Genomic DNA, 130,087 nt, shown 5'->3' with positions numbered 1-130,087 from the left:
TTCTGAAGAAAGGTTAGATTTTCAGAAACCAAAGTTTGACATTTCAGTCATATAGATTATAATGAGCACAAGTCAGGCAGAAGAAACTTCAAAGGGGGAATGGGGGGCTCTAGCACAAGCCTGTGGGGACACCAATTATTTTCTGGCTCAGCCTTCCCCTAGAGCTGAGGGGAAGCACCTGGATGCAAATCTCTAAGCCAGTCCCTTGTCATTCTGAATTGCCCTCCTGGTGTAGAATGGCTGCTCTGCTCCTCCAGGAAGATCCAGAAGACTTCAGCAGGGCCAGTTCCGAGCTTCTCTGGAACTTCTCTGGCTAGAACACAACAGCCCTGCTGCTTGTTAACCCCCACTACCTCTTTGCTCCCAGATTTTCAGACGGTCCCCAGCCTCTGATGGCAAAGGGCCTGCTTACAGTTTTTTCACAATCTCAAAGAAGAACAAATCTGCCTCCCTCTCTTATTCCCAAACCCAGATAGGATAGCCAGCTTTACCCATCAGCAGTATGGGCTAGCTGCAAATAAGGGAAAAATGTTGTTTACCCAATAAGTTTGCCAACAAGTATTTCTTTAGGATTAACCAGCTGGCAAATATAATCATCAGATAGTAAAGAAGAAACTGGGAAATATCACTAATCATGTGGGAGCTGAAAGAATGACAACTTGAAACTTTTGGAAACAGAAAAAAAACATTTTTTATTTTTAAAAACACATCAAACTCAGAAACATCATCTCTCCCCTTCCCCCCACCAGTACAATAAACTCCAAAGTATAGATATCAAAACTCCCCAACAATCAAACGCAGAAACATCCTCTCTCCCCTTCCCCCCACCAGTGCAATAAACTCCAAAGTATAGATCAAAACTCCCCAACAACAATCTAAATCCCGTTTCAAGTAGATTTCCAAAGACATGTTTTCAATATCGCCAGAATCTGGTCACTCTGGCTTCAGTATCTCCTTTGCTTCAGTATTGGCTTATAGGTTGCCTGAAAAGATAAAATGTTAAAGCATAAGTGAAAGATATGTGTCCATTTGATATACTGGAAAAACCATCCACGAACTGCAATATTTGGGGGGGGGGTTCTATGTATATTTTAATCCAGCTATTCATTCTCTTCTGCCTATAAATCTCTTTTCTACTTCTAAATCCCTTTTTTTAATCTAAATATCTCTTTTCTACCTATAAATGGCTTTTCTTCCTATAGAGCTATTTGCTACCTATAAATCACTTTTCTTCCTATAAATCACTTTTCTACCTATAAACTTTTCTACTATAAATCTATCTTTTCACTTATCTATCCATCATTATCGTTTTAACTATGCATTAAGTGTATCTATTCAATCTATTTGTTTATCTTCTCTATCCCATTCATCCATCACCAGGAATCTATGTATCTAGTCTATCAGTCTATTAGTCCACTCATGCATTCTTCTATTCACATACTACTCCCTTTTCCTGTCAGGATCCAACTGGGTTGTTGGGAAGAGAACATCACCTTTAAGTCAGAAAACTTTGGGTGTTCTCCGGCATGTCACAATGAGCATCACACAATGAGGTCTCCATGGACAAGGTAAGCAAGTCAATTGCTCATCTGATGAGGATTGTGCTCAGGCTTTATGCGCAAGTCTTCTTTTAACAATATTTTTTAGGAAACCTCTTTATTTAGAAAACATATGGACTTCCGGACAAAGGAGTAGTGGCAGTAGTAGGACGTGGAGGCGTAGAAGAAGTAGGAGTAGTATGAGTAGTAACAGTAATAGGAAGAGGAATAAAAGTAGTGATAGAAGTAGTAAAAAGAGTAGTAATGATAAAAGTAATAGTAATGGTAGTAGTACTAATAATAATAGGAGTAGGAATAATAGTAGTAGAAGAAGTAGTAATAGCAACAGTAATAATGATAGGAATAGGAGTGACACTAGTAGGAGTAGGAGTAGCAGTAGCAGTAGGAGTAATAGTAATAGTAAAAGTGGTAGTAGAAATAATAGTAGTGGTAGTAAAAGGAGTATTAATAGTAATAGGAGCAATGATAGTACTAGTAGCAGGAGGAAGAGATCTAGAAGGAATAATAACAATAATAAGAGTGGCAGTAATTGTAGTAGTTGGTGGAAGAGTAATAGTAGTAATCGTAGGAGTAATACTAATAGGAGTAGGAAGAGGAGTAATAGTAGAAATAGTAGTAATAATAATAGGCGTAAGAGTACAAGTAATAATAGTAGTAGTAAGAGAATTATCTGACCTTTACACAGTGCTTCACCATCTCCCGAATTCTATAGATCATCTCCTCAAATGCTACCCCTAAGGCTCAGACCAAGTCTTGTGGGAACAGCCAGACTCTCCCATCCTTGGGCCAGGGAGATGCATGTCCTGTTATATCGGGTTCGGTACCTGTGTTCCAGGCTTCAGGGAAGAAATGAGATCTTTCAACATTTTGGCTTCTGATATCGTCACCCCACCAACCACAAAGAGGATCTGGAGTGGATGGTCACCGGGATGAGGGCGGCTCACCTCTAACAGTCACCACAACAAGGATGGGGTCAGCCCTCAGAAAAGAATGCCAGGTTAATGTTGCTACAAATGAACTATATAAAATCCAAGAGAAAATATATGACTCATTAATGATCAAATACAGATCTTACATTAGGACACAATGTTGCTAGATTTTCACTGTGGAATCACAATTTTAGAACTGGAAATGTAGTTTCCTAGTGGTCATGGAGCTCAACTATCTCATTTAACATGTGAGAAAACTGAGGCTCAGGGAGTTTAAAGTGATAATATAAAGTCATGAAAGTAAGAAATAAACAGCAGAGCAAAATACCACTTGTTTAATGTTACTTTATTACAGTGTCTTTCCCCTACCCCATCCCACCACTTTTTTTTTTTTAAGAGTAAATATGTTTAGTTATAGGTTAGAAGATTGGAGTATGGAAATATACACACACATATATGGACACCCATACACCCATATATAATGAACACTTAGAGGTAACACGATAGTATTAACAGGATCTGTTTGAATCTTGTCTCTGCCACTTACAACTTGTATGCGCTTGAACAATATATTAACTATACTAAACCTCCTTGTGTCTCAGTGACTTTCTTTGTAAAATATGGAAGTAGAAACCCTGAAATATTGCTGCCAGCTCAAAATCCACGATGCTGTGACTCTACTTGAAAACAAATAGTTCTCAGAGGCTTATCCTCTGTGGAGCAAACATGATTGTATCATTCCCAATTTACAGAGGAGGAAATTGAGGCAAACACAGATTAAGTGACTTGCCCAGAGTCCTACAGCTGGTGTTTGAAATCAGTTGCTGATTCAAGGGAGGTCCAACAGTGTTATCCACTGAACCAGCCAGCTGCCTATAATTTTAGAAAAAGTCTTCATCTATATGTAATTGAATTTAACAAGCATTTATGAAACCTCTAATATGAGCAAGTCATCTTTTTTCTGGGAACCAGCCATAGGATGAGGAAAAAGAAAAGAGTTTCCGAACTAAAAGAATTTGCTTTTGTTTGTTTGTTTGCTTTTAAGTGTAGGCTCTCTATTTCCCAGATTATTTGTACTTCTAGTTTATATATAGGGCTAGTCAGCAACCAGGCCCTACCTTGATCTCCTATTAACACTGACTGCAGGAGGGAAGCTGCAGGTACATTATCTCTATGTAGATGCTTTACCTTCATGAACAGGTTAAATCCCGTTTTAAGTCGATCCCGAGGCTTAAGATGCGTTCAATATCGCCAGCATCTGGTCACAACTGGTTCAGTATCTCCTCTGCTTCAGCAGTGGCTTATAGGATGCCTGAAAAGGTAAAATGTTACAGCATAAGTGAAAGATAAGTGTCCAATTGATCTACTAGAATAACCATCCACAAAATGCAATTTTGGGGGGGCGTGGGGGAAGAGGGGAAGAAAGAGAAGTCAACAATTTCCCAAGCCAGATAGAAAGCAACCATTTTAGCTTCTATAATATTGAAGAATAAAATATAATAGTTTAATACTGACGTGAAGGCAGTCTCAATCTATGACAGCAGCCCTTGGTATCATGCTGATGAGGGCCCAAATGGATCTCTCTCTCCAGTAATTTATTTACTGATTTACCTAACCCTCCATTGACTCCTTCATTATCTATGTATAATTTAAGGCAGCTATTCATTCTCTTCTGCCTATAAATCTCTTTTCTACCTATAAATCTCGTTTCTTCTCCTAAATCACTTTTTTAACTATATATATCTCTTTTCTACCTATGTATCGCTTTTTTCATATAAATCTCTTTTCTAACTATAAATCACTTTTTTTTTCCTATAAATATCTTTTCTACCTATAAACTTTTCTACTATAAATCTATCTTTTCACTTATCTACCCATCATTATCTATTTAACTATGCATCAAGTGTATCTATTGAATCTATTTGTTTACCCTATCTATCCCATCTATCTATCAGCACTTATCTATGTATCTAGTCTATTAGTCTATTTGTCCACTCATCTATTCTTCTATTCACATACTACTCCCTTGGCTGTCAGGATCCAACTGGGTTGTTGGGGAGAGAACATCCCCTTTAAGTCAGAAAACCTTGGGTGTTCTCAGGCGTGTCACAATGGGCATGACACAATGAGGTCTCCATGGAGAAGGTAAGCAAAGCAAATGCTCATCAGATGAGGGTAGTGCTCACCTGGTATGTGGGTTTTTTTTCTTTTTAAAAATTGTTTGAGGAAAGCTTTTTATTTACAAAACATATGAAGGGGTAAGTTTTTAACACTGACCCTTGCAAAACCTTCTCTTCCAACTTTTCCCCTCCTTCCTTCCACCTCTTCCCCTAGATGACAGGGAAGATGACAGGGGATTCACATGTTAAATATATGAAAATATATGCTTAATCCAATGTATGTAAAAATATTTATACAATTATCTTGCTTATGCATAGATTGTCTTCCTAGTTCTTTTTGTTGACATCATTTTCCCCAATAGAATATAAACTTTGCGGGCAAGACCATTTTGTTTTTACCTTTATGTCTCCAGGGTCTAGTGAAATATACGACCCCTAGTAAGTATGTAATATATGTTTGCTCCTTGTTTAATTGAGCTTTGCTGATTGAGTAGTCTAAGGAAGATGGATGAGGTGGGCTACCAGATGAATGATATGGTCACAAAGGACACAGGGACCAGAAACTGGGGACATGAGTAGAAGCACCAGCGGGAAAGGGAGCCAAGCCCACATATTGCTCTTGGGATGGAGCCTAGGGTTTGGCTGCAAAGCAGAAGGAGCTAGGGCCACGGTTAAGACCCCAGACCGCTTCATCCGGTACCTTTCATCATGTAGAATTTGGAAAACACCCCATTGAACGCTGCAGATCTAGAATCCCCTTGTTAATTAGGCCAGGGTTGTCTGTACAAGACAAGATCTGTTTCAATCTCGCCTCTATTTTGCTGACCTGTTGCCTCAGTTTCTTTAACTGAGAGAGTGGATATTAGCACCTACCTCCCAGTGATGTTCAGGAGAGAATATGTGTAAAGTGCTTAGCACAGTGCTTGGTACATAGGAGTTTAATAAATGCTTGTTTCCTTAATAAATATTGGTAAATCGGAAGTGATTCGAAGTGGAAAAATGGCAGAGCTACCAAGGAAAAACTCCAACAGTTCTTGCCCTCAAGAAGGTGGTTTTCTGTAGATGAGACCCTCCAAGCCCAAGCCCAGAAGTGGAAAGCCCAAGATGGAGGATGAGAAGGTGCTGTCAGAGAGCAATCCAGACCTCCTCCTCTTCCACCCCCTGGGAGGATTCCCAAGGCCAAGCTAAGGACTAGCTCTGGAAGCCGGCTTGACTGGCTTGTCCAGGGTCTTCTGGGGCCCTTCAGCCAATTAAGGCTGCATCCTGCTTGGGAGTTAGTTTGGTTTCATTTTCTTGCCAGAGCCTGTACATCAATTCCCAAGAGGTATTGTTCCAGCTTTATCAATCAGTGCAAACATCTTTTGTGGCTAACCTGACGTTTGCCACTATCTATGGAATCAAATCAGATGGGGTTTTCCCATCTCCAATCTTGCCGTCTCCAGAGCACCCATTTGCTTTTCTAGCACTCTTACTATCCCCCTTCTTCATCCAGGGGATTTAGGTTCCCAGCTTCTGAAGAAAGGTTAGATTTTCAGAAACCAAAGTTTGACATTTCAGTCATATAGATTATAATGAGCACAAGTCAGGCAGAAGAAACTTCAAAGGGGGAATGGGGGGCTCTAGCACAAGCCTGTGGGGACACCAATTATTTTCTGGCTCAGCCTTCCCCTAGAGCTGAGGGGAAGCACCTGGATGCAAATCTCTAAGCCAGTCCCTTGTCATTCTGAATTGCCCTCCTGGTGTAGAATGGCTGCTCTGCTCCTCCAGGAAGATCCAGAAGACTTCAGCAGGGCCAGTTCCAAGCTTCTCTGGAACTTCTCTGGCTAGAACACAACAGCCCTGCTGCTTGTTAACCCCCACTACCTCTTTGCTCCCAGATTTTCAGACGGTCCCCAGCCTCTGATGGCAAAGGGCCTGCTTACAGTTTTTTCACAATCTCAAAGAAGAACAAATCTGCCTCCCTCTCTTATTCCCAAACCCAGATAGGATAGCCAGCTTTACCCATCAGCAGTATGGGCTAGCTGCAAATAAGGGAAAAATGTTGTTTACCCAATAAGTTTGCCAACAAGTATTTCTTTAGGATTAACCAGCTGGCAAATATAATCATCAGATAGTAAAGAAGAAACTGGGAAATATCACTAATCATGTGGGAGCTGAAAGAATGACAACTTGAAACTTTTGGAAACAGAAAAAAAACATTTTTTATTTTTAAAAACACATCAAACTCAGAAACATCATCTCTCCCCTTCCCCCCACCAGTACAATAAACTCCAAAGTATAGATATCAAAACTCCCCAACAATCAAACTCAGAAACATCCTCTCTCCCCTTCCCCCCACCAGTGCAATAAACTCCAAAGTATAGATCAAAACTCCCCAACAACAATCTAAATCCCGTTTCAAGTAGATTTCCAAAGACATGTTTTCAATATCGCCAGAATCTGGTCACTCTGGCTTCAGTATCTCCTTTGCTTCAGTATTGGCTTATAGGTTGCCTGAAAAGATAAAATGTTAAAGCATAAGTGAAAGATATGTGTCCATTTGATATACTGGAAAAACCATCCACGAACTGCAATATTTGGGGGGGGGGTTGTATGTATATTTTAATCCAGCTATTCATTCTCTTCTGCCTATAAATCTCTTTTCTACTTCTAAATCCCTTTTTTTAATCTAAATATCTCTTTTCTACCTATAAATGGCTTTTCTTCCTATAGAGCTATTTGCTACCTATAAATCACTTTTCTTCCTATAAATCACTTTTCTACCTATAAACTTTTCTACTATAAATCTATCTTTTCACTTATCTATCCATCATTATCTTTTTAACTATGCATTAAGTGTATCTATTCAATCTATTTGTTTATCTTCTCTATCCCATTCATCCATCACCAGGAATCTATGTATCTAGTCTATCAGTCTATTAATCCACTCATGCATTCTTCTATTCACATACTACTCCCTTTTCCTGTCAGGATCCAACTGGGTTGTTGGGAAGAGAACATCACCTTTAAGTCAGAAAACTTTGGGTGTTCTCCGGCATGTCACAATGAGCATCACACAATGAGGTCTCCATGGCCAAGGTAAGCAAGTCAACTGCTCATCTGATGAGGATTGTGCTCAGGCTTTATGCGCAAGTCTTCTTTTAACAATATTTTTTAGGAAACCTCTTTATTTAGAAAACATATGGACTTCCGGACAAAGGAGTAGTGGCAGTAGTAGGACGTGGAGGCGTAGAAGAAGTAGGAGTAGTATGAGTAGTAACAGTAATAGGAAGAGGAATAAAAGTAGTGATAGAAGTAGTAAAAAGAGTAGTAATGATAAAAGTAATAGTAATGGTAGTAGTACTAATAATAATAGGAGTAGGAATAATAGTAGTAGAAGAAGTAGTAATAGCAACAGTAATAATGATAGGAATAGGAGTGACACTAGTAGGAGTAGGAGTAGCAGTAGCAGTAGGAGTAATAGTAATAGTAAAAGTGGTAGTAGAAATAATAGTAGTAGTGGTAGTAAAAGGAGTATTAATAGGAATAGGAGCAATGATAGTACTAGTAGCAGGAGGAAGAGATCTAGAAGGAATAATAACAATAATAAGAGTGGCAGTAATTGTAGTAGTTGGTGGAAGAGTAATAGTAGTAATCGTAGGAGTAATACTAATAGGAGTAGGAAGAGGAGTAATAGTAGAAATAGTAGTAATAATAATAGGCGTAAGAGTACAAGTAATAATAGTAGTAGTAAGAGAATTATCTGACCTTTACACAGTGCTTCACCATCTCCCGAATTCTATAGATCATCTCCTCAAATGCTACCCCTAAGGCTCAGACCAAGTCTTGTGGGAACAGCCAGACTCTCCCATCCTTGGGCCAGGGAGATGCATGTCCTGTTATTTCGGGTTCGGTACCTGTGTTCCAGGCTTCAGGGAAGAAACGAGATCTTTCAACATTTTGGCTTCTGATATCGTCACCCCACCAACCACAAAGAGGATCTGGAGTGGATGGTCACCGGGATGAGGGCGGCTCACCTCTAACAGTCACCACAACAAGGATGGGGTCAGCCCTCAGAAGGGAATGCCAGGTTAATGTTGCTACAAATGAACTATATAAAATCCAAGAGAAAATATATGACTCATTAATGATCAAATACAGATCTTACATTAGGACACAATGTTGCTAGATTTTCACTGTGGAATCACAATTTTAGAACTGGAAATGTAGTTTCCTAGTGGTCATGGAGCTCAACTATCTCATTTAACATGTGAGAAAACTGAGGCTCAGGGAGTTTAAAGTGATAATATAAAGTCATGAAAGTAAGAAAAAAACAGCAGAGCAAAATACCACTTGTTTAATGTTACTTTATTACAGTGTCTTTCCCCTACCCCATCCCACCACTTTTTTTTTTTAAGAGTAAATATGTTTAGTTATAGGTTAGAAGATTGGAGTATGGAAATATACACACACATATATGGACACCCATACACCCATATATAATGAACACTTAGAGGTAACACGATAGTATTAACAGGATCTGTTTGAATCTTGTCTCTGCCACTTACAACTTGTATGCGCTTGAACAATATATTAACTATACTAAACCTCCTTGTGTCTCAGTGACTTTCTTTGTAAAATATGGAAGTAGAAACCCTGAAATATTGCTGCCAGCTCAAAATCCACGATGCTGTGACTCTACTTGAAAACAAATAGTTCTCAGAGGCTTATCCTCTGTGGAGCAAACATGATTGTATCATTCCCAATTTACAGAGGAGGAAATTGAGGCAAACACAGATTAAGTGACTTGCCCAGAGTCCTACAGCTGGTGTTTGAAATCAGTTGCTGATTCAAGGGAGGTCCAACAGTGTTATCCACTGAACCAGCCAGCTGCCTATAATTTTAGAAAAAGTCTTCATCTATATGTAATTGAATTTAACAAGCATTTATGAAACCTCTAATATGAGCAAGTCATCTTTTTTCTGGGAACCAGCCATAGGATGAGGAAAAAGAAAAGAGTTTCCGAACTAAAAGAATTTGCTTTTGTTTGTTTGTTTGCTTTTAAGTGTAGGCTCTCTATTTCCCAGATTATTTGTACTTCTAGTTTATATATAGGGCTAGTCAGCAACCAGGCCCTACCTTGATCTCCTATTAACACTGACTGCAGGAGGGAAGCTGCAGGTACATTATCTCTATGTAGATGCTTTACCTTCATGAACAGGTTAAATCCCGTTTTAAGTCGATCCCGAGGCTTAAGATGCGTTCAATATCGCCAGCATCTGGTCACAACTGGTTCAGTATCTCCTCTGCTTCAGCAGTGGCTTATAGGATGCCTGAAAAGGTAAAATGTTACAGCATAAGTGAAAGATATGTGTCCAATTGATCTACTAGAATAACCATCCACAAAATGCAATTTTGGGGGGGCGTGGGGGAAGAGGGGAAGAAAGAGAAGTCAACAATTTCCCAAGCCAGATAGAAAGCAACCATTTTAGCTTCTATAATATTGAAGAATAAAATATAATAGTTTAATACTGACGTGAAGGCAGTCTCAATCTATGATAGCAGCCCTTGGTATCATGCTGATGAGGGCCCAAATGGATCTCTCTCTCCAGTAATTTATTTACTGATTTACCTAACCCTCCATTGACTCCTTCATTATCTATGTATAATTTAAGGCAGCTATTCATTCTCTTCTGCCTATAAATCTCTTTTCTACCTATAAATCTCGTTTCTTCTCCTAAATCACTTTTTTAACTATATATATATCTCTTTTCTACCTATGTATCGCTTTTTTCATATAAATCTCTTTTCTAACTATAAATCACTTTTTTTTTCCTATAAATATCTTTTCTACCTATAAACTTTTCTACTATAAATCTATCTTTTCACTTATCTACCCATCATTATCTATTTAACTATGCATCAAGTGTATCTATTGAATCTATTTGTTTACCCTATCTATCCCATCTATCTATCAGCACTTATCTATGTATCTAGTCTATTAGTCTATTTGTCCACTCATCTATTCTTCTATTCACATACTACTCCCTTGGCTGTCAGGATCCAACTGGGTTGTTGGGGAGAGAACATCCCCTTTAAGTCAGAAAACCTTGGGTGTTCTCAGGCGTGTCACAATGGGCATGACACAATGAGGTCTCCATGGAGAAGGTAAGCAAAGCAAATGCTCATCAGATGAGGGTAGTGCTCACCTGGTATGTGGGTTTTTTTTCTTTTTAAAAATTGTTTGAGGAAAGCTTTTTATTTACAAAACATATGAAGGGGTAAGTTTTTAACACTGACCCTTGCAAAACCTTCTCTTCCAACTTTTCCCCTCCTTCCTTCCACCTCTTCCCCTAGATGACAGGGAAGATGACAGGGGATTCACATGTTAAATATATGAAAATATATGCTTAATCCAATGTATGTAAAAATATTTATACAATTATCTTGCTTATGCATAGATTGTCTTCCTAGTTCTTTTTGTTGACATCATTTTCCCCAATAGAATATAAACTTTGCGGGCAAGACCATTTTGTTTTTACCTTTATGTCTCCAGGGTCTAGTGAAATATACGACCCCTAGTAAGTATGTAATATATGTTTGCTCCTTGTTTAATTGAGCTTTGCTGATTGAGTAGTCTAAGGAAGATGGATGAGGTGGGCTACCAGATGAATGATATGGTCACAAAGGACACAGGGACCAGAAACTGGGGACATGAGTAGAAGCACCAGCGGGAAAGGGAGCCAAGCCCACATATTGCTCTTGGGATGGAGCCTAGGGTTTGGCTGCAAAGCAGAAGGAGCTAGGGCCACGGTTAAGACCCCAGACCGCTTCATCCGGTACCTTTCATCATGTAGAATTTGGAAAACACCCCATTGAACGCTGCAGATCTAGAATCCCCTTGTTAATTAGGCCAGGGTTGTCTGTACAAGACAAGATCTGTTTCAATCTCGCCTCTATTTTGCTGACCTGTTGCCTCAGTTTCTTTAACTGAGAGAGTGGATATTAGCACCTACCTCCCAGTGATGTTCAGGAGAGAATATGTGTAAAGTGCTTAGCACAGTGCTTGGTACATAGGAGTTTAATAAATGCTTGTTTCCTTAATAAATATTGGTAAATCGGAAGTGATTCGAAGTGGAAAAATGGCAGAGCTACCAAGGAAAAACTCCAACAGTTCTTGCCCTCAAGAAGGTGGTTTTCTGTAGATGAGACCCTCCAAGCCCAAGCCCAGAAGTGGAAAGCCCAAGATGGAGGATGAGAAGGTGCTGTCAGAGAGCAATCCAGACCTCCTCCTCTTCCACCCCCTGGGAGGATTCCCAAGGCCAAGCTAAGGACTAGCTCTGGAAGCCGGCTTGACTGGCTTGTCCAGGGTCTTCTGGGGCCCTTCAGCCAATTAAGGCTGCATCCTGCTTGGGAGTTAGTTTGGTTTCATTTTCTTGCCAGAGCCTGTACATCAATTCCCAAGAGGTATTGTTCCAGCTTTATCAATCAGTGCAAACATCTTTTGTGGCTAACCTGACGTTTGCCACTATCTATGGAATCAAATCAGATGGGGTTTTCCCATCTCCAATCTTGCCGTCTCCAGAGCACCCATTTGCTTTTCTAGCACTCTTACTATCCCCCTTCTTCATCCAGGGGATTTAGGTTCCCAGCTTCTGAAGAAAGGTTAGATTTTCAGAAACCAAAGTTTGACATTTCAGTCATATAGATTATAATGAGCACAAGTCAGGCAGAAGAAACTTCAAAGGGGGAATGGGGGGCTCTAGCACAAGCCTGTGGGGACACCAATTATTTTCTGGCTCAGCCTTCCCCTAGAGCTGAGGGGAAGCACCTGGATGCAAATCTCTAAGCCAGTCCCTTGTCATTCTGAATTGCCCTCCTGGTGTAGAATGGCTGCTCTGCTCCTCCAGGAAGATCCAGAAGACTTCAGCAGGGCCAGTTCCAAGCTTCTCTGGAACTTCTCTGGCTAGAACACAACAGCCCTGCTGCTTGTTAACCCCCACTACCTCTTTGCTCCCAGATTTTCAGACGGTCCCCAGCCTCTGATGGCAAAGGGCCTGCTTACAGTTTTTTCACAATCTCAAAGAAGAACAAATCTGCCTCCCTCTCTTATTCCCAAACCCAGATAGGATAGCCAGCTTTACCCATCAGCAGTATGGGCTAGCTGCAAATAAGGGAAAAATGTTGTTTACCCAATAAGTTTGCCAACAAGTATTTCTTTAGGATTAACCAGCTGGCAAATATAATCATCAGATAGTAAAGAAGAAACTGGGAAATATCACTAATCATGTGGGAGCTGAAAGAATGACAACTTGAAACTTTTGGAAACAGAAAAAAAACATTTTTTATTTTTAAAAACACATCAAACTCAGAAACATCATCTCTCCCCTTCCCCCCACCAGTACAATAAACTCCAAAGTATAGATATCAAAACTCCCCAACAATCAAACTCAGAAACATCCTCTCTCCCCTTCCCCCCACCAGTGCAATAAACTCCAAAGTATAGATCAAAACTCCCCAACAACAATCTAAATCCCGTTTCAAGTAGATTTCCAAAGACATGTTTTCAATATCGCCAGAATCTGGTCACTCTGGCTTCAGTATCTCCTTTGCTTCAGTATTGGCTTATAGGTTGCCTGAAAAGATAAAATGTTAAAGCATAAGTGAAAGATATGTGTCCATTTGATATACTGGAAAAACCATCCACGAACTGCAATATTTGGGGGGGGGTTGTATGTATATTTTAATCCAGCTATTCATTCTCTTCTGCCTATAAATCTCTTTTCTACTTCTAAATCCCTTTTTTTAATCTAAATATCTCTTTTCTACCTATAAATGGCTTTTCTTCCTATAGAGCTATTTGCTACCTATAAATCACTTTTCTTCCTATAAATCACTTTTCTACCTATAAACTTTTCTACTATAAATCTATCTTTTCACTTATCTATCCATCATTATCTTTTTAACTATGCATTAAGTGTATCTATTCAATCTATTTGTTTATCTTCTCTATCCCATTCATCCATCACCAGGAATCTATGTATCTAGTCTATCAGTCTATTAGTCCACTCATGCATTCTTCTATTCACATACTACTCCCTTTTCCTGTCAGGATCCAACTGGGTTGTTGGGAAGAGAACATCACCTTTAAGTCAGAAAACTTTGGGTGTTCTCCGGCATGTCACAATGAGCATCACACAATGAGGTCTCCATGGCCAAGGTAAGCAAGTCAACTGCTCATCTGATGAGGATTGTGCTCAGGCTTTATGCGCAAGTCTTCTTTTAACAATATTTTTTAGGAAACCTCTTTATTTAGAAAACATATGGACTTCCGGACAAAGGAGTAGTGGCAGTAGTAGGACGTGGAGGCGTAGAAGAAGTAGGAGTAGTATGAGTAGTAACAGTAATAGGAAGAGGAATAAAAGTAGTGATAGAAGTAGTAAAAAGAGTAGTAATGATAAAAGTAATAGTAATGGTAGTAGTACTAATAATAATAGGAGTAGGAATAATAGTAGTAGAAGAAGTAGTAATAGCAACAGTAATAATGATAGGAATAGGAGTGACACTAGTAGGAGTAGGAGTAGCAGTAGCAGTAGGAGTAATAGTAATAGTAAAAGTGGTAGTAGAAATAATAGTAGTAGTGGTAGTAAAAGGAGTATTAATAGGAATAGGAGCAATGATAGTACTAGTAGCAGGAGGAAGAGATCTAGAAGGAATAATAACAATAATAAGAGTGGCAGTAATTGTAGTAGTTGGTGGAAGAGTAATAGTAGTAATCGTAGGAGTAATACTAATAGGAGTAGGAAGAGGAGTAATAGTAGAAATAGTAGTAATAATAATAGGCGTAAGAGTACAAGTAATAATAGTAGTAGTAAGAGAATTATCTGACCTTTACACAGTGCTTCACCATCTCCCGAATTCTATAGATCATCTCCTCAAATGCTACCCCTAAGGCTCAGACCAAGTCTTGTGGGAACAGCCAGACTCTCCCATCCTTGGGCCAGGGAGATGCATGTCCTGTTATTTCGGGTTCGGTACCTGTGTTCCAGGCTTCAGGGAAGAAACGAGATCTTTCAACATTTTGGCTTCTGATATCGTCACCCCACCAACCACAAAGAGGATCTGGAGTGGATGGTCACCGGGATGAGGGCGGCTCACCTCTAACAGTCACCACAACAAGGATGGGGTCAGCCCTCAGAAGGGAATGCCAGGTTAATGTTGCTACAAATGAACTATATAAAATCCAAGAGAAAATATATGACTCATTAATGATCAAATACAGATCTTACATTAGGACACAATGTTGCTAGATTTTCACTGTGGAATCACAATTTTAGAACTGGAAATGTAGTTTCCTAGTGGTCATGGAGCTCAACTATCTCATTTAACATGTGAGAAAACTGAGGCTCAGGGAGTTTAAAGTGATAATATAAAGTCATGAAAGTAAGAAAAAAACAGCAGAGCAAAATACCACTTGTTTAATGTTACTTTATTACAGTGTCTTTCCCCTACCCCATCCCACCACTTTTTTTTTTTAAGAGTAAATATGTTTAGTTATAGGTTAGAAGATTGGAGTATGGAAATATACACACACATATATGGACACCCATACACCCATATATAATGAACACTTAGAGGTAACACGATAGTATTAACAGGATCTGTTTGAATCTTGTCTCTGCCACTTACAACTTGTATGCGCTTGAACAATATATTAACTATACTAAACCTCCTTGTGTCTCAGTGACTTTCTTTGTAAAATATGGAAGTAGAAACCCTGAAATATTGCTGCCAGCTCAAAATCCACGATGCTGTGACTCTACTTGAAAACAAATAGTTCTCAGAGGCTTATCCTCTGTGGAGCAAACATGATTGTATCATTCCCAATTTACAGAGGAGGAAATTGAGGCAAACACAGATTAAGTGACTTGCCCAGAGTCCTACAGCTGGTGTTTGAAATCAGTTGCTGATTCAAGGGAGGTCCAACAGTGTTATCCACTGAACCAGCCAGCTGCCTATAATTTTAGAAAAAGTCTTCATCTATATGTAATTGAATTTAACAAGCATTTATGAAACCTCTAATATGAGCAAGTCATCTTTTTTCTGGGAACCAGCCATAGGATGAGGAAAAAGAAAAGAGTTTCCGAACTAAAAGAATTTGCTTTTGTTTGTTTGTTTGCTTTTAAGTGTAGGCTCTCTATTTCCCAGATTATTTGTACTTCTAGTTTATATATAGGGCTAGTCAGCAACCAGGCCCTACCTTGATCTCCTATTAACACTGACTGCAGGAGGGAAGCTGCAGGTACATTATCTCTATGTAGATGCTTTACCTTCATGAACAGGTTAAATCCCGTTTTAAGTCGATCCCGAGGCTTAAGATGCGTTCAATATCGCCAGCATCTGGTCACAACTGGTTCAGTATCTCCTCTGCTTCAGCAGTGGCTTATAGGATGCCTGAAAAGGTAAAATGTTACAGCATAAGTGAAAGATATGTGTCCAATTGATCTACTAGAATAACCATCCACAAAATGCAATTTTGGGGGGGCGTGGGGGAAGAGGGGAAGAAAGAGAAGTCAACAATTTCCCAAGCCAGATAGAAAGCAACCATTTTAGCTTCTATAATATTGAAGAATAAAATATAATAGTTTAATACTGACGTGAAGGCAGTCTCAATCTATGATAGCAGCCCTTGGTATCATGCTGATGAGGGCCCAAATGGATCTCTCTCTCCAGTAATTTATTTACTGATTTACCTAACCCTCCATTGACTCCTTCATTATCTATGTATAATTTAAGGCAGCTATTCATTCTCTTCTGCCTATAAATCTCTTTTCTACCTATAAATCTCGTTTCTTCTCCTAAATCACTTTTTTAACTATATATATATCTCTTTTCTACCTATGTATCGCTTTTTTCATATAAATCTCTTTTCTAACTATAAATCACTTTTTTTTCCTATAAATATCTTTTCTACCTATAAACTTTTCTATTATAAATCTATCTTTTCACTTATCTACCGATCATTATCTATTTAACTATGCATCAAATGTATCTATTGAATCTATTTGTTTACCCTATCTATCCCATCTATCTATCAGCACTTATCTATGTATCTAGTCTATTAGTCTATTTGTCCACTCATCTATTCTTCTATTCACATACTACTCCCTTGGCTGTCAGGATCCAACTGGGTTGTTGGGGAGAGAACATCCCCTTTAAGTCAGAAAACCTTGGGTGTTCTCAGGCGTGTCACAATGGGCATGACACAATGAGGTCTCCATGGAGAAGGTAAGCAAAACAAATGCTCATCAGATGAGGGTAGTGCTCACCTGGTATGTGGGTTTTTTTTCTTTTTAAAAATTGTTTGAGGAAAGCTTTTTATTTACAAAACATATGAAGGGGTAAGTTTTTAACACTGACCCTTGCAAAACCTTCTCTTCCAACTTTTCCCCTCCTTCCTTCCACCTCTTCCCCTAGATGACAGGGAAGATGACAGGGGATTCACATGTTAAATATATGAAAATATATGCTTAATCCAATGTATGTAAAAATATTTATACAATTATCTTGCTTATGCATAGATTGTCTTCCTAGTTCTTTTTGTTGACATCATTTTCCCCAATAGAATATAAACTTTGCGGGCAAGACCATTTTGTTTTTACCTTTATGTCTCCAGGGTCTAGTGAAATATACGACCCCTAGTAAGTATGTAATATATGTTTGCTCCTTGTTTAATTGAGCTTTGCTGATTGAGTAGTCTAAGGAAGATGGATGAGGTGGGCTACCAGATGAATGATATGGTCACAAAGGACACAGGGACCAGAAACTGGGGACATGAGTAGAATCACCAGCGGGAAAGGGAGCCAAGCCCACATATTGCTCTTGGGATGGAGCCTAGGGTTTGGCTGCAAAGCAGAAGGAGCTAGGGCCACGGTTAAGACCCCAGACCGCTTCATCCGGTACCTTTCATCATGTAGAATTTGGAAAACACCCCATTGAACGCTGCAGATCTAGAATCCCCTTGTTAATTAGGCCAGGGTTGTCTGTACAAGACAAGATCTGTTTCAATCTCGCCTCTATTTTGCTGACCTGTTGCCTCAGTTTCTTTAACTGAGAGAGTGGATATTAGCACCTACCTCCCAGTGATGTTCAGGAGAGAATATGTGTAAAGTGCTTAGCACAGTGCTTGGTACATAGGAGTTTAATAAATGCTTGTTTCCTTAATAAATATTGGTAAATCGGAAGTGATTCGAAGTGGAAAAATGGCAGAGCTACCAAGGAAAAACTCCAACAGTTCTTGCCCTCAAGAAGGTGGTTTTCTGTAGATGAGACCCTCCAAGCCCAAGCCCAGAAGTGGAAAGCCCAAGATGGAGGATGAGAAGGTGCTGTCAGAGAGCAATCCAGACCTCCTCCTCTTCCACCCCCTGGGAGGATTCCCAAGGCCAAGCTAAGGACTAGCTCTGGAAGCCGGCTTGACTGGCTTGTCCAGGGTCTTCTGGGGCCCTTCAGCCAATTAAGGCTGCATCCTGCTTGGGAGTTAGTTTGGTTTCATTTTCTTGCCAGAGCCTGTACATCAATTCCCAAGAGGTATTGTTCCAGCTTTATCAATCAGTGCAAACATCTTTTGTGGCTAACCTGACCTTCGCCACTATCTATGGAATCAAATCAGACGGGGTTTTCCCATCTCCAATCTTGCCGTCTCCAGAGCACCCATTTGCTTTTCTAGCACTCTTACTATCCCCCTTCTTCATCCAGGGGATTTAGGTTCCCAGCTTCTGAAGAAAGGTTAGATTTTCAGAAAGAGAAGTTTGACATTTCAGTCATATAGATTATAATGAGCACAAGTCAGGCAGAAGAAACTTCAAAGGGGGAATGGGGGGCTCTAGCACAAGCCTGTGGGGACACCAATTATTTTCTGGCTCAGCCTTCCCCTAGAGCTGAGGGGAAGCACCTGGATGCAAATCTCTAAGCCAGTCCCTTGTCATTCTGAATTGCCCTCCTGGTGTAGAATGGCTGCTCTGCTCCTCCAGGAAGATCCAGAAGACTTCAGCAGGGCCAGTTCCGAGCTTCTCTGGAACTTCTCTGGCTAGAACACAACAGCCCTGCTGCTTGTTAACCCCCACTACCTCTTTGCTCCCAGATTTTCAGACGGTCCCCAGCCTCTGATGGCAAAGGGCCTGCTTACAGTTTTTTCACAATCTCAAAGAAGAACAAATCTGCCTCCCTCTCTTATTCCCAAACCCAGATAGGATAGCCAGCTTTACCCATCAGCAGTATGGGCTAGCTGCAAATAAGGGAAAAATGTTGTTTACTCAATAAGTTTGCCAACAAGTATTTCTTTAGGATTAACCAGCTGGCAAATATAATCATCAGATAGTAAAGAAGAAACTGGGAAATATCACTAATCATGTGGGAGCTGAAAGAATGACAACTTGAAACTTTTGGAAACAGAAAAAAACATTTTTTTTATTTTTAAAAACACATCAAACTCAGAAACATCATCTCTCCCCTTCCCCCCACCAGTACAATAAACTCCAAAGTATAGATATCAAAACTCCCCAACAATCAAACTCAGAAACATCCTCTCTCCCCTTCCCCCCACCAGTGCAATAAACTCCAAAGTATAGATCAAAACTCCCCAACAACAATCTAAATCCCGTTTCAAGTAGATTTCCAAAGACATGTTTTCAATATCGCCAGAATCTGGTCACTCTGGCTTCAGTATCTCCTTTGCTTCAGTACTGGCTTATAGGTTGCCTGAAAAGATAAAATGTTAAAGCATAAGTGAAAGATATGTGTCCATTTGATATACTGGAAAAACCATCCACAAACTGCAATATTTTGGGTGGGGGTTGTATGTATATTTTAATCCAGCTATTCATTCTCTTCTGCCTATAAATCTCTTTTCTACTTCTAAATCCCTTTTTTTAATCTAAAAATCTCTTTTCTACCTATAAATGGCTTTTCTTCCTATAGAGCTGTTTGCTACCTATAAATCACTTTTCTTCCTATAAATCACTTTTCTACCTATAAACTTTTCTACTATAAATCTATCTTTTCACTTATCTATCCATCATTATCTTTTTAACTATGCATTAAGTGTATCTATTCAATCTATTTGTTTATCTTCTCTATCCCATTCATCCATCACCAGGAATCTATGTATCTAGTCTATCAGTCTATTAGTCCACTCATGCATTCTTCTATTCACATACTACTCCCTTTTCCTGTCAGGATCCAACTGGGTTGTTGGGAAGAGAACATCACCTTTAAGTCAGAAAACTTTGGGTGTTCTCCGGCATGTCACAATGAGCATCACACAATGAGGTCTCCATGGCCAAGGTAAGCAAGTCAACTGCTCATCTGATGAGGATTGTGCTCAGGCTTTATGCGCAAGTCTTCTTTTAACAATATTTTTTAGGAAACCTCTTTATTTAGAAAACATATGGACTTCCGGACAAAGGAGTAGTGGCAGTAGTAGGACGTGGAGGCGTAGAAGAAGTAGGAGTAGTATGAGTAGTAACAGTAATAGGAAGAGGAATAAAAGTAGTGATAGAAGTAGTAAAAAGAGTAGTAATGATAAAAGTAATAGTAATGGTAGTAGTACTAATAATAATAGGAGTAGGAATAATAGTAGTAGAAGAAGTAGTAATAGCAACAGTAATAATGATAGGAATAGGAGTGACACTAGTAGGAGTAGGAGTAGCAGTAGCAGTAGGAGTAATAGTAATAGTAAAAGTGGTAGTAGAAATAATAGTAGTAGTGGTAGTAAAAGGAGTATTAATAGGAATAGGAGCAATGATAGTACTAGTAGCAGGAGGAAGAGATCTAGAAGGAATAATAACAATAATAAGAGTGGCAGTAATTGTAGTAGTTGGTGGAAGAGTAATAGTAGTAATCGTAGGAGTAATACTAATAGGAGTAGGAAGAGGAGTAATAGTAGAAATAGTAGTAATAATAATAGGCGTAAGATTACAAGTAATAATAGTAGTAGTAAGAGAATTATCTGACCTTTACACAGTGCTTCACCATCTCCCGAATTCTATAGATCATCTCCTCAAATGCTACCCCTAAGGCTCAGACCAAGTCTTGTGGGAACAGCCAGACTCTCCCATCCTTGGGCCAGGGAGATGCATGTCCTGTTATTTCGGGTTCGGTACCTGTGTTCCAGGCTTCAGGGAAGAAACGAGATCTTTCAACATTTTGGCTTCTGATATCGTCACCCCACCAACCACAAAGAGGATCTGGAGTGGATGGTCACCGGGATGAGGGCGGCTCACCTCTAACAGTCACCACAACAAGGATGGGGTCAGCCCTCAGAAGGGAATGCCAGGTTAATGTTGCTACAAATGAACTATATAAAATCCAAGAGAAAATATATGACTCATTAATGATCAAATACAGATCTTACATTAGGACACAATGTTGCTAGATTTTCACTGTGGAATCACAATTTTAGAACTGGAAATGTAGTTTCCTAGTGGTCATGGAGCTCAACTATCTCATTTAACATGTGAGAAAACTGAGGCTCAGGGAGTTTAAAGTGATAATATAAAGTCATGAAAGTAAGAAAAAAACAGCAGAGCAAAATACCACTTGTTTAATGTTACTTTATTACAGTGTCTTTCCCCTACCCCATCCCACCACTTTTTTTTTTTAAGAGTAAATATGTTTAGTTATAGGTTAGAAGATTGGAGTATGGAAATATACACACACATATATGGACACCCATACACCCATATATAATGAACACTTAGAGGTAACACGATAGTATTAACAGGATCTGTTTGAATCTTGTCTCTGCCACTTACAACTTGTATGCGCTTGAACAATATATTAACTATACTAAACCTCCTTGTGTCTCAGTGACTTTCTTTGTAAAATATGGAAGTAGAAACCCTGAAATATTGCTGCCAGCTCAAAATCCACGATGCTGTGACTCTACTTGAAAACAAATAGTTCTCAGAGGCTTATCCTCTGTGGAGCAAACATGATTGTATCATTCCCAATTTACAGAGGAGGAAATTGAGGCAAACACAGATTAAGTGACTTGCCCAGAGTCCTACAGCTGGTGTTTGAAATCAGTTGCTGATTCAAGGGAGGTCCAACAGTGTTATCCACTGAACCAGCCAGCTGCCTATAATTTTAGAAAAAGTCTTCATCTATATGTAATTGAATTTAACAAGCATTTATGAAACCTCTAATATGAGCAAGTCATCTTTTTTCTGGGAACCAGCCATAGGATGAGGAAAAAGAAAATAGTTTCTGAACTAAAAGAATTTGCTTTTGTTTGTTTGTTTGCTTTTAAGTGTAGGCTCTCTATTTCCCAGATTATTTGTACTTCTAGTTTATATATAGGGCTAGTCAGCAACCAGGCCCTACCTTGATCTCCTATTAACACTGACTGCAGGAGGGAAGCTGCAGGTACATTATCTCTATGTAGATGCTTTACCTTCATGAACAGGTTAAATCCCGTTTTAAGTCGATCCCGAGGCTTAAGATGCGTTCAATATCGCCAGCATCTGGTTACAACTGGTTCAGTATCTCCTCTGCTTCAGCAGTGGCTTATAGGATGCCTGAAAAGGTAAAATGTTACAGCATAAGTGAAAGATATGTGTCCAATTGATCTACTAGAATAACCATCCACAAAATGCAATTTTGGGGGGGCGTGGGGGAAGAGGGGAAGAAAGAGAAGTCAACAATTTCCCAAGCCAGATAGAAAGCAACCATTTTAGCTTCTATAATATTGAAGAATAAAATATAATAGTTTAATACTGACGTGAAGGCAGTCTCAATCTATGATAGCAGCCCTTGGTATCATGCTGATGAGGGCCCAAATGGATCTCTCTCTCCAGTAATTTATTTACTGATTTACCTAACCCTCCATTGACTCCTTCATTATCTATGTATAATTTAAGGCAGCTATTCATTCTCTTCTGCCTATAAATCTCTTTTCTACCTATAAATCTCGTTTCTTCTCCTAAATCACTTTTTTAACTATATATATCTCTTTTCTACCTATGTATCGCTTTTTTCATATAAATCTCTTTTCTAACTATAAATCACTTTTTTTCCCTATAAATATCTTTTCTACCTATAAACTTTTCTACTATAAATCTATCTTTTCACTTATCTACCGATCATTATCTATTTAACTATGCATCAAGTGTATCTATTGAATCTATTTGTTTACCCTATCTATCCCATCTATCTATCAGCACTTATCTATGTATCTAGTCTATTAGTCTATTTGTCCACTCATCCATTCTTCTATTCACATACTACTCCCTTGGCTGTCAGGATCCAACTGGGTTGTTGGGGAGAGAACATCCCCTTTAAGTCAGAAAACCTTGGGTGTTCTCAGGCGTGTCACAATGGGCATGACACAATGAGGTCTCCATGGAGAAGGTAAGCAAAGCAAATGCTCATCAGATGAGGGTAGTGCTCACCTGGTATGTGGGTTTTTTTTCTTTTTAAAAATTGTTTGAGGAAAGCTTTTTATTTACAAAACATATGAAGGGGTAAGTTTTTAACACTGACCCTTGCAAAACCTTCTCTTCCAACTTTTCCCCTCCTTCCTTCCACCTCTTCCCCTAGATGACAGGGAAGATGACAGGGGATTCACATGTTAAATATATGAAAATATATGCTTAATCCAATGTATGTAAAAATATTTATACAATTATCTTGCTTATGCATAGATTGTCTTCCTAGTTCTTTTTGTTGACATCATTTTCCCCAATAGAATATAAACTTTGCGGGCAAGACCATTTTGTTTTTACCTTTATGTCTCCAGGGTCTAGTGAAATATACGACCCCTAGTAAGTATGTAATATATGTTTGCTCCTTGTTTAATTGAGCTTTGCTGATTGAGTAGTCTAAGGAAGATGGATGAGGTGGGCTACCAGATGAATGATATGGTCACAAAGGACACAGGGACCAGAAACTGGGGACATGAGTAGAAGCACCAGCGGGAAAGGGAGCCAAGCCCACATATTGCTCTTGGGATGGAGCCTAGGGTTTGGCTGCAAAGCAGAAGGAGCTAGGGCCACGGTTAAGACCCCAGACCGCTTCATCCGGTACCTTTCATCATGTAGAATTTGGAAAACACCCCATTGAACGCTGCAGATCTAGAATCCCCTTGTTAATTAGGCCAGGGTTGTCTGTACAAGACAAGATCTGTTTCAATCTCGCCTCTATTTTGCTGACCTGTTGCCTCAGTTTCTTTAACTGAGAGAGTGGATATTAGCACCTACCTCCCAGTGATGTTCAGGAGAGAATATGTGTAAAGTGCTTAGCACAGTGCTTGGTACATAGGAGTTTAATAAATGCTTGTTTCCTTAATAAATATTGGTAAATCGGAAGTGATTCGAAGTGGAAAAATGGCAGAGCTACCAAGGAAAAACTCCAACAGTTCTTGCCCTCAAGAAGGTGGTTTTCTGTAGATGAGACCCTCCATGCCCAAGCCCAGAAGTGGAAAGCCCAAGATGGAGGATGAGAAGGTGCTGTCAGAGAGCAATCCAGACCTCCTCCTCTTCCACCCCCTGGGAGGATTCCCAAGGCCAAGCTAAGGACTAGCTCTGGAAGCCGGCTTGACTGGCTTGTCCAGGGTCTTCTGGGGCCCTTCAGGCAATTAAGGCTGCATCCTGCTTGGGAGTTAGTTTGGTTTCATTTTCTTGCCAGAGCCTGTACATCAATTCCCAAGAGGTATTGTTCCAGCTTTATCAATCAGTGCAAACATCTTTTGTGGCTAACCTGACCTTTGCCACTATCTATGGAATCAAATCAGACGGGGTTTTCCCATCTCCAATCTTGCCGTCTCCAGAGCACCCATTTGCTTTTCTAGCACTCTTACTATCCCCCTTCTTCATCCAGGGGATTTAGGTTCCCAGCTTCTGAAGAAAGGTTAGATTTTCAGAAACAGAAGTTTGACATTTCAGTCATATAGATTATAATGAGCACAAGTCAGGCAGAAGAAACTTCAAAGGGGGAATGGGGGGCTCTAGCACAAGCCTGTGGGGACACCAATTATTTTCTGGCTCAGCCTTCCCCTAGAGCTGAGGGGAAGCACCTGGATGCAAATCTCTAAGCCAGTCCCTTGTCATTCTGAATTGCCCTTCTGGTGTAGAATGGCTGCTCTGCTCCTCCAGGAAGATCCAAAAGACTTCAGCAGGGCCAGTTCCGAGCTTCTCTGGAACTTCTCTGGCTAGAACACAACAGCCCTGCTGCTTGTTAACCCCCACTACCTCTTTGCTCCCAGATTTTCAGACGGTCCCCAGCCTCTGATGGCAAAGGGCCTGCTTACAGTTTTTTCACAATCTCAAAGAAGAACAAATCTGCCTCCCTCTCTTATTCCCAAACCCAGATAGGATAGCCAGCTTTACCCATCAGCAGTATGGGCTAGCTGCAAATAAGGGAAAAATGTTGTTTACCCAATAAGTTTGCCAACAAGTATTTCTTTAGGATTAACCAGCTGGCAAATATAATCATCAGATAGTAAAGAAGAAACTGGGAAATATCACTAATCATGTGGGAGCTGAAAGAATGACAACTTGAAACTTTTGGAAACAGAAAAAAAAACATTTTTTATTTTTAAAAACACATCAAACTCAGAAACATCATCTCTCCCCTTCCCCCCACCAGTACAATAAACTCCAAAGTATAGATATCAAAACTCCCCAACAATCAAACTCAGAAACATCCTCTCTCCCCTTCCCCCCACCAGTGCAATAAACTCCAAAGTATAGATCAAAACTCCCCAACAACAATCTAAATCCCGTTTCAAGTAGATTTCCAAAGACATGTTTTCAATATCGCCAGAATCTGGTCACTCTGGCGTCAGTATCTCCTTTGCTTCAGTATTGGCTTATAGGTTGCCTGAAAAGAAAAAATGTGAAAGCATAAGTGAAAGATATGTGTCCATTTGATATACTGGAAAAACCATCCACGAACTGCAATATTTGGGGGGGGGTTGTATGTATATTTTAATCCAGCTATTCATTCTCTTCTGCCTATAAATCTCTTTTCTACTTCTAAATCCCTTTTTTTAATCTAAATATCTCTTTTCTACCTATAAATGGCTTTTCTTCCTATAGAGCTGTTTGCTACCTATAAATCACTTTTCTTCCTATAAATCACTTTTCTACCTATAAACTTTTCTACTATAAATCTATCTTTTCACTTATCTATCCATCATTATCTTTTTAACTATGCATTAAGTGTATCTATTCAATCTATTTGTTTATCTTCTCTATCCCATTCATCCATCACCAGGAATCTATGTATCTAGTCTATCAGTCTATTAGTCCACTCATCCATTCTTCTATTCACATACTACTCCCTTTGCTGTCAGGATCCAACTGGGTTGTTGGGAAGAGAACATCACCTTGAAGTCAGAAAACTTTGGGTGTTCTCCGGCATGTCACAATGAGCATCACACAATGAGGTCTCCATGGCCAAGGTAAGCAAGTCAACTGCTCATCTGATGAGGATTGTGCTCAGGCTTTATGCGCAAGTCTTCTTTTAACAATATTTTTTAGGAAACCTCTTTATTTAGAAAACATATGGACTTCCGGACAAAGGAGTAGTGGCAGTAGTAGGACGTGGAGGCGTAGAAGAAGTAGGAGTAGTATGAGTAGTAACAGTAATAGGAAGAGGAATAAAAGTAGTGATAGAAGTAGTAAAAAGAGGAGTAATGATAAAAGTAATAGTAATGGTAGTAGTACTAATAATAATAGGAGTAGGAATAATAGTAGTAGAAGAAGTAGTAATAGCAACAGTAATAATGATAGGAATAGGAGTGACACTAGTAGGAGTAGGAGTAGGAGTAGCAGTAGCAGTAGGAGTAATAGTAATAGTAAAAGTAGTAGTAGAAATAATAGTAGTAGTGGTAGTAAAAGGAGTATTAATAGGAATAGGAGCAATGATAGTACTAGTAGCAGGAGGAAGAGATCTAGAAGGAATAATAACAATAATAAGAGTGGCAGTAATTGTAGTAGTTGGTGGAAGAGTAATAGTAGTAATCGTAGGAGTAATACTAATAGGAGTAGGAAGAGGAGTAATAGTAGAAATAGTAGTAAGAATAATAGGCGTAAGAGTACAAGTAATAATAGTAGTAGTAAGAGAATTATCTGACCTTTACACAGTGCTTCACCATCTCCCGAATTCTATAGATCATCTCCTCAAATGCTACCCCTAAGGCTCAGACCAAGTCTTGTGGGAACAGCCAGACTCTCCCATCCTTGGGCCAGGGAGATGCATGTCCTGTTATATCGGGTTCGGTACCTGTGTTCCAGGCTTCAGGGAAGAAACGAGATCTTTCAACATTTTGGCTTCTGATATTGTCACCCCACCAACCACAAAGAGGATCTGGAGTGGATGGTCACCGGGATGAGGGCGGCCCACCTCTAACAGTCACCACAACAAGGATGGGGTCAGCCCTCAGAAGGGAATGCCAGGTTAATGTTGCTACAAATGAACTATATAAAATCCAAGAGAAAATATATGACTCATTAATGATCAAATACAGATCTTACATTAGGACACAATGTTGCTAGATTTTCACTGTGGAATCACAATTTTAGAACTGGAAATGTAGTTTCCTAGTGGTCATGGAGCTCAACTATCTCATTTAACATGTGAGGAAACTGAGGCTCAGGGAGTTTAAAGTGATAATATAAAGTCATGAAAGTAAGAAATAAACAGCAGAGCAAAATACCACTTGTTTAATGTTACTTTATTACAGTGTCTTTCCCCTACCCCATCCCACCACTTTTTGTTTTTAAGAGTAAATATGTTTAGTTATAGGTTAGAAGATTGGAGTATGGAAATATACACACACATATATGGACACCCATACACCCATATATAATGAACACTTAGAGGTAACACGATAGTATTAACAGGATCTGTTTGAATCTTGTCTCTGCCACTTACAACTTGTATGCGCTTGAACAATATATTAACTATACTAAACCTCCTTGTGTCTCAGTGACTTTCTTTGTAAAATATGGAAGTAGAAACCCTGAAATATTGCTGCCAGCTCAAAATCCACGATGCTGTGACTCTACTTGAAAACAAATAGTTCTCAGAGCCTTATCCTCTGTGGAGCAAACATGATTGTATCATTCCCAATTTACAGAGGAGGAAATTGAGGCAAACACAGATTAAGTGACTTGCCCAGAGTCCTACAGCTGGTGTTTGAAATCAGTTGCTGATTCAAGGGAGGTCCAACAGTGTTATCCACTGAACCAGCCAGCTGCCTATAATTTTAGAAAAAGTCTTCATCTATATGTAATTGAATTTAACAAGCATTTATGAAACCTCTAATATGAGCAAGTCATCTTTTTTCTGGGAACCAGCCATAGGATGAGGAAAAAGAAAATAGTTTCCGAACTAAAAGAATTTGCTTTTGTTTGTTTGTTTGCTTTTAAGTGTAGGCTCTCTATTTCCCAGATTATTTGTACTTCTAGTTTACATATAGGGCTAGTCAGCAACCAGGCCCTACCTTGATCTCCTATTAACACTGACTGCAGGAGGGAAGCTGCAGGTACATTATCTCTATGTAGATGCTTTACCTTCATGAACAGGTTAAATCCCGTTTTAAGTCGATCCCGAGGCTTAAGATGCGTTCAATATCGCCAGCATCTGGTCACAACTGGTTCAGTATCTCCTCTGCTTCAGCAGTGGCTTATAGGATGCCTGAAAAGGTAAAATGTTACAGCATAAGTGAAAGATATGTGTCCAATTGATCTACTAGAATAACCATCCACAAAATGCAATTTTGGGGGGGCGTGGGGGAAGAGGGGAAGAAAGAGAAGTCAACAATTTCCCAAGCCAGATAGAAAGCAACCATTTTAGCTTCTATAATATTGAAGAATAAAATATAATAGTTTAATACTGACGTGAAGGCAGTCTCAATCTATGATAGCAGCCCTTGGTATCATGCTGATGAGGGCCCAAATGGATCTCTCTTTCCAGTAATTTATTTACTGATTTACCTAACCCTCCATTGACTCCTTCATTATCTATGTATAATTTAAGGCAGCTATTCATTCTCTTCTGCCTATACATCTCTTTTCTACCTATAAATCTCGTTTCTTCTCCTAAATCACTTTTTTAACTATATATATCTCTTTTCTACCTATGTATCGCTTTTTTCATATAAATCTCTTTTCTAACTATAAATCACTTTTTTTTCCTATAAATATCTTTTCTACCTATAAACTTTTCTACTATAAATCTATCTTTTCACTTATCTACCGATCATTATCTATTTAACTATGCATCAAGTGTATCTATTGAATCTATTTGTTTACCCTATCTATCCCATCTATCTATCAGCACTTATCTATGTATCTAGTCTATTAGTCTATTTGTCCACTCATCTATTCTTCTATTCACATACTACTCCCTTGGCTGTCAGGATCCAACTGGGTTGTTGGGGAGAGAACATCCCCTTTAAGTCAGAAAACCTTGGGTGTTCTCAGGCGTGTCACAATGGGCATGACACAATGAGGTCTCCATGGAGAAGGTAAGCAAAACAAATGCTCATCAGATGAGGGTAGTGCTCACCTGGTATGTGGGTTTTTTTTCTTTTTAAAAATTGTTTGAGGAAAGCTTTTTATTTACAAAACATATGAAGGGGTAAGTTTTTAACACTGACCCTTGCAAAACCTTCTCTTCCAACTTTTCCCCTCCTTCCTTCCACCTCTTCCCCTAGATGACAGGGAAGATGACAGGGGATTCACATGTTAAATATATGAAAATATATGCTTAATCCAATGTATGTAAAAATATTTATACAATTATCTTGCTTATGCATAGATTGTCTTCCTAGTTCTTTTTGTTGACATCATTTTCCCCAATAGAATATAAACTTTGCGGGCAAGACCATTTTGTTTTTACCTTTATGTCTCCAGGGTCTAGTGAAATATACGACCCCTAGTAAGTATGTAATATATGTTTGCTCCTTGTTTAATTGAGCTTTGCTGATTGAGTAGTCTAAGGAAGATGGATGAGGTGGGCTACCAGATGAATGATATGGTCACAAAGGACACAGGGACCAGAAACTGGGGACATGAGTAGAAGCACCAGCGGGAAAGGGAGCCAAGCCCACATATTGCTCTTGGGATGGAGCCTAGGGTTTGGCTGCAAAGCAGAAGGAGCTAGGGCCACGGTTAAGACCCCAGACCGCTTCATCCGGTACCTTTCATCATGTAGAATTTGGAAAACACCCCATTGAACGCTGCAGATCTAGAATCCCCTTGTTAATTAGGCCAGGGTTGTCTGTACAAGACAAGATCTGTTTCAATCTCGCCTCTATTTTGCTGACCTGTTGCCTCAGTTTCTTTAACTGAGAGAGTGGATATTAGCACCTACCTCCCAGTGATGTTCAGGAGAGAATATGTGTAAAGTGCTTAGCACAGTGCTTGGTACATAGGAGTTTAATAAATGCTTGTTTCCTTAATAAATATTGGTAAATCGGAAGTGATTCGAAGTGGAAAAATGGCAGAGCTACCAAGGAAAAACTCCAACAGTTCTTGCCCTCAAGAAGGTGGTTTTCTGTAGATGAGACCCTCCAAGCCCAAGCCCAGAAGTGGAAAGCCCAAGATGGAGGATGAGAAGGTGCTGTCAGAGAGCAATCCAGACCTCCTCCTCTTCCACCCCCTGGGAGGATTCCCAAGGCCAAGCTAAGGACTAGCTCTGGAAGCCGGCTTGACTGGCTTGTCCAGGGTCTTCTGGGGCCCTTCAGCCAATTAAGGCTGCATCCTGCTTGGGAGTTAGTTTGGTTTCATTTTCTTGCCAGAGCCTGTACATCAATTCCCAAGAGGTATTGTTCCAGCTTTATCAATCAGTGCAAACATCTTTTGTGGCTAACCTGACGTTTGCCACTATCTATGGAATCAAATCAGACGGGGTTTTCCCATCTCCAATCTTGCCGTCTCCAGAGCACCCATTTGCTTTTCTAGCACTCTTACTATCCCCCTTCTTCATCCAGGGGATTTAGGTTCCCAGCTTCTGAAGAAAGGTTAGATTTTCAGAAACCGAAGTTTGACATTTCAGTCATATAGATTATAATGAGCACAAGTCAGGCAGAAGAAACTTCAAAGGGGGAATGGGGGGCTCTAGCACAAGCCTGTGGGGACACCAATTATTTTCTGGCTCAGCCTTCCCCTAGAGCTGAGGGGAAGCACCTGGATGCAAATCTCTAAGCCAGTCCCTTGTCATTCTGAATTGCCCTTCTGGTGTAGAATGGCTGCTCTGCTCCTCCAGGAAGATCCAAAAGACTTCAGCAGGGCCAGTTCCGAGCTTCTCTGGAACTTCTCTGGCTAGAACACAACAGCCCTGCTGCTTGTTAACCCCCACTACCTCTTTGCTCCCAGATTTTCAGACGGTCCCCAGCCTCTGATGGCAAAGGGCCTGCTTACAGTTTTTTCACAATCTCAAAGAAGAACAAATCTGCCTCCCTCTCTTATTCCCAAACCCAGATAGGATAGCCAGCTTTACCCATCAGCAGTATGGGCTAGCTGCAAATAAGGGAAAAATGTTGTTTACCCAATAAGTTTGCCAACAAGTATTTCTTTAGGATTAACCAGCTGGCAAATATAATCATCAGATAGTAAAGAAGAAACTGGGAAATATCACTAATCATGTGGGAGCTGAAAGAATGACAACTTGAAACTTTTGGAAACAGAAAAAAAACATTTTTTATTTTTAAAAACACATCAAACTCAGAAACATCATCTCTCCCCTTCCCCCCACCAGTACAATAAACTCCAAAGTATAGATATCAAAACTCCCCAACAATCAAACTCAGAAACATCCTCTCTCCCCTTCCCCCCACCAGTGCAATAAACTCCAAAGTATAGATCAAAACTCCCCAACAACAATCTAAATCCCGTTTCAAGTAGATTTCCAAAGACATGTTTTCAATATCGCCAGAATCTGGTCACTCTGGCTTCAGTATCTCCTTTGCTTCAGTATTGGCTTATAGGTTGCCTGAAAAGAAAAAATGTGAAAGCATAAGTGAAAGATATGTGTCCATTTGATATACTGGAAAAACCATCCACGAACTGCAATATTTTGGGGGGGGTTGTATGTATATTTTAATCCAGCTATTCATTCTCTTCTGCCTATAAATCTCTTTTCTACTTCTAAATCCCTTTTTTTAATCTAAATATCTCTTTTCTACCTATAAATGGCTTTTCTTCCTATAGAGCTGTTTGCTACCTATAAATCACTTTTCTTCCTATAAATCACTTTTCTACCTATAAACTTTTCTACTATAAATCTATCTTTTCACTTATCTATCCATCATTATCTTTTTAACTATGCATTAAGTGTATCTATTCAATCTATTTGTTTATCTTCTCTATCCCATTCATCCATCACCAGGAATCTATGTATCTAGTCTATCAGTCTATTAGTCCAGTCATGCATTCTTCTATTCACATACTACTCCCTTTGCTGTCAGGATCCAACTGGGTTGTTGGGAAGAGAACATCACCTTGAAGTCAGAAAACTTTGGGTGTTCTCCGGCATGTCACAATGAGCATCACACAATGAGGTCTCCATGGCCAAGGTAAGCAAGTCAACTGCTCATCTGATGAGGATTGTGCTCAGGCTTTATGCGCAAGTCTTCTTTTAACAATATTTTTTAGGAAACCTCTTTATTTAGAAAACATATGGACTTCCGGACAAAGGAGTAGTGGCAGTAGTAGGAGGTGGAGGCGTAGAAGAAGTAGGAGTATTATGAGTAGTAACAGTAATAGGAAGAGGAATAAAAGTAGTGATAGAAGTAGTAAAAAGAGTAGTAATGATAAAAGTAATAGTAATGGTAGTAGTATTAATAATAATAGGAGTAGGAATAATAGTAGTAGAAGAAGTAGTAATAGCAACAGTAATAATGATAGGAATAGGAGTGACACTAGTAGGAGTAGGAGTAGGAGTAGCAGTACTAGTAGGAGTAATAGAAATAGTAAAAGTGGTAGTAGAAATAATAGTAGTAGTGGTAGTAAAAGGAGTATTAATAGTAATAGGAGCAATGATAGTACTAGTAGCAGGAGGAAGAGATCTAGAAGGAATAATAACAATAATAAGAGTGGCAGTAATTGTAGTAGTTGGTGGAAGAGTAATAGTAGTAATCGTAGGAGTAATACTAATAGGAGTAGGAAGAGGAGTAATAGTAGAAATAGTAGTAATAATAATAGGGGTAAGAGTACAAGTAATAATGGTAGTAGTAAGAGAATTATCTGACCTTTACACAGTGCTTCACCATCTCCCGAATTCTATAGATCATCTCCTCAAATGCTACCCCTAAGGCTCAGACCAAGTCTTGTGGGAACAGCCAGACTCTCCCATCCTTGGGCCAGGGAGATGCATGTCCTGTTATTTCGGGTTCGGTACCTGTGTTCCAGGCTTCAGGGAAGAAACGAGATCTTTCAACATTTTGGCTTCTGATATTGTCACCCCACCAACCACAAAGAGGATCTGGAGTGGATGGTCACCGGGATGAGGGCGGCCCACCTCTAACAGTCACCACAACAAGGATGGGGTCAGCCCTCAGAAGGGAATGCCAGGTTAATGTTGCTACAAATGAACTATATAAAATCCAAGAGAAAATATATGACTCATTAATGATCAAATACAGATCTTACATTAGGACACAATGTTGCTAGATTTTCACTGTGGAATCACAATTTTAGAACTGGAAATGTAGTTTCCTAGTGGTCATGGAGCTCAACTATCTCATTTAACATGTGAGGAAACTGAGGCTCAGGGAGTTTAAAGTGATAATATAAAGTCATGAAAGTAAGAAATAAACAGCAGAGCAAAATACCACTTGTTTAATGTTACTTTATTACAGTGTCTTTCCCCTACCCCATCCCACCACTTTTTTTTTTTTTTAAGAGTAAATATGTTTAGTTATAGGTTAGAAGATTGGAGTATGGAAATATACACACACATATATGGACACCCATACACCCATATATAATGAACACTTAGAGGTAACACGATAGTATTAACAGGATCTGTTTGAATCTTTTCTCTGCCACTTACAACTTGTATGCGCTTGAACAATATATTAACTATACTAAACCTCCTTGTGTCTCAGTGACTTTCTTTGTAAAATATGGAAGTAGAAACCCTGAAATATTGCTGCCAGCTCAAAATCCACGATGCTGTGACTCTACTTGAAAACAAATAGTTCTCAGAGGCTTATCCTCTGTGGAGCAAACATGATTGTATCATTCCCAATTTACAGAGGAGGAAATTGAGGCAAACACAGATTAAGTGACTTGCCCAGAGTCCTACAGCTGGTGTTTGAAATCAGTTGCTGATTCAAGGGAGGTCCAACAGTGTTATCCACTGAACCAGCCAGCTGCCTATAATTTTAGAAAAAGTCTTCATCTATATGTAATTGAATTTAACAAGCATTTATGAAACCTCTAATATGAGCAAGTCATCTTTTTTCTGGGAACCAGCCATAGGATGAGGAAAAAGAAAATAGTTTCCGAACTAAAAGAATTTGCTTTTGTTTGTTTGTTTGCTTTTAAGTGTAGGCTCTCTATTTCCCAGATTATTTGTACTTCTAGTTTATATATAGGGCTAGTCAGCAACCAGGCCCTACCTTGATCTCCTATTAACACTGACTGCAGGAGGGAAGCTGCAGGTACATTATCTCTATGTAGATGCTTTACCTTCATGAACAGGTTAAATCCCGTTTTAAGTCGATCCCGAGGCTTAAGATGCGTTCAATATCGCCAGCATCTGGTCACAACTGGTTCAGTATCTCCTCTGCTTCAGCAGTGGCTTATAGGATGCCTGAAAAGGTAAAATGTTACAGCATAAGTGAAAGATATGTGTCCAATTGATCTACTAGAATAACCATCCACAAAATGCAATTTTGGGGGGGCGTGGGGGAAGAGGGGAAGAAAGAGAAGTCAACAATTTCCCAAGCCAGATAGAAAGCAACCATTTTAGCTTCTATAATATTGAAGAATAAAATATAATAGTTTAATACTGACGTGAAGGCAGTCTCAATCTATGACAGCAGCCCTTGGTATCATGCTGATGAGGGCCCAAATGGATCTCTCTCTCCAGTAATTTATTTACTGATTTACCTAACCCTCCATTGACTCCTTCATTATCTATGTATAATTTAAGGCAGCTATTCATTCTCTTCTGCCTATAAATCTCTTTTCTACCTATAAATCTCGTTTCTTCTCCTAAATCACTTTTTTAACTATATATATCTCTTTTCTACCTATGTATCGCTTTTTTCATATAAATCTCTTTTCTAACTATAAATCACTTTTTTTCCTATAAATATCTTTGATAGCTATAAACTTTTCTACTATAAATCTATCTTTTCACTTATCTACCCATCATTATCTATTTAACTATGCATCAAGTGTATCTATTGAATCTATTTATTTACCCTATCTATCCCATCTATCTATCAGCACTTATCTATGTATCTAGTCTATTAGTCTATTTGTCCACTCATCTATTCTTCTATTCACATACTACTCCCTTGGCTGTCAGGATCCAACTGGGTTGTTGGGGAGAGAACATCCCCTTTAAGTCAGAAAACCTTGGGTGTTCTCAGGCGTGTCACAATGGGCATGACACAATGAGGTCTCCATGGAGAAGGTAAGCAAAGCAAATGCTCATCAGATGAGGGTAGTGCTCACTTGGTATTGTTAGGATTACTAGGTGAGAACTCACGTTGTCTGGACAGTGACAAGGTGAGAATTCAGGTTGTCTGGACAATTACAAGGTGAGAACTCAGGTTTACTTGATAGAAGGAGCAAACTCATTGGCTGAAGTGGTTCTTCCCTGAAGCCCTTGCATTATCCCACGCCCATTCTCTGGGAGGATAAAGGAGGCAACAGTGGGCCTGGAAAGTCAGTCTGCCTGGAGAAGGATAAGAGCTGCAGGTGATTCAGAGCCAGGATTCAAGGAGAAGACTCTGCACTACATCTGGCTTGATGCAGCTCTCTGCAGGAAGGGAAGTCACTTCTCTGGACAAGAGTTAACAGCAACTCCCTGGAGACAACAGTTCACTACAGGAAGAAGAATCTGTCTGAGAGATTTGAGTAGACACAGCAGATCTCTTCCCAGAGAGCGATCCAGCAGCTTCTGGAGACGACAGCACGCTACATTTGGCGTCCACACGTGGGGCAAGGACTTTTGCTTATCCTGACAAGAGGAGCTAGACCAGACCTTCGCAATTTGGCGCCCGAACAGGGACAGACACGGTCCTGATTCCAGTGGAAAAGCCTCCCATCCAGATCTCAGTCTCTCTGAGCCAGAACTGTGAGTAACGAGGAAACTTTGTTAAAGATTAAGTGAGCGTGCTAATAGATAAATAAGGAACTTAACTTGTTAAGGGCTAAACCAGGAATCTCTTATAGCTGAAATGGGGCAGATGTTAGCTATATTCAATCCCTGGACCTCAGCCGACTCATCCCCAGCCCCAGAAGCAACCTCAGCTCCACCCCCATTCAGGAGTGGTACTATAGAGAGTATAATCAAGATAATTGAGGAGCAGAGTTTACTTGTAACATGGGTACAGATTGCTAAACTCTTGGCTGCATTAAGACGCACATCCCCTTGGTTCTTAGAGGAAGAAAAGATAGATGTAGATAAATGGAAGCTAGTGGGATTTGAAATGAAAGAATTTTATGCAAAAAATGGGCCTCGTTCAATTTCTGCAGAAGTATTTTATATCTACAACATAGTTCAATTAACCTTAAACTATCAAGCAAGTTGTTGGAGAAGGAAAAGTTTTAAAAAGGAACAGAGTCGGAAGTGTGAGGAAAAAAGGAAAGATCAAGATCTTGCCTTAGAGCAAGAGGATTTAAATGAGGAATTATGGTATGATTCTCTTGAAGAAGCTTCAACCCTGCCTAGAGAACAGATTATTGGCAGGCCCACATCCACCCCACCTTCAGAGGTGGAGGAAGAAGGAGGGGAAGAGGCAGAAACACAAACAGAATTGCCTGTGAAGCAGCCTAAGCCTATGACAAGATTAGAAAAAGCATTGGTTAAAGCTAAGAGAGAAGGACAGGATATAAGTGATTTTATACATGCATATCCTGTGATTGAAAATATTGACTCTGTAGGTCAAAAAAGGAGAAGATATGCACCTTTAGATTTGAATAAAATTAAAGATTTGAAAAAAGGTTGTACCCTTTATGGGGCTACATCAGCTTATGTTAAAATGTTACTAGATGGTTTGTCTTATGAAGTCCTAACCCCAAATGATTGGAAATCCATAGCAAGGACATGCCTGGAACCTGGAGAAAATTTATTATGGCTTGTGGAATTTCATGAATTATGTAAAATTCAAGACAGATGCAATTTGGAAATAGGAGTTAACACACAATTCACTTTTGAGCACTTGGCTGGTGAAGGTTGTTATGGAGAGAATTCAGAACAGATTAATTATACCATGACAATACATGAGCAAATTGCTAAGGCTGCAATAAAAGCTTGGGGTGTCCTTCCTGGACAGAAAGATCGTGGAGAGGCTTTCACTAAAATACAGCAAGGTCCCAATGAACCTTTTGCAGATTTTGTGGGACATTTGCAAACTGCTGTCAAAAGAACTATTGGAGAAAATTCAGCTACAGAAATAATGACCAGACATCTGGCTAAGGAAAATGCCAATGAGATTTGCAAAAGAATTATATGGGGATTAGACAAAGATGCTCCTTTAGAGGAGATCATAAGACGCTGTGCTACAGTGGGAACAAATGCTTTTTACACCCGGACAATGATGAACGTGGAAAGACAGGGTCCCTCCTGGCAAGGGCCTTCTAGAGAAACTCGGCGATGTTTTCAATGTGGAAAAATTGGGCATCTAAGAGCTCAGTGTAGATATGGAGATACAGTGAGAAGACAGGGTGAGAGAAGACCTAAAACTCCATGTCCAAAATGTCACAAGGGCCTCCACTGGGCCTCCGAATGTAGATTGACACAGGGAAATGACAGGTGGGGCCCAGCTTCAGCCCCCGAAGTGGGGCATGATGGCAACCGAGGTTACATCCAGAGAATTTTAAGACATGATCAATCAGCCAAAAGGCAATCAGATGGAAGAAAGGGATTGAAATTAGGAAAAATAGAGTTGTGTGCAGGAGAGACTACCGAGATACTCCCTGGAGAAGTGAAATCTGTTCCTGTTGAGCCTATGGATCCTTTGCCTCCAGGCACAGTAGGCTTGACCATTTCACCTTCTGAGAGTGCCTACAAAACAGTGTCCATCCATACACTGATGTGGGAAACTGGAGAACGTGTATCTAATATCCCAGTCACTAACACAGGCAGACAACGTGTGATTTATCAACCAGGAGAAGTAGTAGCATCAGGCATATTGTTACGTACCCCTAATAAGCAACCTCGTGATAGTCGCCTAGATTTTGACTCCAATGAACAAAATCCAGGAATATATTGGACAGCAGCTGTGACAGCTGACCGACCTATGCTTACTATTTATATAAACGGAATACCATTTGAAGGATCGGTAGACACGGGTGCAGATCGTACAGTTATTAGAGGTGCCAATTGGCCCGGTCACTGGCCAAAGATTAAAGCAGACATGTCTGCTATATGTCTGGGGTGGGAGGATCAATAGCCCCAGAAGTTAGTGCTAGGCCTTTGAGATAGGTATTTGAAGGAGAAACAGGAGCTTTTACTCCTTTTGTGGTTGAAAAAATCCCCATCAATCTGTGGGGAAGAGACATTTTACAGCAGATAGGATTACAAATAAGCACTTCAGCTTTTTAGGCAGGGCTGCTGTTGAAGGCCTACCTGCACTTTCACCAGTTCCTATTCAGTGGAAGACTGATTCACCAGTGTGGGTAGAACAGTGGCCCTTAAGAAGTGATAAAATTCAGGCCTTATTAGACATAGTGCAAGAACAACTTGACCAAGGACACTTGCGGCCTTCTCTAAGTCCTTGGAATTCCCCAGTATTTGTGGTGAAAAAGAAATCTGGAAAATGGAGGATGTTAACTGATCTAAGAAGAGTAAATGAACAGATGGAAACTATGGGAACTCTTCAGCCTGGACTTCCATCTCCTACTCAGTTGCCAAGAGAATGGCCTCTATGGGTTATAGACATTAAGGATTGTTTCTATTCTATCCCTCTAGATAAGGAGGGTATGAAAAGATGTGCTTTTTCAGTGCCTAGTGTTAATTTGGCCGAGCCTTATAAAAGATATGAATGGACAGTTTTGCCACAGGGAATGAAAAACAGCCCTACTATGTGCCAAATGTATGTTGCTGCTGCTCTTGCTCCAGTAAGAAAAGCCTTTCCAAAAGTAATATTGTTACATTATATGGATGATATTTTGGGATGTGCACCTGAGGAACAAATGTTAGAAGCATGTCTACAAAGGACCATGGAAACATTAAAGTACTACAAACTGCATATAGCTACAGAAAAAATTCAAAGACAGGCTCCTTTTCAATATTTAGGATATCAAGTATATCCTAAGACACTCACAGTACAAAAGCTTTCTTTAAGAACAGAGAAGTTGAACACCTTAAATGACTTTCAAAAATCAATAGGAGATATCCAATGGATGCGTCCAGTGTTAGGCTTAACTACCAATCAACTACAACCTCTATATGACATTTTAAGGGGAGACAGTGCTTTAAATTCACCACGCCAGCTTACAAAAGAAGCACAAAATGTGGTTGAAAGAGTCACTCAAAAACCCTTGGAAATATCAGTTTTTGCTACAAAAGAGGCACCCACAGCAGTCCTTCATCAAGGAGACAGAGTGATTGAGTGGATGAACCTCCCAGCACAACCAGAACAAAGCCTTACACCTTACCCAGTGCTTGTGGCTAGGATTTTATTAAAGGCTATTAAGAGAGTAACACAATTATCTGGAATAAGTCCTGAAAAAATATACACATTCTATACTAACGCACAAATTAATGTATGCTGTGAGACCATCCCAGAATGGCAAATTTTATTGGCCACCGCTCCAAATTTTGCACATGGATCTCCATTAAAGATTACCCGGCTACTACATAATTGGCGATGGATCTTTGAAGAAAAGGTTTCCAAGGTTCCTCTTAAAGGACCAACAATCTTTACAGACGCCTCCAAAGAAAATATTTGTGCTGTATACTCTCATGATTTAACCATAAAGAGAGTAATCAGGACTCCTTTTCAATCCACTCAACAGAATGAATTATTTGCTATCATGCTAGCTCTTACTTATTACCCAGGAGACGTAAATATAATTACTGATTCAGCTTATTCTGTAGGTGTAGTACAAAGAATTGCCACAGCCCAAATAAAATTTGCAGCCTCTAATATTTATCAGCTCTTTAAGGAACTTCAAGAGCAAGTGAGAAAACATCCAGGCAAGATTTATATCTTGCATGTCCACTCACATAGTGGACTTCCAGGTCCCATTTTTGTTGGAAATTCAAAGGCAGATAGCCTTCTAACGATGTTAGCCAGTAGTCCTTTATTTCAGGAAGCACAAGAATCTCATTCTAAATATCATCAGGCTGCTCGAGCTTTACGTTTACAATTTGGAATCACAAGAGAGGAAGCTAGGAGCATAGTAAAAAGCTGTACAGCTTGTCTTCCTTGCCATGCTCCTACACTCCCTCCAGTGAAGAATCCTCGTGGTTTGAGACCCAATGAAATCTGGCAAATGGATGTGACCCATTATAAATCTTTTGGTCGTCTATCTTTTATCCATGTCGTGGTAGACACCTTTTCAGGATTCACATTTGCAGTGCCAGCAGCAAAAGAGACAGCCCGAGTGGTCACTGAATTCCTTATACAAGCATTTGCAATTATGGGTGTGCCACAAGCAATAAAAACAGACAATGGACCTGCATATACGTCCAAACATTTTACACACTTTTGTGCACAGTATAAGATTTTACATACCACGGGCATACCCTTTAATCCTCAAGGGCAGGCAAGAGTAGAGAGAAGAAACAGAGATATTAAGACACTCCTCCAAAAACAAAAGAAAGGGGGAGCCACAGGTAACCCTAGAGAACTTCTAAATTTAGTTCTCTATACCATTAATTTTCTAATTTTTGACAAAGATGCACTGGCTGCGGCAGACAGGTTTTATAACCCACCAGAAGGGCAGTGTCCAGTGCGAGCAGCTCCACTGTCCTTAGATAATCGCCAGGTGATGTGGAGAGATCCAGAAAGTGGTGAATGGAAGGGACCAGGTAGGTTAACTGCCTGGGGGAGAGGGTTTGCTTGTATTTCTTCAGCAGGAGAAGGAATCAGATGGGTGCCAACGAGTCATATTCGCCTTGTCCATCAGAGAGAGACAGAAAAAGAGAAAGACCTCAAAATAAAGGAGAAGATCTAAGAAACATCTTACACCGAAAGAGCATGGCTAATAAAAAGACTGTTAAAGAAGTTTAAAACCAGCAGGAATCATTGGACTTCCTCACACAAGATGAGACTAATGGACAATGGATTTATGGACATTTATAAATTTTCAATTTATGATTATTTGATTATGTTATATACTTCTAGCATGTGTTATGTTACTATGTTACTATGTGCTTATGTAATTTATGTAATTATCTGTAATACTTCCCATATTGATGGCTTTAGGTTTCAAGGTCATGACTGTCCTATGTTCTAAATCAAAAGAAAGGGGGAGATATTAGGATTACTAGGTGAGAACTCACGTTGTCTGGACAGTGACAAGGTGAGAATTCAGGTTGTCTAGACAATTACAAGGTGAGAACTCAGGATGCCTTGATAGAAGGAGCAAGCTCATTGGCTAAAGTGGTTCTTCCCAGAAGCCCTTGCATTATGCCACGCCCTTTCTCTGGGAGGATAAAAGAGGCAACAGTGGGCCTGGAAAGTCAGTCTGCCTGGAGAAGGATGAGAGCTGGAAGAGATTCAGAGCCAGGATTCAAGGAGAAGACTCTGCACTAAGTCTGGCTTGATGCAGCTCTCTGCAGGAAGGGGAGTCACTTCTCTGGACAAGAGTTAACAGCAACTACCTGGAGACAACAGTTCACTACAGGAAGAAGAATCTGTCTGAGAGATGTGAGTAGACACAGCAGATCTCTTCCCAGAGAGTGATCCAGCAGCTTCTGGAGACGACAACACGCTACATGGTATTATGGAGTTTTTTCTTTTAAAAAATTATTTGAGGAAAGCTTTTTATTTACAAAACATATGAAGGGGTAAGTTTTTAACACTGACCTTTGCAAAACCTTCTCTTCCAACTTTTCCCCTCTTTCCTTCCACCTCTTCCCCTAGATGACAGGTAATTACATGTTAAATATGTGAAAATATATGCTTAATCCAATGTATGTAAAAATATTTGTACAATTATCTTGCTTATGCATAGATTTTCTTCCTAGTTCTTTTTGTTGACATCATTTTCCCCAATAGAATATAAACTTTGCGGGCAAGACCATTTTGTTTTTACCTTTATGTCTCCAGGGTCTAGTGAAATATATGACCCCTAGTAAGTATGTAATGTATGTTTGCTCCTTGTTTAATTGAGCTTTGCTGATTGAGTAGTCTAAGGAAGATGGATGAGGTGAGCTACCAGATGAATGATATGGTCACAAAAGACACAGGGACCAGAAACTGGGGACATGAATAGAAGCGCCAGCGGGAAAGGGAGCCAAGCCCACATATTGCTCTTGGGATGGAGCCTAGGGTTTGGCTGGAAAGCAGAAGGAGCTAGGGCCACGGTTAAGGCCCCAGACCGCTTCATCAGGTACCTTTCATCATGTAGAATTTGGAAAACACCCCATTGAACGCTGCAGATCTAGAATCCCCTTGTTAATTAGGCCAGGGTTGTCTGTACAAGACAAGATCTGTTTCAATCTCGCCTCTATTTTGCTGACCTGTTGCCTCAGTTAGCACCTACCTCCCAGTGATGTTAAGGAGAGAATATGTGTAAAGTGCTTAGCACAGTGCTTAGTACAAAAGAGTTTAATAAATGCTTGTTTCCTTAATAAATATTGGTAAATCGGAAGTGATTCGAAGTGGAAAAATGGCAGAGCTACCAAGGAAAAACTCCAACAGTTCTTGCCCTCAAGAAGGTGGTTTTCTGTAGATGAGACCCTCCAAGCCCAAGCCCAGAAGTGGAAAGCCCAAGATGGAGGATGAGAAGGTGCTGTCAGAGAGCAATCCAGACCTCCTCCTCTTCCACCCCCTGGGAGGATTCCCAAGGCCAAGCTAAGGACTAGCTCTGGAAGCCGGCTTGACTGGCTTGTCCAGGGTCTTCTGGGGCCCTTCAGCCAATTAAGGCTGCATCCTGCTTGGGAGTTAGTTTGGTTTCATTTTCTTGCCAGAGCCTGTACATCAATTCCCAAGAGGTATTGTTCCAGCTTTATCAATCAGTGCAAACATCTTTTGTGGCTAACCTGACGTTTGCCACTATCTATGGAATCAAATCAGATGGGGTTTTCCCATCTCCAATCTTGCCGTCTCCAGAGCACCCATTTGCTTTTCTAGCACTCTTACTATCCCCCTTCTTCATCCAGGGGATTTAGGTTCCCAGCTTCTGAAGAAAGGTTAGATTTTCAGAAACCAAAGTTTGACATTTCAGTCATATAGATTATAATGAGCACAAGTCAGGCAGAAGAAACTTCTAAGGGGGAATGGGGGGCTCTAGCACAAGCCTGTGGGGACACCAATTATTTTCTGGCTCAGCCTTCCCCTAGAGCTGAGGGGAAGCACCTGGATGCAAATCTCTAAGCCAGTCCCTTGTCATTCTGAATTGCCCTCCTGGTGGAGAATGGCTGCTCTGCTCCTCCAGGAAGATCCAAAAGACTTCAGCAGGGCCAGTTCCGAGCTTCTCTGGAACTTCTCTGGCTAGAACACAACAGCCCTGCTGCTTGTTAACCCTCACTACCTCTTTGTTCCCAGACTTTCAGATGGTCCCCAGCCTCTGATGGCAAAGGTCCTACTTACAGTTTTTTCACAATCTCAAAGAAGAACAAATCTGCCTGCCTCTCTTATTCCCAAACCCAGATAGGATAGCCAGCTTAGCCCATAGCTTTACCCATCAGCAGTATGGGCTAGCTGGAAATAAGGGAAAAAGGTAGTTTACCCAATAAGTTTGCCAAGAAGTATTTCTTTAGGATTAACGAGCTGGCAAATGTAATCACCAGATAGTACAGAAGAAACTGGGAAATATCACTAATCATGTGGGAGCTGAAAGAATGACAACTTGACACTTTTGGAAACAGAAAAAAAAAAAAAAAACCTTTTTTTATTTTTAAAACCACATCAAACTCAGAAACATCATCTCTCCCCTTCTGCCCACCAGTACAATAAACTCCAAAGTATAGATATCAAAACTCCCCAACAATCAAACTCAGAAACATCATCTCTTCCCTTCCCCCCACCAGTGCAATAAACTCCAAAGTGTAGATCAAAACTCCCCAACAACAATCTAAATCCCATTTTAAGTAGATCGTAGCAATATCGCCAGAATCTGGTCACTCTGACTTCAGTATATCCTTTGCTTCAGTATTGGCTTATAGGTTGCCTGAAAAGGTAAAATGTTACAGCATAAGTGAAAGATATGTGTCCATTTCATATACTGGAAAAACCATCCACAAACTGCAATATTTTGGGGGGGGGGTGTATGTATATTTTAATCCAGCTATTCATTCTCTTCTGCCTATAAATCTCTTTTCTACTTCTAAATCCCTTTTTTTAATCTAAAAATTTCTTTTCTACCTATAAATCACTTTTCTACCTATAAACTTTTCTACTATAAATCTATCTTTTCACTTATCTATCCATCATTATCTTTTTAACTATGCATTAAGTGTATCTATTCAATCTATTTGTTTATCTTCTCTATCCCATCCATCCATCACCAATAATCTATGTATCTAGTCTATCAGTCTATTAGTCCACTCATCCATTCTTCTATTCACGTACTACTTCCTTTGCTGTCAGGATCCAACTGGGTGGTTGGGGAGAGAACATCACCTTTAAGTCAGAAAACCTTGGGTGTTCTCAGGCGTGTCACAATGGGCATGACACAATGAGGTCTCCATGGCCAAGGTAAGCAAGTCAACTGCTCATCTGATGAGGATTGTGCTCAGGCTTTATGCGGAAGTTTTCTTTTAACAATATTTTTTAGGAAACCTCTTTATGTAGAAAACATATGAAGGGGCAAGTTTACAACACTGAGCCTTGCGAAACCTCATGTTCCAACATTCCCCCTCCTTCCTTCCACCTCCTTCCCTAAATGACCAGTCATTACATGTTATATATGTGAAAATATAGGATAAATACAATGTATATGAAAATATTTATGCAATTATCTTGCTTATGCAATGATTTTCTTCCTACTTTTTTTTTGTTGACATCATTTTCCGCAATAATATATAAACTTTGAGGGCAAGACCATTTTGTTTTTATCTTTATGTCTCCAGGGTCTAGTGTAATATCTGACCCCTAGTAAGTATATGTAATATATGTTTGCTCCTTGTTTAATTGTGCTTTGCTTATTGAGTAGTCTAAGGCCTGATGGATGAGGTGGACTACCAAAGAATGATACAGTCACAAAAGACACAGGGACCAGAATCTGGGGACATGAGTAGAAGCAGCCAGCGGGAAAGGGAGCTAAGCCCACATATTGCTCTTGGGATGGAGCCTAGGGCCAAGTTTATGTCCCCGGACCTCTTCATCAGGTACCTTTCATCTTGGACAATTTGAACACTGCAGATCTTGGATCCTTTTGTTAATTAGGCCAGGGTTGTCTGTACAAGACACATCCAATCTTAGGCCAAGGTTATCATGTTAGATCCATAGGATAGTAAGTCTGGAAGAGGTCACGAGCAACATGCCCTGAGAACAACATCTGCTTAATACACCAATAAATCTAATGTTGCAACAACTGGGGGAAGAGATTGAAGCTCACATTAAACAGAAGCATTTGCTTTGAGAAATTGTAGGGTAAAGACCCTTTTCAATGAAATAAAACGATGTGTTCCAATCGTCAAGCAGCCGAGTTCCCTGAATAAATCCAACCAATTTAAATCCAAGGCTAGGAACAGGCCAGGATGTCTGCTAAACTTTGCATGTATCCCAATTGGATCCTCCTCTCAAACCTGGAAGTGGAGGTATTCTTTTTTTCCCCCTATCAAAAATGAGCTAGCTGGGCCCCCTCTCCCTTGGTGACAAGGCCAGTGAGCCTGAGGCCACATCTGGCTTCAGGCCTGGGATCTGTCTGCTGCACTGGGCATTTGATGAATGCTTGGTGACTAAAACCCAAGAACATTACCATTGCCTCACTGGCTCAGACCTCCAACTTACCCCTCCCCTCAGTAACCTGTCTCTGCCCCGTGAAGCCCAAGAGTGTGCCATGAACACTGGAGCGGCTACATCTCCTGGTAAGCAATGCACAATGAAGGAAAAGCACTCAGCGCCTTCCCATGCTAGTATCCCGGCAGCCGGGGAGCTCCTTCTCTGATCAGTGAGCATGGGTAAGATTTAGAGCCTTCCAGGTTGAGGAAGGGGCTCTAAGCTGTTTGCAGATACCCTCCTTAAAGGGTGCCAGAGTGACTCCCTACAATTATTGACCATTCTTCTATGCTTCATGATTGTCCTGAGTAATGGAATTTTTGAGTTTGCAGACTAAGAGGGATTAGAGCTTGGTGCTGTGGGATGCAAGGCCTCCCTTTGTTTGTCTGTGTGTGCCTTACATCCCAGGGAGTGCATTCGGTGGATCTATGAGAAATTATTCTGTCTGTATTAATAAATACACCCAGGCTTTTAAAGAAGTAATTGGCAACAGAGAAGCAACAAGTGCCTCTGGCATTGCCCACAGAAATAGAACTGGTTCTTCACCAGCTCCAAGGTGGAGGCTGATAGTTCTGTATGGGTTCCTCACAGAACCACAGTTCAAGTAACCAAGGAGTAGGCCTGGGGAGACTCAGCCAGGTCTATTCCTCCTTCAGTTTCCCAAGGAATTCAGAGCAACTTCAGCTTGGAACAGAGTGTCCTCATAAAGAATGGAGACATTTCCAGGAGTGGAGAGAGGGGGAAAATTCCAAGTTCCTAGTGCACAGGTTCTCAACCTGGGATATATCACGTTTATTTTCAAAACTAATTTTAATAATGAATGTCGAAAACTGTCTTTACCTGTATTTGGAAAAAATAAAATACTATTGAGAAAAAAACATTTTAAAACAGTATTTCAGTAATCGTGATTCCCTCGTTATCCTGTTCCTTTGTTTTAAGCATTTAAAAACGTCTATTCCTAGAAGAGGCATTCAGCAGTAAGTCAAAAAAGTCCATGATCCAAAAAAGTTAAGAAAGAAAAGATGATTAAAAGAAGTCAGGACTCGACTTTAGACTCTGTCTACTACTGTGTGCCTGTAGTTGTCTGTATTTGAAACAAAAATTGTTAGTCTTAAAAATGAAAAGGGAGAACTCACCCCTAATGAAGAGGAAATTAGAACAATAGTTAGGAGCTACTTTGCCCAACTTTACGGCAATAAATTCGATAACTTAAATGAAGTGGAAGAATACCTTCAAAAATAAGCTTGCCCAGACTAACAGAGGAAGAAGGAAATAGTCTGAATAGTCCCATTTCAGAAAAAGCAATAGAAGAAGCTATTAACCAACTCCCTAAGAAAAAATAATCCCCAGCACCAGATGGATTTACATGTGAATTCTACCAAAAATTTAAAAAACAACTCCAATGTTATAGAAACTATTTGGAAAAATAGGGATTGAAGGAGTCCTACCAAATTCCTTTTATGACACAGACATGGTACTGATACCTAAACCAGGTAGGCTGAAAACAGAGAAACAAAATTATAGACCAATCTCCCTAATGATGCTAAAATCTTAAATAAAATATTATCCAAAAGACTACAGAAAACCCTCCCCAGGATGATAAACTATGGCCAAGTGGGATTTATACCAGGAATGCAGGGCTGGTTCAATATTAGGAACACTCTTTGTATAATCAACTATATCAATAACCAAATTAACAAAAACCATATGATCATCTCAATAGATGAAGAAAAAGCATTTCATAAAATCCAACATCCATTCCTACTACAAACCTTTGAGAGTACAGGAATAAATGGACTATTCCTTAAAATCATGATTATATATTTAAAACTGTCAGTAAACATCATATGTAATGGTGATACACTGGAACCTTTCCCAGTAAGATAAGGAGTGAAACAACGGTTGCTCACTATCACCATTACTATTCCATATTGTATTAGAAATGCTAGCCTGGGCAATAAGAGCCCAGAGAGATTCCAGGAATTAGAGTAGCTAATGAGGAAATCAAACTATCACTCTTTGCAGATGACATGATGGTATACTTAGAGAACCCCTAAGACTCTGCTAAAAAGCTATTAGAATTAATTCAGAACTTTAGCAAAGTTTCAAGATACAAAATAAATCCACCTAAATCCTCAGCATTTTTACATATTACCAACACAATCCAACAGCAAGAGATACAAAGAGAAATTCCATTCCAAACAAATGTTGAGAGTATAAAGTATTTGGGAATCCATCTACCAAAGAATAGTCAGGTTATATGAGAAAAATTACAAAACACTTGCCACAAAAATGAAGTCAGATTTAAATAATTGGAAAGACATTCAGTGCTCTTGGATAAGCAGAGCGAATATTATCAAGATGACAATACTCTCTAAATTAATCTATTTATTTAGTGCTACACCAATCAGAAACTATTTTAATGACCTAGAAAAAATAACAACAACATTCATAGGAAAGAACAAAAGGTTGAGAATTGCAAGGGAAGTAATGAGAAAAAAAAAATAATCAAATGAAGGTAGCCTAGCTGTACCTGATCTAAAGTATATTATAAAGCAGCAGTCACCAAAACCATTGGGTGTTGGCTAATAAATAGACTAGTTGATCAGTGGAATAGGTTAGCTTCACAGGGCAAGATATTGAATAAAAATAGCAATCTAGTTTTTGACAAACCCAAAGATCCCAGATTTTGGAATACGTATTCATTATTTGACAGAAACTGCTGGGAAAACTGGAAATTATTATGGTAGAAACTAGGCATGGACCCACACTTAACAGCAAATAGGGAGAAAAGATCAAAATGGGTCCATGAGTTAGGAATAAAGAATGAGATCATAAATAAATTAGAGGAACAAAGGATAGTTTATCTCTCAGACTTGTGGAGGAAATATAACTTGCGCAGATTAACAGAGGAAGAAGTAAGAAGTCTAAATAGTCCCATTTCGGAAAAAGAAATAGAACAATTTATCAACCAACACCCTAAGAAAAAATCCTCAGGAAGAGATGGATTGACATATGAATTCTACCAAACATTTAAAGAACAACTAACTCTAATACTATATAAACTATTTGAAAAAAAAATGAATTGAAGGAGGCCTACCAAATTCCTTTTATGCCCCAGACATGGTACTGATACCTAAAACCAGGTAGATTGTAAACAGAGAAAGAAAACTAAAGACCATTTTCCTTCTTGAATATTGATGCTAAAATCTTAAATAAGATATTAGCAAAAAGACTTCAGAGAATCATCCCCAGGATAATACACTACGATCAAGCAGGATTTATACCAGCAGTGCTGGGTTGGTTTAATATTGGGAAAACTATTAGTATAATTGTCCATATTAATAATCAAATTACTAAAAACCATATGATCTTCTCAATAGATGCAGAAAAAGCATTTGATCAAATCCAACATCCATTCCTACAAAAAAAGACTTGAGAGTATAGGAATAAATGAACTATTCCTTAAAATGATAAGGAACCTATATTTAAAACCGTCAGCAAATATCTTAGGAACTTTTCCCTGTAAGATAAGGAGTGAAACAAGGTTTCCCACTATCACCATTACTATTCAATATAGTACTACAAACGCTAGCCTCGGCAAAAAGAGCCGAGAAAGAGATTCAAAAATTAAGAGTAGGAAATGAGGAAATAAAACTATCAATCTTTGCAGATGACATTATGGTATACTTAGAGAACCCCAAAGACTCTGCTAAAAAAGCTATTATAAACAATTCAGAACTTTAGCAAAATTGCAGGATACAAAATAAATCCACAGAAATCCTCAGCATTTTTGTACATTAGCAACACAATCCAACAGCAAGAGACACAAAGAGAAATTCCATTCAAAATAACTGTCGATAGTACAAAATATTTGGGAATATATCTAACAAAGGAAAGTCAGGAGCAAAATTACGAAACACTTGCCAGAAAAATGAAGTCAGATTTAAATAATTAGAAAGACGTTCAATGCTTTTGGATAGGCCGAGAGAATATAATGAAGATGACAATACTCCCTAAACTAATCTATTTATTCAGTGCTATACCAATCTGACTCCCAAGGAACTTTTTTAAAGACCTAGAAAAAATAACAACAGAATTCATATGGAACAACAGAAGTTCAAGAATTTCAAGGTAAGTAATGAAAAAAAAAAGGAAGGTGGCCTAGCTGTCTAGCTGTACCTGATATAGAACTATATTATAAAGCAACAGTCACCAAAACCATTTGGTATTGCTTAAGAAATAGACTAGTTGTTCAGTGGAGTAGCATAGGTTCACAGGGCAAGATAGTGAATAAAAATAGCAATCTAGTGTTTGACAAACCCAGAGATCCCAACTTTTGGCATAAGAATTCATTATTTGACAAAAACTGCTGGAAAAACTGGAAATTAGTATGGGAGAAACTAGGCATGGACCCACACTTAAGATCAAAATGGGTCCATGATTTAGGCATAAAGAACGAGGTCATAAATAAATTAGAGGAACATAGGATAGTTTACATCTCAGACTTGTGGAGGAGGAAGGATTATGTGACCAAAGGAGACCTAGAGATCATTATTGATCACAAAATAGAAAATTTAGGTTACATCAAATTAAAAAGTTATCACAGGGGGGGAAAACTAATGCCAGGAAGATTAGAAGGGAAGTAACCAATTGGGAAAACATTTTTACAGTTAAAGGTTCTGAGAAAGGCCTCACTTCCAAGATATAGAGAGAATTGATGCTAATTTATAAGAAAACAAGCCATTCTCAAATTGAAAAAGGGTGAAAGGATATGGACAATTTTCAGATGATGAAATTAAAACTATTTCCACTCACAAGTTCCAAATCACAAGTGTGAGATACCACTACACACCTGTCACATTCGTTAAGATGACAGGAAAAAACAATGATGAATGTTGGAGGGGCTGTGAGAAAATTGGGAAAATGATGCCTTGCTGGTGGAGTTGTGAAAGAATCCAACCATTCTGCAGAGCAATCTGGAATTATGCCCCAAAAGTTATCAAAATCTGCCAATCCGTTGACCTAGCAGTGCTACTACGGGGCTTATATCCCAAAGAAATCCTAAAGAAGGGAAAATGACTTGTATGTGCCAAAATGTTTGTGGCAGCACTTTTTGTAGTGGCTAGAAACTGGACAATGAACGGATGTCCATCAATTGGAGAATGGTTGGGTAAATTATGGTATAAGAATGTTATGCAATATTCTTGTTCTGTAAGAAATGACCAACAGGAGGAAAACAGAGAGGCTTGGAGAGACTTACATCAACTGATGCTGAGTCAAACGAGCAGAACTAGGAGATCATTATACACTTCAACAATGATACTGTATGAGGTTGTGTTCGAATGGAAGTGGATATCTTCAACATAGACAATAGCTAATACAAGTCCACTTGATCAATGATGGAGAGAATCAGCTACACCCAGAACCTGAACACTGGGATATGTAAAGTGAGAGCATTTTGTTTGTTTGCTTTTTATTTTTCTTCACAGATTATTTTTACCTTCCGAATACAATTCTTCCTTTGCAATAACAACAACAATAAAATTTGGTTCTGCACATATATATTGTACCAAGAATATACTATAAGATATTTAAATATGTATGGCAATGCCTGCCCTCTATGGGAAGGCCTAGTGGGGAAGTACGGGAATAATTCAGAACAGAAAGGAGTACAAGGGATAATGTTGTAAAGAAAAATATGCCAGTGTACTGTCAAAAAAAATGTGCTATAATCAAAAATCAATAAAAAATAATGATAACTTGCTGGCATTTGTACTATTTTATAATTATAATCTCATTTGACTCTCACAACAACTTAGGCAATAGAGATTATGGTAAACAACGTTTCACTATTGAGCAAACTGAGAGCAGATGTAAAATGACTTGTTTAAGGTCAAAATATATAGTAAGTTTTGGAAGAAAAATTGGAACTCTAAGTCTTCCTGCCTTGAAGCCCCTGCCCTCTATCAGCTGTACAATCTCACTTTCACCCTTTCTGGTGTTGTAATAGTTAAGTTGTCGGCTCCCTTCTAGGAGAAGAAATTGGTCATGGCACTAGAAAAATTTAACAGTACTCACAGTAGGAGTAATAATAGTAATAGAAGTAAGAGTAGCAATAGTAGTAGTAGTAGTAGTAGTAGTAGTAGTAGTAGTAGTAGTAGTAGTAGTGGTAGTGCTAGTAGTAATTATAGTAATAGTAGGGACCAAGGAGTAGTTTTAGTAGTAGGAGGTGGAGGAGTAGAAGAAGTAGGAGTAGTATGAGTAGTAACAGGAATAGGAGTAGGAATAATAGTAGTAGAAGTAGTAGTAATAGCAACAGTAATGATGATAGGAATAGGAGTTACACTATAGTAGGAGTAGGAGTAGGAGTAGGAGGAGGAGTAGTAGTAGTAATAGTAATAATAAAAGTGGTAGTAGAAATAATAGTAGTAGTGGTAGTAAAAGGAGTATTAATAGGAATAGGAGCAATGATAGTACTAGTAGCAGGAGGAAGAGATCTACAAGGAATAATAACAGTAATAAGAGTGGCAGTAATTGTAGTAGTTGGTGGAAGAGTAATAGTAGTAATCATAGGAGTAATACTAATAGGAGTAGGAAGAGGAGTAATAGTAGAAATAGTAGTAATAATAATAGGGGTAAGAGTACAAGTAATAATAGTAGTAGTAAGAGAATTATCTGACCTTTACACAGTGCTTCACCATCTCCCGAATTCTATAGATCATCTCCTCAAATGCTACCCCTAAGGCTCAGACCAAGTCTTGTGGGAACAGCCAGACTCTCCCATCCTTGGGCCAGGGAGATGCATGTCCTGTTATTTCGGGTTCGGTACCTGTGTTCCAGGCTTCAGGGAAGAAACGAGATCTTTCAACATTTTGGCTTCTGATATCGTCACCCCACCAACCACAAAGAGGATCTGGAGTGGATGGTCACCGGGATGAGGGCGGCCCACCTCTAACAGTCACCACAACAAGGATGGGGTCAGCCCTCAGAAGGGAATGCCAGGTTAATGTTGCTACAAATGAACTATATAAAATCCAAGAGAAAATATATGACTCATTAATGATCAAATACAGATCTTACATTAGGACACAATGTTGCTAGATTTTCACTGTGGAATCACAATTTTAGAACTGGAAATGTAGTTTCCTAGTGGTCATGGAGCTCAACTATCTCATTTAACATGTGAGGAAACTGAGGCTCAGGGAGTTTAAAGTGATAATATAAAGTCATGAAAGTAAGAAATAAACAGAAGAGCAAAATACCACTTGTTTAATGTTATTTTATTACAGTGTCTTTCCCCTACCCCATCCCACCACTTTTTTTTTTTTAAGAGTAAATATGTTTAGTTATAGGTTAGAAGATTGGAGTATGGAAATATACACACACATATATGGACACCCATACACCCATATATAATGAACACTTAGAGGTAACACGATAGTATTAACAGGATCTGTTTGAATCTTGTCTCTGCCACTTACAACTTGTATGCGCTTGAACAATATATTAACTATACTAAACCTCCTTGTGTCTCAGTGACTTTCTTTGTAAAATATGGAAGTAGAAACCCTGAAATATTGCTGCCAGCTCAAAATCCACGATGCTGTGACTCTACTTGAAAACAAATAGTTCTCAGAGGCTTATCCTCTGTGGAGCAAACATGATTGTATCATTCCCAATTTACAGAGGAGGAAATTGAGGCAAACACAGATTAAGTGACTTGCCCAGAGTCCTACAGCTGGTGTTTGAAATCAGTTGCTGATTCAAGGGAGGTCCAACAGTGTTATCCACTGAACCAGCCAGCTGCCTATAATTTTAGAAAAAGTCTTCATCTATATGTAATTGAATTTAACAAGCATTTATGAAACCTCTAATATGAGCAAGTCATCTTTTTTCTGGGAACCAGCCATAGGATGAGGAAAAAGAAAAGAGTTTCCGAACTAAAAGAATTTGCTTTTGTTTGTTTGTTTGCTTTTAAGTGTAGGCTCTCTATTTCCCAGATTATTTGTACTTCTAGTATATATATATAGGGCTAGTCAGCAACCAGGCCCTACCTTGATCTCCTATTAACACTGACTGCAGGAGGGAAGCTGCAGGTACATTATCTCTATGTAGATGCTTTACCTTCATGAACAGGTTAAATCCCGTTTTAAGTCGATCCCGAGGCTTAAGATGCGTTCAATATCGCCAGCATCTGGTCACAACTGGTTCAGTATCTCCTCTGCTTCAGCAGTGGCTTATAGGATGCCTGAAAAGGTAAAATGTTACAGCATAAGTGAAAGATATGTGTCCAATTGATCTACTAGAATAACCATCCACAAAATGCAATTTTGGGGGGGCGTGGGGGAAGAGGGGAAGAAAGAGAAGTCAACAATTTCCCAAGCCAGATAGAAAGCAACCATTTTAGCTTCTATAATATTGAAGAATAAAATATAATAGTTTAATACTGACGTGAAGGCAGTCTCAATCTATGACAGCAGCCCTTGGTATCATGCTGATGAGGGCCCAAATGGATCTCTCTCTCCAGTAATTTATTTACTGATTTACCTAACCCTCCATTGACTCCTTCATTATCTATGTATAATTTAAGGCAGCTATTCATTCTCTTCTGCCTATAAATCTCTTTTCTACCTATAAATCTCGTTTCTTCTCCTAAATCACTTTTTTAACTATATATATATCTCTTTTCTACCTATGTATCGCTTTTTTCATATAAATCCCTTTTCTAACTATAAATCACTTTTTTTCCTATAAATATCTTTTCTACCTATAAACTTTTCTACTATAAATCTATCTTTTCACTTATCTACCCATCATTATCTATTTAACTATGCATCAAGTGTATCTATTGAATCTATTTGTTTACCCTATCTATCCCATCTATCTATCAGCACTTATCTATGTATCTAGTCTATTAGTCTATTTGTCCACTCATCTATTCTTCTATTCACATACTACTCCCTTGGCTGTCAGGATCCAACTGGGTTGTTGGGGAGAGAACATCCCCTTTAAGTCAGAAAACCTTGGGTGTTCTCAGGCGTGTCACAATGGGCATGACACAATGAGGTCTCCATGGAGAAGGTAAGCAAAGCAAATGCTCATCAGATGAGGATAGTGCTCACCTGGTATTGTTAGGATTACTAGGTGAGAACTCACGTTGTCTGGACAGTGACAAGGTGAGAATTCAGGTTGTCTGGACAATTACAAGGTGAGAACTCAGGTTTACTTGATAGAAGGAGCAAGCTCATTGGCTGAAGTGGTTCTTCCCAGAAGCCCTTGCATTATCCCACGCCCATTCTCTGGGAGGATAAAGGAGGCAATAGTGGGCCTGGAAAGTCAGTCTGCCTGGAGAAGGATAAGAGCTGCAGGAGATTCAGAGCCAGGATTCAAGGAGAAGACTCTGCACTACATCTGGCTTGATGCAGCTCTCTGCAGGAAGGGAAGTCACTTCTCTGGACAAGAGTTAACAGCAACTCCCTGGAGACAACAGTTCACTACAGGAAGAAGAATCTGTCTGAGAGATTTGAGTAGACACAGCAGATCTCTTCCCAGAGAGCGATCCAGCAGCTTCTGGAGACGACAGCACGCTACATTTGGCGTCCACACGTGGGGCAAGGACTTTTGCTTATCCTGACAAGAGGAGCTAGACCAGACCTTCGCAATTTGGCACCCCAACAGGGACACACATGGTCCTGATTCCAGTGGAAAAGCCTCCCATCCAGATTTCAGTCTCTCTGAGCCAGAACTGTGAGTAACGAGGAAACTTTGTTAAAGATTAAGTGAGCGTGCTAATAGATAAATAAGGAACTTAACTTGTTAAGGGCTAATCCAGGAATCTCTTATAGCTGAAATGGGGCAGATGTTAGCTATATTCAATCCCTGGACCTCAGCCGACTCATCCCCAGCCCCACAAGCAACCTCAGCTCCACCCCCATTCAGGAGTGGTACTATAGAGAGTATAATCAAGATAATTGAGGAGCAGAGTTTACTTGTAACATGGGTACAGATTGCTAAACTCTTGGCTGCATTAAGACGCACATCCCCTTGGTTCTTAGAGGAAGAAAAGATAGATGTAGATAAATGGAAGCTAGTGGGATTTGAAATGAAAGGATTTTATGCAAAAAATGGGCCTCGTTCAATTTCTGCAGAAGTATTTTATATCTACAACATAGTTCAATTAACCTTAAACTATCAAGCAAGTTGTTGGAGAAGGAAAAGTTTTAAAAAGGAACAGAGTCGGAAGTGTGAGGAAAAAAGGAAAGATCAAGATCTTGCCCTAGAGCAAGAGGATTTAAATGAGGAATTATGGTATGATTCTCTTGAAGAAGCTTCAACCCTGCCTAGAGAACAGATTATTGGCAGGCCCACATCCACCCCACCTTCAGAGGTGGAGGAAGAAGGAGGGGAAGAGGCAGAAACACAAACAGAATTGCCTGTGAAGCAACCTAAGCCTATGACGAGATTAGAAAAAGCATTGGTTAAAGCTAAGAGAGAAGGACAGGATATAAGTGATTTTATACATGCATATCCTGTGATTGAAAATATTGACTCTGTAGGTCAAAAAAGGAGAAGATATGCACCTTTAGATTTGAATAAAATTAAAGATTTGAAAAAAGGTTGTACCCTTTATGGGGCTACATCAGCTTATGTTAAAATGTTACTAGATGGTTTGTCTTATGAAGTCCTAACCCCAAATGATTGGAAATCCATAGCAAGGACATGCCTGGAACCTGGAGAAAATTTATTATGGCTTGTGGAATTTCATGAATTATGTAAAATTCAAGTCAGATGCAATTTGGAAATAGGAGTTAACACACAATTCACTTTTGAGCACTTGGCTGGTGAAGGTTGGTATGGAGAGAATTCAGAACAGATTAATTATACCATGACAATATATGAGCAAATTGCTAAGGCTGCAATAAAAGCTTGGGGTGTCCTTCCTGGACAGAAAGATCGTGGAGAGGCTTTCACTAAAATACAGCAAGGTCCCAATGAACCTTTTGCAGATTTTGTGGGACATTTGCAAACTGCTGTCAAAAGAACTATTGGAGAAAATTCAGCTACAGAAATAATGACCAGACATCTGGCTAAGGAAAATGCCTATGAGATTTGCAAAAGAATTATATGGGGATTAGACAAAGATGCTCCTTTAGAGGAGATCATAAGACGCTGTGCTACAGTGGGAACAAATGCTTTTTACACCCGGACAATGATGAACGTGGAAAGACAGGGTCCCTCCTGGCAAGGGCCTTCTAGAGAAACTCGGCGATGTTTTCAATGTGGAAAAATTGGGCATCTAAGAGCTCAGTGTAGATATGGAGATACAGTGAGAAGACAGGGTGAGAGAAGACCTAAAACTCCATGTCCAAAATGTCACAAGGGCCTCCACTGGGCCTCCGAATGTAGATTGACACAGGGAAATGACAGGTGGGGCCCAGCTTCAGCCCCCGAAGTGGGGCATGATGGCAGCCGAGGTTACATCCAGAGAATTTTAAGACATGATCAATCAGCCAAAAGGCAATCAGATGGAAGAAAGGGATTGAAATTAGGAAAAATAGAGTTGTGTGCAGTAGAGACTACCGAGATACTCCCTGGAGAAGTGAAATCTGTTCCTGTTGAGCCTATGGATCCTTTGCCTCCAGGCACAGTAGGCTTGACCATTTCACCTTCTGAGAGTGCCTACAAAACAGTGTCCATCCATACACTGATGTGGGAAACTGGAGAACGTGTATCTAATATCCCAGTCACTAACACAGGCAGACAACGTGTGATTTATCAACCAGGAGAAGTAGTAGCATCAGGCATATTGTTACGTACCCCTAATAAGCAACCTCGTGATAGTCGCCTAGATTTTGACTCCAATGAACAAAATCCAGGAATATATTGGACAGCAGCTGTGACAGCTGACCGACCTATGCTTACTATTTATATAAACGGAATACCATTTGAAGGATCGGTAGACACGGGTGCAGATCGTACAGTTATTAGAGGTGCCAATTGGCCCGGTCACTGGCCAAAGATTAAAGCAGACATGTCTGCTATATGTCTGGGGTGGGAGGATCAATAGCCCCAGAAGTTAGTGCTAGGCCTTTGAGATAGGTATTTGAAGGAGAAACAGGAGCTTTTACTCCTTTTGTGGTTGAAAAAATCCCCATCAATCTGTGGGGAAGAGACATTTTACAGCAGATAGGATTACAAATAAGCACTTCAGCTTTTTAGGCAGGGCTGCTGTTGAAGGCCTACCTGCACTTTCACCAGTTCCTATTCAGTGGAAGACTGATTCACCAGTGTGGGTAGAACAGTGGCCCTTAAGAAGTGATAAAATTCAGGCCTTATTAGACATAGTGCAAGAACAACTTGACCAAGGACACTTGCGGCCTTCTCTAAGTCCTTGGAATTCCCCAGTATTTGTGGTGAAAAAGAAATCTGGAAAATGGAGGATGTTAACTGATCTAAGAAGAGTAAATGAACAGATGGAAACTATGGGAACTCTTCAGCCTGGACTTCCATCTCCTACTCAGTTGCCAAGAGAATGGCCTCTATGGGTTATAGACATTAAGGATTGTTTCTATTCTATCCCTCTAGATAAGGAGGGTATGAAAAGATGTGCTTTTTCAGTGCCTAGTGTTAATTTGGCCGAGCCTTATAAAAGATATGAATGGACAGTTTTGCCACAGGGAATGAAAAACAGCCCTACTATGTGCCAAATGTATGTTGCTGCTGCTCTTGCTCCAGTAAGAAAAGCCTTTCCAAAAGTAATATTGTTACATTATATGGATGATATTTTGGGATGTGCACCTGAGGAACAAATGTTAGAAGCATGTCTACAAAGGACCATGGAAACATTAAAGTACTACAAACTGCATATAGCTACAGAAAAAATTCAAAGACAGGCTCCTTTTCAATATTTAGGATATCAAGTATATCCTAAGACACTCACAGTACAAAAGCTTTCTTTAAGAACAGAGAAGTTGAACACCTTAAATGACTTTCAAAAATCAATAGGAGATATCCAATGGATGTGTCCAGTGTTAGGCTTAACTACCAATCAACTACAACCTCTATATGACATTTTAAGGGGAGACAGTGCTTTAAATTCACCACGCCAGCTTACAAAAGAAGCACAAAATGTGGTTGAAAGAGTCACTCAAAAACCCTTGGAAATATCAGTTTTTGCTACAAAAGAGGCACCCACAGCAGTCCTTCATCAAGGAGACAGAGTGATTGAGTGGATGAACCTCCCAGCACAACCAGAACAAAGCCTTACACCTTACCCAGTGCTTTTGGCTAGGATTTTATTAAAGGCTATTAAGAGAGTAACACAATTATCTGGAATAAGTCCTGAAAAAATATACACATTCTATACTAACGCACAAATTAATGTATGCTGTGAGACCATCCCAGAATGGCAAATTTTATTGGCCACCGCTCCAAATTTTGCACATGGATCTCCATTAAAGATTACCCGGCTACTACATAATTGGCGATGGATCTTTGAAGAAAAGGTTTCCAAGGTTCCTCTTAAAGGACCAACAATCTTTACAGACGCCTCCAAAGAAAATATTTGTGCTGTATACTCTCATGATTTAACCATAAAGAGAGTAATCAGGACTCCTTTTCAATCCACTCAACAGAATGAATTATTTGCTATCATGCTAGCTCTTACTTATTACCCAGGAGACGTAAATATAATTACTGATTCAGCTTATTCTGTAGGTGTAGTACAAAGAATTGCCACAGCCCAAATAAAATTTGCAGCCTCTAATATTTATCAGCTCTTTAAGGAACTTCAAGAGCAAGTGAGAAAACATCCAGGCAAGATTTATATCTTGCATGTCCACTCACATAGTGGACTTCCAGGTCCCATTTTTGTTGGAAATTCAAAGGCAGATAGCCTTCTAACGATGTTAGCCAGTAGTCCTTTATTTCAGGAAGCACAAGAATCTCATTCTAAATATCATCAGGCTGCTCGAGCTTTACGTTTACAATTTGGAATCACAAGAGAGGAAGCTAGGAGCATAGTAAAAAGCTGTACAGCTTGTCTTCCTTGCCATGCTCCTACACTCCCTCCAGTGAAGAATCCTCGTGGTTTGAGACCCAATGAAATCTGGCAAATGGATGTGACCCATTATAAATCTTTTGGTCGTCTATCTTTTATCCATGTCGTGGTAGACACCTTTTCAGGATTCACATTTGCAGTGCCAGCAGCAAAAGAGACAGCCCGAGTGGTCACTGAATTCCTTATACAAGCATTTGCAATTATGGGTGTGCCACAAGCAATAAAAACAGACAATGGACCTGCATATACGTCCAAACATTTTACACACTTTTGTGCACAGTATAAGATTTTACATACCACGGGCATACCCTTTAATCCTCAAGGGCAGGCAAGAGTAGAGAGAAGAAACAGAGATATTAAGACACTCCTCCAAAAACAAAAGAAAGGGGGAGCCACAGGTAACCCTAGAGAACTTCTAAATTTAGTTCTCTATACCATTAATTTTCTAATTTTTGACAAAGATGCACTGGCTGCGGCAGACAGGTTTTATAACCCACCAGAAGGGCAGTGTCCAGTGCGAGCAGCTCCACTGTCCTTAGATAATCGCCAGGTGATGTGGAGAGATCCAGAAAGTGGTGAATGGAAGGGACCAGGTAGGTTAACTGCCTGGGGGAGAGGGTTTGCTTGTATTTCTTCAGCAGGAGAAGGAATCAGATGGGTGCCAACGAGTCATATTCGCCTTGTCCATCAGAGAGAGACAGAAAAAGAGAAAGACCTCAAAATAAAGGAGAAGATCTAAGAAACATCTTACACCGAAAGAGCATGGCTAATAAAAAGACTGTTAAAGAAGTTTAAAACCAGCAGGAATCATTGGACTTCCTCACACAAGATGAGACTAATGGACAATGGATTTATGGACATTTATAAATTTTCAATTTATGATTATTTGATTATGTTATATACTTCTAGCATGTGTTATGTTACTATGTTACTATGTGCTTATGTAATTTATGTAATTATCTGTAATACTTCCCATATTGATGGCTTTAGGTTTCAAGGTCATGACTGTCCTATGTTCTAAATCAAAAGAAAGGGGGAGATATTAGGATTACTAGGTGAGAACTCACGTTGTCTGGACAGTGACAAGGTGAGAATTCAGGTTGTCTAGACAATTACAAGGTGAGAACTCAGGATGCCTTGATAGAAGGAGCAAGCTCATTGGCTAAAGTGGTTCTTCCCAGAAGCCCTTGCATTATGCCACGCCCTTTCTCTGGGAGGATAAAAGAGGCAACAGTGGGCCTGGAAAGTCAGTCTGCCTGGAGAAGGATGAGAGCTGGAAGAGATTCAGAGCCAGGATTCAAGGAGAAGACTCTGCACTAAGTCTGGCTTGATGCAGCTCTCTGCAGGAAGGGGAGTCACTTCTCTGGACAAGAGTTAACAGCAACTACCTGGAGACAACAGTTCACTACAGGAAGAAGAATCTGTCTGAGAGATGTGAGTAGACACAGCAGATCTCTTCCCAGAGAGTGATCCAGCAGCTTCTGGAGACGACAACACGCTACATGGTATTATGGAGTTTTTTCTTTTAAAAAATTATTTGAGGAAAGCTTTTTATTTACAAAACATATGAAGGGGTAAGTTTTTAACACTGACCTTTGCAAAACCTTCTCTTCCAACTTTTCCCCTCTTTCCTTCCACCTCTTCCCCTAGATGACAGGTAATTACATGTTAAATATGTGAAAATATATGCTTAATCCAATGTATGTAAAAATATTTGTACAATTATCTTGCTTATGCATAGATTTTCTTCCTAGTTCTTTTTGTTGACATCATTTTCCCCAATAGAATATAAACTTTGCGGGCAAGACCATTTTGTTTTTACCTTTATGTCTCCAGGGTCTAGTGAAATATATGACCCCTAGTAAGTATGTAATGTATGTTTGCTCCTTGTTTAATTGAGCTTTGCTGATTGAGTAGTCTAAGGAAGATGGATGAGGTGAGCTACCAGATGAATGATATGGTCACAAAAGACACAGGGACCAGAAACTGGGGACATGAATAGAAGCGCCAGCGGGAAAGGGAGCCAAGCCCACATATTGCTCTTGGGATGGAGCCTAGGGTTTGGCTGCAAAGCAGAAGGAGCTAGGGCCACGGTTAAGGCCCCAGACCGCTTCATCAGGTACCTTTCATCATGTAGAATTTGGAAAACACCCCATTGAACGCTGCAGATCTAGAATCCCCTTGTTAATTAGGCCAGGGTTGTCTGTACAAGACAAGATCTGTTTCAATCTCGCCTCTATTTTGCTGACCTGTTGCCTCAGTTTCTTTAACTGAGAGAGTGGATATTAGCACCTACCTCCCAGTGATGTTCAGGAGAGAATATGTGTAAAGTGCTTAGCACAGTGCTTAGTACAAAGGAGTTTAATAAATGCTTGTTTCCTTAATAAATATTGGTAAATCGGAAGTGATTCGAAGTGGAAAAATGGCAGAGCTACCAAGGAAAAACTCCAACAGTTCTTGCCCTCAAGAAGGTGGTTTTCTGTAGATGAGACCCTCCAAGCCCAAGCCCAGAAGTGGAAAGCCCAAGATGGAGGATGAGAAGGTGCTGTCAGAGAGCAATCCAGACCTCCTCCTCTTCCACCCCCTGGGAGGATTCCCAAGGCCAAGCTAAGGACTAGCTCTGGAAGCCGACTTGACTGGCTTGTCCAGGGTCTTCTGGGGTCCTTCAGCCAATTAAGGCTGCATCCTGCTTGGGAGTTAGTTTGGTTTCATTTTCTTGCCAGGGCCTGTACATCAATTCCCAAGAGGTATTGTTCCAGCTTTATCAATCAGTGCAAACATCCTTTGTGGCTAACCTGACGTTTGCCACTATCTATGGAATCAAATCAGATGGGGTTTTCCCATCTCCAATCTTGCTGTCTCCAGAGCACCCATTTGCTTTTCTAGCACTCTTACTATCCCTCTTCTTCATCCAGGGGATTTGGGTTCCCAGCTTCTGTAGAAAGGTTATTTTCAGAAACAGAAGTTTGACATTTCCCTCATATAGATTATAATGAGCACAAGTCAGGCAGAAGAAACTTCAAAGGGGGAATGGGGGGCTCTAGCACAAGCCTGTGGGGACACCAATTATTTTCTGGCTCAGCATTCCCCTAGAGCTGAGGGGAAGCACCTGGATGCAAATCTCTAAGCCAGTCCCTTGTCATTCTGAATTGCCCTCCTGGTGGAGAATGGCTGCTCTGCTCCTCCAGGAAGATCCAAAAGACTTCAGCAGGGCCAGTTCCGAGCTTCTCTGGAACTTCTCTGGCTAGAACACAACAGCCCTGCTGCTTGTTATCTCTGGCTAGAACACAACAGCCCTGCTGCTTGTTAACCCCCACTACCTCTTTGTTCCCAGACTTTCAGATGGTCCCCAGCCTCTGATGGCAAAGGCCCTACTTACAGTTTTTTCACAATCTCAAAGGAGAACAAATCTGCCTGCCTCTCTTATTCCCAAACCCAGATAGGATAGCCAGCTTAGCCCATAGCTTTACCCATCAGCAGTATGGGCTAGCTGGAAATAAGGGAAAAATGTTGTTTACCCAATAAGTTTGCCAAGAAGTATTTCTTTAGGATTAACGAGCTGGCAAATGTAATCACCAGATAGTACAGAAGAAACTGGGAAATATCACTAATCATGTGGGAGCTGAAAGAATGACAACTTGACACTTTTGGAAACAGAAAAAAAAAAAAAAAAACATTTTTTATTTTTAAAACCACATCAAACTCAGAAACATCATCTCTCCCCTTCTGCCCACCGGTACAATAAACTCCAAAGTATAGATATCAAAACTCCCCAACAATCAAACTCAGAAACATCATCTCTTCCCTTCCCCCCACCAGTGCAATAAACTCCAAAGTGTAGATCAAAACTCCCCAACAACAATCTAAATCCCATTTTAAGTAGATCGTAGCAATATCGCCAGAATCTGGTCACTCTGACTTCAGTATATCCTTTGCTTCAGTATTGGCTTATAGGTTGCCTGAAAAGGTAAAATGTTACAGCATAAGTGAAAGATATGTGTCCATTTCATATACTGGAAAAACCATCCACAAACTGCAATATTTTGGGGGGGTGTATGTATATTTTAATCCAGCTATTCATTCTCTTCTGCCTATAAATCTCTTTTCTACTTCTAAATCCCTTTTTTTAATCTAAAAATTTCTTTTCTACCTATAAATGACTTTTCTACCTATAAACTTTTCTACTATAAATCTATCTTTTCACTTATCTATCCATCATTATCTTTTTAACTATGCATTAAGTGTATCTATTCAATCTATTTGTTTATCTTCTCTATCCCATCCATCCATCACCAATAATCTATGTATCTAGTCTATCAGTCTATTAGTCCACTCATCCATTCTTCTATTCACGTACTACTCCCTTTGCTGTCAGGATCCAACTGGGTGGTTGGGGAGAGAACATCACCTTTAAGTCAGAAAACCTTGGGTGTTCTCAGGCGTGTCACAATGGGCATGACACAATGAGGTCTCCATGGCCAAGGTAAGCAAGTCAACTGCTCATCTGATGAGGATTGTGCTCAGGCTTTATGTGGAAGTTTTCTTTTAACAATATTTTTTAGGAAATCTCTTTATGTAGAAAACATATGAAGGGGCAAGTTTACAACACTGAGCCTTGCGAAACCTCATGTTCCAACATTCCCCCTCCTTCCTTCCACCTCCTTCCCTAAATGACCAGTCATTACATGTTATATATGTGAAAATATAGGATAAATCCAATGTATATGAAAATATTTATGCAATTATCTTGCTTATGCAATGATTTTCTTCCTACTTTTTTTTTGTTGACATCATTTTCCGCAATAATATATAAACTTTGAGGGCAAGACCATTTTGTTTTTATCTTTATGTCTCCAGGGTCTAGTGTAATATCTGACCCCTAGTAAGTATATGTAATATATGTTTGCTCCTTGTTTAATTGTGCTTTGCTTATTGAGTAGTCTAAGGCCTGATGGATGAGGTGGACTACCAAAGGAATGATACAGTCACAAAAGACACAGGGACCAGAATCTGGGGACATGAGTAGAAGCAGCCAGCGGGAAAGGGAGCTAAGCCCACATATTGCTCTTGGGATGGAGCCTAGGGCCAAGTTTATGTCCCCGGACCTCTTCATCAGGTACCTTTCATCTTGGACAATTTGAACACTGCAGATCTTGGATCCTTTTGTTAATTAGGCCAGGGTTGTCTGTACAAGACACATCCAATCTTAGGCCAAGGTTATCATGTTAGATCCATAGGATAGTAAGTCTGGAAGAGGTCACGAGCAACATGCCCTGAGAACAACATCTGCTTAATACACCAATAAATCTAATGTTGCAACAACTGGGGGAAGAGATTGAAGCTCACATTAAACAGAAGCATTTGCTTTGAGAAATTGTAGGGTAAAGACCCTTTTCAATGAAATAAAACGATGTGTTCCAATCGTCAAGCAGCCAAGTTCCCTGAATAAATCCAACCAATTTAAATCCAAGGCTAGGAACAGGCCAGGATGTCTGCTAAACTTTGCATGTATCCCAATTGGATCCTCCTCTCAAACCTGGAAGTGGAGGTATTCTTTTTTTCCCCCTTTCAAAAATGAGCTAGCTGGGCCCCCTCTCCCTTGGTGACAAGGCCAGTGAGCCTGAGGCCACATCTGGCTTCAGGCCTGGGATCTGTCTGCTGCACTGGGCATTTGATGAATGCTTGGTGACTAAAACCCAAGAACATTACCATTGCCTCACTGGCTCAGACCTCCAACTTACCCCTCCCCTCAGTAACCTGTCTCTGCCCCGTGAAGCCCAAGAGTGTGCCATGAACACTGGAGCGGCTACATCTCCTGGTAAGCAATGCACAATGAAGGAAAAGCACTCAGCGCCTTCCCATGCTAGTATCCCGGCAGCCGGGGAGCTCCTTCTCTGATCAGTGAGCATGGGTAAGATTTAGAGCCTTCCAGGTTGAGGAAGGGGCTCTAAGCTGTTTGCAGATACCCTCCTTAAAGGGTGCCAGAGTGACTCCCTACAATTATTGACCATTCTTCTATGCTTCATGATTGTCCTGAGTAATGGAATTTTTGAGTTTGCAGACTAAGAGGGATTAGAGCTTGGTGCTGTGGGATGCAAGGCCTCCCTTTGTTTGTCTGTGTGTGCCTTACATCCCAGGGAGTGCATTCGGTGGATCTATGAGAAATTATTCTGTCTGTATTAATAAATACACCCAGGCTTTTAAAGAAGTAATTGGCAACAGAGAAGCAACAAGTGCCTCTGGCATTGCCCACAGAAATAGAACTGGTTCTTCACCAGCTCCAAGGTGGAGGCTGATAGTTCTGTATGGGTTCCTCACAGAACCACAGTTCAAGTAACCAAGGAGTAGGCCTGGGGAGACTCAGCCAGGTCTATTCCTCCTTCAGTTTCCCAAGGAATTCAGAGCAACTTCAGCTTGGAACAGAGTGTCCTCATAAAGAATGGAGACATTTCCAGGAGTGGAGAGAGGGGGAAAATTCCAAGTTCCTAGTGCACAGGTTCTCAACCTGGGATATATCACGTTTATTTTCAAAACTAATTTTAATAATGAATGTCGAAAACTGTCTTTACCTGTATTTGGAAAAAATAAAATACTATTGAGAAAAAAACATTTTAAAACAGCATTTCAGTAATAGTGATTCCCTCGTTATCCTGTTCCTTTGTTTTAAGCATTTAAAAACGTCTATTCCTAGAAGAGGCATTCAGCAGTAAGTCAAAAAAGTCCATGATCCAAAAAAGTTAAGAAAGAAAAGATGATTAAAAGAAGTCAGGACTCGACTTTAGACTCTGTCTACTACTGTGTGCCTGTAGTTGTCTGTATTTGAAACAAAAATTGTTAGTCTTAAAAATGAAAAGGGAGAACTCACCCCTAATGAAGAGGAAATTAGAACAATAGTTAGGAGCTACTTTGCCCAACTTTACGGCAATAAATTCGATAACTTAAATGAAGTGGAAGAATACCTTCAAAAATAAGCTTGCCCAGACTAACAGAGGAAGAAGGAAATAGTCTGAATAGTCCCATTTCAGAAAAAGCAATAGAAGAAGCTATTAACCAACTCCCTAAGAAAAAATAATCCCCAGCACCAGATGGATTTACATGTGAATTCTACCAAAAATTTAAAAAACAACTCCAATGTTATAGAAACTATTTGAAAAAATAGGGATTGAAGGAGTCCTACCAAATTCCTTTTATGACACAGACATGGTACTGATACCTAAACCAGGTAGGCTGAAAACAGAGAAACAAAATTATAGACCAATCTCCCTAATGATGCTAAAATCTTAAATAAAATATTATCCAAAAGACTACAGAAAACCCTCCCCAGGATGATAAACTATGGCCAAGTGGGATTTATACCAGGAATGCAGGGCTGGTTCAATATTAGGAACACTATTTGTATAATCAACTATATCAATAACCAAATTAACAAAAACCATATGATCATCTCAATAGATGAAGAAAAAGCATTTCATAAAATCCAACATCCATTCCTACTACAAACCTTTGAGAGTACAGGAATAAATGGACTATTCCTTAAAATCATGATTATATATTTAAAACTGTCAGTAAACATCATATGTAATGGTGATACACTGGAACCTTTCCCAGTAAGATAAGGAGTGAAACAACGGTTGCTCACTATCACCATTACTATTCCATATTGTATTAGAAATGCTAGCCTGGGCAATAAGAGCCCAGAGAGATTCCAGGAATTAGAGTAGCTAATGAGGAAATCAAACTATCACTCTTTGCAGATGACATGATGGTATACTTAGAGAACCCCTAAGACTCTGCTAAAAAGCTTTTAGAATTAATTCAGAACTTTAGCAAAGTTTCAAGATACAAAATAAATCCACCTAAATCCTCAGCATTTTTACATATTACCAACACAATCCAACAGCAAGAGATACAAAGAGAAATTCCATTCCAAACAAATGTTGAGAGTATAAAGTATTTGGGAATCCTTCTACCAAAGAATAGTCAGGAATTATATGAGAAAAATTACAAAACACTTGCCACAAAAATGAAGTCAGATTTAAATAATTGGAAAGACATTCAGTGCTCTTGGATAAGCAGAGCGAATATTATCAAGATGACAATACTCTCTAAATTAATCTATTTATTTAGTGCTACACCAATCAGAAACTATTTTAATGACCTAGAAAAAATAACAACAACATTCATAGGAAAGAACAAAAGGTTGAGAATTGCAAGGGAAGTAATGAGAAAAAAAAATAATCAAATGAAGGTAGCCTAGCTGTACCTGATCTAAAGTATATTATAAAGCAGCAGTCACCAAAACCATTGGGTGTTGGCTAATAAATAGACTAGTTGATCAGTGGAATAGGTTAGCTTCACAGGGCAAGATATTGAATAAAAATAGCAATCTAGTTTTTGACAAACCCAAAGATCCCAGATTTTGGAATACGTATTCATTATTTGACAGAAACTGCTGGGAAAACTGGAAATTATTATGGTAGAAACTAGGCATGGACCCACACTTAACAGCAAATAGGGAGAAAAGATCAAAATGGGTCCATGAGTTAGGAATAAAGAATGAGATCATAAATAAATTAGAGGAACAAAGGATAGTTTATCTCTCAGACTTGTGGAGGAAATATAACTTGCGCAGATTAACAGAGGAAGAAGTAAGAAGTCTAAATAGTCCCATTTCGGAAAAAGAAATAGAACAATTTATCAACCAACACCCTAAGAAAAAATCCTCAGGAAGAGATGGATTGACATATGAATTCTACCAAACATTTAAAGAACAACTAACTCTAATACTATATAAACTATTTGAAAAAAAAATGAATTGAAGGAGGCCTACCAAATTCCTTTTATGCCCCAGACATGGTACTGATACCTAAAACCAGGTAGATTGTAAACAGAGAAAGAAAACTAAAGACCATTTTCCTTCTTGAATATTGATGCTAAAATCTTAAATAAGATATTAGCAAAAAGACTTCAGAGAATCATCCCCAGGATAATACACTACGATCAAGCAGGATTTATACCAGCAGTGCTGGGTTGGTTTAATATTGGGAAAACTATTAGTATAATTGTCCATATTAATAATCAAATTACTAAAAACCATATGATCTTCTCAATAGATGCAGAAAAAGCATTTGATCAAATCCAACATCCATTCCTACAAAAAAAGACTTGAGAGTATAGGAATAAATGAACTATTCCTTAAAATGATAAGGAACCTATATTTAAAACCGTCAGCAAATATCTTAGGAACTTTTCCCTGTAAGATAAGGAGTGAAACAAGGTTTCCCACTATCACCATTACTATTCAATATAGTACTACAAACGCTAGCCTCGGCAAAAAGAGCCGAGAAAGAGATTCAAAAATTAAGAGTAGGAAATGAGGAAATAAAACTATCAATCTTTGCAGATGACATTATGGTATACTTAGAGAACCCCAAAGACTCTGCTAAAAAAGCTATTATAAACAATTCAGAACTTTAGCAAAATTGCAGGATACAAAATAAATCCACAGAAATCCTCAGCATTTTTGTACATTAGCAACACAATCCAACAGCAAGAGACACAAAGAGAAATTCCATTCAAAATAACTGTCGATAGTACAAAATATTTGGGAATATATCTAACAAAGGAAAGTCAGGAGCAAAATTACGAAACACTTGCCAGAAAAATGAAGTCAGATTTAAATAATTAGAAAGACGTTCAATGCTTTTGGATAGGCCGAGAGAATATAATGAAGATGACAATACTCCCTAAACTAATCTATTTATTCAGTGCTATACCAATCTGACTCCCAAGGAACTTTTTTAAAGACCTAGAAAAAATAACAACAGAATTCATATGGAACAACAGAAGTTCAAGAATTTCAAGGTAAGTAATGAAAAAAAAAAGGAAGGTGGTCTAGCTGTCTAGCTGTACCTGATATAGAACTATATTATAAAGCAACAGTCACCAAAACCATTTGGTATTGCTTAAGAAATAGACTAGTTGTTCAGTGGAGTAGCATAGGTTCACAGGGCAAGATAGTGAATAAAAATAGCAATCTAGTGTTTGACAAACCCAGAGATCCCAACTTTTGGCATAAGAATTCATTATTTGACAAAAACTGCTGGAAAAACTGGAAATTAGTATGGGAGAAACTAGGCATGGACCCACACTTAAGATCAAAATGGGTCCATGATTTAGGCATAAAGAACGAGGTCATAAATAAATTAGAGGAACATAGGATAGTTTACATCTCAGACTTGTGGAGGAGGAAGGATTATGTGACCAAAGGAGACCTAGAGATCATTATTGATCACAAAATAGAAAATTTAGGTTACATCAAATTAAAAAGTTATCACAGGGGGGGAAAACTAATGCCAGGAAGATTAGAAGGGAAGTAACCAATTGGGAAAACATTTTTACAGTTAAAGGTTCTGAGAAAGGCCTCACTTCCAAGATATAGAGAGAATTGATGCTAATTTATAAGAAAACAAGCCATTCTCAAATTGAAAAAGGGTGAAAGGATATGGACAATTTTCAGATGATGAAATTAAAACTATTTCCACTCACAAGTTCCAAATCACAAGTGTGAGATACCACTACACACCTGTCACATTCGTTAAGATGACAGGAAAAAACAATGATGAATGTTGGAGGGGCTGTGAGAAAATTGGGAAAATGATGCCTTGCTGGTGGAGTTGTGAAAGAATCCAACCATTCTGCAGAGCAATCTGGAATTATGCCCCAAAAGTTATCAAAATCTGCCAATCCGTTGACCTAGCAGTGCTACTACGGGGCTTATATCCCAAAGAAATCCTAAAGAAGGGAAAATGACTTGTATGTGCCAAAATGTTTGTGGCAGCACTTTTTGTAGTGGCTAGAAACTGGACAATGAACGGATGTCCATCAATTGGAGAATGGTTGGGTAAATTATGGTATAAGAATGTTATGCAATATTCTTGTTCTGTAAGAAATGACCAACAGGAGGAAAACAGAGAGGCTTGGAGAGACTTACATCAACTGATGCTGAGTCAAACGAGCAGAACTAGGAGATCATTATACACTTCAACAATGATACTGTATGAGGTTGTGTTCGAATGGAAGTGGATATCTTCAACATAGACAATAGCTAATACAAGTCCACTTGATCAATGATGGAGAGAATCAGCTACACCCAGAACCTGAACACTGGGATATGTAAAGTGAGAGCATTTTGTTTGTTTGCTTTTTATTTTTCTTCACAGATTATTTTTACCTTCCGAATACAATTCTTCCTTTGCAATAACAACAACAATAAAATTTGGTTCTGCACATATATATTGTACCAAGAATATACTATAAGATATTTAAATATGTATGGCAATGCCTGCCCTCTATGGGAAGGCCTAGTGGGGAAGTACGGGAATAATTCAGAACAGAAAGGAGTACAAGGGATAATGTTGTAAAGAAAAATATGCCAGTGTACTGTCAAAAAAAATGTGCTATAATCAAAAATCAATAAAAAATAATGATAACTTGCTGGCATTTGTACTATTTTATAATTATAATCTCATTTGACTCTCACAACAACTTAGGCAATAGAGATTATGGTAAACAACGTTTCACTATTGAGCAAACTGAGAGCAGATGTAAAATGACTTGTTTAAGGTCAAAATATATAGTAAGTTTTGGAAGAAAAATTGGAACTCTAAGTCTTCCTGCCTTGAAGCCCCTGCCCTCTATCAGCTGTACAATCTCACTTTCACCCTTTCTGGTGTTGTAATAGTTAAGTTGTCGGCTCCCTTCTAGGAGAAGAAATTGGTCATGGCACTAGAAAAATTTAACAGTACTCACAGTAGGAGTAATAATAGTAATAGAAGTAAGAGTAGCAATAGTAGTAGTAGTAGTAGTAGTAGTAGTAGTAGTAGTAGTAGTAGTAGTAGTAGTGGTAGTGCTAGTAGTAATTATAGTAATAGTAGGGACCAAGGAGTAGTTTTAGTAGTAGGAGGTGGAGGAGTAGAAGAAGTAGGAGTAGTATGAGTAGTAACAGGAATAGGAGTAGGAATAATAGTAGTAGAAGTAGTAGTAATAGCAACAGTAATGATGATAGGAATAGGAGTTACACTATAGTAGGAGTAGGAGTAGGAGTAGGAGGAGGAGTAGTAGTAGTAATAGTAATAATAAAAGTGGTAGTAGAAATAATAGTAGTAGTGGTAGTAAAAGGAGTATTAATAGGAATAGGAGCAATGATAGTACTAGTAGCAGGAGGAAGAGATCTACAAGGAATAATAACAGTAATAAGAGTGGCAGTAATTGTAGTAGTTGGTGGAAGAGTAATAGTAGTAATCATAGGAGTAATACTAATAGGAGTAGGAAGAGGAGTAATAGTAGAAATAGTAGTAATAATAATAGGGGTAAGAGTACAAGTAATAATAGTAGTAGTAAGAGAATTATCTGACCTTTACACAGTGCTTCACCATCTCCCGAATTCTATAGATCATCTCCTCAAATGCTACCCCTAAGGCTCAGACCAAGTCTTGTGGGAACAGCCAGACTCTCCCATCCTTGGGCCAGGGAGATGCATGTCCTGTTATTTCGGGTTCGGTACCTGTGTTCCAGGCTTCAGGGAAGAAACGAGATCTTTCAACATTTTGGCTTCTGATATCGTCACCCCACCAACCACAAAGAGGATCTGGAGTGGATGGTCACCGGGATGAGGGCGGCCCACCTCTAACAGTCACCACAACAAGGATGGGGTCAGCCCTCAGAAGGGAATGCCAGGTTAATGTTGCTACAAATGAACTATATAAAATCCAAGAGAAAATATATGACTCATTAATGATCAAATACAGATCTTACATTAGGACACAATGTTGCTAGATTTTCACTGTGGAATCACAATTTTAGAACTGGAAATGTAGTTTCCTAGTGGTCATGGAGCTCAACTATCTCATTTAACATGTGAGGAAACTGAGGCTCAGGGAGTTTAAAGTGATAATATAAAGTCATGAAAGTAAGAAATAAACAGAAGAGCAAAATACCACTTGTTTAATGTTATTTTATTACAGTGTCTTTCCCCTACCCCATCCCACCACTTTTTTTTTTTTAAGAGTAAATATGTTTAGTTATAGGTTAGAAGATTGGAGTATGGAAATATACACACACATATATGGACACCCATACACCCATATATAATGAACACTTAGAGGTAACACGATAGTATTAACAGGATCTGTTTGAATCTTGTCTCTGCCACTTACAACTTGTATGCGCTTGAACAATATATTAACTATACTAAACCTCCTTGTGTCTCAGTGACTTTCTTTGTAAAATATGGAAGTAGAAACCCTGAAATATTGCTGCCAGCTCAAAATCCACGATGCTGTGACTCTACTTGAAAACAAATAGTTCTCAGAGGCTTATCCTCTGTGGAGCAAACATGATTGTATCATTCCCAATTTACAGAGGAGGAAATTGAGGCAAACACAGATTAAGTGACTTGCCCAGAGTCCTACAGCTGGTGTTTGAAATCAGTTGCTGATTCAAGGGAGGTCCAACAGTGTTATCCACTGAACCAGCCAGCTGCCTATAATTTTAGAAAAAGTCTTCATCTATATGTAATTGAATTTAACAAGCATTTATGAAACCTCTAATATGAGCAAGTCATCTTTTTTCTGGGAACCAGCCATAGGATGAGGAAAAAGAAAAGAGTTTCCGAACTAAAAGAATTTGCTTTTGTTTGTTTGTTTGCTTTTAAGTGTAGGCTCTCTATTTCCCAGATTATTTGTACTTCTAGTATATATATATAGGGCTAGTCAGCAACCAGGCCCTACCTTGATCTCCTATTAACACTGACTGCAGGAGGGAAGCTGCAGGTACATTATCTCTATGTAGATGCTTTACCTTCATGAACAGGTTAAATCCCGTTTTAAGTCGATCCCGAGGCTTAAGATGCGTTCAATATCGCCAGCATCTGGTCACAACTGGTTCAGTATCTCCTCTGCTTCAGCAGTGGCTTATAGGATGCCTGAAAAGGTAAAATGTTACAGCATAAGTGAAAGATATGTGTCCAATTGATCTACTAGAATAACCATCCACAAAATGCAATTTTGGGGGGGCGTGGGGGAAGAGGGGAAGAAAGAGAAGTCAACAATTTCCCAAGCCAGATAGAAAGCAACCATTTTAGCTTCTATAATATTGAAGAATAAAATATAATAGTTTAATACTGACGTGAAGGCAGTCTCAATCTATGACAGCAGCCCTTGGTATCATGCTGATGAGGGCCCAAATGGATCTCTCTCTCCAGTAATTTATTTACTGATTTACCTAACCCTCCATTGACTCCTTCATTATCTATGTATAATTTAAGGCAGCTATTCATTCTCTTCTGCCTATAAATCTCTTTTCTACCTATAAATCTCGTTTCTTCTCCTAAATCACTTTTTTAACTATATATATATCTCTTTTCTACCTATGTATCGCTTTTTTCATATAAATCCCTTTTCTAACTATAAATCACTTTTTTTCCTATAAATATCTTTTCTACCTATAAACTTTTCTACTATAAATCTATCTTTTCACTTATCTACCCATCATTATCTATTTAACTATGCATCAAGTGTATCTATTGAATCTATTTGTTTACCCTATCTATCCCATCTATCTATCAGCACTTATCTATGTATCTAGTCTATTAGTCTATTTGTCCACTCATCTATTCTTCTATTCACATACTACTCCCTTGGCTGTCAGGATCCAACTGGGTTGTTGGGGAGAGAACATCCCCTTTAAGTCAGAAAACCTTGGGTGTTCTCAGGCGTGTCACAATGGGCATGACACAATGAGGTCTCCATGGAGAAGGTAAGCAAAGCAAATGCTCATCAGATGAGGGTAGTGCTCACCTGGTATGTGGGTTTTTTTTCTTTTTAAAAATTGTTTGAGGAAAGCTTTTTATTTACAAAACATATGAAGGGGTAAGTTTTTAACACTGACCCTTGCAAAACCTTCTCTTCCAACTTTTCCCCTCCTTCCTTCCACCTCTTCCCCTAGATGACAGGGAAGATGACAGGGGATTCACATGTTAAATATATGAAAATATATGCTTAATCCAATGTATGTAAAAATATTTATACAATTATCTTGCTTATGCATAGATTGTCTTCCTAGTTCTTTTTGTTGACATCATTTTCCCCAATAGAATATAAACTTTGCGGGCAAGACCATTTTGTTTTTACCTTTATGTCTCCAGGGTCTAGTGAAATATACGACCCCTAGTAAGTATGTAATATATGTTTGCTCCTTGTTTAATTGAGCTTTGCTGATTGAGTAGTCTAAGGAAGATGGATGAGGTGGGCTACCAGATGAATGATATGGTCACAAAGGACACAGGGACCAGAAACTGGGGACATGAGTAGAAGCACCAGCGGGAAAGGGAGCCAAGCCCACATATTGCTCTTGGGATGGAGCCTAGGGTTTGGCTGCAAAGCAGAAGGAGCTAGGGCCACGGTTAAGACCCCAGACCGCTTCATCCGGTACCTTTCATCATGTAGAATTTGGAAAACACCCCATTGAACGCTGCAGATCTAGAATCCCCTTGTTAATTAGGCCAGGGTTGTCTGTACAAGACAAGATCTGTTTCAATCTCGCCTCTATTTTGCTGACCTGTTGCCTCAGTTTCTTTAACTGAGAGAGTGGATATTAGCACCTACCTCCCAGTGATGTTCAGGAGAGAATATGTGTAAAGTGCTTAGCACAGTGCTTGGTACATAGGAGTTTAATAAATGCTTGTTTCCTTAATACATATTGGTAAATCGGAAGTGATTCGAAGTGGAAAAATGGCAGAGCTACCAAGGAAAAACTCCAACAGTTCTTGCCCTCAAGAAGGTGGTTTTCTGTAGATGAGACCCTCCAAGCCCAAGCCCAGAAGTGGAAAGCCCAAGATGGAGGATGAGAAGGTGCTGTCAGAGAGCAATCCAGACCTCCTCCTCTTCCACCCCCTGGGAGGATTCCCAAGGCCAAGCTAAGGACTAGCTCTGGAAGCCGGCTTGACTGGCTTGTCCAGGGTCTTCTGGGGCCCTTCAGCCAATTAAGGCTGCATCCTGCTTGGGAGTTAGTTTGGTTTCATTTTCTTGCCAGAGCCTGTACATCAATTCCCAAGAGGTATTGTTCCAGCTTTATCAATCAGTGCAAACATCTTTTGTGGCTAACCTGACGTTTGCCACTATCTATGGAATCAAATCAGACGGGGTTTTCCCATCTCCAATCTTGCCGTCTCCAGAGCACCCATTTGCTTTTCTAGCACTCTTACTATCCCCCTTCTTCATCCAGGGGATTTAGGTTCCCAGCTTCTGAAGAAAGGTTAGATTTTCAGAAACAGAAGTTTGACATTTCAGTCATATAGATTATAATGAGCACAAGTCAGGCAGAAGAAACTTCAAAGGGGGAATGGGGGGCTCTAGCACAAGCCTGTGGGGACACCAATTATTTTCTGGCTCAGCCTTCCCCTAGAGCTGAGGGGAAGCACCTGGATGCAAATCTCTAAGCCAGTCCCTTGTCATTCTGAATTGCCCTTCTGGTGTAGAATGGCTGCTCTGCTCCTCCAGGAAGATCCAAAAGACTTCAGCAGGGCCAGTTCCGAGCTTCTCTGGAACTTTTCTGGCTAGAACACAACAGCCCTGCTGCTTGTTAACCCCCACTACCTCTTTGCTCCCAGATTTTCAGACGGTCCCCAGCCTCTGATGGCAAAGGGCCTGCTTACAGTTTTTTCACAATCTCAAAGAAGAACAAATCTGCCTCCCTCTCTTATTCCCAAACCCAGATAGGATAGCCAGCTTTACCCATCAGCAGTATGGGCTAGCTGCAAATAAGGGAAAAATGTTGTTTACCCAATAAGTTTGCCAACAAGTATTTCTTTAGGATTAACCAGCTGGCAAATATAATCATCAGATAGTAAAGAAGAAACTGGGAAATATCACTAATCATGTGGGAGCTGAAAGAATGACAACTTGAAACTTTTGGAAACAGAAAAAAAAACATTTTTTATTTTTAAAAACACATCAAACTCAGAAACATCATCTCTCCCCTTCCCCCCACCAGTACAATAAACTCCAAAGTATAGATATCAAAACTCCCCAACAATCAAACTCAGAAACATCCTCTCTCCCCTTCCCCCCACCAGTGCAATAAACTCCAAAGTATAGATCAAAACTCCCCAACAACAATCTAAATCCCGTTTCAAGTAGATTTCCAAAGACATGTTTTCAATATCGCCAGAATCTGGTCACTCTGGCTTCAGTATCTCCTTTGCTTCAGTACTGGCTTATAGGTTGCCTGAAAAGATAAAATGTTAAAGCATAAGTGAAAGATATGTGTCCATTTGATATACTGGAAAAACCATCCACAAACTGCAATATTTTGGGTGGGGGTTGTATGTATATTTTAATCCAGCTATTCATTCTCTTCTGCCTATAAATCTCTTTTCTACTTCTAAATCCCTTTTTTTAATCTAAAAATCTCTTTTCTACCTATAAATGGCTTTTCTTCCTATAGAGCTGTTTGCTACCTATAAATCACTTTTCTTCCTATAAATCACTTTTCTACCTATAAACTTTTCTACTATAAATCTATCTTTTCACTTATCTATCCATCATTATCTTTTTAACTATGCATTAAGTGTATCTATTCAATCTATTTGTTTATCTTCTCTATCCCATTCATCCATCACCAGGAATCTATGTATCTAGTCTATCAGTCTATTAGTCCACTCATCCATTCTTCTATTCACATACTACTCCCTTTGCTGTCAGGATCCAACTGGGTTGTTGGGAAGAGAACATCACCTTGAAGTCAGAAAACTTTGGGTGTTCTCCGGCATGTCACAATGAGCATCACACAATGAGGTCTCCATGGCCAAGGTAAGCAAGTCAGCTGCTCATCTGATGAGGATTGTGCTCAGGCTTTATGCACAAGTCTTCTTTTAACAATATTTTTTAGGAAACCTCTTTATTTAGAAAACATATGGACTTCCGGACAAAGGAGTAGTGGCAGTAGTAGGAGGTGGAGGCGTAGAAGAAGTAGGAGTAGTATGAGTAGTAACAGTAATAGGAAGAGGAATAAAAGTAGTGATAGAAGTAGTAAAAAGAGTAGTAATGATAAAAGTAATAGTAATGGAAGTAGTATTAATAATAATAGGAGTAGGAATAATAGTAGTAGAAGAAGTAGTAATAGCAACAGTAATAATGATAGGAATAGGAGTGACACTAGTAGGAGTAGGAGTAGCAGTAGCAGTAGGAGTAATAGTAATAGTAAAAGTGGTAGTAGAAATAATAGTAGTAGTGGTAGTAAAAGGAGTATTAATAGGAATAGGAGCAATGATAGTACTAGTAGCAGGAGGAAGAGATCTAGAAGGAATAATAACAATAATAAGAGTGGCAGTAATTGTAGTAGTTGGTGGAAGAGTAATAGTAGTAATCGTAGGAGTAATACTAATAGGAGTAGGAAGAGGAGTAATAGTAGAAATAGTAGTAATAATAATAGGGGTAAGAGTACAAGTAATAATAGTAGTAGTAAGAGAATTATCTGACCTTTACACAGTGCTTCACCATCTCCCGAATTCTATAGATCATCTCCTCAAATGCTACCCCTAAGGCTCAGACCAAGTCTTGTGGGAACAGCCAGACTCTCCCATCCTTGGGCCAGGGAGATGCATGTCCTGTTATTTCGGGTTCGGTACCTGTGTTCCAGGCTTCAGGGAAGAAACGAGATCTTTCAACATTTTGGCTTCTGATATTGTCACCCCACCAACCACAAAGAGGATCTGGAGTGGATGGTCACCGGGATGAGGGCGGCCCACCTCTAACAGTCACCACAACAAGGATGGGGTCAGCCCTCAGAAGGGAATGCCAGGTTAATGTTGCTACAAATGAACTATATAAAATCCAAGAGAAAATATATGACTCATTAATGATCAAATACAGATCTTACATTAGGACACAATGTTGCTAGATTTTCACTGTGGAATCACAATTTTAGAACTGGAAATGTAGTTTCCTAGTGGTCATGGAGCTCAACTATCTCATTTAACATGTGAGGAAACTGAGGCTCAGGGAGTTTAAAGTGATAATATAAAGTCATGAAAGTAAGAAATAAACAGCAGAGCAAAATACCACTTGTTTAATGTTACTTTATTACAGTGTCTTTCCCCTACCCCATCCCACCACTTTTTTTTTTTTAAGAGTAAATATGTTTAGTTATAGGTTAGAAGATTGGAGTATGGAAATATACACACACATATATGGACACCCATACACCCATATATAATGAACACTTAGAGGTAACACGATAGTATTAACAGGATCTGTTTGAATCTTGTCTCTGCCACTTACAACTTGTATGCGCTTGAACAATATATTAACTATACTAAACCTCCTTGTGTCTCAGTGACTTTCTTTGTAAAATATGGAAGTAGAAACCCTGAAATATTGCTGCCAGCTCAAAATCCACGATGCTGTGACTCTACTTGAAAACAAATAGTTCTCAGAGGCTTATCCTCTGTGGAGCAAACATGATTGTATCATTCCCAATTTACAGAGGAGGAAATTGAGGCAAACACAGATTAAGTGACTTGCCCAGAGTCCTACAGCTGGTGTTTGAAATCAGTTGCTGATTCAAGGGAGGTCCAACAGTGTTATCCACTGAACCAGCCAGCTGCCTATAATTTTAGAAAAAGTCTTCATCTATATGTAATTGAATTTAACAAGCATTTATGAAACCTCTAATATGAGCAAGTCATCTTTTTTCTGGGAACCAGCCATAGGATGAGGAAAAAGAAAATAGTTTCCGAACTAAAAGAATTTGCTTTTGTTTGTTTGTTTGCTTTTAAGTGTAGGCTCTCTATTTCCCAGATTATTTGTACTTCTAGTATATATATAGGGCTAGTCAGCAACCAGGCCCTACCTTGATCTCCTATTAACACTGACTGCAGGAGGGAAGCTGCAGGTACATTATCTCTATGTAGATGCTTTACCTTCATGAACAGGTTAAATCCCGTTTTAAGTCGATCCCGAGGCTTAAGATGCGTTCAATATCGCCAGCATCTGGTCACAACTGGTTCAGTATCTCCTCTGCTTCAGCAGTGGCTTATAGGATGCCTGAAAAGGTAAAATGTTACAGCATAAGTGAAAGATATGTGTCCAATTGATCTACTAGAATAACCATCCACAAAATGCAATTTTGGGGGGGCGTGGGGGAAGAGGGGAAGAAAGAGAAGTCAACAATTTCCCAAGCCAGATAGAAAGCAACCATTTTAGCTTCTATAATATTGAAGAATAAAATACTGACGTGAAGGCAGTCTCAATCTATGACAGCAGCCCTTGGTATCATGCTGATGAGGGCCCAAATGGATCTCTCTCTCCAGTAATTTATTTACTGATTTACCTAACCCTCCATTGACTCCTTCATTATTTATGTATAATTTAAGGCAGCTATTCATTCTCTTCTGCCTATAAATCTCTTTTCTACCTATAAATCTCGTTTCTTCTTCTAAATCACTTTTTTAGCTATATATCTCTTTTCTACCTATGTATCGCTTTTTTCATATAAATCTCTTTTCTAACTATAAATCATTTTTTTTCCTATAAATATCTTTTCTACCTATAAACTTTTCTACTATAAATCTATCTTTTCACTTATCTACCCATCATTATCTATTTAACTATGCATCGAGTGTATCTATTGGATCTATTTGTTTACCCTATCTATCCCATCTATCTATCAGCACTTATCTATGTATCTAGTCTATTAGTCTATTTGTCCACTCATCTATTCTTCTATTCACATACTACTCCCTTGGCTGTCAGGATCCAACTGGGTTGTTGGGGAGAGAACCTCACCTTTAAGTCAGAAAACCTTGGGTGTTCTCAGGCGTGTCACAATGTCCATGACACAATGAGGTCTCCATGGAGAAGGTAAGCAAAGCAAATGCTCATCAGATGAGGATAGTGCTCACCTGGTATTGTTAGGATTACTAGGTGAGAACTCACGTTGTCTGGACAGTGACAAGGTGAGAATTCAGGTTGTCTGGACAATTACAAGGTGAGAACTCAGGTTTACTTGATAGAAGGAGCAAGCTCATTGGCTGAAGTGGTTCTTCCCAGAAGCCCTTGCATTATCCCACGCCCATTATCTGGGAGGATAAAGGAGGCAATAGTGGGCCTGGAAAGTCAGTCTGCCTGGAGAAGGATAAGAGCTGCAGGAGATTCAGAGCCAGGATTCAAGGAGAAGACTCTGCACTACATCTGGCTTGATGCAGCTCTCTGCAGGAAGGGAAGTCACTTCTCTGGACAAGAGTTAACAGCAACTCCCTGGAGACAACAGTTCACTACAGGAAGAAGAATCTGTCTGAGAGATTTGAGTAGACACAGCAGATCTCTTCCCAGAGAGCGATCCAGCAGCTTCTGGAGACGACAGCACGCTACATTTGGCGTCCACACGTGGGGCAAGGACTTTTGCTTATCCTGACAAGAGGAGCTAGACCAGACCTTCACAATTTGGCACCCGAACAGGGACAGACACGGTCCTGATTCCAGTGGAAAAGCCTCCCATCCAGATCTCAGTCTCTCTGACCCAGAACTGTGAGTAACGAGGAAACTTTGTTAAAGATTAAGTGAGCGTGCTAATAGATAAATAAGGAACTTAACTTGTTAAGGGCTAAACCAGGAATCTCTTATAGCTGAAATGGGGCAGATGTTAGCTATATTCAATCCCTGGACCTCAGCCGACTCATCCCCAGCCCCAGAAGCAACCTCAGCTCCACCCCCATTCAGGAGTGGTACTATAGAGAGTATAATCAAGATAATTGAGGAGCAGAGTTTACTTGTAACATGGGTACAGATTGCTAATCTCTTGGCTGCATTAAGACGCACATCCCCTTGGTTCTTAGAGGAAGAAAAGATAGATGTAGATAAATGGAAGCTAGTGGGATTTGAAATGAAAGAATTTTATGCAAAAAATGGGCCTCGTTCAATTTCTGCAGAAGTATTTTATATCTACAACATAGTTCAATTAACCTTAAACTATCAAGCAAGTTGTTGGAGAAGGAAAAGTTTTAAAAAGGAACAGAGGAGGAAGTGTGAGGAAAAAAGGAAAGATCAAGATCTTGCCCTAGAGCAAGAGGATTTAAATGAGGAATTATGGTATGATTCTCTTGAAGAAGCTTCAACCCTGCCTAGAGAAAAGATTATTGGCAGGCCCACATCCACCCCACCTTCAGAGGTGGAGGAAGAAGGAGGGGAAGAGGCAGAAACACAAACAGAATTGCCTGTGAAGCAGCCTAAGCCTATGACAACATTAGAAAAAGCATTGGTTAAAGCTAAGAGAGAAGGACAGGATATAAGTGATTTTATACATGCATATCCTGTGATTGAAAATATTGACTCTGTAGGTCAAAAAAGGAGAAGATATGCACCTTTAGATTTGAATAAAATTAAAGATTTGAAAAAAGGTTGTACCCTTTATGGGGCTACATCAGCTTATGTTAAAATGTTACTAGGGCGGAGCCAAGATGGCGGAGAGGAAACACACGACTCAGTGAACGTCCTCACTCCCTCACAACCAATTAGATAAATTAAGTCTCAAAATTAGCTCAGGATTGATAGATACCACAAGGACTGGAAGCACGACTTACCAGCTGAAGAGAATCTGGAGTTTCAACAGGAAAGGTCAGTTCTCAGGGGAGGAATAAGAAAGACCAGCACAGACGGTGGGGTAGGGGTACACTGCGCCCATTGCGCTGGGAGGGGCTCTGGGATCAGAGAAGCCACTGAGGTAAAGGAATCTGGCACAGGCTGTTAGCTCTTCTCTGCTAATTATTTAGCAGTTCAGAAGAGAAAGCCAAAATATTTTAAAACTCAGATTAGATTTTCCCCGGACCCTGGGGGTGACTCAGGCACCAGGGGGTGTGGCCTCAGCTACCTCCTGAGAATAGTTAAGAGACTGACAAGTGGGTGGATACGGCCCAAGGCAACACACACTGCCTAACTTAGCTGGAGGGAGTGGAACTCAGCTCCAGGAAGTCCCAGAGAAGCGGAACCTTTGAACTAGGGACCGCGGTTTCTGGCAGACACTTCCAGTTTGAGCGCAGGGGCTTCTTACGTCACCTGCTGCAGACACCCACTCCCCACCCGGACACATAGCCTGGGCTTCCTGCAGTCTTCACTATTCTACGCCCTCGAAGCACAGCAGTGCTAATCACCTCTGAGGCACTCCCAGGGAGAGGGTGGGGAACTCTCTCCCAGAGCTCTCTCTTAGCTCAGGCTCAGGAGCCGCTGCATCCATCCCGTCTGGGAGGAAGCTGGTAAAGAAGTAAATAATTTCCTACCCCAGAGACAGACCCCAAAAGATTTTTTTTAAGTATGAGCAAAAAAGCTAGAAAAACCATAGATTCCTTCTATACAGAGAAAGAGCGGGTGTCCAACCCCGAGGAAGTTGACAGCAGAGAATCAGATAACAACCTAAAGGGGAACGATTCCTGCCCCCCATCACATAACTCTCTCCTAGAAGAAGCTCTTAAGAAATTGAGGGAGATCGAAGAAAAATGGGGCAAGGAAAGGGAAGTTATGATAGAGAATAACAATGTCCTGAAATTGGAGTTGGAAAAAATAAAGAATTCACAGGAGATGCAGGGAAACAAAATTAGTGAATTAGAAAAGGTTAAAAAAACACAGGAAAGTAGGATATCTGAATTGGAAAAGATAAAAAAGTCTCAAGAAAATAGAATTTCTGAATTGGAAAAAGAAAATAATTCTCAAAAAAAAAAAATTAGGGAAATGGAAAAAAACTCAATAGAGCAAAATAATTCATTTAAAAACGAAATTGGGCATTTACAAAAAGAACTAAAAACTGTGAAAGAAGAAAATAACTCCTTAAAAGTGAGGATGGAACAAATAGAAATGAATCATTCACAGAGAACCCAAGAATCAGTCAAACAAAACAAAAAAAATGAGAAGCTGGAGAACAACGTCAAATACTTACTGGGAAAATCTATAGACCTGGAAAATAGATCTAGGAGAGATAATCTGCGGATTATTGGACTTCCAGAAAACTATGACCAAAAAAAGAGCCTAGATTCTATTTTACAGGAAATTATCAAAGAGAACTGTCCAGAGATAATAGAAACAGAAGGGAAAGTAGATGTGGAAAGAATTCATCGAACTCCTTCTGAAATAGACCCTAAAAAAAGAACACCACGGAATATTGTGGCTAAGCTGCAGAATTACCACACAAAGGAGAAAATCCTGCAAGCAGCTAGAAAAAAACAATTTAAATACCAAGGTGCCACAATAAGGGTCACCCAAGATCTGGCTGCCTCCACATTAAAAGATAGAAGGGCCTGGAACATGATATTCCGAAAGGCAAAAGATCAAGGACTGCAACCAAGAATGAACTACCCAGCTAAGTTTAGCATCTTTTTCCATGGAAGAAGATGGTCATTCAATGAAACAGAGGAATTCTATATGTTTCTAAGAAAAAAACCAGACTTAAACAAAAAATTTGATCTACATCCACAAGACTGAAGAGAAACAGAAAAAGGTACACAGAACCCTTGAGAACTGTAACTCTGTTGTGGGTATATAAAAAAATACTCAAGGATAATTTGATTTTACTGATATAAAAGAAAAAAAGGGGGGTGTGGTAAAGGGAAGGAGGTCGGTTCAGAAAAAGGGGAAGGAGTGATAAAAAGAGGGAAACTACATCCCAGGAAGAGACATAGAAAATACACCATATCTGAGGGAACTTAGTGAGGGGGAGAATCATTGTGTGAATCTTACTCTCATCAGAAGAGGCTCAAAGAGTAAATAATTAACATATTTGTTTTTCAGAGAATTTTCTCTCACCTCATTAAAAGGGGGGAGAGGAAAAGGGGAAAGGAAAAGGAGAATAAGTGAAGGGACTTGGAGGGAGGGGGGAGGGATCCTAAAAAAAAAAAAAAAAAGAGGGAGGGTTGTGCGTCACAAGGGGGGTCTGTAAATTAAATATCGGGGAGGGGGATCAGGGGGGTCAAGGGAAAAAAGTATAATCTGGGGATAATACGATGGCAGGAAATACAGAATTAGTAATTTTAACTGTAAATGTAAATGGGATGAACGATCCCATCAAACGGAGACGGATAGCAGATTGGATCAAAAAGCAGAACCCTACAATATGTTGTCTACAGGAAACACACTTAAAGCAGGGAGATACATACAGAGTAAAGGTAAAAGGTTGGAACAGAGCTTATTATGCTTCAGGTAAAGCCAAAAAAGCAGGGGTAGCTATCCTTATCTCAGATCAAGCAAAAGCAGAAGTAGATCTCGTTAAAAAAGATAAGGAAGGAAACTATATCCTGCTGAAAGGTAGCATAAATAATGAAGCCATATCAATACTAAACATATATGCACCAAGTGGTATAGCATCTAACTTTCTAAAGGAAAAGTTAAGAGAACTGCAAGAAGAAATAGACAGTAAAACTATAATAGTGGGAGATCTCAACCTTGCACTCTCAGATTTAGACAAATCAAACCACAAAACAAACAAGAAAGAAATTAAAAAAGTAAATAGAACATTAGAAAAACTAGGTATGATAGACCTTTGGAGAAAACTGAATGGCAATAGGAAGGAATATACTTTCTTCTCAGCAGTTCATGGATCCTATACAAAAATTGACCATATATTAGGACATAAAGATCTCAAAATTAAATGTAGGAAGGCAGAAATAATAAATGCCTTCTTCTCAGATCACAATGCAATAAAAGCTACATTCAGTAAAAAGTTAGGGGTAAATAGACCAAAAAGTAATTGGAAACTGAATAATCTCATCTTAAAGAATGACTGGGTGAAAGAGCAAATTATAGAAACAATTAACAATTTCACCCAAGATAATGATAATGATGAGACATCATATCAAAATCTTTGGGATGCAGCTAAAGCGGTAATAAGGGGAAATTTTATATCTTTAGAGGCTTATTTGAAGAAAATTGAGAAAGAGAAGATTAACGAATTGGGCTTACAACTTAAAAGGCTAGAAAAAGACCAAATTATAAACCCCCAACCAAAAATTAAACTCGAAATACAAAAATTAAAAGGAGAAATCAATAAAATTGAAAGTAAAAAAACTATTGAATTAATAAATAAAACCAAGAGTTGGTTTTATGAAAAAGCCAATAAAATAGATAAACCTTTGGTAAATTTGATCAAAAAAAAGAAAGAGGAAAATCAAATTGATAGTCTTACAAATGAAAAGGGGGATCTTTCCACCAATGAAGAGGAAATTAGAGAAATAATAAGGAGTTACTTTGCCCAACTTTATGCCAATAAATTTGATAACTTAAGTGAAATGGATGACTTTCTCCAAAAATATAGGCTCCCTAGATTAACAGAGGAGGAGATAAATTGCTTAAATAGTCCCATTTCAGAAAAAGAAATAGAACAAGCTATTAATCAACTCCCCAGGAAAAAATCCCCAGGGCCAGATGGATTCACATGTGAATTCTACCAAACATTTAAAGAACAATTAGCCCCAATGTTATATAAATTATTTGAAAAAATAGGGGATGAAGGAGTCCTACCAAACTCCTTTTATGACACAGACATGGTACTGATACCTAAACCTGGTAGATCGAAAACTGAGAAAGAAAATTATAGACCAATCTCCTTAATGAATATTGATGCTAAAATCTTAAATAAGATATTAGCAAAAAGACTTCAGAAAATCATCTCCAAGATAATACACTATGATCAAGTAGGATTTATTCCAGGAATGCAGGGCTGGTTTAATATTAGGAAAACTATTAATATAATTGACCATATTAATAATCAAATTAATAAGAACCATATGATCATCTCAATAGATGCAGAAAAAGCATTTGACAAAATTCAACATCCATTCCTACTAAAAACTCTTGAGAGTATAGGAATAAATGGATTATTCCTTAGAATAATCAGGAGTATATATTTAAGACCGTCAGTAAGCATAATATGCAATAGAAATAAACTGCAACCTTTCCCAGTAAGATCAGGAGTGAAACAAGGTTGCCCACTATCACCATTACTATTCAATATAGTACTAGAAACGCTAGCCTCGGCAATAAGAGCCGAGAAAGAGATTCAAGGAATTAGAGTAGGAAATGAGGAAATCAAACTATCACTTTTTGCAGATGACATGATGGTATACTTAGAGAACCCCAAAGACTCTGCTAAAAAGCTACTAGAAATAATTCAAAATTTCAGCAAAGTGGCAGGATACAAAATAAATCCACATAAATCCTCGGCATTTTTATATATCACTAACAAAATGCAACAGCAAGAGATACAAAGAGAAATTCCATTCCAAACAAATGTTGAGAGTATAAAATATTTGGGAATCCATCTACCAAAGAAAAGTCAGGAATTATATGAGAAAAATTACAAAACACTTGCCACAAAAATAAAGTCAGATTTAAATAATTGGAAAGACATTCAGTGCTCTTGGATAGGCCGAGCGAATATAATAAAGATGACAATACTCCCCAAACTAATCTATTTATTTAGTGCTATACCAATCAGACTCCCAAGAAACTATTTTAATGACCTAGAAAAAATAACAACAAAATTCATATGGAAGAATAAAAGGTCAAGAATTGCAAGGGAACTAATGAAAAAAAACTCAGAGGAAGGTGGTCTAAGTGTACCTGATCTAAAGCTATATTATATAGCAGCAGTCACCAAAACCATTTGGTATTGGCTACGAAATAGACCGGTAGATCAGTGGAACAGATTAGATACAAAGGACAAAAAAGGATACATCTATAGCAATCTAATCTTTGACAAACCCAAAGATTCCAACATTAGGGATAAAAATTCATTATTCGGAAAAAACTGTTGGGAAAACTGGAAATTAGTATGGCAGAAATTAGATATGGATCCACACTTAACACCATATACCAAGATAAGATCAAAATGGGTCCATGATTTAGGCATAAAGAGGGAGATAATAAATAGATTAGAGGAACAGAGGATAATCTACCTCTCAGACTTGTGGAGGAGGAAGGAATTTATGACCAGAGGAGAACTAGAGATCATTATTGATCACAAAATAGAAGATTTTGATTACATCAAACTAAAAAGTTTCTGTACAAATAATACTAATGCAAACAAGATTAGAAGGGAAGTAACAAATTGGGAAAATATTTTTAAAAACAAAGGTTCTGACAAAGGTCTCATTTCCAAAATATATAGAGAACTGACCCAAATTTATAAGAAACCGAACCATTCTCCAATTGATAAATGGTCAAAGGATATGAACAGACAATTCTCAGAGGAAGAAATTGAAACTATATCCACTCACATGAAAGAGTGTTCCAAATCACTACTGATCAGAGAAATGCAAATTAAGACCACTCTGAGATACCACTACACACCTGTCAGATTGGCTAAGATGACAGGAACAAATAATGACAAATGTTGGAGGGGATGTGGGAAAACTGGGACACTAATACATTGCTGGTGGAGTTGTGAAAGAATCCAGCCATTCTGGAGAGCAATCTGGAATTATGCCCAAAAAGTTATCAAACTGTGCATACCCTTTGACCCAGCAGCGCTACTACTGGGATTATATCCCAAAGAAATACTAAAGAGCGGAAAGAGACATATATGTGCCAAAATGTTTGTGGCAGCTCTTTTTGTTGTAGCTAGAAACTGGAGGATGAATGGATGTCCATCAGTTGGAGAATGGTTGGGTAAATTGTGGTATATGAAGGTTATGGAATATTATTGCTCGGTAAGAAATGACCAGCAGGAGGAATATAGAGAGGCCTGGAGAGACTTAAATCAACTGATGCTGAGTGAAATGAGCAGAACCAGAAGATCACTGTACACTTCAACAACAATGCTGTATGAGGATGTATTCTGATGGAAGTGGAAATCTTCAACATAAAGAAGATCCAACTCACTTCCAGTTGATCAATGATGGACAGAGGTAGCTGCACCCAGAGAAGAAACACTGGGAGGGTAATGAAAATTGTTAGCACTAATATCTGTCTGCCCAGGTTGCATGTACCTTCGGATTCTAATGTTTGTTGTGCAACAAGAAAGTGATATTCGCACACATGTATTGTACCTAGACTATATTGTAACACATGTAAAATGTATGGTATTGCCTGTCGTCGGGGGGAGGGAATAGAGGGAGGGGGGGTAAATTGGAAAAATGAATACAAGGGATAATATTATAAAATATATATATATATATATATAATAAAAAAAATAAAATAAAATACTAGAAAGCATAAGGATCGATAATAAAAGATATTATCTATCTATAAAAAAAATAAAATAAAATAAAATAAAATGTTACTAGATGGTTTGTCTTATGAAGTCCTAACCCCAAATGATTGGAAATCCATAGCAAGGACATGCCTGGAACCTGGAGAAAATTTATTATGGCTTGTGGAATTTCATGAATTATGTAAAATTCAAGTCAGATGCAATTTGGAAATAGGAGTTAACACACAATTCACTTTTGAGCACTTGGCTGGTGAAGGTTGGTATGGAGAGAATTCAGAACAGATTAATTATACCATGACAATATATGAGCAAATTGCTAAGGCTGCAATAAAAGCTTGGGGTGTCCTTCCTGGACAGAAAGATCGTGGAGAGGCTTTCACTAAAATACAGCAAGGTCCCAATGAACCTTTTGCAGATTTTGTGGGACATTTGCAAACTGCTGTCAAAAGAACTATTGGAGAAAATTCAGCTACAGAAATAATGACCAGACATCTGGCTAAGGAAAATGCCAATGAGATTTGCAAAAGAATTATATGGGGATTAGACAAAGATGCTCCTTTAGAGGAGATCATAAGACGCTGTGCTACAGTGGGAACAAATGCTTTTTACACCCGGACAATGATGAACGTGGAAAGACAGGGTCCCTCCTGGCAAGGGCCTTCTAGAGAAACTCGGCGATGTTTTCAATGTGGAAAAATTGGGCATCTAAGAGCTCAGTGTAGATATGGAGATACAGTGAGAAGACAGGGTGAGAGAAGACCTAAAACTCCATGTCCAAAATGTCACAAGGGCCTCCACTGGGCCTCCGAATGTAGATTGACACAGGGAAATGACAGGTGGGGCCCAGCTTCAGCCCCCGAAGTGGGGCATGATGGCAGCCGAGGTTACATCCAGAGAATTTTAAGACATGATCAATCAGCCAAAAGGCAATCAGATGGAAGAAAGGGATTGAAATTAGGAAAAATAGACTTGTGTGCAGTAGAGACTACCGAGATACTCCCTGGAGAAGTGAAATCTGTTCCTGTTGAGCCTATGGATCCTTTGCCTCCAGGCACAGTAGGCTTGACCATTTCACCTTCTGAGAGTGCCTACAAAACAGTGTCCATCCATACACTGATGTGGGAAACTGGAGAACGTGTATCTAATATCCCAGTCACTAACACAGGCAGACAACGTGTGATTTATCAACCAGGAGAAGTAGTAGCATCAGGCATATTGTTACGTACCCCTAATAAGCAACCTCGTGATAGTCGCCTAGATTTTGACTCCAATGAACAAAATCCAGGAATATATTGGACAGCAGCTGTGACAGCTGACCGACCTATGCTTACTATTTATATAAACGGAATACCATTTGAAGGATCGGTAGACACGGGTGCAGATCGTACAGTTATTAGAGGTGCCAATTGGCCCGGTCACTGGCCAAAGATTAAAGCAGACATGTCTGCTATATGTCTGGGGTGGGAGGATCAATAGCCCCAGAAGTTAGTGCTAGGCCTTTGAGATAGGTATTTGAAGGAGAAACAGGAGCTTTTACTCCTTTTGTGGTTGAAAAAATCCCCATCAATCTGTGGGGAAGAGACATTTTACAGCAGATAGGATTACAAATAAGCACTTCAGCTTTTTAGGCAGGGCTGCTGTTGAAGGCCTACCTGCACTTTCACCAGTTCCTATTCAGTGGAAGACTGATTCACCAGTGTGGGTAGAACAGTGGCCCTTAAGAAGTGATAAAATTCAGGCCTTATTAGACATAGTGCAAGAACAACTTGACCAAGGACACTTGCGGCCTTCTCTAAGTCCTTGGAATTCCCCAGTATTTGTGGTGAAAAAGAAATCTGGAAAATGGAGGATGTTAACTGATCTAAGAAGAATAAATGAACAGATGGAAACTATGGGAACTCTTCAGCCTGGACTTCCATCTCCTACTCAGTTGCCAAGAGAATGGCCTCTATGGGTTATAGACATTAAGGATTGTTTCTATTCTATCCCTCTAGATAAGGAGGGTATGAAAAGATGTGCTTTTTCAGTGCCTAGTGTTAATTTGGCTGAGCCTTATAAAAGATATGAATGGACAGTTTTGCCACAGGGAATGAAAAACAGCCCTACTATGTGCCAAATGTATGTTGCTGCTGCTCTTGCTCCAGTAAGAAAAGCCTTTCCAAAAGTAATATTGTTACATTATATGGATGATATTTTGGGATGTGTACCTGAGGAACAAATGTTAGAAGCATGTCTACAAAGGACCATGGAAACATTAAAGTACTACAAACTGCATATAGCTACAGAAAAAATTCAAAGACAGGCTCCTTTTCAATATTTAGGATATCAAGTATATCCTAAGACACTCACAGTACAAAAGCTTTCTTTAAGAACAGAGAAGTTGAACACCTTAAATGACTTTCAAAAATCAATAGGAGATATCCAATGGATGCGTCCAGTGTTAGGCTTAACTACCAATCAACTACAACCTCTATATGACATTTTAAGGGGAGACAGTGCTTTAAATTCACCACGCCAGCTTACAAAAGAAGCACAAAATGTGGTTGAAAGAGTCACTCAAAAACCCTTGGAAATATCAGTTTTTGCTACAAAAGAGGCACCCACAGCAGTCCTTCATCAAGGAGACAGAGTGATTGAGTGGATGAACCTCCCAGCACAACCAGAACAAAGCCTTACACCTTACCCAGTGCTTGTGGCTAGGATTTTATTAAAGGCTATTAAGAGAGTAACACAATTATCTGGAATAAGTCCTGAAAAAATATACACATTCTATACTAACGCACAAATTAATGTATGCTGTGAGACCATCCCAGAATGGCAAATTTTATTGGCCACCGCTCCAAATTTTGCACATGGATCTCCATTAAAGATTACCCGGCTACTACATAATTGGCGATGGATCTTTGAAGAAAAGGTTTCCAAGGTTCCTCTTAAAGGACCAACAATCTTTACAGACGCCTCCAAAGAAAATATTTGTGCTGTATACTCTCATGATTTAACCATAAAGAGAGTAATCAGGACTCCTTTTCAATCCACTCAAAAGAATGAATTATTTGCTATCATGCTAGCTCTTACTTATTACCCAGGAGACGTAAATATAATTACTGATTCAGCTTATTCTGTAGGTGTAGTACAAAGAATTGCCACAGCCCAAATAAAATTTGCAGCCTCTAATATTTATCAGCTCTTTAAGGAACTTCAAGAGCAAGTGAGAAAACATCCAGGCAAGATTTATATCTTGCATGTCCACTCACATAGTGGACTTCCAGGTCCCATTTTTGTTGGAAATTCAAAGGCAGATAGCCTTCTAACGATGTTAGCCAGTAGTCCTTTATTTCAGGAAGCACAAGAATCTCATTCTAAATATCATCAGGCTGCTCGAGCTTTACGTTTACAATTTGGAATCACAAGAGAGGAAGCTAGGAGCATAGTATAAAGCTGTACAGCTTGTCTTCCTTGCCATGCTCCTACACTCCCTCCAGTGAAGAATCCTCGTGGTTTGAGACCCAATGAAATCTGGCAAATGGATGTGACCCATTATAAATCTTTTGGTCGTCTATCTTTTATCCATGTCGTGGTAGACACCTTTTCAGGATTCACATTTGCAGTGCCAGCAGCAAAAGAGACAGCCCGAGTGGTCACTGAATTCCTTATACAAGCATTTGCAATTATGGGTGTGCCACAAGCAATAAAAACAGACAATGGACCTGCATATACGTCCAAACATTTTACACACTTTTGTGCACAGTATAAGATTTTACATACCACGGGCATACCCTTTAATCCTCAAGGGCAGGCAAGAGTAGAGAGAAGAAACAGAGATATTAAGACACTCCTCCAAAAACAAAAGAAAGGGGGAGCCACAGGTAACCCTAGAGAACTTCTAAATTTAGTTCTCTATACCATTAATTTTCTAATTTTTGACAAAGATGCACTGGCTCCGGCAGACAGGTTTTATAACCCACCAGAAGGGCAGTGTCCAGTGCGAGCAGCTCCACTGTCCTTAGATAATCGCCAGGTGATGTGGAGAGATCCAGAAAGTGGTGAATGGAAGGGACCAGGTAGGTTAACTGCCTGGGGGAGAGGGTTTGCTTGTATTTCTTCAGCAGGAGAAGGAATCAGATGGGTGCCAACGAGTCATATTCGCCTTGTCCATCAGAGAGAGACAGAAAAAGAGAAAGACCTCAAAATAAAGGAGAAGATCTAAGAAACATCTTACACCGAAAGAGCATGGCTAATAAAAAGACTGTTAAAGAAGTTTAAAACCAGCAGGAATCATTGGACTTCCTCACACAAGATGAGACTAATGGACAATGGATTTATGGACATTTATAAATTTTCAATTTATGATTATTTGATTATGTTATATACTTCTAGCATGTGTTATGTTACTATGTTACTATGTGCTTATGTAATTTATGTAATTATCTGTAATACTTCCCATATTGATGGCTTTAGGTTTCAAGGTCATGACTGTCCTATGTTCTAAATCAAAAGAAAGGGGGAGATGTTAGGATTACTAGGTGAGAACTCACGTTGTCTGGACAGTGACAAGGTGAGAATTCAGGTTGTCTAGACAATTACAAGGTGAGAACTCAGGATGCCTTGATAGAAGGAGCAAGCTCATTGGCTAAAGTGGTTCTTCCCAGAAGCCCTTGCATTATGCCACGCCCTTTCTCTGGGAGGATAAAAGAGGCAACAGTGGGCCTGGAAAGTCAGTCTGCCTGGAGAAGGATGAGAGCTGGAAGAGATTCAGAGCCAGGATTCAAGGAGAAGACTCTGCACTAAGTCTGGCTTGATGCAGCTCTCTGCAGGAAGGGGAGTCACTTCTCTGGACAAGAGTTAACAGCAACTACCTGGAGACAACAGTTCACTACAGGAAGAAGAATCTGTCTGAGAGATGTGAGTAGACACAGCAGATCTCTTCCCAGAGAGTGATCCAGCAGCTTCTGGAGACGACAACACGCTACATGGTATTATGGAGTTTTTTCTTTTAAAAAATTATTTGAGGAAAGCTTTTTATTTACAAAACATATGAAGGGGTAAGTTTTTAACACTGACCTTTGCAAAACCTTCTCTTCCAACTTTTCCCCTCTTTCCTTCCACCTCTTCCCCTAGATGACAGGTAATTACATGTTAAATATGTGAAAATATATGCTTAATCCAATGTATGTAAAAATATTTGTACAATTATCTTGCTTATGCATAGATTGTCTTCCTAGTTCTTTTTGTTGACATCATTTTCCCCAATAGAATATAAACTTTGCGGGCAAGACCATTTTGTTTTTACCTTTATGTCTCCAGGGTCTAGTGAAATATATGACCCCTAGTAAGTATGTAATGTATGTTTGCTCCTTGTTTAATTGAGCTTTGCTGATTGAGTAGTCTAAGGAAGATGGATGAGGTGAGCTACCAGATGAATGATATGGTCACAAAAGACACAGGGACCAGAAACTGGGGACATGAATAGAAGCGCCAGCGGGAAAGGGAGCCAAGCCCACATATTGCTCTTGGGATGGAGCCTAGGGTTTGGCTGGAAAGCAGAAGGAGCTAGGGCCACGGTTAAGGCCCCAGACCGCTTCATCAGGTACCTTTCATCATGTAGAATTTGGAAAACACCCCATTGAACGCTGCAGATCTAGAATCCCCTTGTTAATTAGGCCAGGGTTGTCTGTACAAGACAAGATCTGTTTCAATCTCGCCTCTATTTTGCTGACCTGTTGCCTCAGTTAGCACCTACCTCCCAGTGATGTTAAGGAGAGAATATGTGTAAAGTGCTTAGCACAGTGCTTAGTACAAAAGAGTTTAATAAAGTTTAATAAATGCTTGTTTCCTTAATAAATATTGGTAAATCGGAAGTGATTCGAAGTGGAAAAATGGCAGAGCTACCAAGGAAAAACTCCAACAGTTCTTGCCCTCAAGAAGGTGGTTTTCTGTAGATGAGACCCTCCAAGCCCAAGCCCAGAAGTGGAAAGCCCAAGATGGAGGATGAGAAGGTGCTGTCAGAGAGCAATCCAGACCTCCTCCTCTTCCACCCCCTGGGAGGATTCCCAAGGCCAAGCTAAGGACTAGCTCTGGAAGCCGGCTTGACTGGCTTGTCCAGGGTCTTCTGGGGTCCTTCAGCCAATTAAGGCTGCATCCTGCTTGGGAGTTAGTTTGGTTTCATTTTCTTGCCAGGGCCTGTACATCAATTCCCAAGAGGTATTGTTCCAGCTTTATCAATCAGTGCAAACATCCTTTGTGGCTAACCTGACGTTTGCCACTATCTATGGAATCAAATCAGATGGGGTTTTCCCATCTCCAATCTTGCTGTCTCCAGAGCACCCATTTGCTTTTCTAGCACTCTTACTATCCCTCTTCTTCATCCAGGGGATTTAGGTTCCCAGCTTCTGTAGAAAGGTTATTTTCAGAAACAGAAGTTTGACATTTCACTTATATAGATTATAATGAGCACAAGTCAGGCAGAAGAAACTTCAAAGGGGGAATGGGGGGCTCTAGCACAAGCCTGTGGGGACACCAATTATTTTCTGGCTCAGCCTTCCCCTAGAGCTGAGGGGAAGCACCTGGATGCAAATCTCTAAGCCAGTCCCTTGTCATTCTGAATTGCCCTCCTGGTGGAGAATGGCTGCTCTGCTCCTCCAGGAAGATCCAAAAGACTTCAGCAGGGCCAGTTCCGAGCTTCTCTGGAACTTCTCTGGCTAGAACACAATAGCCCTGCTGCTTGTTAACCCCCACTACCTCTTTGTTCCCAGACTTTCAGATGGTCCCCAGCCTCTGATGGCAAAGGTCCTACTTACAGTTTTTTTCACAATCTCAAAGAAGAACAAATCTGCCTGCCTCTCTTATTCCCAAACCCAGATAGGATAGCCAGCTTAGCCCATAGCTTTACCCATCAGCAGTATGGGCTAGCTGGAAATAAGGGAAAAAGGTAGTTTACCCAATAAGTTTGCCAAGAAGTATTTCTTTAGGATTAACGAGCTGGCAAATGTAATCACCAGATAGTACAGAAGAAACTGGGAAATATCACTAATCATGTGGGAGCTGAAAGAATGACAACTTGACACTTTTGGAAACAGAAAAAAAAAAAAAAAAACATTTTTTATTTTTAAAACCACATCAAACTCAGAAACATCATCTCTCCCCTTCTGCCCACCAGTACAATAAACTCCAAAGTATAGATATCAAAACTCCCCAACAATCAAACTCAGAAACATCATCTCTTCCCTTCCCCCCACCAGTGCAATAAACTCCAAAGTGTAGATCAAAACTCCCCAACAACAATCTAAATCCCATTTTAAGTAGATCGTAGCAATATCGCCAGAATCTGGTCACTCTGACTTCAGTATATCCTTTGCTTCAGTATTGGCTTATAGGTTGCCTGAAAAGGTAAAATGTTACAGCATAAGTGAAAGATATGTGTCCATTTCATATACTGGAAAAACCATCCACAAACTGCAATATTTTGGGGGGGTGTATGTATATTTTAATCCAGCTATTCATTCTCTTCTGCCTATAAATCTCTTTTCTACTTCTAAATCCCTTTTTTTAATCTAAAAATTTCTTTTCTACCTATAAATCACTTTTCTACCTATAAACTTTTCTACTATAAATCTATCTTTTCACTTATCTATCCATCATTATCTTTTTAACTATGCATTAAGTGTATCTATTCAATCTATTTGTTTATCTTCTCTATCCCATCCATCCATCACCAATAATCTATGTATCTAGTCTATCAGTCTATTAGTCCACTCATCCATTCTTCTATTCACGTACTACTCCCTTTGCTGTCAGGATCCAACTGGGTGGTTGGGGAGAGAACATCACCTTTAAGTCAGAAAACCTTGGGTGTTCTCAGGCGTGTCACAATGGGCATGACACAATGAGGTCTCCATGGCCAAGGTAAGCAAGTCAACTGCTCATCTGATGAGGATTGTGCTCAGGCTTTATGCGGAAGTTTTCTTTTAACAATATTTTTTAGGAAACCTCTTTATGTAGAAAACATATGAAGGGGCAAGTTTACAACACTGAGCCTTGCGAAACCTCATGTTCCAACATTCCCCCTCCTTCCTTCCACCTCCTTCCCTAGATGACCAGTTATTACATGTTATATATGTGAAAATATAGGATAAATCCAATGTATATAAAAATATTTATGCAATTATCTTGCTTATGCAGAGATTTTCTTCCTACTTTTTTTTTGTTGACATCATTTTCCGCAATAATATATAAACTTTGAGGGCAAGACCATTTTGTTTTTATCTTTATGTCTCCAGGGTCTAGTGTAATATCTGACCCCTAGTAAGTATATGTAATATATGTTTGCTCCTTGTTTAATTGTGCTTTGCTTATTGAGTAGTCTAAGGCCTGATGGATGAGGTGGACTACCAAAGGAATGATACAGTCACAAAAGACACAGGGACCAGAATCTGGGGACATGAGTAGAAGCAGCCAGCGGGAAAGGGAGCTAAGCCCACATATTGCTCTTGGGATGGAGCCTAGGGCCAAGTTTATGTCCCCGGACCTCTTCATCAGGTACCTTTCATCTTGGACAATTTGAACACTGCAGATCTTGGATCCTTTTGTTAATTAGGCCAGGGTTGTCTGTACAAGACACATCCAATCTTAGGCCAAGGTTATCATGTTAGATCCATAGGATAGTAAGTCTGGAAGAGGTCACGAGCAACATGCCCTGAGAACAACATCTGCTTAATACACCAATAAATCTAATGTTGCAACAACTGGGGGAAGAGATTGAAGCTCACATTAAACAGAAGCATTTGCTTTGAGAAATTGTAGGGTAAAGACCCTTTTCAATGAAATAAAACGATGTGTTCCAATCGTCAAGCAGCCGAGTTCCCTGAATAAATCCAACCAATTTAAATCCAAGGCTAGGAACAGGCCAGGATGTCTGCTAAACTTTGCATGTATCCCAATTGGATCCTCCTCTCAAACCTGGAAGTGGAGGTATTCTTTTTTTCCCCCTTTCAAAAATGAGCTAGCTGGGCCCCCTCTCCCTTGGTGACAAGGCCAGTGAGCCTGAGGCCACATCTGGCTTCAGGCCTGGGATCTGTCTGCTGCACTGGGCATTTGATGAATGCTTGGTGACTAAAACCCAAGAACATTACCATTGCCTCACTGGCTCAGACCTCCAACTTACCCCTCCCCTCAGTAACCTGTCTCTGCCCCGTGAAGCCCAAGAGTGTGCCATGAACACTGGAGCGGCTACATCTCCTGGTAAGCAATGCACAATGAAGGAAAAGCACTCAGCGCCTTCCCATGCTAGTATCCCGGCAGCCGGGGAGCTCCTTCTCTGATCAGTGAGCATGGGTAAGATTTAGAGCCTTCCAGGTTGAGGAAGGGGCTCTAAGCTGTTTGCAGATACCCTCCTTAAAGGGTGCCAGAGTGACTCCCTACAATTATTGACCATTCTTCTATGCTTCATGATTGTCCTGAGTAATGGAATTTTTGAGTTTGCAGACTAAGAGGGATTAGAGCTTGGTGCTGTGGGATGCAAGGCCTCCCTTTGTTTGTCTGTGTGTGCCTTACATCCCAGGGAGTGCATTCGGTGGATCTATGAGAAATTATTCTGTCTGTATTAATAAATACACCCAGGCTTTTAAAGAAGTAATTGGCAACAGAGAAGCAACAAGTGCCTCTGGCATTGCCCACAGAAATAGAACTGGTTCTTCACCAGCTCCAAGGTGGAGGCTGATAGTTCTGTATGGGTTCCTCACAGAACCACAGTTCAAGTAACCAAGGAGTAGGCCTGGGGAGACTCAGCCAGGTCTATTCCTCCTTCAGTTTCCCAAGGAATTCAGAGCAACTTCAGCTTGGAACAGAGTGTCCTCATAAAGAATGGAGACATTTCCAGGAGTGGAGAGAGGGGGAAAATTCCAAGTTCCTAGTGCACAGGTTCTCAACCTGGGATATATCACGTTTATTTTCAAAACTAATTTTAATAATGAATGTCGAAAACTGTCTTTACCTGTATTTGGAAAAAATAAAATACTATTGAGAAAAAAACATTTTAAAACAGTATTTCAGTAATAGTGATTCCCTCGTTATCCTGTTCCTTTGTTTTAAGCATTTAAAAACATCTATTCCTAGAAGAGGCATTCAGCAGTAAGTCAAAAAAGTCCATGATCCAAAAAAGTTAAGAAAGAAAAGATGATTAAAAGAAGTCAGGACTCGACTTTAGACTCTGTGTGCCTGTAGTTGTCTGTATTTGAAACAAAAATTGTTAGTCTTAAAAATGAAAAGGGAGAACTCACCCCTAATGAAGAGGAAATTAGAACAATAGTTAGGAGCTACTTTGCCCAACTTTACGGCAATAAATTCGATAACTTAAATGAAGTGGAAGAATACCTTCAAAAATAAGCTTGCCCAGACTAACAGAGGAAGAAGGAAATAGTCTGAATAGTCCAATTTCAGAAAAAGCAATAGAAGAAGCTATTAACCAACTCCCTAAGAAAAAATAATCCCCAGCACCAGATGGATTTACATGTGAATTCTACCAAAAATTTAAAAAACAACTCCAATGTTATAGAAACTATTTGAAAAAATAGGGATTGAAGGAGTCCTACCAAATTCCTTTTATGACACAGACATGGTACTGATACCTAAACCAGGTAGGCTGAAAACAGAGAAACAAAATTATAGACCAATCTCCCTAATGATGCTAAAATCTTAAATAAAATATTATCCAAAAGACTACAGAAAACCCTCCCCAGGATGATAAACTATGGCCAAGTGGGATTTATACCAGGAATGCAGGGCTGGTTCAATATTAGGAACACTATTTGTATAATCAACTATATCAATAACCAAATTAACAAAAACCATATGATCATCTCAATAGATGAAGAAAAAGCATTTCATAAAATCCAACATCCATTCCTACTACAAACCTTTGAGAGTACAGGAATAAATGGACTATTCCTTAAAATCATGATTATATATTTAAAACTGTCAGTAAACATCATATGTAATGGTGATACACTGGAACCTTTCCCAGTAAGATAAGGAGTGAAACAATGGTTGCTCACTATCACCATTACTATTCCATATTGTATTAGAAATGCTAGCCTGGGCAATAAGAGCCCAGAGAGATTCCAGGAATTAGAGTAGCTAATGAGGAAATCAAACTATCACTCTTTGCAGATGACATGATGGTATACTTAGAGAACCCCTAAGACTCTGCTAAAAAGCTATTAGAATTAATTCAGAACTTTAGCAAAGTTTCAAGATACAAAATAAATCCACCTAAATCCTCAGCATTTTTACATATTACCAACACAATCCAACAGCAAGAGATACAAAGAGAAATTCCATTCCAAACAAATGTTGAGAGTATAAAGTATTTGGGAATCCATCTACCAAAGAATAGTCAGGAATTATATGAGAAAAATTACAAAACACTTGCCACAAAAATGAAGTCAGATTTAAATAATTGGAAAGACATTCAGTGCTCTTGGATAAGCAGAGCGAATATTATCGAGATGACAATACTCTCTAAATTAATCTATTTATTTAGTGCTACACCAATCAGAAACTATTTTAATGACCTAGAAAAAATAACAACAACATTCATAGGAAAGAACAAAAGGTTGAGAATTGCAAGGGAAGTAATGAGAAAAAAAAATAATCAAATGAAGGTAGCCTAGCTGTACCTGATCTAAAGTATATTATAAAGCAGCAGTCACCAAAACCATTGGGTGTTGGCTAATAAATAGACTAGTTGATCAGTGGAATAGGTTAGCTTCACAGGGCAAGATATTGAATAAAAATAGCAATCTAGTTTTTGACAAACCCAAAGATCCCAGATTTTGGAATACGTATTCATTATTTGACAGAAACTGCTGGGAAAACTGGAAATTATTATGGTAGAAACTAGGCATGGACCCACACTTAACAGCAAATAGGGAGAAAAGATCAAAATGGGTCCATGAGTTAGGAATAAAGAATGAGATCATAAATAAATTAGAGGAACAAAGGATAGTTTATCTCTCAGACTTGTGGAGGAAATATAACTTGCGCAGATTAACAGAGGAAGAAGTAAGAAGTCTAAATAGTCCCATTTCGGAAAAAGAAATAGAACAATTTATCAACCAACACCCTAAGAAAAAATCCTCAGGAAGAGATGGATTGACATATGAATTCTACCAAACATTTAAAGAACAACTAACTCTAATACTATATAAACTATTTGAAAAAAAAAATGAATTGAAGGAGGCCTACCAAATTCCTTTTATGCCCCAGACATGGTACTGATACCTAAAACCAGGTAGATTGTAAACAGAGAAAGAAAACTAAAGACCATTTTCCTTCTTGAATATTGATGCTAAAATCTTAAATAAGATATTAGCAAAAAGACTTCAGAGAATCATCCCCAGGATAATACACTACGATCAAGCAGGATTTATACCTGCAGTGCTGGGTTGGTTTAATATTGGGAAAACTATTAGTATAATTGTCCATATTAATAATCAAATTACTAAAAACCATATGATCTTCTCAATAGATGCAGAAAAAGCATTTGATCAAATCCAACATCCATTCCTACAAAAAAAGACTTGAGAGTATAGGAATAAATGAACTATTCCTTAAAATGATAAGGAACCTATATTTAAAACCGTCAGCAAATATCTTAGGAACTTTTCCCTGTAAGATAAGGAGTGAAACAAGGTTTCCCACTATCACCATTACTATTCAATATAGTACTACAAACGCTAGCCTCGGCAAAAAGAGCCGAGAAAGAGATTCAAAAATTAAGAGTAGGAAATGAGGAAATAAAACTATCAATCTTTGCAGATGACATTATGGTATACTTAGAGAACCCCAAAGACTCTGCTAAAAAAGCTATTATAAACAATTCAGAACTTTAGCAAAATTGCAGGATACAAAATAAATCCACAGAAATCCTCAGCATTTTTGTACATTAGCAACACAATCCAACAGCAAGAGACACAAAGAGAAATTCCATTCAAAATAACTGTCGATAGTACAAAATATTTGGGAATATATCTAACAAAGGAAAGTCAGGAGCAAAATTACGAAACACTTGCCAGAAAAATGAAGTCAGATTTAAATAATTAGAAAGACGTTCAATGCTTTTGGATAGGCCGAGAGAATATAATGAAGATGACAATACTCCCTAAACTAATCTATTTATTCAGTGCTATACCAATCTGACTCCCAAGGAACTTTTTTAAAGACCTAGAAAAAATAACAACAGAATTCATATGGAACAACAGAAGTTCAAGAATTTCAAGGTAAGTAATGAAAAAAAAAAGGAAGGTGGTCTAGCTGTCTAGCTGTACCTGATATAGAACTATATTATAAAGCAACAGTCACCAAAACCATTTGGTATTGCTTAAGAAATAGACTAGTTGTTCAGTGGAGTAGCATAGGTTCACAGGGCAAGATAGTGAATAAAAATAGCAATCTAGTGTTTGACAAACCCAGAGATCCCAACTTTTGGCATAAGAATTCATTATTTGACAAAAACTGCTGGAAAAACTGGAAATTAGTATGGGAGAAACTAGGCATGGACCCACACTTAAGATCAAAATGGGTCCATGATTTAGGCATAAAGAACGAGGTCATAAATAAATTAGAGGAACATAGGATAGTTTACATCTCAGACTTGTGGAGGAGGAAGGATTATGTGACCAAAGGAGACCTAGAGATCATTATTGATCACAAAATAGAAAATTTAGGTTACATCAAATTAAAAAGTTATCACAGGGGGGGAAAACTAATGCCAGGAAGATTAGAAGGGAAGTAACCAATTGGGAAAACATTTTTACAGTTAAAGGTTCTGAGAAAGGCCTCACTTCCAAGATATAGAGAGAATTGATGCTAATTTATAAGAAAACAAGCCATTCTCAAATTGAAAAAGGGTGAAAGGATATGGACAATTTTCAGATGATGAAATTAAAACTATTTCCACTCACAAGTTCCAAATCACAAGTGTGAGATACCACTACACACCTGTCACATTCGTTAAGATGACAGGAAAAAACAATGATGAATGTTGGAGGGGCTGTAAGAAAATTGGGAAAATGATGCCTTGCTGGTGGAGTTGTGAAAGAATCCAACCATTCTGCAGAGCAATCTGGAATTATGCCCCAAAAGTTATCAAAATCTGCCAATCCGTTGACCTAGCAGTGCTACTACGGGGCTTATATCCCAAAGAAATCCTAAAGAAGGGAAAATGACTTGTATGTGCCAAAATGTTTGTGGCAGCACTTTTCGTAGTGGCTAGAAACTGGACAATGAACGGATGTCCATCAATTGGAGAATGGTTGGGTAAATTATGGTATAAGAATGTTATGCAATATTCTTGTTCTGTAAGAAATGACCAACAGGAGGAAAACAGAGAGGCTTGGAGAGACTTACATCAACTGATGCTGAGTCAAACGAGCAGAACTAGGAGATCATTATACACTTCAACAATGATACTGTATGAGGTTGTGTTCGAATGGAAGTGGATATCTTCAACATAGACAATAGCTAATACAAGTCCACTTGATCAATGATGGAGAGAATCAGCTACACCCAGAACCTGAACACTGGGATATGTAAAGTGAGAGCATTTTGTTTGTTTGCTTTTTATTTTTCTTCACAGATTATTTTTACCTTCCGAAAACAATTCTTCCTTTGCAATAACAACAACAATAAAATTTGGTTCTGCACATATATATTGTACCAAGAATATACTATAAGATATTTAAATATGTATGGCAATGCCTGCCGTCTATGGGAGGGCCTAGTGGGGAAGTACGGGAATAATTCAGAACAGAAAGGAGTACAAGGGATAATGTTGTAAAGAAAAATATGCCAGTGTACTGTCAAAAAAAATGTGCTATAATCAAAAATCAATAAAAAATAATGATAACTTGCTGGCATTTGTACTATTTTATAATTATAATCTCATTTGACTCTCACAACAACTTAGGCAATAGAGATTATTGTAAACAACGTTTCACTATTGAGCAAACTGAGAGCAGATGTAAAATGACTTGTTTAAGGTCAAAATATATAGTAAGTTTTGGAAGAAAAATTGGAACTCTAAGTCTTCCTGCCTTGAAGCCCCTGCCCTCTATCAGCTGTACAATCTCACTTTCACCCTTTCTGGTGTTGTAATAGTTAAGTTGTCGGCTCCCTTCTAGGAGAAGAAATTGGTCATGGCACTAGAAAAATTTAACAGTACTCACAGTAGGAGTAATAATAGTAATAGAAGTAAGAGTAGCAATAGTAGTAGTAGTAGTAGTAGTAGTAGTAGTAGTAGTAGTAGTAGTGGTAGTAGTAGTACTAGTGGTAGTGCTAGTAGTAATTATAGTAATAGTAGGGACCAAGGAGTAGTTTTAGTAGTAGGAGGTGGAGGAGTAGAAGAAGTAGGAGTAGTATGAGTAGTAACAGGAATAGGAGTAGGAATAATAGTAGTAGAAGTAGTAGTAATAGCAACAGTAATGATGATAGGAATAGGAGTTACACTATAGTAGGAGTAGGAGTAGGAGTAGGAGGAGTAGTAGTAGTAGTAATAGTAATAATAAAAGTGGTAGTAGAAATAATAGTAGTAGTGGTAGTAAAAGGAGTATGAATAGGAATAGGAGCAATGATAGTACTAGTAGCAGGAGGAAGAGATCTACAAGGAATAATAACAGTAATAAGAGTGGCAGTAATTGTAGTAGTTGGTGGAAGAGTAATAGTAGTAATCATAGGAGTAATACTAATAGGAGTAGGAAGAGGAGTAATAGTAGAAATAGTAGTAATAATAATAGGGGTAAGAGTACAAGTAATAATAGTAGTAGTAAGAGAATTATCTGACCTTTACACAGTGCTTCACCATCTCCCGAATTCTATAGATCATCTCCTCAAATGCTACCCCTAAGGCTCAGACCAAGTCTTGTGGGAACAGCCAGACTCTCCCATCCTTGGGCCAGGGAGATGCATGTCCTGTTATTTCGGGTTCGGTACCTGTGTTCCAGGCTTCAGGGAAGAAACGAGATCTTTCAACATTTTGGCTTCTGATATCGTCACCCCACCAACCACAAAGAGGATCTGGAGTGGATGGTCACCGGGATGAGGGCGGCCCACCTCTAACAGTCACCACAACAAGGATGGGGTCAGCCCTCAGAAAAGAATGCCAGGTTAATGTTGCTACAAATGAACTATATAAAATCCAAGAGAAAATATATGACTCATTAATGATCAAATACAGATCTTACATTAGGACACAATGTTGCTAGATTTTCACTGTGGAATCACAATTTTAGAACTGGAAATGTAGTTTCCTAGTGGTCATGGAGCTCAACTATCTCATTTAACATGTGAGGAAACTGAGGCTCAGGGAGTTTAAAGTGATAATATAAAGTCATGAAAGTAAGAAATAAACAGCAGAGCAAAATACCACTTGTTTAATGTTACTTTATTACAGTGTCTTTCCCCTACCCCATCCCACCACTTTTTTTTTTAAGAGTAAATATGTTTAGTTATAGGTTAGAAGATTGGAGTATGGAAATATACACACACATATATGGACACCCATACACCCATATATAATGAACACTTAGAGGTAACACGATAGTATTAACAGGATCTGTTTGAATCTTGTCTCTGCCACTTACAACTTGTATGCGCTTGAACAATATATTAACTATACTAAACCTCCTTGTGTCTCAGTGACTTTCTTTGTAAAATATGGAAGTAGAAACCCTGAAATATTGCTGCCAGCTCAAAATCCACGATGCTGTGACTCTACTTGAAAACAAATAGTTCTCAGAGGCTTATCCTCTGTGGAGCAAACATGATTGTATCATTCCCAATTTACAGAGGAGGAAATTGAGGCAAACACAGATTAAGTGACTTGCCCAGAGTCCTACAGCTGGTGTTTGAAATCAGTTGCTGATTCAAGGGAGGTCCAACAGTGTTATCCACTGAACCAGCCAGCTGCCTATAATTTTAGAAAAAGTCTTCATCTATATGTAATTGAATTTAACAAGCATTTATGAAACCTCTAATATGAGCAAGTCATCTTTTTTCTGGGAACCAGCCATAGGATGAGGAAAAAGAAAAGAGTTTCCGAACTAAAAGAATTTGCTTTTGTTTGTTTGTTTGCTTTTAAGTGTAGGCTCTCTATTTCCCAGATTATTTGTACTTCTAGTTATATATATAGGGCTAGTCAGCAACCAGGCCCTACCTTGATCTCCTATTAACACTGACTGCAGGAGGGAAGCTGCAGGTACATTATCTCTATGTAGATGCTTTACCTTCATGAACAGGTTAAATCCCGTTTTAAGTCGATCCCGAGGCTTAAGATGCGTTCAATATCGCCAGCATCTGGTCACAACTGGTTCAGTATCTCCTCTGCTTCAGCAGTGGCTTATAGGATGCCTGAAAAGGTAAAATGTTACAGCATAAGTGAAAGATATGTGTCCAATTGATCTACTAGAATAACCATCCACAAAATGCAATTTTGGGGGGGGGCGTGGGGGAAGAGGGGAAGAAAGAGAAGTCAACAATTTCCCAAGCCAGATAGAAAGCAACCATTTTAGCTTCTATAATATTTAAGAATAAAATATATTAATTTAATACTGACGTGAAGGCAGTCTCAATCTATGACAGCAGCCCTTGGTATCATGCTGATGAGGGCCCAAATGGATCTCTCTCTCCAGTAATTTATTTACTGATTTACCTAACCCTCCATTGACTCCTTCATTATCTATGTATAATTTAAGGCAGCTATTCATTCTCTTCTGCCTATACATCTCTTTTCTACCTATAAATCTCGTTTCTTCTCCTAAATCACTTTTTTAACTATATATATCTCTTTTCTACCTATGTATCGCTTTTTTCATATAAATCTCTTTTCTAACTATAAATCACTTTTTTTTCCTATAAATATCTTTTCTACCTATAAACTTTTCTACTATAAATCTATCTTTTCACTTATCTACTGATCATTATCTATTTAACTATGCATCAAGTGTATCTATTGAATCTATTTGTTTACCCTATCTATCCCATCTATCTATCAGCACTTATCTATGTATCTAGTCTATTAGTCTATTTGTCCACTCATCTATTCTTCTATTCACATACTACCCCCTTGGCTGTCAGGATCCAACTGGGTTGTTGGGGAGAGAACATCCCCTTTAAGTCAGAAAACCTTGGGTGTTCTCAGGCGTGTCACAATGGGCATGACACAATGAGGTCTCCATGGAGAAGGTAAGCAAAGCAAATGCTCATCAGATGAGGGTAGTGCTCACCTGGTATGTGGGTTTTTTTTCTTTTTAAAAATTGTTTGAGGAAAGCTTTTTATTTACAAAACATATGAAGGGGTAAGTTTTTAACACTGACCCTTGCAAAACCTTCTCTTCCAACTTTTCCCCTCCTTCCTTCCACCTCTTCCCCTAGATGACAGGGAAGATGACAGGGGATTCACATGTTAAATATATGAAAATATATGCTTAATCCAATGTATGTAAAAATATTTATACAATTATCTTGCTTATGCATAGATTGTCTTCCTAGTTCTTTTTGTTGACATCATTTTCCCCAATAGAATATAAACTTTGCGGGCAAGACCATTTTGTTTTTACCTTTATGTCTCCAGGGTCTAGTGAAATATACGACCCCTAGTAAGTATGTAATATATGTTTGCTCCTTGTTTAATTGAGCTTTGCTGATTGAGTAGTCTAAGGAAGATGGATGAGGTGGGCTACCAGATGAATGATATGGTCACAAAGGACACAGGGACCAGAAACTGGGGACATGAGTAGAAGCACCAGCGGGAAAGGGAGCCAAGCCCACATATTGCTCTTGGGATGGAGCCTAGGGTTTGGCTGCAAAGCAGAAGGAGCTAGGGCCACGGTTAAGACCCCAGACCGCTTCATCCGGTACCTTTCATCATGTAGAATTTGGAAAACACCCCATTGAACGCTGCAGATCTAGAATCCCCTTGTTAATTAGGCCAGGGTTGTCTGTACAAGACAAGATCTGTTTCAATCTCGCCTCTATTTTGCTGACCTGTTGCCTCAGTTTCTTTAACTGAGAGAGTGGATATTAGCACCTACCTCCCAGTGATGTTCAGGAGAGAATATGTGTAAAGTGCTTAGCACAGTGCTTGGTACATAGGAGTTTAATAAATGCTTGTTTCCTTAATAAATATTGGTAAATCGGAAGTGATTCGAAGTGGAAAAATGGCAGAGCTACCAAGGAAAAACTCCAACAGTTCTTGCCCTCAAGAAGGTGGTTTTCTGTAGATGAGACCCTCCAAGCCCAAGCCCAGAAGTGGAAAGCCCAAGATGGAGGATGAGAAGGTGCTGTCAGAGAGCAATCCAGACCTCCTCCTCTTCCACCCCCTGGGAGGATTCCCAAGGCCAAGCTAAGGACTAGCTCTGGAAGCCGGCTTGACTGGCTTGTCCAGGGTCTTCTGGGGCCCTTCAGCCAATTAAGGCTGCATCCTGCTTGGGAGTTAGTTTGGTTTCATTTTCTTGCCAGAGCCTGTACATCAATTCCCAAGAGGTATTGTTCCAGCTTTATCAATCAGTGCAAACATCTTTTGTGGCTAACCTGACGTTTGCCACTATCTATGGAATCAAATCAGACGGGGTTTTCCCATCTCCAATCTTGCCGTCTCCAGAGCACCCATTTGCTTTTCTAGCACTCTTACTATCCCCCTTCTTCATCCAGGGGATTTAGGTTCCCAGCTTCTGAAGAAAGGTTAGATTTTCAGAAACAGAAGTTTGACATTTCAGTCATATAGATTATAATGAGCACAAGTCAGGCAGAAGAAACTTCAAAGGGGGAATGGGGGGCTCTAGCACAAGCCTGTGGGGACACCAATTATTTTCTGGCTCAGCCTTCCCCTAGAGCTGAGGGGAAGCACCTGGATGCAAATCTCTAAGCCAGTCCCTTGTCATTCTGAATTGCCCTCCTGGTGTAGAATGGCTGCTCTGCTCCTCCAGGAAGATCCAGAAGACTTCAGCAGGGCCAGTTCCGAGCTTCTCTGGAACTTCTCTGGCTAGAACACAACAGCCCTGCTGCTTGTTAACCCCCACTACCTCTTTGCTCCCAGATTTTCAGACGGTCCCCAGCCTCTGATGGCAAAGGGCCTGCTTACAGTTTTTTCACAATCTCAAAGAAGAACAAATCTGCCTCCCTCTCTTATTCCCAAACCCAGATAGGATAGCCAGCTTTACCCATCAGCAGTATGGGCTAGCTGCAAATAAGGGAAAAATGTTGTTTACCCAATAAGTTTGCCAACAAGTATTTCTTTAGGATTAACCAGCTGGCAAATATAATCATCAGATAGTAAAGAAGAACCTGGGAAATATCACTAATCATGTGGGAGCTGAAAGAATGACAACTTGAAACTTTTGGAAACAGAAAAAAAACATTTTTTTATTTTTAAAAACACATCAAACTCAGAAACATCATCTCTCCCCTTCCCCCCACCAGTACAATAAACTCCAAAGTATAGATATCAAAACTCCCCAACAATCAAACTCAGAAACATCCTCTCTCCCCTTCCCCCCACCAGTGCAATAAACAACAAAGTATAGATCAAAACTCCCCAACAACAATCTAAATCCCGTTTCAAGTAGATTTCCAAAGACATGTTTTCAATATCGCCAGAATCTGGTCACTCTGGCTTCAGTATCTCCTTTGCTTCAGTACTGTCTTATAGGTTGCCTGAAAAGATAAAATGTTAAAGCATAAGTGAAAGATATGTGTCCATTTGATATACTGGAAAAACCATCCACAAACTGCAATATTTTGGGTGGGGGTTGTATGTATATTTTAATCCAGCTATTCATTCTCTTCTGCCTATAAATCTCTTTTCTACTTCTAAATCCCTTTTTTTAATCTAAAAATCTCTTTTCTACCTATAAATGGCTTTTCTTCCTATAGAGCTGTTTGCTACCTATAAATCACTTTTCTTCCTATAAATCACTTTTCTACCTATAAACTTTTCTACTATAAATCTATCTTTTCACTTATCTATCCATCATTATCTTTTTAACTATGCATTAAGTGTATCTATTCAATCTATTTGTTTATCTTCTCTATCCCATTCATCCATCACCAGGAATCTATGTATCTAGTCTATCAGTCTATTAGTCCACTCATGCATTCTTCTATTCACATACTACTCCCTTTTCCTGTCAGGATCCAACTGGGTTGTTGGGAAGAGAACATCACCTTGAAGTCAGAAAACTTTGGGTGTTCTCCGGCATGTCACAATGAGCATCACACAATGAGGTCTCCATGGCCAAGGTAAGCAAGTCAACTGCTCATCTGATGAGGATTGTGCTCAGGCTTTATGCGCAAGTCTTCTTTTAACAATATTTTTTAGGAAACCTCTTTATTTAGAAAACATATGGACTTCCGGACAAAGGAGTAGTGGCAGTAGTAGGAGGTGGAGGCGTAGAAGAAGTAGGAGTAGTATGAGTAGTAACAGTAATAGGAAGAGGAATAAAAGTAGTGATAGAAGTAGTAAAAAGAGTAGTAATGATAAAAGTAATAGTAATGGTAGTAGTACTAATAATAATAGGAGTAGGAATAATAGTAGTAGAAGTAGTAATAGCAACAGTAATAATGATAGGAATAGGAGTGACACTAGTAGGAGTAGGAGTAGCAGTAGCAGTAGGAGTAATAGTAATAGTAAAAGTGGTAGTAGAAATAATAGTGGTAGTGGTAGTAAAAGGAGTATTAATAGTAATAGGAGCAATGATAGTACTAGTAGCAGGAGGAAGAGATCTAGAAGGAATAATAACAATAATAAGAGTGGCAGTAATTGTAGTAGTTGGTGGAAGAGTAATAGTAGTAATCATAGGAGTAATACTAATAGGAGTAGGAAGAGGAGTAATAGTAGAAATAGTAGTAATAATAATAGGGGTAAGAGTACAAGTAATAATAGTAGTAGTAAGAGAATTATCTGACCTTTACACAGTGCTTCACCATCTCCCGAATTCTATAGATCATCTCCTCAAATGCTACCCCTAAGGCTCAGACCAAGTCTTGTGGGAACAGCCAGACTCTCCCATCCTTGGGCCAGGGAGATGCATGTCCTGTTATTTCGGGTTCGGTACCTGTGTTCCAGGCTTCAGGGAAGAAACGAGATCTTTCAACATTTTGGCTTATGATATCGTCACCCCACCAACCACAAAGAGGATCTGGAGTGGATGGTCACCGGGATGAGGGCGGCCCACCTCTAACAGTCACCACAACAAGGATGGGGTCAGCCCTCAGAAGGGAATGCCAGGTTAATGTTGCTACAAATGAACTATATAAAATCCAAGAGAAAATATATGACTCATTAATGATCAAATACAGATCTTACATTAGGACACAATGTTGCTAGATTTTCACTGTGGAATCACAATTTTAGAACTGGAAATGTAGTTTCCTAGTGGTCATGGAGCTCAACTATCTCATTTAACATGTGAGGAAACTGAGGCTCAGGGAGTTTAAAGTGATAATATAATGTCATGAAAGTAAGAAATAAACAGCAGAGCAAAATACCACTTGTTTAATGTTACTTTATTACAGTGTCTTTCCCCTACCCCATCCCACCACTTTTTTTTTTTAAGAGTAAATATGTTTAGTTATAGGTTAGAAGATTGGAGTATGGAAATATACACACACATATATGGACACCCATACACCCATATATAATGAACACTTAGAGGTAACACGATAGTATTAACAGGATCTGTTTGAATCTTGTCTCTGCCACTTACAACTTGTATGCGCTTGAACAATATATTAACTATACTAAACCTCCTTGTGTCTCAGTGACTTTCTTTGTAAAATATGGAAGTAGAAACCCTGAAATATTGCTGCCAGCTCAAAATCCACGATGCTGTGACTCTACTTGAAAACAAATAGTTCTCAGAGGCTTATCCTCTGTGGAGCAAACATGATTGTATCATTCCCAATTTACAGAGGAGGAAATTGAGGCAAACACAGATTAAGTGACTTGCCCAGAGTCCTACAGCTGGTGTTTGAAATCAGTTGCTGATTCAAGGGAGGTCCAACAGTGTTATCCACTGAACCAGCCAGCTGCCTATAATTTTAGAAAAAGTCTTCATCTATATGTAATTGAATTTAACAAGCATTTATGAAACCTCTAATATGAGCAAGTCATCTTTTTTCTGGGAACCAGCCATAGGATGAGGAAAAAGAAAATAGTTTCCGAACTAAAAGAATTTGCTTTTGTTTGTTTGTTTGCTTTTAAGTGTAGGCTCTCTATTTCCCAGATTATTTGTACTTCTAGTTTATATATAGGGCTAGTCAGCAACCAGGCCCAACCTTGATCTCCTATTAACACTGACTGCAGGAGGGAAGCTGCAGGTACATTATCTCTATGTAGATGCTTTACCTTCATGAACAGGTTAAATCCCGTTTTAAGTCGATCCCGAGGCTTAAGATGCGTTCAATATCGCCAGCATCTGGTCACAACTGGTTCAGTATCTCCTCTGCTTCAGCAGTGGCTTATAGGATGCCTGAAAAGGTAAAATGTTACAGCATAAGTGAAAGATATGTGTCCAATTGATCTACTAGAATAACCATCCACAAAATGCAATTTTGGGGGGGGGCGTGGGGGAAGAGGGGAAGAAAGAGAAGTCAACAATTTCCCAAGCCAGATAGAAAGCAACCATTTTAGCTTCTATAATATTGAAGAATAAAATACTGACGTGAAGGCAGTCTCAATCTATGACAGCAGCCCTTGGTATCATGCTGATGAGGGCCCAAATGGATCTCTCTCTCCAGTAATTTATTTACTGATTTACCTAACCCTCCATTGACTCCTTCATTATTTATGTATAATTTAAGGCAGCTATTCATTCTCTTCTGCCTATAAATCTCTTTTCTACCTATAAATCTCGTTTCTTCTTCTAAATCACTTTTTTAGCTATATATCTCTTTTCTACCTATGTATCGCTTTTTTCATATAAATCTCTTTTCTAACTATAAATCATTTTTTTTCCTATAAATATCTTTTCTACCTATAAACTTTTCTACTATAAATCTATCTTTTCACTTATCTACCCATCATTATCTATTTAACTATGCATCGAGTGTATCTATTGGATCTATTTGTTTACCCTATCTATCCCATCTATCTATCAGCACTTATCTATGTATCTAGTCTATTAGTCTATTTGTCCACTCATCTATTCTTCTATTCACATACTACTCCCTTGGCTGTCAGGATCCAACTGGGTTGTTGGGGAGAGAACCTCACCTTTAAGTCAGAAAACCTTGGGTGTTCTCAGGCGTGTCACAATGTCCATGACACAATGAGGTCTCCATGGAGAAGGTAAGCAAAGCAAATGCTCATCAGATGAGGATAGTGCTCACCTGGTATTGTTAGGATTACTAGGTGAGAACTCACGTTGTCTGGACAGTGACAAGGTGAGAATTCAGGTTGTCTGGACAATTACAAGGTGAGAACTCAGGTTTACTTGATAGAAGGAGCAAGCTCATTGGCTGAAGTGGTTCTTCCCAGAAGCCCTTGCATTATCCCACGCCCATTATCTGGGAGGATAAAGGAGGCAATAGTGGGCCTGGAAAGTCAGTCTGCCTGGAGAAGGATAAGAGCTGCAGGAGATTCAGAGCCAGGATTCAAGGAGAAGACTCTGCACTACATCTGGCTTGATGCAGCTCTCTGCAGGAAGGGAAGTCACTTCTCTGGACAAGAGTTAACAGCAACTCCCTGGAGACAACAGTTCACTACAGGAAGAAGAATCTGTCTGAGAGATTTGAGTAGACACAGCAGATCTCTTCCCAGAGAGCGATCCAGCAGCTTCTGGAGACGACAGCACGCTACATTTGGCGTCCACACGTGGGGCAAGGACTTTTGCTTATCCTGACAAGAGGAGCTAGACCAGACCTTCACAATTTGGCACCCGAACAGGGACAGACACGGTCCTGATTCCAGTGGAAAAGCCTCCCATCCAGATCTCAGTCTCTCTGACCCAGAACTGTGAGTAACGAGGAAACTTTGTTAAAGATTAAGTGAGCGTGCTAATAGATAAATAAGGAACTTAACTTGTTAAGGGCTAAACCAGGAATCTCTTATAGCTGAAATGGGGCAGATGTTAGCTATATTCAATCCCTGGACCTCAGCCGACTCATCCCCAGCCCCAGAAGCAACCTCAGCTCCACCCCCATTCAGGAGTGGTACTATAGAGAGTATAATCAAGATAATTGAGGAGCAGAGTTTACTTGTAACATGGGTACAGATTGCTAATCTCTTGGCTGCATTAAGACGCACATCCCCTTGGTTCTTAGAGGAAGAAAAGATAGATGTAGATAAATGGAAGCTAGTGGGATTTGAAATGAAAGAATTTTATGCAAAAAATGGGCCTCGTTCAATTTCTGCAGAAGTATTTTATATCTACAACATAGTTCAATTAACCTTAAACTATCAAGCAAGTTGTTGGAGAAGGAAAAGTTTTAAAAAGGAACAGAGGAGGAAGTGTGAGGAAAAAAGGAAAGATCAAGATCTTGCCCTAGAGCAAGAGGATTTAAATGAGGAATTATGGTATGATTCTCTTGAAGAAGCTTCAACCCTGCCTAGAGAAAAGATTATTGGCAGGCCCACATCCACCCCACCTTCAGAGGTGGAGGAAGAAGGAGGGGAAGAGGCAGAAACACAAACAGAATTGCCTGTGAAGCAGCCTAAGCCTATGACAACATTAGAAAAAGCATTGGTTAAAGCTAAGAGAGAAGGACAGGATATAAGTGATTTTATACATGCATATCCTGTGATTGAAAATATTGACTCTGTAGGTCAAAAAAGGAGAAGATATGCACCTTTAGATTTGAATAAAATTAAAGATTTGAAAAAAGGTTGTACCCTTTATGGGGCTACATCAGCTTATGTTAAAATGTTACTAGGGCGGAGCCAAGATGGCGGAGAGGAAACACACGACTCAGTGAACGTCCTCACTCCCTCACAACCAATTAGATAAATTAAGTCTCAAAATTAGCTCAGGATTGATAGATACCACAAGGACTGGAAGCACGACTTACCAGCTGAAGAGAATCTGGAGTTTCAACAGGAAAGGTCAGTTCTCAGGGGAGGAATAAGAAAGACCAGCACAGACGGTGGGGTAGGGGTACACTGCGCCCATTGCGCTGGGAGGGGCTCTGGGATCAGAGAAGCCACTGAGGTAAAGGAATCTGGCACAGGCTGTTAGCTCTTCTCTGCTAATTATTTAGCAGTTCAGAAGAGAAAGCCAAAATATTTTAAAACTCAGATTAGATTTTCCCCGGACCCTGGGGGTGACTCAGGCACCAGGGGGTGTGGCCTCAGCTACCTCCTGAGAATAGTTAAGAGACTGACAAGTGGGTGGATACGGCCCAAGGCAACACACACTGCCTAACTTAGCTGGAGGGAGTGGAACTCAGCTCCAGGAAGTCCCAGAGAAGCGGAACCTTTGAACTAGGGACCGCGGTTTCTGGCAGACACTTCCAGTTTGAGCGCAGGGGCTTCTTACGTCACCTGCTGCAGACACCCACTCCCCACCCGGACACATAGCCTGGGCTTCCTGCAGTCTTCACTATTCTACGCCCTCGAAGCACAGCAGTGCTAATCACCTCTGAGGCACTCCCAGGGAGAGGGTGGGGAACTCTCTCCCAGAGCTCTCTCTTAGCTCAGGCTCAGGAGCCGCTGCATCCATCCCGTCTGGGAGGAAGCTGGTAAAGAAGTAAATAATTTCCTACCCCAGAGACAGACCCCAAAAGATTTTTTTTAAGTATGAGCAAAAAAGCTAGAAAAACCATAGATTCCTTCTATACAGAGAAAGAGCGGGTGTCCAACCCCGAGGAAGTTGACAGCAGAGAATCAGATAACAACCTAAAGGGGAACGATTCCTGCCCCCCATCACATAACTCTCTCCTAGAAGAAGCTCTTAAGAAATTGAGGGAGATCGAAGAAAAATGGGGCAAGGAAAGGGAAGTTATGATAGAGAATAACAATGTCCTGAAATTGGAGTTGGAAAAAATAAAGAATTCACAGGAGATGCAGGGAAACAAAATTAGTGAATTAGAAAAGGTTAAAAAAACACAGGAAAGTAGGATATCTGAATTGGAAAAGATAAAAAAGTCTCAAGAAAATAGAATTTCTGAATTGGAAAAAGAAAATAATTCTCAAAAAAAAAAAATTAGGGAAATGGAAAAAAACTCAATAGAGCAAAATAATTCATTTAAAAACGAAATTGGGCATTTACAAAAAGAACTAAAAACTGTGAAAGAAGAAAATAACTCCTTAAAAGTGAGGATGGAACAAATAGAAATGAATCATTCACAGAGAACCCAAGAATCAGTCAAACAAAACAAAAAAAATGAGAAGCTGGAGAACAACGTCAAATACTTACTGGGAAAATCTATAGACCTGGAAAATAGATCTAGGAGAGATAATCTGCGGATTATTGGACTTCCAGAAAACTATGACCAAAAAAAGAGCCTAGATTCTATTTTACAGGAAATTATCAAAGAGAACTGTCCAGAGATAATAGAAACAGAAGGGAAAGTAGATGTGGAAAGAATTCATCGAACTCCTTCTGAAATAGACCCTAAAAAAAGAACACCACGGAATATTGTGGCTAAGCTGCAGAATTACCACACAAAGGAGAAAATCCTGCAAGCAGCTAGAAAAAAACAATTTAAATACCAAGGTGCCACAATAAGGGTCACCCAAGATCTGGCTGCCTCCACATTAAAAGATAGAAGGGCCTGGAACATGATATTCCGAAAGGCAAAAGATCAAGGACTGCAACCAAGAATGAACTACCCAGCTAAGTTTAGCATCTTTTTCCATGGAAGAAGATGGTCATTCAATGAAACAGAGGAATTCTATATGTTTCTAAGAAAAAAACCAGACTTAAACAAAAAATTTGATCTACATCCACAAGACTGAAGAGAAACAGAAAAAGGTACACAGAACCCTTGAGAACTGTAACTCTGTTGTGGGTATATAAAAAAATACTCAAGGATAATTTGATTTTACTGATATAAAAGAAAAAAAGGGGGGTGTGGTAAAGGGAAGGAGGTCGGTTCAGAAAAAGGGGAAGGAGTGATAAAAAGAGGGAAACTACATCCCAGGAAGAGACATAGAAAATACACCATATCTGAGGGAACTTAGTGAGGGGGAGAATCATTGTGTGAATCTTACTCTCATCAGAAGAGGCTCAAAGAGTAAATAATTAACATATTTGTTTTTCAGAGAATTTTCTCTCACCTCATTAAAAGGGGGGAGAGGAAAAGGGGAAAGGAAAAGGAGAATAAGTGAAGGGACTTGGAGGGAGGGGGGAGGGATCCTAAAAAAAAAAAAAAAAAGAGGGAGGGTTGTGCGTCACAAGGGGGGTCTGTAAATTAAATATCGGGGAGGGGGATCAGGGGGGTCAAGGGAAAAAAGTATAATCTGGGGATAATACGATGGCAGGAAATACAGAATTAGTAATTTTAACTGTAAATGTAAATGGGATGAACGATCCCATCAAACGGAGACGGATAGCAGATTGGATCAAAAAGCAGAACCCTACAATATGTTGTCTACAGGAAACACACTTAAAGCAGGGAGATACATACAGAGTAAAGGTAAAAGGTTGGAACAGAGCTTATTATGCTTCAGGTAAAGCCAAAAAAGCAGGGGTAGCTATCCTTATCTCAGATCAAGCAAAAGCAGAAGTAGATCTCGTTAAAAAAGATAAGGAAGGAAACTATATCCTGCTGAAAGGTAGCATAAATAATGAAGCCATATCAATACTAAACATATATGCACCAAGTGGTATAGCATCTAACTTTCTAAAGGAAAAGTTAAGAGAACTGCAAGAAGAAATAGACAGTAAAACTATAATAGTGGGAGATCTCAACCTTGCACTCTCAGATTTAGACAAATCAAACCACAAAACAAACAAGAAAGAAATTAAAAAAGTAAATAGAACATTAGAAAAACTAGGTATGATAGACCTTTGGAGAAAACTGAATGGCAATAGGAAGGAATATACTTTCTTCTCAGCAGTTCATGGATCCTATACAAAAATTGACCATATATTAGGACATAAAGATCTCAAAATTAAATGTAGGAAGGCAGAAATAATAAATGCCTTCTTCTCAGATCACAATGCAATAAAAGCTACATTCAGTAAAAAGTTAGGGGTAAATAGACCAAAAAGTAATTGGAAACTGAATAATCTCATCTTAAAGAATGACTGGGTGAAAGAGCAAATTATAGAAACAATTAACAATTTCACCCAAGATAATGATAATGATGAGACATCATATCAAAATCTTTGGGATGCAGCTAAAGCGGTAATAAGGGGAAATTTTATATCTTTAGAGGCTTATTTGAAGAAAATTGAGAAAGAGAAGATTAACGAATTGGGCTTACAACTTAAAAGGCTAGAAAAAGACCAAATTATAAACCCCCAACCAAAAATTAAACTCGAAATACAAAAATTAAAAGGAGAAATCAATAAAATTGAAAGTAAAAAAACTATTGAATTAATAAATAAAACCAAGAGTTGGTTTTATGAAAAAGCCAATAAAATAGATAAACCTTTGGTAAATTTGATCAAAAAAAAGAAAGAGGAAAATCAAATTGATAGTCTTACAAATGAAAAGGGGGATCTTTCCACCAATGAAGAGGAAATTAGAGAAATAATAAGGAGTTACTTTGCCCAACTTTATGCCAATAAATTTGATAACTTAAGTGAAATGGATGACTTTCTCCAAAAATATAGGCTCCCTAGATTAACAGAGGAGGAGATAAATTGCTTAAATAGTCCCATTTCAGAAAAAGAAATAGAACAAGCTATTAATCAACTCCCCAGGAAAAAATCCCCAGGGCCAGATGGATTCACATGTGAATTCTACCAAACATTTAAAGAACAATTAGCCCCAATGTTATATAAATTATTTGAAAAAATAGGGGATGAAGGAGTCCTACCAAACTCCTTTTATGACACAGACATGGTACTGATACCTAAACCTGGTAGATCGAAAACTGAGAAAGAAAATTATAGACCAATCTCCTTAATGAATATTGATGCTAAAATCTTAAATAAGATATTAGCAAAAAGACTTCAGAAAATCATCTCCAAGATAATACACTATGATCAAGTAGGATTTATTCCAGGAATGCAGGGCTGGTTTAATATTAGGAAAACTATTAATATAATTGACCATATTAATAATCAAATTAATAAGAACCATATGATCATCTCAATAGATGCAGAAAAAGCATTTGACAAAATTCAACATCCATTCCTACTAAAAACTCTTGAGAGTATAGGAATAAATGGATTATTCCTTAGAATAATCAGGAGTATATATTTAAGACCGTCAGTAAGCATAATATGCAATAGAAATAAACTGCAACCTTTCCCAGTAAGATCAGGAGTGAAACAAGGTTGCCCACTATCACCATTACTATTCAATATAGTACTAGAAACGCTAGCCTCGGCAATAAGAGCCGAGAAAGAGATTCAAGGAATTAGAGTAGGAAATGAGGAAATCAAACTATCACTTTTTGCAGATGACATGATGGTATACTTAGAGAACCCCAAAGACTCTGCTAAAAAGCTACTAGAAATAATTCAAAATTTCAGCAAAGTGGCAGGATACAAAATAAATCCACATAAATCCTCGGCATTTTTATATATCACTAACAAAATGCAACAGCAAGAGATACAAAGAGAAATTCCATTCCAAACAAATGTTGAGAGTATAAAATATTTGGGAATCCATCTACCAAAGAAAAGTCAGGAATTATATGAGAAAAATTACAAAACACTTGCCACAAAAATAAAGTCAGATTTAAATAATTGGAAAGACATTCAGTGCTCTTGGATAGGCCGAGCGAATATAATAAAGATGACAATACTCCCCAAACTAATCTATTTATTTAGTGCTATACCAATCAGACTCCCAAGAAACTATTTTAATGACCTAGAAAAAATAACAACAAAATTCATATGGAAGAATAAAAGGTCAAGAATTGCAAGGGAACTAATGAAAAAAAACTCAGAGGAAGGTGGTCTAAGTGTACCTGATCTAAAGCTATATTATATAGCAGCAGTCACCAAAACCATTTGGTATTGGCTAAGAAATAGACCGGTAGATCAGTGGAACAGATTAGATACAAAGGACAAAAAAGGATACATCTATAGCAATCTAATCTTTGACAAACCCAAAGATTCCAACATTAGGGATAAAAATTCATTATTCGGAAAAAACTGTTGGGAAAACTGGAAATTAGTATGGCAGAAATTAGATATGGATCCACACTTAACACCATATACCAAGATAAGATCAAAATGGGTCCATGATTTAGGCATAAAGAGGGAGATAATAAATAGATTAGAGGAACAGAGGATAATCTACCTCTCAGACTTGTGGAGGAGGAAGGAATTTATGACCAGAGGAGAACTAGAGATCATTATTGATCACAAAATAGAAGATTTTGATTACATCAAACTAAAAAGTTTCTGTACAAATAATACTAATGCAAACAAGATTAGAAGGGAAGTAACAAATTGGGAAAATATTTTTAAAAACAAAGGTTCTGACAAAGGTCTCATTTCCAAAATATATAGAGAACTGACCCAAATTTATAAGAAACCGAACCATTCTCCAATTGATAAATGGTCAAAGGATATGAACAGACAATTCTCAGAGGAAGAAATTGAAACTATATCCACTCACATGAAAGAGTGTTCCAAATCACTACTGATCAGAGAAATGCAAATTAAGACCACTCTGAGATACCACTACACACCTGTCAGATTGGCTAAGATGACAGGAACAAATAATGACAAATGTTGGAGGGGATGTGGGAAAACTGGGACACTAATACATTGCTGGTGGAGTTGTGAAAGAATCCAGCCATTCTGGAGAGCAATCTGGAATTATGCCCAAAAAGTTATCAAACTGTGCATACCCTTTGACCCAGCAGCGCTACTACTGGGATTATATCCCAAAGAAATACTAAAGAGCGGAAAGAGACATATATGTGCCAAAATGTTTGTGGCAGCTCTTTTTGTTGTAGCTAGAAACTGGAGGATGAATGGATGTCCATCAGTTGGAGAATGGTTGGGTAAATTGTGGTATATGAAGGTTATGGAATATTATTGCTCGGTAAGAAATGACCAGCAGGAGGAATATAGAGAGGCCTGGAGAGACTTAAATCAACTGATGCTGAGTGAAATGAGCAGAACCAGAAGATCACTGTACACTTCAACAACAATGCTGTATGAGGATGTATTCTGATGGAAGTGGAAATCTTCAACATAAAGAAGATCCAACTCACTTCCAGTTGATCAATGATGGACAGAGGTAGCTGCACCCAGAGAAGAAACACTGGGAGGGTAATGAAAATTGTTAGCACTAATATCTGTCTGCCCAGGTTGCATGTACCTTCGGATTCTAATGTTTGTTGTGCAACAAGAAAGTGATATTCGCACACATGTATTGTACCTAGACTATATTGTAACACATGTAAAATGTATGGTATTGCCTGTCGTCGGGGGGAGGGAATAGAGGGAGGGGGGGTAAATTGGAAAAATGAATACAAGGGATAATATTATAAAATATATATATATATATATAATAAAAAAAATAAAATAAAATACTAGAAAGCATAAGGATCGATAATAAAAGATATTATCTATCTAAAAAAAAAATAAAATAAAATAAAATAAAATGTTACTAGATGGTTTGTCTTATGAAGTCCTAACCCCAAATGATTGGAAATCCATAGCAAGGACATGCCTGGAACCTGGAGAAAATTTATTATGGCTTGTGGAATTTCATGAATTATGTAAAATTCAAGTCAGATGCAATTTGGAAATAGGAGTTAACACACAATTCACTTTTGAGCACTTGGCTGGTGAAGGTTGGTATGGAGAGAATTCAGAACAGATTAATTATACCATGACAATATATGAGCAAATTGCTAAGGCTGCAATAAAAGCTTGGGGTGTCCTTCCTGGACAGAAAGATCGTGGAGAGGCTTTCACTAAAATACAGCAAGGTCCCAATGAACCTTTTGCAGATTTTGTGGGACATTTGCAAACTGCTGTCAAAAGAACTATTGGAGAAAATTCAGCTACAGAAATAATGACCAGACATCTGGCTAAGGAAAATGCCAATGAGATTTGCAAAAGAATTATATGGGGATTAGACAAAGATGCTCCTTTAGAGGAGATCATAAGACGCTGTGCTACAGTGGGAACAAATGCTTTTTACACCCGGACAATGATGAACGTGGAAAGACAGGGTCCCTCCTGGCAAGGGCCTTCTAGAGAAACTCGGCGATGTTTTCAATGTGGAAAAATTGGGCATCTAAGAGCTCAGTGTAGATATGGAGATACAGTGAGAAGACAGGGTGAGAGAAGACCTAAAACTCCATGTCCAAAATGTCACAAGGGCCTCCACTGGGCCTCCGAATGTAGATTGACACAGGGAAATGACAGGTGGGGCCCAGCTTCAGCCCCCGAAGTGGGGCATGATGGCAGCCGAGGTTACATCCAGAGAATTTTAAGACATGATCAATCAGCCAAAAGGCAATCAGATGGAAGAAAGGGATTGAAATTAGGAAAAATAGACTTGTGTGCAGTAGAGACTACCGAGATACTCCCTGGAGAAGTGAAATCTGTTCCTGTTGAGCCTATGGATCCTTTGCCTCCAGGCACAGTAGGCTTGACCATTTCACCTTCTGAGAGTGCCTACAAAACAGTGTCCATCCATACACTGATGTGGGAAACTGGAGAACGTGTATCTAATATCCCAGTCACTAACACAGGCAGACAACGTGTGATTTATCAACCAGGAGAAGTAGTAGCATCAGGCATATTGTTACGTACCCCTAATAAGCAACCTCGTGATAGTCGCCTAGATTTTGACTCCAATGAACAAAATCCAGGAATATATTGGACAGCAGCTGTGACAGCTGACCGACCTATGCTTACTATTTATATAAACGGAATACCATTTGAAGGATCGGTAGACACGGGTGCAGATCGTACAGTTATTAGAGGTGCCAATTGGCCCGGTCACTGGCCAAAGATTAAAGCAGACATGTCTGCTATATGTCTGGGGTGGGAGGATCAATAGCCCCAGAAGTTAGTGCTAGGCCTTTGAGATAGGTATTTGAAGGAGAAACAGGAGCTTTTACTCCTTTTGTGGTTGAAAAAATCCCCATCAATCTGTGGGGAAGAGACATTTTACAGCAGATAGGATTACAAATAAGCACTTCAGCTTTTTAGGCAGGGCTGCTGTTGAAGGCCTACCTGCACTTTCACCAGTTCCTATTCAGTGGAAGACTGATTCACCAGTGTGGGTAGAACAGTGGCCCTTAAGAAGTGATAAAATTCAGGCCTTATTAGACATAGTGCAAGAACAACTTGACCAAGGACACTTGCGGCCTTCTCTAAGTCCTTGGAATTCCCCAGTATTTGTGGTGAAAAAGAAATCTGGAAAATGGAGGATGTTAACTGATCTAAGAAGAATAAATGAACAGATGGAAACTATGGGAACTCTTCAGCCTGGACTTCCATCTCCTACTCAGTTGCCAAGAGAATGGCCTCTATGGGTTATAGACATTAAGGATTGTTTCTATTCTATCCCTCTAGATAAGGAGGGTATGAAAAGATGTGCTTTTTCAGTGCCTAGTGTTAATTTGGCTGAGCCTTATAAAAGATATGAATGGACAGTTTTGCCACAGGGAATGAAAAACAGCCCTACTATGTGCCAAATGTATGTTGCTGCTGCTCTTGCTCCAGTAAGAAAAGCCTTTCCAAAAGTAATATTGTTACATTATATGGATGATATTTTGGGATGTGTACCTGAGGAACAAATGTTAGAAGCATGTCTACAAAGGACCATGGAAACATTAAAGTACTACAAACTGCATATAGCTACAGAAAAAATTCAAAGACAGGCTCCTTTTCAATATTTAGGATATCAAGTATATCCTAAGACACTCACAGTACAAAAGCTTTCTTTAAGAACAGAGAAGTTGAACACCTTAAATGACTTTCAAAAATCAATAGGAGATATCCAATGGATGCGTCCAGTGTTAGGCTTAACTACCAATCAACTACAACCTCTATATGACATTTTAAGGGGAGACAGTGCTTTAAATTCACCACGCCAGCTTACAAAAGAAGCACAAAATGTGGTTGAAAGAGTCACTCAAAAACCCTTGGAAATATCAGTTTTTGCTACAAAAGAGGCACCCACAGCAGTCCTTCATCAAGGAGACAGAGTGATTGAGTGGATGAACCTCCCAGCACAACCAGAACAAAGCCTTACACCTTACCCAGTGCTTGTGGCTAGGATTTTATTAAAGGCTATTAAGAGAGTAACACAATTATCTGGAATAAGTCCTGAAAAAATATACACATTCTATACTAACGCACAAATTAATGTATGCTGTGAGACCATCCCAGAATGGCAAATTTTATTGGCCACCGCTCCAAATTTTGCACATGGATCTCCATTAAAGATTACCCGGCTACTACATAATTGGCGATGGATCTTTGAAGAAAAGGTTTCCAAGGTTCCTCTTAAAGGACCAACAATCTTTACAGACGCCTCCAAAGAAAATATTTGTGCTGTATACTCTCATGATTTAACCATAAAGAGAGTAATCAGGACTCCTTTTCAATCCACTCAAAAGAATGAATTATTTGCTATCATGCTAGCTCTTACTTATTACCCAGGAGACGTAAATATAATTACTGATTCAGCTTATTCTGTAGGTGTAGTACAAAGAATTGCCACAGCCCAAATAAAATTTGCAGCCTCTAATATTTATCAGCTCTTTAAGGAACTTCAAGAGCAAGTGAGAAAACATCCAGGCAAGATTTATATCTTGCATGTCCACTCACATAGTGGACTTCCAGGTCCCATTTTTGTTGGAAATTCAAAGGCAGATAGCCTTCTAACGATGTTAGCCAGTAGTCCTTTATTTCAGGAAGCACAAGAATCTCATTCTAAATATCATCAGGCTGCTCGAGCTTTACGTTTACAATTTGGAATCACAAGAGAGGAAGCTAGGAGCATAGTATAAAGCTGTACAGCTTGTCTTCCTTGCTATGCTCCTACACTCCCTCCAGTGAAGAATCCTCGTGGTTTGAGACCCAATGAAATCTGGCAAATGGATGTGACCCATTATAAATCTTTTGGTCGTCTATCTTTTATCCATGTCGTGGTAGACACCTTTTCAGGATTCACATTTGCAGTGCCAGCAGCAAAAGAGACAGCCCGAGTGGTCACTGAATTCCTTATACAAGCATTTGCAATTATGGGTGTGCCACAAGCAATAAAAACAGACAATGGACCTGCATATACGTCCAAACATTTTACACACTTTTGTGCACAGTATAAGATTTTACATACCACGGGCATACCCTTTAATCCTCAAGGGCAGGCAAGAGTAGAGAGAAGAAACAGAGATATTAAGACACTCCTCCAAAAACAAAAGAAAGGGGGAGCCACAGGTAACCCTAGAGAACTTCTAAATTTAGTTCTCTATACCATTAATTTTCTAATTTTTGACAAAGATGCACTGGCTCCGGCAGACAGGTTTTATAACCCACCAGAAGGGCAGTGTCCAGTGCGAGCAGCTCCACTGTCCTTAGATAATCGCCAGGTGATGTGGAGAGATCCAGAAAGTGGTGAATGGAAGGGACCAGGTAGGTTAACTGCCTGGGGGAGAGGGTTTGCTTGTATTTCTTCAGCAGGAGAAGGAATCAGATGGGTGCCAACGAGTCATATTCGCCTTGTCCATCAGAGAGAGACAGAAAAAGAGAAAGACCTCAAAATAAAGGAGAAGATCTAAGAAACATCTTACACCGAAAGAGCATGGCTAATAAAAAGACTGTTAAAGAAGTTTAAAACCAGCAGGAATCATTGGACTTCCTCACACAAGATGAGACTAATGGACAATGGATTTATGGACATTTATAAATTTTCAATTTATGATTATTTGATTATGTTATATACTTCTAGCATGTGTTATGTTACTATGTTACTATGTGCTTATGTAATTTATGTAATTATCTGTAATACTTCCCATATTGATGGCTTTAGGTTTCAAGGTCATGACTGTCCTATGTTCTAAATCAAAAGAAAGGGGGAGATGTTAGGATTACTAGGTGAGAACTCACGTTGTCTGGACAGTGACAAGGTGAGAATTCAGGTTGTCTAGACAATTACAAGGTGAGAACTCAGGATGCCTTGATAGAAGGAGCAAGCTCATTGGCTAAAGTGGTTCTTCCCAGAAGCCCTTGCATTATGCCACGCCCTTTCTCTGGGAGGATAAAAGAGGCAACAGTGGGCCTGGAAAGTCAGTCTGCCTGGAGAAGGATGAGAGCTGGAAGAGATTCAGAGCCAGGATTCAAGGAGAAGACTCTGCACTAAGTCTGGCTTGATGCAGCTCTCTGCAGGAAGGGGAGTCACTTCTCTGGACAAGAGTTAACAGCAACTACCTGGAGACAACAGTTCACTACAGGAAGAAGAATCTGTCTGAGAGATGTGAGTAGACACAGCAGATCTCTTCCCAGAGAGTGATCCAGCAGCTTCTGGAGACGACAACACGCTACATGGTATTATGGAGTTTTTTCTTTTAAAAAATTATTTGAGGAAAGCTTTTTATTTACAAAACATATGAAGGGGTAAGTTTTTAACACTGACCTTTGCAAAACCTTCTCTTCCAACTTTTCCCCTCTTTCCTTCCACCTCTTCCCCTAGATGACAGGTAATTACATGTTAAATATGTGAAAATATATGCTTAATCCAATGTATGTAAAAATATTTGTACAATTATCTTGCTTATGCATAGATTGTCTTCCTAGTTCTTTTTGTTGACATCATTTTCCCCAATAGAATATAAACTTTGCGGGCAAGACCATTTTGTTTTTACCTTTATGTCTCCAGGGTCTAGTGAAATATATGACCCCTAGTAAGTATGTAATGTATGTTTGCTCCTTGTTTAATTGAGCTTTGCTGATTGAGTAGTCTAAGGAAGATGGATGAGGTGAGCTACCAGATGAATGATATGGTCACAAAAGACACAGGGACCAGAAACTGGGGACATGAATAGAAGCGCCAGCGGGAAAGGGAGCCAAGCCCACATATTGCTCTTGGGATGGAGCCTAGGGTTTGGCTGGAAAGCAGAAGGAGCTAGGGCCACGGTTAAGGCCCCAGACCGCTTCATCAGGTACCTTTCATCATGTAGAATTTGGAAAACACCCCATTGAACGCTGCAGATCTAGAATCCCCTTGTTAATTAGGCCAGGGTTGTCTGTACAAGACAAGATCTGTTTCAATCTCGCCTCTATTTTGCTGACCTGTTGCCTCAGTTAGCACCTACCTCCCAGTGATGTTAAGGAGAGAATATGTGTAAAGTGCTTAGCACAGTGCTTAGTACAAAAGAGTTTAATAAAGTTTAATAAATGCTTGTTTCCTTAATAAATATTGGTAAATCGGAAGTGATTCGAAGTGGAAAAATGGCAGAGCTACCAAGGAAAAACTCCAACAGTTCTTGCCCTCAAGAAGGTGGTTTTCTGTAGATGAGACCCTCCAAGCCCAAGCCCAGAAGTGGAAAGCCCAAGATGGAGGATGAGAAGGTGCTGTCAGAGAGCAATCCAGACCTCCTCCTCTTCCACCCCCTGGGAGGATTCCCAAGGCCAAGCTAAGGACTAGCTCTGGAAGCCGGCTTGACTGGCTTGTCCAGGGTCTTCTGGGGTCCTTCAGCCAATTAAGGCTGCATCCTGCTTGGGAGTTAGTTTGGTTTCATTTTCTTGCCAGGGCCTGTACATCAATTCCCAAGAGGTATTGTTCCAGCTTTATCAATCAGTGCAAACATCCTTTGTGGCTAACCTGACGTTTGCCACTATCTATGGAATCAAATCAGATGGGGTTTTCCCATCTCCAATCTTGCTGTCTCCAGAGCACCCATTTGCTTTTCTAGCACTCTTACTATCCCTCTTCTTCATCCAGGGGATTTAGGTTCCCAGCTTCTGTAGAAAGGTTATTTTCAGAAACAGAAGTTTGACATTTCACTTATATAGATTATAATGAGCACAAGTCAGGCAGAAGAAACTTCAAAGGGGGAATGGGGGGCTCTAGCACAAGCCTGTGGGGACACCAATTATTTTCTGGCTCAGCCTTCCCCTAGAGCTGAGGGGAAGCACCTGGATGCAAATCTCTAAGCCAGTCCCTTGTCATTCTGAATTGCCCTCCTGGTGGAGAATGGCTGCTCTGCTCCTCCAGGAAGATCCAAAAGACTTCAGCAGGGCCAGTTCCGAGCTTCTCTGGAACTTCTCTGGCTAGAACACAATAGCCCTGCTGCTTGTTAACCCCCACTACCTCTTTGTTCCCAGACTTTCAGATGGTCCCCAGCCTCTGATGGCAAAGGTCCTACTTACAGTTTTTTTCACAATCTCAAAGAAGAACAAATCTGCCTGCCTCTCTTATTCCCAAACCCAGATAGGATAGCCAGCTTAGCCCATAGCTTTACCCATCAGCAGTATGGGCTAGCTGGAAATAAGGGAAAAAGGTAGTTTACCCAATAAGTTTGCCAAGAAGTATTTCTTTAGGATTAACGAGCTGGCAAATGTAATCACCAGATAGTACAGAAGAAACTGGGAAATATCACTAATCATGTGGGAGCTGAAAGAATGACAACTTGACACTTTTGGAAACAGAAAAAAAAAAAAAAAAACATTTTTTATTTTTAAAACCACATCAAACTCAGAAACATCATCTCTCCCCTTCTGCCCACCAGTACAATAAACTCCAAAGTATAGATATCAAAACTCCCCAACAATCAAACTCAGAAACATCATCTCTTCCCTTCCCCCCACCAGTGCAATAAACTCCAAAGTGTAGATCAAAACTCCCCAACAACAATCTAAATCCCATTTTAAGTAGATCGTAGCAATATCGCCAGAATCTGGTCACTCTGACTTCAGTATATCCTTTGCTTCAGTATTGGCTTATAGGTTGCCTGAAAAGGTAAAATGTTACAGCATAAGTGAAAGATATGTGTCCATTTCATATACTGGAAAAACCATCCACAAACTGCAATATTTTGGGGGGGTGTATGTATATTTTAATCCAGCTATTCATTCTCTTCTGCCTATAAATCTCTTTTCTACTTCTAAATCCCTTTTTTTAATCTAAAAATTTCTTTTCTACCTATAAATCACTTTTCTACCTATAAACTTTTCTACTATAAATCTATCTTTTCACTTATCTATCCATCATTATCTTTTTAACTATGCATTAAGTGTATCTATTCAATCTATTTGTTTATCTTCTCTATCCCATCCATCCATCACCAATAATCTATGTATCTAGTCTATCAGTCTATTAGTCCACTCATCCATTCTTCTATTCACGTACTACTCCCTTTGCTGTCAGGATCCAACTGGGTGGTTGGGGAGAGAACATCACCTTTAAGTCAGAAAACCTTGGGTGTTCTCAGGCGTGTCACAATGGGCATGACACAATGAGGTCTCCATGGCCAAGGTAAGCAAGTCAACTGCTCATCTGATGAGGATTGTGCTCAGGCTTTATGCGGAAGTTTTCTTTTAACAATATTTTTTAGGAAACCTCTTTATGTAGAAAACATATGAAGGGGCAAGTTTACAACACTGAGCCTTGCGAAACCTCATGTTCCAACATTCCCCCTCCTTCCTTCCACCTCCTTCCCTAGATGACCAGTTATTACATGTTATATATGTGAAAATATAGGATAAATCCAATGTATATAAAAATATTTATGCAATTATCTTGCTTATGCAGAGATTTTCTTCCTACTTTTTTTTTGTTGACATCATTTT

At 39.3% G+C, this 130,087-nt stretch overlaps 5 long non-coding RNA genes across 5 annotated transcripts; 4 read left to right on the top strand and 1 right to left on the bottom strand.

Annotated features, from left to right (window-relative positions):
- Positions 1–22,972: 22,972 nt before the first annotated feature.
- Positions 22,973–27,301, top strand: LOC141545622 (uncharacterized). Its single transcript, XR_012483091.1, has 3 exons — positions 22,973–22,995; positions 25,940–26,047; positions 26,733–27,301. It is a non-coding gene; the product is annotated as an uncharacterized LOC141545622 (long non-coding RNA).
- Positions 27,302–29,093: 1,792 nt separating this feature from the next.
- LOC141545621 (uncharacterized) lies at positions 29,094–33,424 on the top strand. Its single transcript, XR_012483090.1, has 3 exons — positions 29,094–29,119; positions 32,063–32,170; positions 32,856–33,424. It is a non-coding gene; the product is annotated as an uncharacterized LOC141545621 (long non-coding RNA).
- Positions 33,425–74,748: 41,324 nt separating this feature from the next.
- Positions 74,749–79,075, top strand: LOC141547176 (uncharacterized). Its single transcript, XR_012483534.1, has 3 exons — positions 74,749–74,774; positions 77,720–77,827; positions 78,507–79,075. It is a non-coding gene; the product is annotated as an uncharacterized LOC141547176 (long non-coding RNA).
- On the bottom strand, positions 76,926–80,779 carry LOC141547182 (uncharacterized). Its single transcript, XR_012483540.1, has 4 exons — positions 80,253–80,779; positions 79,939–80,062; positions 78,497–78,657; positions 76,926–77,243 (listed from the first exon to the last, which is right to left on the bottom strand). It is a non-coding gene; the product is annotated as an uncharacterized LOC141547182 (long non-coding RNA).
- Positions 80,780–107,408: 26,629 nt separating this feature from the next.
- Positions 107,409–112,002, top strand: LOC141546581 (uncharacterized). Its single transcript, XR_012483339.1, has 3 exons — positions 107,409–107,441; positions 110,388–110,495; positions 111,199–112,002. It is a non-coding gene; the product is annotated as an uncharacterized LOC141546581 (long non-coding RNA).
- The last annotated feature ends 18,085 nt before the right edge of the window (positions 112,003–130,087 follow it).

The sequence above is a fragment of the Sminthopsis crassicaudata genome, chromosome 6 (assembly GCF_048593235.1).
Source record: "Sminthopsis crassicaudata isolate SCR6 chromosome 6, ASM4859323v1, whole genome shotgun sequence".
Lineage (NCBI taxonomy): Eukaryota > Metazoa > Chordata > Mammalia > Dasyuromorphia > Dasyuridae > Sminthopsis > Sminthopsis crassicaudata.
Note: the sequence above shows the minus strand (reverse complement) of the source record. Positions and strands in the feature narration are given on the sequence as shown.